Below are 144179 nucleotides of genomic sequence, written 5' to 3'. Positions count from 1 at the left end.
AATTGCAGCACGGCAGGCCTCCCTGTCCATCACCAACTCCCAGAGTTCACTCAGACTCACGTCCATTGAGTCAGTGATGCCATACAGTCATCTCATCCTCTGTCATCCCCTTCTCCTCCTGCCCCCAACCCCTCCCAACATCAGTCTTTTCCAATGGGTCAACTCTTCACATCAGGTTGCCAAAGTACTGGAGTTTCAGCTTTAGCATCATTCCTTCCAAAGAAATCCCAGGGCTGATCTTCAGAATGGACTGGTTGGATCTCCTTGCAGTCCAAGGGACTCTCAAGAGTCTTCTCCAACACCACAGTTCAAAAGCATCAATTCTTCAGTGCTCAGCCTTCTTCACAGTCCAACTCTCACATCCATACATGACCACTGGAAAAACCATAGCCTTGACTAGACGTTATTAGAGCAAGTAAAATAGAATTTTAAAATATATACTTGAAGACTCACACAAGAATATGGCAATCTTTTAAAAAATTACGTAGAGAGGACTTTTGATTCCAGATATAATGATTTACTTGGATTGATTAATACTAATCAATCCCTGTAACATGAATAATTGTAAAGCTGAACAAAATGTATGAAAACCCTATGTTTGGGCACTGGATGACTGGCAGAACATAAACCTTGAGGGAAGAGAAAGCCCATGAGATCAACCCCACAGTCACCCTAGTTCTCAACCTGGAGATAATTTCCTAACTTTACTGACTTTTCTCACATGTTTTCCATCGTGCCTGAGTTTGGCACAGTGGAAATTCACAGCTGTAATTCAGAGAGAATATGGAAGTCCTAATGAGCTGAGGACAATAAAGAAGGTTGAGCGTAGAAGAACTGATCCTCTCGAATTGTGGTGCTAGAGAAGACTGTTGAGAGTTCTGTGACTGCAAGATCAAATCAGCCAATCCTACAGGACATCAACCCTGAATATTCATTGGAAGGACCATTACTGAAGCAGAAACTCCAAAACTTTGGCCACATGATGTGAAGAGCCCACTCACTGGAAAAGACCCCCAATGCTGGGAAAGATTGAAGGCAAAAGGAGAAGGGAATGGTAGAGGATGAGATGATTAGATAGCATCACCAACTCAGTGAACATGAACTTGAGCAAACTCTGGGAAATAGTGGAGGACAGAGGAGACTGTCGTGCTACAGTCCATGGGGTTGCAAACAGTCAGACACAACTTGACCATTGAACAAAAACAATAAGAGCAATGGACTGAGGAAGTAGATGTCAGGGTTTAGGGTAGCTGGAGCAGCTGAAATCTGAGGGCATCAGACAGGAAGAAGCTGTGGAAGGGATAGATAGAAATTTATATGAGGGTTCAGGCAAGCCCTTCATTAAAGGCTGAGTTGCATATGTACAAGGTAAGCCTTCAGTAGACCTACCAGAAAACGGCTGGTATAGGGTTCAGAGCCAACATTAGGTATTGGACAGCAGTGGAAGTTTTGGTCTTGTCCAGATAGACAGTGTAGATCTATATATTTATAAAACACTAGGGGTATCCTGGGAATCCAGGTGAGACATCACAAGGTTTAGAACAGATTTCTCTAGATTTGCCCAATAAAATGAAAAACCAAATCCTAACAACAACAACAACAAAAACTCAAGTAAGATATAATTTGGAGGAATTTGAATCCTGGGAAGTTGCAGTATCTTGGGAAATACTTTATACTTTTGTCAGATATACATTAACCATATGAAAACCATGCTTATAAAAACTCAAGGTGTTTAATAATTATTAAATTTTTTACTAGAACAAAATTAAGACACTTAGAAGGATATGGCAGAATCCATATTCTCTACAATTTATTATTCCAAATGTAGTATGTAATAATAAATTATATGATATACAAAGAAATAGGAAAATGTGATCCATAGACACAAGAAAGCAATCAACAGAAACCAGCCCTGTGACAGGCTTATTGTTGACTTTAGCAAACAAAGCTGTTAAACAAACTATTGTGAATATATTCTAAGAACTCAAGAAAAATATAAACAAAAAATTAAAGGAAAATATAGTAATAAAAAGTAAACTGAAAGGAGTCCTTAGCAGGAAAAAATGAAAATTTAGAATAATAAAAGAACATTCTAGAGCTGCAAAAGTAATGAAATGAAAAAGAAAATCACTGCAAGTCACTGTTTATCAACAGAAGGGACAAGGACTCAGTAAATTTGATGATGGGTCAGTAGATATTACCCAATCTGAAGAATAGCAAGAAGAATAAAGAAAACTGAAGAGAGTAATAGTAACCTGCTGGAAGGCAGAAAGAATGGTCTAAACAGGTATGTAACCTGAGCCTTAGGAGCAGAAAAGATAGTAAATGTAACATAGTATTTGAGGCAATCAATTTTTCCTGGTTTTGATGCAAAACATTGATTTATGTATCCATAAACTCAATAAACACCAAATAGTATAAATGCAAAGAAAACAATATCATACTCAAATTACTAAAATATAACTATAAAGAGAAACTCTTGGAAAATAGAGAAAAGAGATTCATTACACACAAGAAGAAAACAATGAACTTATAGCTAACAATGATATAAATTATAATTGTTTTCTCATAAGAAATAATGTAAATCAGACAATAATGGAAGAAAAAATGTTAAGTGCTAAAAGAAAAAAAATGTTAACTCAGAATTCTGATCCAGTGAAACTATCCTTCAAAAATAAGAATTAATTATAAACATGTTGAAATATTAAATCTGATAGAATTCATTGCCCACAGAACTTCACAAAAGGTAAAAAAGGTGTTCTTCAAAATGAAGAAAAATAATGTAAGGTAGAAATCATGTCTATTGGAAGGTAGAAAGAATACTGGAAATGGTAGATAAAGAGGTAAAATAAATAACTACATTTTTATGGTCATAACTTTCTTAAAAGACATCTGACTCTAAGGCAAAATTAATAATGCTGTAAGGTGGTGTTTATAACATGTGTTGAAGAAAACAACATGAAAATAAGAGTACAAAAATGGATATGTGGGTAAATGAAATTAAATGTCATGTTTTTTACATTTATCAAGAAGGAAATGGAAGGTGGAGACTATCAGATATGAAATGAATAGTGGAAAGTAGAAATCCATGCAATATTAAATTTACATAGAATTTGATAAGTTAGGCTGCATGTTGTTAGGCTTAGAGTAAAAATAACAACAAAACAACTTAATTACAAATGAATAGAAATAGATAAAATACAATTTACTGCTAAAAGCATTGAATTAGTCTCAAAGAAGTAGGAAAGGAATATAGAGTAATAAAAAGACAAAAGAATAAATGGAGCAGAAATATCAAAGGGGAAAAGGCAACCTACTAAATGTGAAAATATATTTTATAAATCATATACCCGATAAGAGGCTAATATCCAAAATAGATAAAGAACACATATAACTCAAAAACAGCAACAAATTCAACTAGAACCAGAGATCAAATTGCCAACATTAATTGGATCATTGAAAAATCAAAAGAGTTCCAGAAAAACATCTACTTCTGCTTTATTGACTATGCCAAAGCCTTTGACAATGTGGATCACAACAAACTGGAAAATTCTGAAAGAGATGGGAATACCAGACCACCTGACCTGCCTCTTGAGAAATCTGTATGCAGGTCAGGAAGCAACAGTGAGAACTGGACATGAAACAACAGACTGGTTCCAAATAGGAAAAGGAATATATCAAGGCTGTATATTGTCACCTTGCTTATTGAACTTATATGCAGAGTACATCATGCGCAATGCTGGGCTGGATGAGGCACAAGCTCGAATCAAGATTGCCAGGAGAAATATCCATAACCTCAGATATGCAGATGACACCACCCTTAGGGCAGAAAGTGAAGAAGAACTAAAGAGCCTCTTGATGAAAGTGAAAGACGAGAGTGAAAAAGTTAGCTTAAAGCTCAACATTCAGAAAACTAAGACCATAGCATCTGGTCCCATCACTTCATGGCAAATAGATGGGGAAACAATGGAAACACTGACAGACTTCATTTGTTTGGGCTCAGAATCACTGCAGCTGGTGACTGCAGCCATGAAATTAAAAGATGCTTACTCCCAGGAAGGAAAGTTATGACCAACCTAGATAGCATATTCAAAAGCAGAGACATTACTTTGCCAACAAAGGTCCGTCTAGTCAAAGCTATGGTTTTTCCAGTAGTCATGTATGGATGTGAGTGTTGGACTATAAAGAAAGCTGAGCACCGAAGAATTGATGCTTTTGAACTGTGGTGTTGGAAAAGACTCTTGAGAGTCCCTTGGACTACAGGGAGATTCAACCAGTCCATCCTAAAAGAAATCAGTCCTTAATATTCATTGGAAGGCCTGATTTCTGAAGCTGAAACTCCAACAGTTTGGCCACCTGGTGCAAAGAACTGACTTATTTGAAAAGACCCTGATACTGGGAAAGATTGAAGGCAGGAGGAGTACGGTGTGACAGAGGATGAGATGGTTGGATGGCATCATTAGCTCAATGGACATGAGTCTGACTAAACTCCTGAAATTGGTGATGGACAGGGAGGCCTGGTGTGCTGCATTCCATGCTGTCACAAAGAGCTGGACATGAGTGAGTGACTGAACTGAACTGAGGACATGAAAAAAGAATTTTCCAATGAAGACACAGAGATAACCAACAGGTACATGAAGAGATGCTCAACATCACTAATAACCAGAGAAATGCAAATCAAAACAATAGTGAGATATTATCTTACACCACTTAGAATGACTATTCTCTAAAACTTAAGAAAGAACAAATGTTGGAGAAGATATGAGAAAAGGGAACACTCATACACTATTGGTGTTACTATAAATTGCTACTGCTACTGCTACTGCTAAGTCACTTCAGTCGTGTCCGACTCTGTGTGACCCCAGAGACAGCAGCCCACCAGGCTCCCCGTCCCTGGGATTCTCCAGGCAAGAACACTGGAGTGGGTTTCCATTTCCTTCTCTAATGCATGAAAGTGAAAAGTGAAAGTGAAGTCGCTCAGTCGTGTCCGACTCTTAGCGACCCCATGGACTGCAGCCCACCAGGCTCCTCCATCCATGGGATTTTCCAGGCAAGAGTACTGGAGTGGGGTGCCATTGCCTTCTCTGACAAATTGCTACAACCACTATAAAAAACAGTATGGAGATATCTCAAAAAATTAAGAATAAAACTATCATATGACCCAGCTATCCCACTTTTCAATATTTATCTGAAGCACACAAAAACACTAACTCAAAAATGTTGCATGTACTCCTATGTTCAATGCAGTGTTATTTACAATAGCCAAGATATGGAAACACATAAGTGTCCACTGATGGATGAATGGGGACAAATGGATAAAGAAGATGTGGTATATTATATGTATCCACACATACACATATATACATGTACATATTACATACACACACAATGGAATGCTACTTAGTTATATAAAAGAATGAAACCTTGCTATTTGCAACAACATGGATAGACCTACCTAAGGAGACAAAAGACCTGTATTCAAAAAAGTATAAGATACTGATGAAAAACATCAAAGACAACACAAACAAATAGAGAAATATACCATGTTCTTGGATTGGAAGAATCAATATTGTGAAAATGACCATACTACTAAAGCAATCTATAGATTCAATGTAATCACTATTAAATCACCAATGGCAATTTTCCACAGAATTAGAAGAAAATTTTAATTTGTATGGAAACACAAAAGACCCCATATTTCAAAGCAAACTGGAGAAACAAAAATGGGTCTAGGGAAATCAGGCTCTCTGACTTCAGACTATACTATAAAGTTATAGTCATCAAAACAGTATGGTACTGGCACAAAAACAGAAATGTAGATTAATGAAACAGGATAGAAAGTTCAGAGATAAACCCACACATAAATGCACATATGGTCACCTAATCTATGACAAAGAGGGCAAGAATATCTAAGGAGAAAGTCTCTTCAATAAGTGGTGCTGGGAAAACTTTACAGTTACATGTAAAAGAACAAAATTAGGACACTCCTTAAAGCCATACACAAAATTAAACTAAAATGGAGTGAGGACTTAAACCTGGACACTATAAAACTCTTACAGGAAAACATAGGCAGAACACTCTGACATAAATCGCAGCAAGATCTTTTTCAATCTACTTCCAAGAGTAATGAAAATAAAATTAAAAAATAGGACCTAATTAAGGGCTTCCCTGGTGGCCCAGTGGTAAAAAATCCACCTGCCAATGCAGGAGAGGTAGATTCAATCCCTGGTCGAGGATGAGCCTCTGGAGAAGGCAATGACAACCCATTCCAGTATTCTTGCCTGGAGAACTCCATGAAGCCTGGCATGCTACAGTTCATGGGGTTTCAAAGAGTCAGACACAGTAGCAACTGAACAACAGCAACCACATAATTAAACTTAAAAGCTTTTGCATAGCAAAGGAAACCATACACAAAATGAGAAGACAATCCTCAGAATGAGAAGTATTTGAAAATGAAGCAATGGAGAGGGGATTAAATCTCCAAAATATACAAATAGCTCACACAGCTCAATATCAAAAAAATAAGCAACCCAGTCAAAAAATGGATAAATAGATATTTCTTCATAGAAGGCATACAGATGACTAAAAAGCAAATGAAAAGAAGCTCAACATCACTAATTATTACAGAAATGCAAATACAAAACTACAATGAGGTACAGCCTCACACAAGTCAGAATGGCCATCATTAAAATGTCCACAAATAATGAACTCGGGAGAGGCTGTGGAGAAAAGGGAACCCCTCTACTCTGTAGGAATTAAATTTATGCAGCCACTATGGAGAACAGTATGGAGGTACTTAAAAAACTAAAATGAGAGCTACCATATGTCCCAGCAATCCCAATGCTGCGCATATATATGGAAAGAAAACCATAACTTGAAAAGATACATGCACTCCAATGTTAATTGCCAACACTATTTATAATAGCCAAGACATGGAAGCAACCTAAATGTCCATTAACAGGGGAACGGATAAAGAAGATGAGGTACATTATATATAATGGAATATTGTGTGCTGTGTTTAGTAGTTCAGTCATGTCCAACTGTTTGTGACCCCATGAACTGTAGCCCGCCATGGGATTCTACATGCAAGAATACTGGAGTGAGTTACCATGCCCTCCTCCAGAGGATCTTCCCAACCCAGGATCAAACCCAGGCTTTCTGATTGCAGGAGGATTCTTTACCATCTGAGCCGACAGTTTCCCAGGAGACACCAGAGACACAGGTTCAATTCCTGTATCAGGAAAATCCCCTGGAGAAGGGAATGGCAACCCAATCCAGTATTCTTGCCTGCAGAATTGCATCCATCGGGTCACAAAGATTTGGACACAACTGACTGGCTAACACTAATGGAATATTACTTGGCCATTACAAAAAGAGAAAAAGAATCCTATTTGAAGCAACATGGATTGATCTAGAGATTGTCATACTGTGTAAAGTCAGACAGAGAAAGACAAATACCATATGATATCACTTATATGTGGAATTTTTTTAAAGGTACAAATGAACTAATCTATAAAACAGAAAGCTACAGATGTAGAAAGCAAACTTATGGTTACCAGGGATTAAGGGGTGGGGGGAGGGATAAATTGGAAGATTTGAACTGACATATGCACACTACTTTGGAGAAGGCAATGGCACCCCATTCCAGTACTTCTGCCTGGAAAATCCCATGGATGGAGGAGCCTGGTAGGCTGCAGTCCATGGGGTCGCTCAGAGTCCGACAGAACCAAGCGACTTCACTTTCACTTTTCACTTTCATGCATTGGAGAAGGAAATGGCAACCCACTCCAGTGTTCTTGCCTGGAGAATCCCAGGGACGGCGGAGCCTGGTGGGTTGCCGTCTACGGGGTCGCACAGAGTCGGACACGACTGAAGCAACTTAGCAGGAACAGCAGCAGCATACACACTACTATATGAAAAATAGATAATAATGACCTACTGTATAGTATGGGGAAATTTACTCAATACTCTGTAAAGCATTATATGGGAAAATAATCTTAAAAAGAGTGGATATATGTATATGTATAACTGATTCATTTTACTGTATACCTGAAACTAACACAAACTGTAAATCACATAAATGGTAATAAAAAAATTTAAATATATATATATAAACAAAATTTTAAAAAGCATATTCTATACATCAGCAATTAACACCAGAATTTAAAATATGCAAAACAATATTGCCAAAATATTAAATATCGGTGGTCATTCATTTAATTGAGCTATAGATTCAACACAATTCCAAATATAATTCTAACAGGCTTTTTTTGTCAGACACTGACAAGTTTATTCTAAAATTTATATAGAACACAAAGTCTTAGAATAGAAAGAAACAATTTTGAAAAAGAACAAAAGTCGGATAGCTTATCAGACTTAGTTGCTAAAGCTACACTAATCAAGGGAGTGATATTAGCATAAAGGTAAGCATACAGATCAGTGGAAAAGAATAGTGTTCAACAGTAGACCTGTACATATAAATCAATCCATTTCAACAAAAGTGCCCACATAATTTAATAAAATCAAGCTTTATCAGGAAAAAAGATATTCATTATTTTCTAAGCACAGCAGCTGAAGATGGGAGGTAAAAGAATCCCTCCCACAGATTCAAAAATTCTGCCTTAAGGACTAATATAACTACCAAGAAGTCACAGATAATTGGGCAAAACAGAGATTAGTTCCACAATTGCCAGGCTTCCTGTATTTGATTCAAATCACTGAGTCACTCTTTCCCTGTATCTGATTTAAAGTAGCATATTAAAGGTTTTCCAATTGACTTGTAAATAATTAGCAGCCAAATTGCAGTTATATGTTTAAAAATACATATATGGGATGAGCAACATAAAAAGAGGAGGGGCTATTTTTTTTTAATCAAATGGATTTAGGTTTCACTAATCTACTTCCTTGTTTGATAATAGAACTTCCTGGCAGAAAAAAGAAATAATGTATTTGCATTCATTAGATCTAACCTGCCTCAGTCATGAGTGAAGGCCCTTTAACAGAAAATTGATTTTTATTTTCCATGATAAATAAGTGCATCTATATATAGAACATCAACTTTTGTCAAAAATATTATCTCTAAGTTATTTTTAATTGCATAGGCTCATTTTGGTAGAATCATTTCTTAATGAGATTTAGCTTGATTTGAGTAAGAAAAAAAAATAATTGTATAAATGCCTCATTTGTTCCTGCTCATTTGAAGAGCAGCCAAAGTAATACTGTCTCAAAGAGATGTTTTTTCCAAATGTGGTTTATGCAGTAATGTTATTCATGTTAACATTTCCAGTCATTATTACTACGGAGCTAAATATCACCAATATCCATTCATTTCTGTTCAACACAGAAGATGTGGGGCAAGTTTGAGAGGCCCTATATTGACCATATTCCATTTTCCCTTTATCTCCTCACAAAGTCCATGAAGTCTATTTCTTTGTTGTTGTTGCATCATATTTTGATAGTTGTCCATTTTTAAATGCCCTTCTTCCCAAATAACTGAAACACAAAAATAGTACAGGGAAGGAAAGTCATGTTAACACTGACCGCCCTTTAAATACAAAGGCTGTTACTGGTGGCAGATGGATTTTTGTCCTGAAGAGCTTCATCTTCTCTTTTTCTCCTGTCAAAACAAAATTAAGCTTTGGTAATTAAATATTTCAGTGAATTTGAATTGTGAAAAAAGCTAATTTGGACCTTAGACCATTTAGCATTTATTGCCTGTGAGAGAGAAAGGTGAATGCTTTAGCCTGAAGTATGTTAACTGTCTACAAAGTAATTTCAAGAGATAATTCTAAATCCTGCAATGTAATTTGAGTCCTCTGGATCAGGCAGGAATTCCCTGCTCTATTTATTTATACTATTTCACCAAATACATGTAAACAAAATCATGAACATATTCATTTTTATACTCCCCTTTAACCAATTTTACCAATTTTATAAGTATCTAACTGGATTTTGTATTCACTGTTCCCATTTTTTTTTTCTTTTAGAAACAGGCAGATTATCATGGAATATGGGGAAGAAGTACAATACATAGGAATACAGGGAGTCCATTGTATATACAATTTTTTGCATTGTCTCAATGTTGAAACTGAGACATTTACGAATTGTGTCTCCAGGCATACTCTGCCATTACCATCATCATGTAACGGAGATGAATCATCATTAATGTGACTAAGGGTGGCAGAAATAAGCTTCAGAGAAAAGGACACAACTGTTGGAGTCTTCAAATTCCAAGATTCAATTAATACAAAAATACACTGCCCGAGCAATGGATACATCCTGGATAGTGAAGTCAAGTGGGCCTTAGGAAGCAACAAAGCTAGTGGAGGTGATGGAATTCCAGTAGAGCTATTTCAAATCCTAAAAGGATGCTGTGAAAGTACTGCATTCAATATGTCAGCAAATTTGGAAAACTCAGCAGTGGCCATGGGACTGGAAAAGCTCAATTTTCATACCAATCCTTAAGAAAGGCAACACATGCCAAGAATGCTCAAACTATTGCACTCATCTCACACACTAGTAAAGTAATGCTCAAAATTCTCCAAATCAGGCTTCAAAAATACATGAATCGTGAACTTACAGATGTTCTTGCTGGATTTAGAAAAAGGCAAAGGAAACAGAGATCAAATTGCCAGCATCTGTTGGATCATTGAAAAAGCAAAAGATTTCCAGAAAAACATCTATTTCTGCTTTATTGACTATGTCAAAGCCTTCGATTGTGTGGATCACAAAAACTGCGGAAAATTCTGAAAGAGATGGGAATACCAGACCACCTGACCTGCCCCTTGAGAAATCTGTATGCAGGTCAGAAAGCAACAGTTAGAACTGGACATGGAACAACAGACTGGCTCAAAATTGGGAAAGGAGTATGTCAAGGCTGTATATTGCCATCCTGCTTAACTTATACGCAGAGTACATCATGTGAAATGCTGGGCTGGAGGAAGCACAAGCTGGAATCAAGATTGCCAGGAGAAACATCTATAACCTCAGATATGCAGATGACACCACCCTTATGGAAGAAAGTGAAGAAGAACTAAAGAACATCTTGATGAAAGTAAAAGATGAGAGTGAAAAAGTTGGCTTAAAGTTAAACAGTTAGAAAACTCAGATTATGGTATCCAGTTCCATTACTTCATGGCAAATAGATGGGGAAATAGTGGAAACAGTGACAGACATTTTTTGGATGGGAGCCTCCAAAATCACTGCAGATGGTGACTGCAGCCATGAAATTAAAAGACGCTTACTCCTTGGAAGGAAAGCTATAACCGACCTAGACAGCATATTAAATAGCAGAGACATTTCTTTGCCAACAAAGGTCCGTCTAGTCAAGGCTATGGTTTTTCCAGTAGTCATGTATGGATGTGAGAGTTGGACTATAAAGAAAGTTGAGCATCGAAGAATTGATGTTTTTGAACTGTGGTGTTTGAGAAGACTCTTGACTTCTTGGACTGCAAGTCCAAGTCCAAGTCCCTTGGACTGCAAGGAGATCCAACCAGTCCATCCTAAAGGAGATCAGTCCTGAGTGTTCATTGGAAAGACTGATGCTGAGGCTGAAACTCCAACAGTTTGGCCACCTGGTACGAAGAGCTGACTCATTTGAAAAGACCCTGATGCTGGGAAAGATTTAAGGTGGGAGGAAAAGGAGACGACAGAGGATGAGATGGTTGGATGACATCACCGATGCGATGGGTATTAGTTTGGGTAGATTCTGGGAGTTGGTGATGGACAGGGAGGCCTGGCTTGCTGCAGTCCATTGGGTCACAAAGAGTCAGACACAACTGAGCAACTGAACTGAACTGAGCTGAAGATGTTGTCTTAGAAGCCATTCAAATAAGCATTGCCCATAGCATTTTCTTATATGGCAACATGTTGCTCATAATGGCAATCTTGAAGAAAATACTTCTTCAGTATATGTCATACAACACCACAGACTGTCAGAGAAACAGATTAAGCAGAGTTTAAAGGCAGCATTTGGAAAACAAAGGGACAAAACATTAGGAATTATGCAATCATTTACACATGACTGTTGCAAAAGTCTTATGTTTATATCTTTACTGCAATTTTAGACTATGTTTACATTGTAAAGAGGACATAACTCCTCTGTGTTGGGTTTTATAGAGGGTTTTTTCAGACATTTACATTAGGAATTTAGTTTTGAAATAAGCATCATTCCCAAATTATGCCAATGTTGTATGTTAAAATGAAATTTGTCTCCAAACCCCGAAATGGCTCTGATGGTTATTAACCAAAATCAAGTACTTGAATACTGCAATTTTTAAAAACCAAGTTGACAGTTTTTGAAAGGAGACAGTCACTTACTGTAGATCAAATTTTAATGCATTTACTTAATCTGCCATCATTTCAAGAGCTTTGTCAAATGTTTCCTATTTTCCGATTAAAAAGAAAACAGTATCACATTAAAAGAAATCTCTGTAGAGTGATATTTGCAGAAATGTACTCAGTTGAGCTTATTTATGTTAACTCTTCACTTCCAAACACTTTTTGCATTTTATCAGTTGTTTAGTCAGTTTAGTCGCTCAGTTGTGTCCGACTCTTTGCAACCCCATGAATTGCAGCAGGCCAGGCCTCCCTGTCCATCACCAACTCCCGGAGTTCACTCAGACTCACGTCCATTGAGTCAGTGATGCCATCCAGCCAGCTCATCCTCTGGCGTCCCCTTCTCCTCCTGCCCCCAATCTCTCCCAGCATCAGAGTCTTTTCCAATGAATCAACTCTTCGGATGAGGTGGCCAAAGTACTGGGGTTTCAGCTTTAGCATCATTCCTTCCAAAGAAATCCCAGGGCTGATCTCCTTCAGAATGGACTGGTTGGATCTCCTTGCAGTCCAAGGGACTCTCAAGAGTCTTCTCCAACACCACAGTTCAAAAGCATCAATTCTTCAGTGCTCAGCCTTCTTCACAGTCCAACTCTTACATCCATACATGATCACAGGAAAAACCATAGCCTTGACTAGACGGACCTTTGTTGGCAAAGTAATGTCTCTGCTTTTCAATATGCTGTCTAGGTTGGTCATAACTTTCCTTCCAAGGAGTAAGTGTCTTTTAATTTCATGGCTGCAGTCACCATCCGCAGTGATATTGGAGCCCCAAAAAATAAAGTCTGACACTGTTTCTACTGTTTCCCCATCTATTTCCCATGAAGTGATAGAACCGGATGCCATGATCTTCATTTTCTGAATGTTGAACTTTAAGCCAACTTTTTCACTCTCCACTTTCACTTTCATCAAGAGGCTTTTTAGTTCCTCTTCACTCTCTGCCATAAGGGTGGTGTCATCTGCATATCTGAGGTTATTGATATTTCTCCCAGCAATCTTGATTCCAGCTTGTGCTTCTTCCAGTCCAGCGTTTCTCATGATGTACTCTGCATATAAGTTAAATAAGCAGGATGACAATATACAGCCATGACGTACTCCTTTTCCTATTTGGAACCAGTCTGTTGTTCCATGTCCAGTTATTTTAGTCATCACAGCATCTCCATAACATACTCCATGGTGTGTAGAAATTAGCATTTCCATTTTCCAGCTGAGTAATTGAGAAAAAAGGTAACTCTTTTCTGGGGTCACTCAGATGAGAACTAGCCTAAATACCTAAACAGAATTTATGGCCAAGACACTTAGAATTCCTAAAACACATTATGCTACTCCTTTGAGCTTTTCTTTCATGAATTGTGTGTGAACAAAATCCTACCATTATATAGCACTTAAAGTTTACAGAAATCTTTAGCATTCATCATTACACATAATCCTTACAACTGTGTAAAGATATACATTTTTATCCCATTTTGCTCATTAGAAAAAAAAAATGGAAGCTTGAAAGAGATAAATTGACTTTTCTAAGGTCACAGATATGATAATTGGCAGAGCTAGTCTAGAAGGCCAGGTGGATTTCAAAGCCAGCATTCTTTCCTATTCCCTATGATTATAGTTGCCTTGTTTTGAGTCCTTGCTGTCTCTGCCTGTAAAAGCATATTTTTTACTTCAAGATCTATCTCAATACCACCTACCACACAAAGCTCCTAATGCCTCAACGTTCCCACAAGCAATCGATATAAATGTCTTAAATAGAATAATAAGATGTGGCTTATCTCTTTTTCTAGAATAAAGCAGTAAAAGGAAAGAACTGGTGAGTCTTGCATACAGTACTTGTTCCAAAGACATATTATATTTAATATGAATTAATGGATAAATTAATGGAATTGTTGCTGCTGCTGCTAAGTCGCTTCAGTTGTGTCCGACTCTGTGCGACCCCTGAGACGGCAGCCCACCAGGCTCCCCCGTCCCTGGGATTCTCCAGGCAAGAACACTGGAGCAGGTTGCCATTTCCTTCTCCAATGTATGAAAGTGAAAAGTGAAAGTGAAGTCGCTCAGTTGTTTCCAACTCTGAGTGACCCCATAGACTGCAGCCTACCAGGCTCTTCCAACCATGGGATTTTCCAGGCAAGAGTACTGGAGTGGGCTGCCATTGCCTTCTCCAATGGAATTGTTAACTAAAGGAAATAATTGTTTTTTAATATTTACACATCAACACTCATAATAGTTGACAGGATGTTTCCTAGAGGCCTCCCCTCCAGGAAAAAAGAACATCTGGTTCTACTCTGGCCTTGGGATAAGAGAAGGCAGGGGTACATGTCTATGGTAAGGAGCAAGGTGGGAACTGAGTCCCAGTCCAGGTGAGGGTGGTGCAGGACACCTGGCAAGTTCTGAACATTCAAATCAGAGGGAGCAAGCAGGGATAAATCCCGGATGCTATAGAACTGTATATACTCCTGCCATAACAGAAGCTTACTTGGTAACCAAGTATTTTTACGAACCAAGAGATATTCCTCCTGTCTTAGCAACTTATCTACACAGGTCCCAAAGCATCTCATGTGTCTAAATCATCCTTAGTGTTTGTAGTCTCTGGTAGGCAGAAGTTAAGAGGAGAAGGGGATGACAGAGGATGAGATGGCTGGATGGCATCACTGACTCGATGGACGTGAGTTTGAGTGAACTCCAGGAGTTAGTGATGGACAGGAAGGCCTGGTGTGCTGCAATTCATGGGGTCGCAAAGAGTTGGACACGACTGAGACTGAACTGAAATGAACTGAACAGAAGACAGAAGAGGACTTGCACGCTTGTAATCTCACTTGACTCTAAGGTCATTGACAGCCAGGGCTGTGTCTTGGATCACCACTATGTTGCTGGTACAAAGTAAAGTGCCTGACACTTTAGGGATACTCAACACCTTTAAAAATAAATAAATAAGCAAAACCCCAGATTACCATAGAGGAGTAGGGGTTCTCTGTGGAAAACCAACTTGCCCTCCTCCCAAAATGCTTTGTGGGGTGAGATTAGCTTGATAATTTCCCCATGGCAGCCCCTGGCCCTTCATCTTGAAGACAGTGAAGCCTTGTCTGTTAGCACACATACAATAATCTGTCTCTCAGCTGCAGACTTGTATTAACTGAACTCACAAAACTGATTAAATAAAACCAGAGTGACAAGTGACTTATTTTAGTATAAAATCTACTTAATTCAGTTTCTCAATTCTAGCTGACACATTATTTCCCTAAAGACAAAATGTATGAGAAGTCCAAACATTTCCTTAATGAGAATACAATTGAAAACTTGGATATTCATATAAAGCCACCATCTCCTATAGGGACAGTCTTGACAAAAGAGCCAGGAATAGTCAAAATCATTAACCAAAGATCTTTTTCCACTAAACCAGACTGTGCCAACGTGGATCTAGTCCCCTTTTACCTTTCTCTTTTTCTTTGTCCTAGAGGCTGTTTTAACTGATATTAACATACTAAATTGAAAGTGAAGTGAAGTGAAGTTTCTCAGTCGTGTCCGACTCTTTGCGACCCCATGGACTGGACCTGCCAGGCTCCTCCATCCATGGGATTTTCCAGGCAAGATTACTGGAGTGGGTTGCCATTTCCTTCTCCAGGGGATCTTCCCAATCCAGGGATCGAACCCAGGTCTCCTGCATTGCAGGCAGACTCTTTACCATCTGAGCCACAAGAGAAGCATACTAAATTGAGTTACTATCAAATCTTACATACCTAGGAGAGTTAGTATCAAATCTTATAGACCTAAGAGCTAGTCTGTCTCTTTGGCAGTTCTGTGGATTTCTCAGCTCAACTGACATTAAATTTTACTCAGAGCAATTAGATTTTCCTTATTTCAAAGTTCCTAGGGAAAGGCCCACTGTATCATGATGTCATAACAATTAGATAAAAGAAAAACTAATAAGAGGAAAAAATGTTTCCCAGTAGGTAGAGAGTCAAATTTGTACAATCTTCAGAGGAGTCTAATTGCATCTGTGCCTTGCCTGAGTCTGTGGTGCCCTCCTGACATCACAGATAAAGCTAGTTAGTTCCCTAGTTAGTTCATTCAGCCCACCTAGGTCTGTGATCACAGCCAAAGGAGATCTAAGTTCCTGCCCCACAAGCTGGATTTTTGCATCACTTGGTGTTCGGTTTTCTCTTTCCCTACTAGAGTATGGCAAGTGGCATGTCACACTGCTAGTGACTGTGCTTCAGTAGCAGATGTTCTGTGAAATGAGGGACACAGGCAGCCTGACATGACCCGATAGAGAGGGACCTGGGGGAAAAAGTAATTTGATCTCACTTTTCTCCCTAACTCTAACTTCCCTCTAACACTCTTCTGTCTGTCTCTTAGGGTAAAGATCGAGGTAAAGATCCAAGGGAAAAAGATTCAAGATGCCTATCTGAAATGGTAGATAAAAATGCAAATAAGACATCAGTTTCCTTTCTTTCAGAATGAAAATAACAATATCTACAGAATTATTGTAATAAGTAAATGAGCTAGTTCATGGAATAATACTTCACAAAGCACCTGGTATATCAGATGAGATCAGATCAGATCAGTCTCTCAGTCGTGTCCGACTCTTTGCGACCCCATGAATTGCAGCACGCCAGGCCTCCCTGTCCATCACCAACTCCCGGAGTTCACTCAGACTCACGTCCATCGAGTCAGTGATGCCATCCAGCCATCTCATCCTCTGTCATCCCCTTCTCCTCCTGCCCCCAATCTCTCCCAGCATCAGAGTCTTTTCCAATGAGTCAACTCTTCGCGTGACGTGGCCAAAGTACTGGAGTTTCAGCTTTAGCATCATTCCTTCCAAAGAGCTTTAGCTATGACTGCTACCATTCTTGCCAGTGTTATTAACACAACCACTACCCCCAATCCACCTCTCTGCCCTTTTCACTTTGAATAATCTTGTCAGTTAAACTCCATCTTCCTGAGGTTGGATTCTTGTTCATAAACCCTGGTTTGTAAGTTTGCCTTCATACCTGGTGATCCAAATGATGGATGGTGGGTCCTTGCCTTCCAGATTCCCCATAGCTGGGTTCCGCTAACAATGATCACATCCTAACTTCACTGAAGAGAACAGCTTCACTGAATTACCCACTGATGAACTATGCTACACCTGCTGAATATTATAATTTTATACTATGAGTTTAGGTAGGAGGACTCAGTTTCAGACTTACCCCATGTCTTTGTCCTAATTGGCTACAGTTGATAATCATAGTCCAAGATATAAAAAGGACAAGAGTTTTGTTTTTAAATTCTTAGTGCTATTCAGAGCCATATGTACTACCTTAGCATTTAAGAGTGACATTTAGAGAATGAAAGGATGCACCATTAGGAAGTATGGGTCTGTATCCAAATGAATACAAATACAAACACAAAATGCCTTGGTTATTCCCTGTTTCCTTCCGAAGTCTATGGTTTATGGGTGAAAGCTTCATTGGCCACAGAAACCATTCTGGAAGGATCATTACCAACTGCATAAAGTTTGACAGTTAAAACATATTAGGTGATTGTTGGCCATAACTCACTGAAAATATGACCATAAGTGGAGCAAAGCTGAGACTTGAGGACTGTTCTGAGACTCTGAATACCAACAACATATTTGAATCCAGTAATTTACTGTTGCCAGCTTAGGATGGCTCTATGAAATGCTTTAAATTCAATTGCTGGCTGGAGTGGTCATTTGATGGGTGAGAGGTTTTTGTTTTATTTCCAACAGGTGTATTTGTATGTATTTGTTTTCTTTCCTTCATAATAAGATTCCACTATCGCTTTTCTACCCGCAAAGCCCTTCTCTCCTCTGTCCGGCTTGTAGTGTTAGTAAATGGTATGCAAAATGGTTTTATCTTTACTCTAGGAGTGTGCCCTCCAAATGAAGCTCAAAGGCTAGCTTTGTTTTCCCAAGAACTGTGAATCTAATAGGAATCTAACAGGCTGAGCTTCACAGGGATGAGAAAAGGGTGAACCTGAGAGAGGAAGACATCTATCACTTAACCTGGGCACTTGAAATTGCCTAAGTAGACATAATTTATACCCCAGGATTTCTCAGTTTGATTTAATTTCTTACACTTTAAAAGGCTGGCTTAATCTGATATATTTTCCATGGAAGGTAACATTACAAAATTGTAATTGGGAGTATATAAATAACAATGTCTATAATAAAGGGTAATCAGAATATGTGAAATCTTCCAGTGCTGCAAATTCCTGGCTTAAGGTCTTGCATGTACGTTTGCCAAGCTTCAATGTGGCCGTGAAATAAACCAAAAAGAAAGCATAATTATGAATTGTATTGATGCTGTGACTCACAGTATGATCGCATCCTTTGAAAAATGTAAAATGGCATTACAATTTAGTGTGTATAAACATGGAGGAATAAATGAATTTAAGTATTTTAATGTGGAGAAATATAGCTATTTCAGCCATTTGTCAATAACTCAAACGAATTCTGTGGCCTTTCTTTGATCTGTTGATTAAGGATTTTAAGTGGTGAAGAAATCACTCGAAACTAATAGGATTTCCCTGTCAGTATGCAGAAGCACTGCTCTCAGTGTTCTAGCTAAAACACAAAATCTAGAGGAAAAATGTTTTCTGCACCCATTTAACTAGTAATTCATAATGTAGCAGATAGACACTAATCAGCTGTGTGATCTCAGACCATTCACTTAGTCTATTCTTCAACTGCGAAATAAAAGCTTTGGGTAAGACCATCTATATCCCCTCATAACTATTAAGTTAAAAATTCTAGGGTACTTACACCTGACTTCCTATAGAGTGGCAGGACAGTTTCAATCTCTTGCAAACCAAGTTCAAATGAACAATTATATACTATATTTTTGGTGGATGATTTGGTCGACAATTTCATTACCTAAGTTTCTTCAAGGGCTAAAAAAGAGCTCAAGGGTCTTCTCCATAACCAAAGATATTCAGTTCCAATGCATATGTCAATATTCTTTGGAACATATCACCTCAACACTTTGTTATAGTTGAAGAACCCGTAAACCAAAGGCACTCAACCCTACAGTGACTTAGTCTGTGATGTGTGTCTTATAGTTAGACATCTACTTATTGTAGGTATTCCTTGCTGGACCATAATTATCTGCCCTGATTAGATCCCTTCTCCTGAGAAATTTGAATAAAAAATAAGAAACATAGAATGTATAGTAGCACAGATGGAAAGACACGTGGAAAGTCTGCAATGAACTGGAGCCATGAGACAGGAGGAACCATGTGTAAATGAAAGCAGAAGGTAGCCTGATCTCGATAGCAGTAACAGTAGAGAAAGAATTACAGAGAATGTGAAACTGACATGGAGATAATACATTACTAGAATTATTGTTGGACCACTGTGTTAGTCACTCAGTCATGTCCGACTCTTTGTGACCCCACGGACTGTAGCCCAACAGGCTCTTCTGTCCATGGTTATCTCCAGGCAAGAATATTGGAGTGGGTTGCCATTTTCTTCTCCAGTGTAGGACCACTAGAGCAGCTTTCATTCTTACCAACTTCCAGTTCTCCATGAGGCCTGATTATGTATCTACCTGATTATGTATCTGTTGAACAAAGTTCAACACATTGTTCAACACTTCCATGACTCCTCCATGTGAATCCAGACCAAAAACTCATATCATGAAAAGAAACTTTCATATCTTTCTATCCTTTGCAACCTGAAAGAGTACAACACAAGTAAGGTTCAAAAAGTGGAATAAGTCAGAGAAAGACAAATACTATATGATATCACGTATATGTGGAATCTAAAAAAATGCAACAAACTAGTGGAGAAGGAAATGGCAACCCACTCCAGTGTTCTTGCCTGGAGAATCCCAGGGATGGGGGAGCCTGGTGGGCTGCCGTCTATGGGGTCGCACAGAGTCAGACATGACTGAAGCAACTTAGCAGTAGCAGCAGCAGTGAATATAACAAAAAAGAAGCAGACTCACAGATATAGAGAACAATCTAGTGGTTACCAAGGGGAGAAGGAAGGGGGGAGGCAATTAAGAGGTACAAATTATTAGGTATAAAATAAGCTAAAAGCATATGCTGTACCACACAGGGGGTTTGGCCAATATTTTATAATAACTATAAATGGAATGAAAGTCGCCCAGTCTTGTCCGACTCTTTGTGACCCCATGGACTGTAGCCTGCCAGGCTCCTTTGTCCATGGGGATTCTCCAGGCCAGAATACTGAAATGGGCAGCCCTTCCCTTCTCTAGAAGATGTTCCCAAACCAGGGATCGAACCCAAGTCTCCCGCATTGCAGGGGGATTTACTACCATCTGAGCCTCCAGGGAAGCCTGCCTATAAACGGAGTATAACCTTTAAAAACTGTGACTCACTATATTGTGCACCTGTAACATATAATATTGTACATCAACTATACTTCAAATGTGTGTGCACTAAGTTGCCTCAGTTGTGTACAACTCTTTGCAACACTATAGATTGTAGCCTGCCAGGCTCCTCTGTCCCTGGGATTTTTAAGACAAGAATACTGGAGTACATTGCCATTTTCTCCTCCAGGGGATATTCCCAACCCAGGGATGGAACCCTCATCTCATGTGTCTCCTGCATTGGCAGGAAGGATCTTTATCACTAGCTCTACCTACATCAGCTATACTTCAAATATATACACATATATTTCAAAAACCCTGTATACGAGACAGCAAAAGAGACACTGATGTATAGAACAGTCTTTTGGACTCTGTAGGAGAGGGAGAGGGTGGGATGATTTGGGAGAATGACATCAAAACATGTATAATATCATATATGAAACAAGTTGCGAGTCCAGGTTCGATGCACGATATTGGATGCTTGGGGCTGGTGCACTGGGACGACTCAGAGGGATGGTATGGGGAGGGAGGAGGGAGGAGGGTTCAGGATGGGGAACACATGTATACCTGTGGTGGATTCATTTTTATACATGGCAAAACCAATACAATATTGTAAAGTTAAAAAATAAAAAAATTTAAAAAAACCTTTTAAAAAAATATATATATAATCCAAATAAATAACTACATAATAAAATCAATGGTTGTATCTGGTCCACTTCAATTCAGTTGCTCAGTGGTGTCCAACTCTTTCTGACCACATGGACTGCAGCACGCCAGGGCTCCCTGTCCATCACCAACTCCAGGAGTTTATTCAAACTCATGCCCATTGAGTCAGTGAGGCCATCCAACCATTTCATCCTCTGTCATCCCCTTCTCCTCCCGCCGTCAATCTTTCCCAATGTCTTTTCAAATGTGTCAGCTCTCCACATCAGGTGGCCAAAGTATCAGAGTTTCAGTTTCAGCATCAGTCCTTCCACTGAACACTCAGGACTGATCTCCTTTAGGATGGACTTGTTCGATCTCCTTGCAGTCCAAGAGACTCTCAAGAGTCTTCTCCAACACCGCAGTTCAAAAGCATCAATTCTTTGGCGCTCAGCTTTCTTTATAGTCCAACTCTCACATCCAAAGATGACTACTGAAAAACCATAGCTTTGACCAGACAGACCTGTGTTGGCAAAGTAATGTCTCTGCTTTTTAATATGCTGTCTAAGTTGGTCATAACTTCTCTTCCAAGGAGCAAGCATCTTTTAAATTCACGGCTGCAGTCACCATCTGCAGTGATTTTGGAGTCCAAAAAAATAAAGTCTGCCACTGTTGCCACTGTTTCTCCATCTATTTGACATAAAGTGATGGGACTGGATGCCATGATCTTCGTTTTCTGAATGTTGAGCTTTAAGTCAACATTTTCACTCTGGTCTTTCACTTTCATCAAGAGGCTCTTTAGTTCTTCTTCACTTTCTGCCATAAGGGTGGTGTCATCTGCATATCTGAGGTTATTGATATTTCTCCCACCAATCTTTATATCAGCTTATGCTTCATCCAGCCCAGAGTTTCTCATGATGTACTCTGCATATACGTTAAATAAACACAGTGACAATATACATACTTGATGTACTCCTTTCCCAATTTGGAACCAGTCTGTTGTTCCATGTCCAGTTCTAACTGTTGCTTCCTGACCTGCATACACATTTCTCAGGAGGCAGGTCAGATGGTCTGGTATTCCCATCTCTTTCAGAATTTTCCAGTTTGTTGTGATCCACAGAGTCAAAGGCTTTGACATAGTCAATAAAGCAGAAATAGATGTTTTCCTGGAACTCTCTTGCTTTTTCAATGATTCAGCAGATGTTGGCAATTTGATCTCTGGTTACTCTGCCTTTTCTAAATCCAGCTTGAACATCTGGAAGTTCACGATTCACATACTGTTAAAGCCTGGCTTGGAGAATTTTGAGCATTACTTTACTAGTGAGATGAGTGCAATTTTGTGGCAGTTTAAGCATTCTTTGGCATTGCCTTTCTTTGAGATTGGAATGAAAACTGAGCTTTTCCAGTCCTGTGGCCACTGCTGAGTTTTCCAAATTTGCTGCCATATTGAGTGCAGCACTTTCACAGCATCACCTTTTAGTATTTGAAATAGCTCAACTGGAATTTCATCACTTCCACTAGATTTGTTCACAGTGATGCTTCCTAAGGCCCACTTGACTTCATATTCCAGGATGTCTGGCTCTAGGTCAGCGATCACACCATCGTGATTATCTGGGTCATGAAGATCTTTTTTATACAGTTCTTCTGTGTATTCTTGCCACCTCTTCTTAATATCTTCCACTTCTGTTAGGTCCATACCATTTCTGTCCTTTATTGAGCCCATCTTTGCATGAAATGTTCCCTTGCTATCTCTGATTTTCTTGAAGAGATCTCTAGTCTTTCCCATTCTATTGCCTTCCTCTATTTCTTTGCACTGATCACTGAGGAAGGCTTTCTTATCTCTCCTTGCTATTCTTTGGAACTCTGCATTCAAATGAGCATATCTTTCCTTTTCTCCTTTGCTTTTCACTTCTCTTCACAGCTATTTGTAAGGCCTCCTCAGACAGCATTTTGTTTTTTTGCATTTCTTTTCTTGTGATGGTCTTGCTCCCTGTCTCCTGTACAATGTCATGAACCTCCATCCATAGTTCATCAGGCACTCTGTCTATCAGATCTAATTCCTTAAATCTATTTCTCACTTACACTGTATAATCATTGGGGATTTGATTTAGGTCATACCTGAATGGTCTAGTGGTTTTCCCTGGTTTCTTCAGTTTCAGTCTGAATTTGGCAACAAGGAGTTGATGATCTGAGCCACAGTAAGCTCCTGGTGTTGTTTTTGTTCACTGTATAGAGTTTCTCCATTTTTGGCTGCAAAGAATATAATCAATCTGATTTCAGTGTTGACCAACTGGTAATGTCCATGTGTAGAGTCTTCTATTGTGTTGTTGGAAGAGGGTGTTTGCTATGACCAGTGTGTTCTCTTGGCAAAACTCTCTCAGCCTTTGCCCTGCTTCATTCTGTATCCCAAAGCCAAATTTGCCTGTTACTCAAGGTGTTTCTTGACTTCCTACTTTTGCATTCCAGTCCTCTATAATGAAAAGGACATCATTTTTGGGTGTTAGTTCTAGAAGGTCTTGTATGTCTTCACAGAACCTTTCAACTTCAGCTTCTTCAGCATTACTGGTCGGGGCATAGACTTTGATTACCATGATAAAGGGGCTTTTTCCTATATATGCAAAATCCCAGTGTATCTCAACAAGAGTAGGCAAAAAGGACTGACTGTAAAACCCACATCAGTCTATATTTCAGGTTATAGTAAAGCATTTTAGGAAAGGGATAAAAAGCCAAGGAATCTAAAACTAAAAACTAAAAGTTATATGAGATGATTATCTATCAGTTGCATTTATTCAAGCTGTTCTCATTCAGCATTTGCAGGCATATTCATGACTGAGGTTTAATGCAATTATTTTGTAAATAGAGTTTGGCTAATGTTGTTATTGCTTTCATGAAAGCCTGATATCAGCAGTATGGTTTATCATTCCCTACCAGAGAATGTCAGAAGAATTATATAAATTAAACCACAGAATGCCAACTCTGTATACTAGTTGTTGAAGTATTTATCAGCATTCTAATTAGAGTCCTGTGTATGAGACCGAAAGAGCTCGAGGCCAATTTCTCACATAGCTCCTGTTGGTGGATATAGTTTCCAGAAAAGCTTGGTTACATCTGGTGTGTAACTTGTAGCGCAGCATTGATATTTTATTCATTTTATAGCTAGCAGCAGTTTTGCAGGCAATATCTTTCTGAAACAGTGGATTTGGTACAAATGGCAATGTATTCTGATATGGTTGTTCTGTTCCATCAAGTGGAAAACTTTAAAAAGAAAACCTGTGTGATTTGAATATCCCTGTAAACTGTGTTTAATGCACCTTTTAATGAAAGGAGAAGAGTTGGTCACAGAAACAAAAGCACTCAATACATCTCTTTTCCCAATCTGACACAAAGTAAAACTCATGTGATGTCGGGAGAATGAAAGCCATCACCCCAGGGCCATTTCAGGAACCAAGGAACCCAGAACAACATTTTAATGCATGTGGTGGGGGTGGGGAGGTAATGCTTTCTCCACTCTGTTCATTAATAGTTTGTCAGTCAGGCGACCTGCCAACAACAAACTTATTGTTTTAACCAGTATAATTGCTAATTTGAGGATGAATGTATTTTCTTTATCTTTCAGTCCATCTATTCTTTTATTTAAGTGGAATTTAAAACAGGAGGACTAAGATATTACATTTCTCACAATAAAGATGACTAGTCTTTATTGTCCATACGGTGAGATACAACTGTAGCTGATGACCAATTTCATTCATTTATTTAGAAAGATGAATGGCTCTCCCTAGATTTTAAAATTCTTTAAGGCACAATGCTTTTTATCCAGTTAATTACTCTATGAGAGGTACAACAAAAATTTATAACAGTATCTTACCCAGAGCTATCAATATTGTTGTGATTCCCAAGTGACCCTTCCCATTACATCTTCTGCAGAGTTCACAGTGATTTACATGAAGGATGAAAGAAGATTTGAGACGACTGAAGCAATCCTCTCAATGTTGCCTAATTGGTACTTGTGGTAAACACTGATAATCCTACACATTGGTGGTGTGGAAGGCCAATAAAGTATTTTCTAATTGAATCTTTCAATCTTCCACATCTCACACACACACACACAAAGCAATTTGGAGCTAAAGAGAAACCACAAAATACTGGGGTAGAGGTAGGAGCACAAAATGAGGACAATGGCCATTGAGAAAAGGCTGTGTTGTTCTGTGCATTTTCACCTTACTCTGAATACCAAATGACCCCATCAGGCTAATACCAGTCGTCATCAAATGGAAAAAAAAAAAAAAATAGAGTTATAGGTGTGTTTTCTGTTGTTGCTGTATGACAGTGCAGATGTGTCATACATCTCAGTAAGACACTTCATTACACAGATTCAGTCCACAGTGGAACTTTGGTTTGGGAAGAAACTTGTTCTCCCTCCATCTTTCATCTGTGGCCTTCACCTACCATTTTTATCCTGGCAAATTCTGGTTAAAACAAATATCAAAATAATGTACAGACTAAGAAGAGTACGTGGAAAAAGAGAAGGGAGCATCAGAGCCAATCTCTATGTCCTCTGGGGGGGATACTGGGGGATTTTTTTCTTCAGTTTGCCTGCTGCTGCATCTTTTGTCCCTCTATTCCTTTACTGCAGGTTACTATTAGCAAATACATCTATAGAGAAAAAGACAATGTCTTTTCTCCTAATTTAGCACCTTCCTTGTGAAAGATGTTACACAAGGCACTGTGGAGGGTGGAGGGAAAATAACAACCCAGCCTTCATCCTCCAGACTTCTCAGATTAAGTCATAAATGGCAAACTAAGAGGAAAGGGTGAATATAAATAGAGTCTAGAAAATGGAGAACAGGTAAAGAAGAGGTGGATTCCCACCTGAGAGACGCAAGAAAGTTAAATTTAAAAAAAATTAAGTAAAGCTTTGGAGGATAGGAATTTAAGTAGTCGGGAGAGTAATAGACCATTCAGTACAGAGAGAAAGCATACAAAATTTTTTTCAATAAATATTTGTCCAATTAAAGAATCAACTATGATGTATATAATGGAATGTAAATTGTTGCAGCCACTATGGAAAGTAGCAAGGAAGTTCCTTAAAAAATTTTAAATGTAATTATCATATGCTCTAGCTATTCCACTTCTGGGTCTTTATCAAAATGAAAACGAAAACACTAACTCAAAAAGATATACGTAGCTCCATGTTCACTGAAAAATTTACAATAGCCAGGATATGGAAATATCCTAAGTATTCATCAATGAATATAATGTTATATCTCAATTATACCTCAATAAATATAAATCTTTAAATATTAGAACTACTTAGTTAACCATTCATATAAGGCAATGTTAGAACAAATTCAGAGGAAGACATCTTTTGAAGTGATGAAGAGAAGACTGTTAGTGGTATTTAAGGGGAAATGTTGGAAGGCAAGGTTAAAAAGAGAGGCAATGACCCACTTTAGTAGATTGTTGTCCATCTCCCCTATCACACCTAGGGGAGATATAAAGTATTTGAGAAAAGTAGTGATCTAAAAAGAAATGCTTCAAAACATACCTATGGTAGCACTGCTAAGAATGGATTAGAATGTGAAGTGACTAGTGGCAGATATACCTGTTAATAAATTACCATAGTTCTGGGAAGTTGCAATAAAATATTAGAAATAACCAATAGTTCTTTAGTCTACTAGAATTTATAAAGTTCTCTTGCACACACTCTCATTTGAATACAGGCCGATACAGGGCAGAAAGCTAGGACTAAATATAAAGCATAGATATAAGATATTGTGAGCTTCCTCGGTGAATCAGTAGTAAACAATTCACCTGCCAATGCCGGAGATGCAGGAGATGTGGGTTTGATCCCTGGGTCGAGAAGATCTCCTGGAGGGGGAAATGGCAACCCACTCCAGTTTTCTTGCCTGGGTAATCCCATGAACAGAAGAGCCTAACAGCCTACAGTTCATGGGGTTACAAAAAATCAGACGACTGAACAACTTAGTGTGCACTCATGCACGCATGAGTTATTGTAGAGGCTGAATTAAAGGGTCTGACTACTGCTTGAATATGGACAAAGGGAAAACTATCAAAGAACTTCAGTTTGAGTTGAAAGCTATTCACCATCATCACCAGGAACAAAGGATTTAGGACACACTTAGGTCCTATGTTCAAAATTTGTATTAGACAAAGTTTGTCTTAGGTCCTATGTTCAAAATTTGTATTAGGCAATCTCATTTAATCCTCACAACCACATATGGTCACCTCATTTCACAGATGAGGAAACTGAGGTTTAGGGGATATTAAGAAGTTTGTGTAAGATCACATAGCTGGCAAGTGGCAGACCTAAGATTTGCCTGAATCCAAAGCTGTCAACCACTTTAGCTTGTAGTACCTTCACATAATACCAGTCAGTGACAGGCACAGAAGCAAACTCTTTGTTTATATATGAATTTCCTATGTAAGATATGCAGATCTTATAAAAAATTTAATTTGGCTTTTTTTAGGTTATTATTTGATTCAAGGATAAACAGTACATCCTTCTAAAAATGAGCCAGGAGCTTGTCGGAATTGATTATAATGGCAACAGATCCAGTTTAGAGAAACTGGCAATCTCTTGTCACACTAGATTTTGATTAAGGGTTTACAAATAATGGGACGCTTTTCTGCCAAGATGCTGGAGCATTATAATAGAGTCACCTTCACTTTTGGACACTGGTTACATCAAAAATCCTCAAGCATCAAGGAAAGAAAACCATTTTCCTTTAATCACCTATTCACATATAATAACATTCATATTCTCAAAGTTATTAGATGCAGTAACAAAATCATTTCCAGCATGCCTGACTTTTCGCACTCCTGTATAAACTATCATGGGCTTCTTCTGGAACCTAACAAATCTTTCCAGCCAGTGAGGCCACTTAGAAGGTTATTGCTTCAGTCAACTAAACGGTCCTTGATGGCATGAAACAGTTAATGACTTGCCCAGAAATGCCTGGTGATAGCATCAAGAAAAAGAATGAAACTTTCTATTGCTACATCTTTTACAGTATATTTTTATATAAGTGTACATGTATACATTTCAGATGGATTCTCTATGATTTAATTCAATGTTGTGTTTGAAACCAGAGGCCAGTAAGTGAAGGTTTCGTATTTAATTACATAATTATGTTCTCTAGAGTAAGGTTGTATTTGAAATGACCTAGGCAAAGGAGGGCTTAACAATGGAGAGTCATACTATTATGAACATTTACAGTTCCTAGTTAAAATGACAAACACGCTCAGTCACATATATTAAAGAAATTATGAATATCTTTTTTCACAAGGTAAATATTATCATGTTTCTCATCTTGTCTTTCCTTTGTATGGTGTGTTACTTATTTTATACATAAATTTGTCCTTGAGTAAGAGAGGAAATAAACAACAGGATGTGTTAAAACTCTTTGCAGAGAAAGAAATCACTAGCAGGGCAAAAAGCCTATTTAGAGTATTGTCTTTTTGGTAAAGTAGGAAATGAATCTGCTACAAAGGATTGGAAGCACTCTGATAGAATTGAAGGTAATTAAAAATCTAATGGCAGAATCTAACCATTTAAATTGCAATTTTAATTGGTCAAGTCAGATTGAAATCAGAATACCTGACAACCTTAAAATTGGACTATAAGAGATTTCAGTGTGTGCGTATGAAATATTTGCTAACTCTGGACTGAAATGAACAGCACATGGATGAAATGAAATAGTCTCCCAATATATATGACTTTTCATTCATATAGAAAGATAGTTTTGAGGATTTGCCTCTTACAATATATAATGACAACAACTGACATAAAATTAAAAGCTTTTAAGTACAAACAAAAAATGATTATATGTTTGCTGTTTATAAGATCTTATTATTCTAGCATGTATAGTTTATTATATAAAGTCTGAAGATGGGAGTTTTAAAATACCAAATTATATTTATTGCTGGCTTAGCCTAAATATTCATAGTTAGGCTTTTAGTTTTTTTTTCTTCATAATTAGGCTTAACAGTTACCCTCTCTCCAAGGACAGACAACTTAAGGTTGCAATGCATATGTTTCTACATGTAATTATACCACTTTTGTTAAAATGTTAATGTATTAAAGTAGTTTGACACATGAAGTAGAAGAAATGCTGATTGCATTTCCAACAGGAAATTAATAAAGCACAAAAATAAGGGATCGAATGGAATTTAGAGAAATTACGATTTGTCAAAGTGAATGTCAGTCTCTCAACTTCTTGTTCAGTATTCTTTCTGGTATATCACCAATTGTTACTGCTTTGTATGTTACCTAAGACCCTGGGTACAACTTACTTTGTTATCAACCTCCAGAAGTTCAGTGTTTTTGAGAATATTATGCACTGCAGCTGCATCTGTCAGATTCCATCTTGTTCCAGATGACCAGGGAGAGGGTTTTCAGCCTCACTGGCCAAATAAAATCTAGATCTCTGGACAAGACTGTGAGCTAAAATATACTGAGAGAAGAGCAGTTAAAGTGCCAACAATAAAAGACAGATATGGTTTAAATCAACTTTTATTTTCTATTTCAATAGCTTTTTTTTAAAATGAAATTGCTTTCTAATTAAGGATTCTTTTCTTGGTTGTAATACATTTATATATACAACAACCCCCCATACTTAGATGCATTGTTAAGAACGTTAGTTTCCTAAGAATTTAGTAACTCAGGAAATGAATGCTTCATTCACAGTAAAAGGTTCAACCACCACATGGCATGACCACATAACCTAAAAGGAAATCATTATCCCAAAAGGAAAAATAAAGAGGAAAAAAGTTCTAACAGAAAGAAGAAAACCTAGGTCTTTGTCCTTTAGGTTTATTGAAATTATAAACAAGCAAATGTTCATGAAAGACAGTGTATTTATGTATTTTCCCATAGAAACAATGTTGAAATTGGGAGCTATATTCTTGTCAAGAGACTGGCATAAAAGTAAGACTAGCTGAGGCCAATGATGCCATAAAAACAAGCATTAAATTCTTCCATATTTTTAATACTAAAATGATGTTCAGAGCCCAATAAAATGAGCATCCCTATATGCATGGAATACACAAGAGGGCACTCTACACTATAAAGGCTACATGCCACACATAAATAAAATTGTGCTATAAATTTAAACTACTTAAAATTAATATGCTAGCTATAATAAAGATTAAACATTTAATTAACAATATTTTTGCTTGCCTTCTTAGAAACTTTATGATTTGAATGGCTTGGGTCTCCTAAATTGCTGTTTAGGAAAGTTTGAAATGACCCTTTCTCCTCAATAGATTCCCTGCCTTGACCCACATGTTCCAGGCTGTAAGATTCTGAAACTGCTCAGCAGACTACAACATAAAAGAAATAAGCCAAAAATGTACACGGTTAAGAACCTACATGCAGTGACTCCCCTGAAGGCCAACCATCTAAAATTAAAAATCAAACCATGGTCAGAGTTAGACATAAGCTGGGCTGGTGTAAAATTCCATGGGGGAGAAGTGAAAGAAGAGTCCCCAGAGGGAAATCTTCTAATACGAGTGACACCTTTGGTCAGGAACAATGCAGCTCATGATTCTAGTTAACAGCAGGACAGGACCTGGCAGCAACTGATAGGAGTAGAGGCAGAGAAAAGTGCTATGCAGGCTGTCAGGAAAATGGAGAACAAGTCAGGAATTAGAATCCAGTCGTGGAATGTGACAAGTAACAGGAAAGCATGCGCCCTGATGAACACACAGATGTCCAGGGAGTTCCCAAAGATCCAGCAGCAATGAATCTGAAAAGCAGCAAGTCAAACTTAAGACCCTGTCATCACAGCCCTGAGGGAGAAAGGGCCCTCATCACTGCCATGTTTCTTGGCTCCGAAGTGGATCTGTAGTAACCTGTAGTTCAGCAGCCTGGAGCAGTCAAGGAGCCACACTTCCCCCAACACTCAGATGTCATTCAGGGTGCAAGAATCCAGTCCTCGTTTTCAGAGTGTTATCTTGGTGGTTGATAAACTTTCTTTCCAACAAATAACCTTGGTAATATGCAACATTACAGTAGTGTCTAGAGCTTTAAGTTTTTGAAAAAGAGGAAAATCTTGTGAATTTGGCCTGTCTACTTTATTTCACACTTGTTAAATAGTTTGTTCTCACTCATCTCATCCTACTAAGAGCACGAAGGTTGTTAAAGAAAATACAAGTAGGAAGCTGGGGGATGTGTTTGGAAAGGAGGAGCAGTAGTTGTATTCCTCTACCCTGACGCTATGCTATTTGTATATGATTTGATTATATATGTAAGGTCTTGAGGCTTCTCATTTCAGTTTTTGGAATCTCATTTACTATCTCATTTTATTTACAACACTCTAACATGGATACAGAAAGAATTATTGTTATCCATGTTTTACAGATTAGAAAACTAACCTGGAGACCTGGAGAAGAAGTAAGTGGTAAATTCAAATACGTCTTTAAAAACAGATTTTGAACAGACAGGTTGAGGCAGCCATCTATTCCTGCTGTAGTCCTTTCACACAGTTCAGTTCAGTCACATAGTAGATCTTCAAAAATAAGTGCTGAATGAATGAGTGAATAGATGATTTCTTTCCACTAAAGTACTATTTTCAGGGTACAAGCAGAATAATAAATAAAAGTGAAATCACAACAGGCTGAGGAATGAGGTTAAAAGTAATAGCTAACATTAATGGCATGCTTACTGTCTGTCAGTCATTTGAAAAGCACCTTATATTCATTTATTCCCTTCCCTTGTGAAGGTAAACAGTATTATTTTTCACACTGTACACACGAGGAAAACACAAATATGTGGGATTCAAACCCACAGCCCATGCTCTTAACTTCTCACCACCCTATTAGAAACAAAATTAAATCAGAAATCACAATAATAGCCAACAAAGATGCAAAAGGAAGGGGAAATCAAGTTGAGTGGAGGGTCTAATATCTTCCAAGTGGCAGGCCTTTCCCTGGTGGCTCAGATAATAAAGAGTCTACCTACAATGCAGGAGACCAGGGTTCAATCTCTGGGTGGGGAAGAGTCCCTTGGATAAGGAAATAGCAACCCACTCCAGTATTCTTGCCTGGAGAATTTCATGGAAGGAGAAGGCTGATGAGTTACAGACCATGGAGTCCCAGAGAGTTGAACATGACTGAGTGACTTTCATTTCAGATTATCTCTAGTCTTCAAATTAACCCCAAAAGTTGGTATAAGAATCTTCACTTTCCTAGATAAAGAATCTGAAGTTCAAAGAACCTAGATGACTTTCTCAAGGTCATACAGCTAACAAGTTACAACTGATTGAAATCAGGTCTGCCTATTTTCTTCTACTACAGAATATTTCTAGAGACCAAATCAACACAATCTAGACAATAAAAACTTTCCAAATTCTGGAGCACTCTCTGTCCTTAAAGAATATGGTACAGAGGAATTCAGGGGTGTGGACGTTTTTGACCAAAGAACCATCCTCCTCAATCTGGAATGTTCATCCCCTTTCACTAAGCATATAAAATACTAAGCATAGATAATAAGCAAGGAGAAATAAGGGAGAAGGTACACACCTGCCCAGCCAGTTCTGAATCAGCCCCGGTAATCATAAATGATGGATAATTGTAAACATTCGAGTCAAAATGCTATACATAATAGAGGACTTCTTAATCGAGGTGTTAAGAGCTCCACACACTAGGTAGTGGCTCCTTCTTTCTGTTTGGGGTTATACAGATGATGCCATATATCCACGGTCATCTCTTTTCAGCTTTCTGGAATTGCCTTCAAGCTTATTTCCAAGCAGTGGTTCTCAAACTTTAAAAAGCACCAAAATCAACTAGACAGCTTGCTAAATAGAAAATACGGGGTTCCACCTCTGGAGTTTCTGACTGAATAGATCTGAACTGAGTTCTGAGAAATTCCATTTCTGACAAGTGAGGGTCAGGGGATCATACATCCAGGACTAGCATTCTAGGGTTATTGTAAGTTTCCAATTTATTTCTCTTTATTCCAGACCAATGTTGGCCATGATGTGCTATCAGCTCTCAGGAATGAGCAACTTGTTTTACAAGCAAAGTGCTCAATCTCTTGACTTCAAGTAAGGCCCCCAGGAAGCTCTAAGCACTGATTTTCAGAGCTTCTGCATTTCATAGTCAATTCTACATTTTCCCTGAGAGTAGAAAGCACAGATAAAGATATCATCTAAGATAAAAGTTAAAAACAATAATGCCTGTGTCTTTGCAATTTATGCATAGGTCCTCAAAACTCAATTTTGTCCTACGTGGTTTAGATTCCTTGAGCTAGCCCTGCATAATCAATATAATCTAGAAAGCTTCACCTAATCAATATTGTAGAACTTGCTCATTTTTCTGCCAATATCAGATAGAAATAAGGTTTTGCTCATGTTTTGCAAATGAGTTTTTTAAAAAATTATTTTCATAGCTTCACTGTAAGCCTTAGACTCTTATGGTTGTCAGAGCTCAGCTAGGAAAAGCTATAACTGACTGTTTCATTTGACAGTTCCTTTGGAACAATTATTTAATGTGAGCATTATTTAAATGTGAGAGGGGAATGAATATATCTTGGTGTGGTTTTAAAATTTAGCCTCAACATCTTATCTTCCATCTACATTTAAAACAGCACATTATTCTTTGCTTCTCGCCTTGCATTTAGAGTTAGCCCAGAGTTCAGATATTGGGGCAAGTCATTTAAACTGAAGAGCAAAAGATATACATTTTCTTTCTTCTGATGGGATTAAGAGAATAATCTTTTTTTTTTTTAGACACCCAAATTTGTTTTATGCACACGGGGGTGGGGGGTGGGGGGCGCGGAACGTGGGTGTTGGTAGGTGGAAGGAGTGGTGAGGGAAGGGTCTCTCACTGCACAGCTTGTTTGCTCCTTGGCGCTGCTTCTTGAGTGATCACATCCGCAGCTCAGGTGAGCTGGAGAAGGGCTCCATGCACAGGGCCTCAAATGCTCCATCTGCCCCGAAGGCTAGTCCCACAGAGGCTGGCCTGAGAGCCACACTCACAGGCGTCCAGAAGCTGGCGCAGCTCGTCTGGCAGCGGCTTGACGGTGCCCTTCAAGATGCGCTGCGGCTTCTATATGACGTCTAACTCCTTGGCGTCTGTAAAGATGGCAGTCTTGTAATGCCATACGACAAACAACGTGTCCCTCAAGTCGGCTGCCTGGCCCTCTTGATACACAGAGCAGCTAAACCCTCTTCCCAGCAGCTCTCCTGAGCGGGCCCTAGCATGCCTGGTGCCCAGTGGCTTGGCCTCGCCCAACCCCGCGCCCCTGGGTCCCCAAAATTCTCTGAATCCCATTCCAAGAAAGAAAAACGATGATTTTTGGCTGAGGCAAGATGTGATCCCTTTGAACTCTGCAGTTACCAATGTAGAAAAAACCATGTAGTATTCAAGGCATTATTTCAAACCCTCTGGGTATATATGAAGATACTGTCACTGGTTGACATTTTAAGAAAAGATCTCTGCTTTAAAAAATTTAACTCAAAGATTTCTTGAGTTAATGCAGGGAAGCTGCTACAGCCTTTTGCCTGAAAGGTGCAGGGATTCAGACCTTACTGCTTTTTTTATAATGGAGTCCTGGCCACCCTATCCAAAGGATACTGAGTAGGGCATGGAGGGAATATAAACAAAGATGGGCAAAATATAGGACAGAAAGGGTAACTAGCAGAAAGACCTAACAGAAGGAGAACAGATTAAGAACAGGTGGCAAGAATACACAGAGCAACTATACAAAAAAGATCTTAATAACCTGGATAACCAGGATGGTGTAATCACTCCCCTAGAGCCAGACATCCTGTAGCATGAAGTCAAGTGAGCGGCTGGGAAGCATTACTAGGAACAAAACTACTAAAAGTGAAGAAATTCCAGCCAAGCTATTTCTAACCTAAAAGATGATGCTATTAAAGTGCTACATTCATTATGCCAGCAAATTTGAAAAATCAGCAGTGTCCACAGGTGGAAAATATCAGTTTTCATTCAAATCCCAAAGAAAGGCAACACCAAAGAATCTTCAAACTAATGTACAATTGCACTTCACATGCTAGCAAGGTAATACTCAAAATCCTTCAAGCTAGGCTGCAGCAGTCTGTGAACCAAGAAATTCCAGATGTGCAAGCTAGATATAGAAAAGGCAGAGGAACCAGAGATCAAATTGCCAACATCCCTTGGATCATACATAGAAAAGGCAAGGGAATTTAAAAAAAAAAAAAAGAAACTACTTCTACTTCATTGACTATGCTAAACCCTTTGACTGCATGGGTCAAAACAAAGTGGAAAATTCTTCAAGAGATGAGGATACCAGATCACCTTACCTGTGTCCTGAGAAATCTGTATGCAGGTCAAGAGGCAACACTTAGACTCGGACATGGAACAATGGATTGATTCAAAATTGGGAAAGGAGTACATCAAGGCTGTATATTATCACCCTGCTTATTTGTGCAGAGTACAACATGTTAAATGCTGGCTAGATGAAGCTCAAGCTGGAATCAAGAGTGCCAGGAGAAACACCTACAACTGCAGATATGCTGATGATACCACTCTCCTCTCAAAAAATGAAGAGGAACTAAAGGGTATCTTGATGAGGGTGTGAGAGGAGAGTGAAAAATCTGGCTAAAACTCAAGTTTCAAAAAACTAAGGTCATGGCATCCAGTCCCGTCATTTTATGTCAATAGATGGGGAAAAAGTGGAAACAGTGACAGATTTTATTTTATTGAGCTCCAAAATCACTGCAGATGCTGACTGCAGCCACAAAATTAAAAGATGCTTGCTCCTTGGAAGAAAAGCTATGACAAACCTAGACAGTGTATTAAAAAGCAGAGACGTTACTTTGCCAACAAGGGCCTGTGTAGTCAAAGTTCTGGTTTTTCCAGTAGTCATGTATGGATGTAGAGTTGGACCATAAATAAGGCTGAGCACCAAAGAATTGATGCTTTCGAACTGTTGTGCTGGGAAGACTCTTGAGAGTGCCTTGGACTGCAAGGAGATCAAACCAGTCAATCTTAAAGGAAATCAACCCTGAAGTTTCACTGGAAGGATTGATGCTGAAGCTGAAGTTCCAGTGCTTTGGCCCCTTGATGGGAAGAGCTGACTCACTGGAAAAGACTCTGATGCTGGGAAAGACTGAACTCAGAAAGAGAAGATAGCAACAGAGGATAAGATGGTTCGATAGTATCACTGACTCAATGGACATGAGTTTGAGCAAACTCTGAGAGATAGTGAAGGACACGGAAGCCTCGCATGCTGCAGTCCAGGAGGTCCCAAAGAGTGGCACACGACTTAGTGACTGAACAACAACAACAAAGCAATTTTCAGGGTGTGATGAGATGACAGGGTAAGGCAAAAATGCACAGAAAATGGTCATTTGTTCATTACAAAATATGAGTAGTGTTCAGCTAAAGGGGATAATGTTTCATAAGCCATTTCTCTCAAGAATTGACAGGCTGTGGCATTATACTTATTCTGGAAATTGCCTTTATGTACAAATAGCATTCATTACATGCAGTTTTTCTCAGTCTTAAAGGGCAAAGGGGAAACAGATTATTAGTAAAAATAATAATAATAATAATGTCAGTAGGTATATTTTTCCCCCAGAGTGAGAGGGAAAATGCCTGCATGTTGTTTTCAGACATTTCAGCCACCAGCTCCAGAGAACATGGACAAACGTAATTTTCATTGTTGACATAATGAAGATGGTGCTTTCCAGCATTTCCCAGAGCATAAACTCAGTTTCATTGTGAGCCTGGCTGTGTGACCATAATGAATACTAGTGATATGGGAGAAACAAATGCACAAATGAAAAACAAGTAAAACAGCTCATTTATTGTTGTCAGGAATCCTGAGTTCCCCAAATTTGCTTAGTGTCTTCCACTGTATAATCTTAAGTACTTTGCAGACCATTTTCATGTTGAGTAAAATGTTAGAATTGTTTTAGAATAAATAGAGTAGTTGCATTTCCATTGTCTCTCAGAAAGGTTTGGATTTTTGTTTTCTTCCTATATGTTCATTAGATTACATTCAAAGAATTTTTTTTTTCAGTAGATGAAATAAAGCCAAGAATTGATACAATTATCTATAGACAATTATAATATAGACAAAACACTTTCTTCAGCTTCCAAATTACCAGACCACTGAAACTACCTTCTGGTAGTTTAAATTATCTGGATACTTTCTCAAAAAAAGAAAAAAAAAAAAAAAAACAGAAAAAAAGAAACCATGTTAGAGAGTAGTAATATAGGAAGGCTAATCTCAAAACCAATTACTTTCCCAAACTGACCATAGTTAACCTTTCTATCAATTTCCTGCCTATCTTTTTTCTGTGTGAGCTCATATTATATATGTTGCTATTATTCAGTCACTAAGTTGTGTCCCCATGACTACAGCACATAAGGCTTCCCTGTCTTTCACTATCTCCCAGAGTTTGCTCAGATTCATGTCCATTGAGTTGGAAATGTCTTCTTACCATCTCATCCTCTGCTGCCCTCTTCTCCTCCTGCCTTCAATCTTTCCCAGCATCAGAGTCTTTTCCAATGAGTCAGCTTTTTGCATCAGGTGGCCGAAGTATTGGAGCTCCAGCTTCAGCATCAGTCCTTCCAGTGAATATTCAGGGTTGATTTCCTTTAAGATTGACTGGTTTGATCTCCTTGCTGTCCATGGGACTCTCAAGAGCCTTCTCCAGCACCACAATTTGAAAGCGTCAATTCTTTGGTGCTCAGCCTTCTTTGTGGTCCAACTCTCACATCTATACATCACTACCATAAAGACTAGAACTTTGACTATACAGGCCTTTTTGGCAAAGTAATGTCTCTGCTTTTTAACACACTGTCTAGATTTGTCATAGCTTTCCTTCCAAGGAGCAAGCATCTCTTAATTTCATGGCTGCAGTCACCATCAGTGGTGATTTTGGAGCCCAAGAAAATAAAGTCTGTCACTTCTTCCACTTCTTCCCCTTCTATTCTATTCTGCTACTTTTCACGTTCTGTCATATATGCATTTTCTATTTGGGTAGATTTTTTCCTGGAAAAGGAAATGGCAACCCACTCCAGTATTTTTCCCTGGAAAATCCCATGGACAGAGGAGCCTGGTGGGCTGCACAGTCCATGGGATCACAAAAAGTCAGACACAACTGAGTGACTGAGCACACAAAGGATTTTTATAACTGATTTTAGTGCTTACATATCATTAAATCACAGCAAAGTACCATAATACATCTAAGAATTCTGTATTTAGAAATGTTTGTGGCATCTAATATTTTTATTAAAAATAATGGTGATAAAAGTCTTTGTACATACATCAATATATTTAATGTTTTAAAGCTGTGAGTAAATAATGACACTATTTTGGTAACATAGGTTTAAGTGAGATCCTCTGTTGACAGCTGGGCACATGAACACCCACAGTACATTTCCGGGACACCCGTGTTGGTAGTGTGACCATGTGACTAAGTTCCAACCAGTGAAATAATGAAATTGTCCTGGAGAAGGCAATGGCACCCCACTCCAGTACTCTTGCCTGGAAAATCCCATGGATTGAGGAGCCTGGTAGGCTGCAGTCCATGGGGTCGCTAAGAGCCGGACACGACTGAGCAACTTCACTTTCACTTTTCACTTTCATGCACTGGAGAAGGAAATGGCAACCCACTCCAGTATTCTTGCCTGGAGAATCCCAGGGGTGGGGGAGCCTGGTGGGCTGCGGTCTATGAGGTGGCACAGACATGACTGAAGTGACTTAGCAGCAGCAGCAGCAGCTTTCATGAAATTTCCTTAAAGTATTTATGGTGTGTGTATGGCTTTTATCTCTATTTTTGGACCTTTTTTCCATTTTGGACCATAGGACAAGGGCTGCAGACCAGGGATTATGGAGTGTGAAATAAGAGAAATTCTCATTATGGATCTGTTGACAAACTGGAAAGAAGGCAGTATCAAAACTAAAATATTGAAAAATCTTTTAATGAGAGATAGTGAATAACCTTTGTTCCATATTGAGTTTTGAGAGTGAGTGTTATGCAAAAACAAATTGTGACTTACCTTTAGAGAATTTGAGATAAAATTTGTTCAGTTCTCTCTCAGTGGGCACTCTGCCTTATTCTCTGCCATCTCGGTTTATGAACAACAAAATATATATTAGCAAATCAATAGCTTTTAAAATAAAATCAGTTCCAATCCCCAAGTGGTAAATAATTTCTAAAGTTAGAAAACTAAGTACTAAGGGAAAAATAGCTTCAGGACCTTTATAAGAGTTGCATGAAATTGTCAAACCCAAACTCTCCCAGCATCTTCCAGTGTTAATTGATTAGCCAAACCAGCAGGATTATTTAGTAATGGATTCCACTTTGGGCATTGCTAAAAAAGTTATCAGTTCAGTCACTCAGTTGTGTCTGACTCTTTGTGACCCCATGGACTGTAGCCTGCCAAGCTCCTCTGTCCATGGAATTCTCCAGGCAAGAATACTGGAATGGGTAGCCATTCTTTTCTCCAGGGGATCTTCCCAACCCAGGGATCAAAGCTGGGTCTCTTGCATTGCAGGTGGATTCTTTACCATCTGAGCCATCAGGGAAGCCCTAAACAGCTAAGCTCCTGATGAAAACTAATGTCAACATCTGGGCCAAGTTGCCTTTGACTAAACTTCCTTATAGTGATGTCACTTCTCTTTTCAACATGGAAAATGGAAGAGAAAATTGAGGTGATTATGTTGGCAATTTAAGTAAAACAAAAAATAGCCAGATCCTCAGGTCAAAAAGGAACTGGAGGTTTGAACTGTGCAGAAAATCTGAGTTCTCAATTTCACTTTGCCAAGAATACAAAGCACTTTTTAAGTGAAGTTTATTGAACAGAGATTTCCAAATACTATGTCTAGAACCCAAAACGAATTCTCTCTTTTCTATCTAAGCAAAAAGTAGTATTAATCAAGGCTATCTTAGTTCTCCTGTGTCATTCAAATTTGTAGAGACTAGTGCTTTTTATAAGCTATCAGGCAAGGTATTCTCAGAAACATGAAAGTATAATTTATATTTATCAAGTTTTCACTTCCTTTGAGCGTCTGGAGGAGACAAGTCACTGTCATGAGGAATATGGGTAACAATTCCAGGAGATTTGTTTTTTGTCATCTACCAGTGAATTCATGGGCTTCCCTAGTGGCTCAGATGGTAAAGAATCTGCCTGCAATTCAGGAGATCCAGGTTCAACCCCTGGGTCAGGAAGATCCCCTGGAGAAAGGAATGGCTACTTACTCCAGTATTCTTGCCTGGAGAATTCCATGGACAGAAGAGCCTGGTGGGCTACAGTTTATGGGTCCCCAAAAGTGGGACACGACTGAGCAACTAACATTTTCACTTTTAGTGAACTCATACCCTCTGAGAAGCTGCCTCTCTTCCCAGATTTCAGCAATTGCCTTGTTGCATTTGCTCCTATTATTCTGCTTTGCTGTTTTATGTTGCTTAGTGCTTCTGGCCTGTTGTCACAGCTGATGATTTCCCTCAATCCAATCCTTGGCTCCCAGCACCCTCAATGCCAAGCCTGCAGGATGTAGATCCAATCAGTACTTTGATGCCAGGTCTTCTTCTGCTCTGTTTCTCCTGATAAGAGGAGGGAGATAATTCACTGTAATTTTCAAGCACATTGCTGCCCACCAACTCATGGCCCTGTTTTTTCTCTATTTGATCTGTATTTTTAGCTAAGGTAAAAGAGGACCCCCTGCTTACAAGCCCCTACCTCAAGACATTAAATATTTCAAAATAATTTCAAGTGGAGATTATCAAATTGTGTGCTATTTGTATTTATTCATTTCCTTAGTTCCCCCTAAAAAGAGAACATTAGGACGTGTTCTCTTTTAGTAGTGTGACACATATTGATGGTATGTTTGCAACCTTACCAGCTGTGATGGTTCATTTTGTGTCAATTTGACTGGGTCACAGCTTGCCCAGACATTTGGTCAAACATTACCCTGGGTGTGTCTGTAGAATGTTTCTGGGTGAGACCTAATATTTGAATACACAAGTAAAGCAGACTGCCCTCCCTAATGTGAGTTGGACCCCATTTATTCAGTTGAAAGTCAGTATAGAACAAAAGTCTATCTCTCCCATGACTAGGAGAAATTCCTCCCTGAAAGGCCCAGGAAGGCCTGATTGCCTTTCTAACTGGGACACTGGTTTAGTCCTTCCTTTAGAACTGAAACAAGGGCTCTTCTGGGGGCTTGAGCCTGCTGCCTTTCAGACTGGAAACACATCATCAGCTCGCCTGGGTCTCCATCTTGCCCTTTGTAACCTTGGGACTTGTCAGCCTCCATAATAAAGAAAGCCAATTCCTTAAATACATACATCCTATTTGTTCTTTTCCTCTGGAGAACCCTAAAACACCAGCTAATCCTGGTATTTGTTTTGTTTACTACCCAAGTATATATATTTTTTAAATTACAGATTTGGATTGGTTTGTATTAAATGTCTCCCCACTCATAAATAATTGAGGAACTTAATTTTTGAAAGCAATTGATCTATGGTCAGCTTGCTATTTCCCTTATAAATATAAAATGAAAGCAAATGTGTGCTAGCCTAATAGCCCCCACTGCCTTGACAGAAGGCTCTCCATCCTGTTACAGCTCTCTCCTGCCAAGTGCTCTGAGAATCCTTCAGACTATGCCTCATGTGTGTTTGCAAACAAATGTCTCCCATATACTTCTCTGCTGCTGTTTTCTAACTTCTAGAAATTCTCTGCCTTACATTCTCCAGAGGGAATAATGCTCCTTCATGGACCATGATGTCTGTGCTGCTCCCAAAACTAATTGCCAATAGTTGAGGACCCAGAGAAGTACTCACTTCTGTAAGATTGGATTCTCCCTAAGTGAGGAAAAGGATTTCTCCTCAGCTCTATGTCATATTCCAAAACAAGGAATGACAGCCAGACCCTGACAGAACTGTCATGAGAGACTATGCAACTTTGGGCTGAAGCTGAGTTCCTGTCTTTCCAGTTTTTACTTTCCCCTCAGAATTTCAAAAAACAAAAACAAAAAAAACCGTAGGCTCAGTTTTAATCAGAGCCCAAACTCAAGGTAAAGTATTTCTTTACCCTCGGCTGATCTCATGAATATGCTCCCATCACAGGGCTGCTGAAGCTCAGGGTGGAGAGGGCAGGCTTCATCTCGCCCAGAGCTACTGCCCTTCCCTGTTGCATTAGGCAGCTTATTTCAAGTTTAATCTTTCTTAAAGTTGGTAAAAGTAGGAATAAAATGTTGAGAGTAGGACACAATATATTTCCATTATGACTTAAAAACAACACAAGAAATATATCTTAAAAAAATAAAAAACACCCAACAGAAAAGTCACTTTTTAAAAGATATTCATTTACGATTATTTTATTAAACAATCATCTTTTACATGTCATCACACCTTACCCCTGAAGTGCAAAAAACAGTTTGAGGTATTAAAACTGAAGGAATATTTGCACATATTTTGTAAGGTTTTCACACTATAATAACTGGAATATTCAGTATAACTAAATGCTACATATAACTGCACATATATAAGAATAAAGTTATTTAAAGCAAACTGGTTTGTCTCATTATAGTTTTGGACCTCACCTTTGTGACATTAAAGGTGGCAAAAATAATATGTAATTTAAATTGCTTGCAAATTGATATGCCCATTATTCTGTTTTAGAGAACAGTGTCTAGAATTTGAAAGGTTAACAACTGAAATGGTAGTTATCCCCAAAGCACAAAAACCAAACTGACAAACCAGTTTCAATGATATAATGTCCTATTCACGGGATTTAATACTTAGATCAATGTCAAGTCATTTACAGTATCTGAAACAGATTTACCAGAATATTCCAATGCTATCCATGTATATGGAGGGTCATATAAATAGCACGGTTCATGCTTTTTCTGTAAGATTTTTCCCTTTATATTAGTAAATAAATTGCTAATACAGACAAAGTTCAGAATGGTTACTTCAATCATTTTGAAGTTAGTTTGAAGTAACATGAGGAAGAGGAGATTGGCTTTTTAAGTCTTAGACTTTGTTATATTGAAGAAATTATCCAGAGACTTTATAGACCCCACTTTCCTCTGATTGTGTCTTTTCCTTGAAAGAGAAAGTTGAGGCAGTTATTACTCTATAGCTAATTAGTGTAATACAAATACTTTTTTCTGAACTGTTCAGGAAAATTGGAAAAAAGGTGTTTTTTGATTTGATAACTGATTTAATTATTAACTTTAGCGCATAGGCACTTCATTTAAAACAAATCTAAACTTGCATAGTGCTTTGCATCACAAACTTGTTTGGTAAAATTGAGTCCTGAATAATGGGTCACAAATATTAAATAGTAACTAGTCTGTACAGCAGTTTTTACAGTTAAAACAGCACTTTGAGTAGCTGCATGTGCTAGGTTTTGGTGTTTATCACTGAGTTGTTTTATTTGCTCCACTGCATGAATAAATTAGACAAAGGAAAGGTTGATTTTTTTCTGTAAGAATATAGGTTTAAAAGTTGGCTTTTTAAAACTTTTTCCAAAACTGATAAAAAATAAAATGCTTCTTGTAGGTTACTATTAGAGGAAAATACTATTTCTGAAAAAGTAGGCCTCCTCCAGACTATATGTTTTCTCTACATGAAAAATTTGTAAGAAAAGAAACTTTTTTTCCCCCATGCAGACCCCAACAAAGTTCTGCAAAACATATTTAACCTGTTTCCTCTTTGTTCTAGGGAAAGAAAGGAACCTAGGTTGTTAAAAACCCGCATAGGAACACTATGCTTGTGTGTGGGGACAATGTCCTCTCCCACAATTACTATTTGTTTTCCCACATGATGGTTCCTGAATTAAGAATAATCTGCAGTTGTTGCACAGCTGCAGAAGCAGCTGAGGGGTTTACCTGGGAGCAGAGTGAACACGTGCTGATGTTCTTGCTTGAACCAGGAGAAAACTGATCACAGCTTCTTCTACCAGATGAATAATGATCAAGTGTCACTTAGTATCCTTTAGAGGCTTACAACTACTTTTACTGTTTGCTGCAAAAATGGATGCTCCCTCCAGGTTAGGATACATTACCCGAGTTTTTATTTTTGTTTTTTTTAATATATGTTTTCAGACATGGAAATCACCCAAAAATGTAGGAGGTCATAGAATGAGAAATTAAATCTCAGGTGTCCAAATTGGCTAATCCAATTAAAACCTATCCCCAAGCTGCAGTTATCTGAATAAAACAAAAAACAACTTTCATTTCAGGACTATATATGCAAATCTAAGTGCCATCACAATAATTTTTAATACTTAGGGGATAAAATGCAACAATTTTTTTTCCTATGGCCACCTTTTCTCTCCAAAACCAATAATCAAAAGAAAATTGAAATGAAATGAAATAATGACAGATCTTGTAAGATCTAAATCCTGAATGTTGTTTGCTTATTGTCAGTATACCCAGAGGTGCCATACAAATAGGGTTGACCACAAACATACGTGACAAAAGTAATATTATCAAAATTCTCTCACTATTGTTATGCTAACAAGCTACACTCTATCCAGCCTGCAAATATCAAATGCTGGCTGGCATTCAACTGCAGTCACACACTGTAGAGTCAGTGAAGCCCTTTCTCGAGAGCTGGGGCCTGTGACAGTCAGTCAAAGACTGGGTTGCGTATGCCATTCAACACCAAACTGGTGGGTGCCTTCCTATGTAACAGGGCCAGTGAGCACAGAAGAAGGGAAAAGCTTATGACTCCCAGAATGACCATTCCTGATATCAGGGCACTGGTGACAGCGTTCAGCTGAAAAGGAGGTTCATTCGGAGAACCTGCAAGTAATAAACACACTCAATAGAAAGGTTCAACATCAGATTTATCTTAACTTATCCCAATTTATGCCTGCAAAGCCTCTGTCAGCAGTATCTTGTAGAATAATAGCATCAGACTATGCTACAATAGTAGCATCAGATTATGCTACAATTTATTTGACTTCAATTCACTACCCAAAAGTGTTAGTCACTCAGTCATGTCCAGATCTTTGTGACTCCATGGCCTGTAGGCCTGCCAGGCTCCTCTGTCCATGGAATTCTCCAGGTAAGAATAATGGATTGGGTAGCCATTCCCTTCTCCAGGGAATTTTCCTGACCTAGGGATTGAACCTGGTCTCCTGCATCGCAGGCAGATTCTTTACAATCTGAGCTACCAGGGAAGCCCAAAGGACTGTACAATTTAGAGGCCTGGTATCCCCTGAGTAGCCAAAAATTTTACTTATAATATGTTAAAAAATTGACCAACAGATTGCATATGAGTTCAGAAATTCTCAGTGAACTGTTATTTAAAATGCAGTAAACTTGTAAAACCAGAGCTCATTATATTTAGTTGATGACAGTTTTGCAACTAATTACCAAAAAATACTTAACATTTTTAAAAATTATACTTTCACTCTCAATATATGTTAATTATCTTACCAAGCTGTGAATTGTTAGTCGGTGTCTCATCTGAGGGGAAGAAGAGAGAAATGAAAGTAATATTGTGTCTCCAAATATTTACCAATGTCTAATTCTGTAATTGCTTTTCACCTATATGTCCCCTCACCTTCATCCACAAGCTCCTTGCGAAAGGCAATAATGAAAGTCTCCTAGACTCTCTGCTTTCTCATTTCCTGTTCCACATGTCCAAGATTTCTTCATCTATCCATTCCTCCATATCTATACTCTGACACTACTCTGAGTGTACAAATAAAATCGTACAACATACTATGCTAAATTCTTTCCTGCTGACTTCACTTTATTATTATATCTCTAGTCAGGTTAGTGGGGGAAGTAATTGTTAACATCTTACTATTAATACATTTTTTAGAGCAGTATAACGTGCTATTTAATTCTTTTATAGAGAAATAGTCATTATTTAGTGCCACTCTATTTTAAGTAATGCTGATTTTTCCATCATATTCTGCAGAAAACATCAAGTTCCCAGAAGATAAATTCATACTTAATAACTAAATGAAAGGAAAACATGACTCTTGAGCTTGAGTTGTAATTATTTGCATTTGTTAAGTAAGAGACTGAAGCTGTTGGTTCTTCACTTTTCCCTGACAAACACAGCAGATGCAGTGACCACTCTCACTTGGTTTCCCAGTTTTTGTTACCCATTTTTTAATCATATAGCAATTAACCCTTGAACTTATACAACCAGTGGATTTTATATTTGTGTTTAAACATGTGGGTGTATATGTGTGCCTGTATTATTTGAATCACAAAGTGTGTGCAGTTGGCTAGTGCTTCTGGAATATAAATATTATTATAATTAATATGTGTGTAATGCCACACAGTATACAAAGTGCTATCTCATATGTTATCACATTTATTTTCATAATTGCCATATGGTTTAGATATTATTGCTACTCCCATTTTACAGATGAAGAAACTTCCGTCACAGCCTTTATAATAAAGTAAACATACACTTAAATAAAAGCTTAGTTTCAGAATCCTTTTCCTAAAATAATATAAACTAGCAAGTGTGAAAAATGTTTTTAGTAAAAAGATAAATATCTCAAGTGACAAAACTCTAGGATTAATATTTGAAACAATTGATGGGAGAAGCTTGTGAGATGTTTATAAAACAGCTGATGGCATTTCTTTTCAAACATATGAGTGTTGGCAGAAATGATGGTTCTGCTGTTTGGTCCTGAAGTACAATGTCCAAAATAAATAGAGCACTCATTCATAGTATTCTTTAAATGGTGTAGTGCATTGTTATAGGACAAATAGAAAAAAATATCGGTTTTCATTATAAGACATGTTCAGGAAAATCCTTACCTCCAACTAACACTATCCTACAAGGACAACTGCTTCTCATGGAAACAGATAGGATTTGCACACTGTGATTAATTGATCCAAAAGATCCATGTTCCCAAAATGAGATGCCTCACTAGGATATGGAAGAGGATATCTAATGCTGTAAAATTCCTTTCTAAAAGTTATTCTTTGTTTAGGAATTACATTTATTTGTTATTTTAAAAAAGGTTTCTCTTAAAGAATGAAAAGCTTCCTGGTATATATCTCAAATTAAGCAAAAGTTCCATGACTGTAATGACCTATTTTTTGCACTTTCAGATTCACAGAAGAAATCAGAATATCCCCTCGTCTTTTACGTTACTACCAGCACTTTTGTAAGAACAACATCCCAGTTGTCACCCACGAGGACTTGGATGTGGACAAAATCTCCATGTGGAGACAGAAGTGCCGAAGGAGCTACATGCGCTGCAGGTTCCAGGACTCTGAAAAACGGAAAGCATCCTACCTTTGGCAGATGGCTGAAATCAGAATGTGTAACACTTGAATATTGTTTGCAAGTGTACTTGATACTAAATAAGGTCAGAGAGAATAAGGTTATCCGTTATCTGCTGTTTCCTGGCATCCTGCAATGTTAGGATCATTGCAATTAAAAGGAAAATCAAAGCTCTGTCTAGAAAGAGGTGGTAGTGATTTTCCAGGAACTTTCTATCACCACACACTTCAGTTTTTTTCTCACACCAACTTGGTCTTACACACTTCTACACTAAAAGTCATCTTATGGAATTTGACCAGATTGGAAATCTAAACCTGGGGAGATCTTCAAAAAAACACATAGCTAGCTGAGGACTCATAGCAGGAAAGTGATGGCAGCAATACCACAGCTGTTTAAAAGCCAGAAGTGGCAGATAAATTGTCATTCTCTGCTTTTCTCTCAGATAAGTAGCTGAAATAGATGGAAAACGTAAACATCTGTACAAAGATATATACAGAATGAATATTCTCCTTTCTTAGCACAAGCAAACTTTTTTTTTTTTTTTAAGTCTTCAATTACCTATGTGGTAAAAGGAACCACATATTTCAAGTTGAGAACCTTGGAAGTTTTTACTCTCCACTGTGTCATGGAGTAGCCATTTCATCTCTACCTTTGAATTCTAAGATCCCCGAGGGCAAAGACTGTGGCCTCTTCTCTGCTTTATTTCCAGTTCCTAGAAGAGTTGCTGTCCGTGGAGGGACTAAATAAATAGGCTAGAGTGAATTATTCCCTATCCATGAAACTCAATGACCCTAGTTTAACAAGTGTTTGGCTTGGACTTCTCCACAGGAATTTATATTTTAAAAAATTAGGTACTATTGTTTTTCAGTGATTGTACCTTTAAATTTCCAGAATTGTACCCCATGATAAGCATTTCCCTACCAAATAATTATAGCCTTTTAGAGCCTAAAATAAGAACACTTCATGAACTTTGAGGATTTTGAATTCTGAGGATGTATATAATTTTCTAAATCAGCTAACAAAAGATAAACAATATTGGGTAAAAAATAACCAGAATGGATTTGATTTCATTAAAATAAAAACAAGACGGAAGTTCTGAGGTTTAACAACTTTTTGAACTTGATCCAAGACAGATGTCTATGGGAAGGAGTGGTTCAATGAGTAAACAGAGCAAAAATTCCAAGTATCAGAGAACTCTAAAGAGAGGAAATCATGCCTGAAATTAGACTTGCTTTTGAAAGTCACAGGATCTGCAGAGAGAAATTCTAGCTGAACTAAGGTAAAAATAAAGTGAAACTCAGGGAATAAGGTATCCCTGATCATTAAGCTGGACATATAATTTATATAGAATTTGCCCGTGGATGGATACGGCTTGATTTTTGAGTTGCATTGGTTGCTTAGTTGCTAAGTCATGTCTGACTCTTTTGCGACCCCATGTGCTGTAGCCTACCAGGCTCCTCTAGCCATAGGATTTCTCAGGCAGGAATACTAGAGTAGGTTGCCATTTCCTTCTCCAGAGTCGTGTTTACATGGAATTAAAGTTTTTTAATTGTAAGGATATTATAGTATTATAGCAAAAACATTATTATACATGGTCCTCTAGGTAGTGAGGTCACCATGATATCCAAATAAAGACCATCCTACTGTTATTTATCAAAATCATGATAAATAAATCCACAGAGAGTGAGAGAGAAATGAACTTTAAACATGACCCTGTGGAGCTGTACCAGTAGAGAGACCAAGGTGACTAAGAGACAATCTTAGTGCTTTGGGAAATAAATGTCATCTCTGAGGTGGAAATAAGTCTCAGTTGGAAAGGAAGAAATTCAGGCATGACATCAGATGTACTGTTATCAAAAGCATTAGTTCTCTGAGGTTTTAACATAGATATTTTGGATGACTAGACATGATATGGGTGAAACTTATAAACCTGGATAGCTGGTTAGCTACAGTAGGAATAGAAACTGCTACTGGGATTTGGATATCTTAATAATTTTGATCTGTTTTTAAAATTATATTATACTGAAAGTGAAAGTGTTAGTCACTCAGTCATGTCCAACTCTTTGGGACCCTATGGACTCTACCAGGCTTCTCTATCCATGGGATTCTCCAGGCAAGAATACTGAAATGGGTTGCCATTTCCTCCTCCAGGGAATCTTTCCAACCCAGGGATTGAAACTGGGTCTCCTGCATTGCAGGAGGATTTTTTACCACTGAGCCAGCAGAGAAGCCCTATATTATAATTGCAAATTATTTAAAATTTGTTATCATTAGTTTGATTTGATCCATGTAAGAAAGAAGCAAGGAGGTTAATAAGGAAGAAAGTAATCCACTTTCCTACATCTCAACATCCGCAGAGAGATGTGATTTTCAAGGTTCTTTTCTTACAACAAACTGAAATGCTCCATAGAAATAAGAATATTTTTCTTTGTGCCTACTCAAAAGCATTCATAATTATTGGCAATAAGAACTGAGTTTCCATGCAGCATAACTCTATGAGCTATTTCTGACAGCTAGAGATAAGAATTGGGCCTCTGACAAACCACAAACCAGTCATTTTCAAACCATTCAAAATATTCCAAATTATCAAGGAGGATGAACTAAGTTTGAAATTTTATATTTAATAAATTCATGAATTTTTTTAATGGCCTATTAGTTTGTTTGCTTTTTTTAATTACTAATATGTCTACACAAACACAAAGAAGTAAATAATTAAAGCAATTATCTGGATTTTTCAGAACCAAGTGACTTTTTTCCTAATTATCTCTTTCAGATGAAACTTTCTTTTCACTTTGGGATAGGAGGTATGGGAGAAAAGGTAAAGATAATCTAATTGAAACATAATAATAACCTATGCCTAATATAAAATGGAGAAAAATGATTACCATATAATCCAAATCAGAACTCCACTTTTCTTTTTAGACAAATTTAGAACAATAGAGTTAGATAGAATCTGAAAGTCCACTTTTTCAAACCTTTTATTTTAAAAATAAAGAAATAAAGAAACATTTTCCCAGGGAAGTGAAGTAATATCCCAAGTCCTACATCTTATTAGGACATAAGCTGAACTAGAACCAATTTTTCAAACTTCAGTGTGTGTTATTTATAATGCATGTCTGTTTCATCCAACTCAGCAGTCCCCAAACTTTTGGCACCAGGGACCAGTTTCATTGAAGACAATTTTTCCATGGACCATGGTTGGAATAGGAGCATGGTTTCTGGATGAGTCAAGAGAAATACATTTATTGTGTACTTTATTTTTATTATTATTATATCAGCTTTACCTCAGATCTACTTCAGGCATTAGATCCCAGAGGCTGGGGAATCCTGATCCAAGTAATTCTGGATGTCTCTGGGTTCACATTCATAAAAGCAGTATCCCTTTGGAGAGTGTTTGTAAGTGTATGTGTATGGACGCACATGCACAGATAATTGTATATATGAGAATGTATTATATAAACAACTGTGGCCATTAGATTCAAGAGCACAAATGTGTGTACTGGTAGGGGTATTTACATACTATTGCTATTCAGGATCCTGAAAGGAAGCAATTGGTATTCAAACTGGTAATTTAAGGAGATTTAATAAGACAGTCCTTCTAGTCAAGGCTCTGGTTTTTCCAGTGGTCATGTATGGATGTGAAAGTTGGACTGTGAAGAAAGCTGAGCGCCGAAGAATTGGTGCTATTGAACTGTGGTGTTGGAGAAGACTCTTGAGAGTCCCTTAGACTGCAAGGAGATCCAACCAGTCCATTCTAAAGATCAGCCCTGGGTGTTCTTTGAAAGGAATGATGCTAAAGCTGAAACTCCAGTACTTTGGCCACCTCATGTGAAGAATTGACTCATTGGAAAAGACCCTGATGTTGGGAGGGATTGGGGGCAGGAGGAGAAGGGGACGACAGAGGATGAGATGGCTGGATGGCATCACCGACTCGATGGACATGAGTTTGGGTGAACTCCGGGAGTTGGTGATGGACAGGGAGGCCTGGCGTGCTGCAATTCATGGGGTCACAAAGAGTCGGACACGACTGAGCGACTGAACTGAACCGACTAGGACAATTTATAAAAATGGGGGCTTCCCTGATAGCTCAGTTGGCAAAGAATTGCCTGCAATGTGGGAGACCCTGATTTGATTCCTGGGTTGGGAAAATCCCCTGGAGAAGGGATAGGCTACCTACTCCAGTGTTCTTGGGCTTAACGTGTGGCTCAGCTGGTAAAACATCTGCCTGCAATGTGGGAGACCTGGGTTCAATCCCTAGGTTGGGAAGATCCCCTGGAGAAGGGAAAGGCTACTCACTCCAGTATTCTGGCATGGAAAATTCCATGAACAATCCATGGGGTCGCAAAGAGTAGGACAGGACTGAGAGATTTTCACTTCACTCACTTTATAAAGATGGAGGGAATTCACAAGAGAAAGTCAAGTTACTAGGACTATGGGTTAAAGGGAGAGATTCCAGAACTCTGAGAGAGTAGTTGAATGGAGACTGTTGTCTGGTGGGAGCCATGTGAACCTCACACCCATCCTCTGACAGCGCCACCTATGGGTCTAGTCCAACCAGAAACTATACTTGGCAAGGCATCCATCCAGCGGATGCAGTTCACAGAGATAAGTGTTTTAGGTCAGAGAGGGGCTGGGAAGGGCAGAGTAGATCTGGATGGGCAAATGAAACATGTCCAGAAGCGTACTGTGTGTGTGTGTTTGTGTATGTGTGTGTGTATGTGTGAAGGGAAATGTGGTAAAGACAATATTGCCCTTTGTGAGTCAGTTGAATAAAGAGGAAACTACCATGAAATTAAAGTTGTCTAGCAATTTATCTTGTCTCACAGTTAATTAATGCTATTTAGGAACTATTTTGAGTTATGCCTATAAGCCAAAGAACAAGCTGTTTTGGAACCATCTATTACTACACACAAAAGGAGGCGCACTCTTACCACTCCGAGTAATGATGGGACCCGCAGAGAGTACGGCGTTTCCAGAAATACTCTGGGGATTCAAAGTGGTCCTCCTCCCCACATCTCGCCTTTCTCTGTGGCCACAAACCTAAGGAGTTAATGAAAAGAAGTGAAATTCCACACCAGCACTAAATTGGTTCTTTATGGCCATTTGGAAAGCAGATTCTTTTAGAAGAGATACCACATGTTTAATTTTATTCAGTTACTTCTGTGCATTTAATTACTTTGCATATAACTGCTACAGTGTTTCTTATCCTGGCTTGGGCCACATTTCTTATTTCCTTCTGATGTAATTGTGCATCGCCTCATTAATTTACATAGCTCAACAGCTCTCCTGAAAAAGAGATGTGTTTATCAAACTTTTCTACTTTTATTTCTCTCAAGCCTTTAGTAAATTTTTCCCTGAAAAATTGGTCAGCATAGAGCCAAGGAAATGCAGACTCATCATTTAACCCCACCTGATACAGAATGAATATAATCAATGATTGTAAAGAAATACATGAATTTGAGCACACATATAAACACATTAAAGCTTGTTGTTGTTCAGCTGCTCAGTCATGCCTAACTCTTTGTGACCCCATGGACTGCAGCACCCAAGGCTTCCCTTGTCCTTCACCATCTCCCAGAGCTTGCTCAAACTCATGTCCATTGAGTTAGTGATGCCATCCAAACATCTCGTCCTCTGTTGTCCCCTTCTCCTGCCTTCAATCTTTCCCAGCATCAGAGTCTTTTCCAATGAGTCAGCTCTTTGGATCAGGTGGCCAAAGTATTGGAGCTTCAGCCTCAGCATCAATCCTTCCAATGAATAGCCAGGATTGATTTCCTTTAGGATTAACTGGTTGGATCTCCTTGCAGTCCAAGGGACTCTCAAGAGTCTTCTCCAACACCACAGTTCAAAAGCATCAACTCTTCAGCACTCAGCTCTCACATTCATATATGACTACTGAAAAAAACATAGCGTTGACTATACAGACATTAAAGCTATTTTAAATCAAAAAAAAGGCTGCATTTTTCTCAGGTTAATATTGAGTTTGTGTGTGTATCCTCAGTCATTTAGTCATGTCCAACTCTCCAATCCTATGGACTGTAGCCCACCAAGCTCCTCTGCCCAGGGAATTTTCCAGGCAAGAATACCAGATTGGCTTGCCATTATTTAATCCATGTTAATATTGGTATGATCCTAGAGGGCCTATCAGAAATAGAATTTTATTTCTTCACTAGTAAATGGGTGTATATTTTAGTGGCAGCTATATGAGCTTCCCTGGTGGCTCAGATAGTAAAGAATCTGCCTGCAATGCTGGAGACCCAGGTTTCAATCCCTGGATAGGCAAGACCCCCTGAAAAAGGAAATGGCTACTCATTCCAGTAATTTTGCATGGAGAACTCTATGGACAGAGGAGTTTACTGGGCTACAGCCCATGGGATTGCAGAGTCGAACATGACTGAGTGACTAACAGATATGTAGTACAGATCCACATCTTTTATAGTTTTTATCTTTTAATACCAGGGATTCCCTGGCCATCTGGTCAATCAACCTTTCTAGTGTCAGTGCTGCCCCCACCACAGGCTTGCCCATCATCCTCTGATCTGCTCCGTAGCCCTACTGAGACTGGAAGTTCGCAGGTTACTCTGTTTCTTGTGTCTGTGCTTTGACCATCCTTTGGTGTAGAATGTCTCTGTCTTCAAAATCACATCTCTTCAATCAAGTCTCTCATCTTCTTCTGTTTCACCTCTCTCACAATGATGAATAGTGCCTTTTGCTACAATGCATATATATGTTTGCCTTTGCATCATAACATTTTGTCATATTTTATTCCTTGACTATCTCATGCTTATAACAATTAAGCTAATTAAATTCAGAATTCATGCACGCATCTCTGTATTCCCAGTATAATGCTTGGCACAAAGTAGGTATTCAAGACATCTTTACTGGATGAATGAAAAAATTGTACTTCAAACTATCTGACCTGATGCATATTCACTTTCTATGTAGAAATAAGTTCCTAACACTTGATAACCTTCAGCTTAGTTTAATACAACAGTTCAGAATAAAGTTATCAAAAACCTACTGGCATGAGGAAGGGGCAGTCATCAGCTCTGCAGAGCTTGGTAACGCAGTGCAGGAAGACAGTAGACATTTTCTGATTCTTGTGTTTCACAAATCGGAACACTTCAAAAGAAAAGCGGCCCCGCTGGCTTCTGCCGTTTTCAATGACGGTAGTTTGAGGATCTTTGTCACAGCTGCATGTTAGAGAAAGTGACAACAATTAATACTGGAAAGTACGAACCCACCATGACTTGTACATTAATTTCTGCAATATTAAGAGGGTTTCCCCAGCGCCCATTACATTAAGAGCTAACAAAATTATGCCGTGTTACAGATTTGTAATAGGAAAACAAGCTAACTCAACAGAGGTAGGAGTGACATAGTTCATAAAATTTAAACAAATCAGTTTATGATTACAATATTTCTGCCAAATTTTAGAGGAATCATACCCTTATATGTTGAAAAATCCAAACAGCATAAAATATACAAAGTAAAACATCTGTCTTTGCCCTTGGCCATGCCCTTGCACGCCCACACACAAACCTGCCTGAGGTGATCTCACATGTTACTGCAGCCTCACAGGACATATGCAAGTAGAAACAGAAGCCATATTCTCAATGTTCCCCTCTTCTTAAACAAATCATAGCAAACTCTCTATATTGTTTTGTATCTTGCCTTTTTAAAGTTTAACAATGTAACTTAGAGATCTCTCTGTATCAATAGAGACCCTCCTTCATCTTTTCTCACAGTTGTATACTATTTCATCATGCACATGTGCTGGAGTTGACAAAACCTGTGTCCCATGTATATTTCCTTGCTTTGTTTTGAATCTTTTGAATTTTACAAATAATAATGAACAGCATTACAATGCATCATTTGGAAAATGTGCAGGGTTATCTTATCTTATATATATATATCTTACATATATCCTTATATGTCTGTAAGGATCATTCAACAGACTTTGCCATATTGCCCTAAGTATTGCCACATTTTGCACTGTCCCAGTAATGTATAAAAAATACTTAATTTCCCTCAGAGCTATATCAACAAAGTATATGCATAAAATTCTGGATTATTCCCTATTTGACAGGGACAATAAACCATCATCATGTAATATTATTTCAGCTTTTTGTTAGTGTGAATGGATATGTGCATTTATCATATATATTAGAGCCATTCGTATTTCTTTATCTGAAATTTGTTTATGTTTTTTGCCCAAATTTTAATTGTATTATTGGCCTTTCCTTTCTGATTCCTTTAAATCCTTGGTTTTTAAGAAATGTGGTTCCTTGTTTGTTATATAAATTGTGAATTGTTTTACTTTGTTGCTTGGCTTTGGCCAGTCCTCACTGTGTGTGTGTGTCTGTGTGTGCATGTGCCTATGTACATATGTTTGAGAAATTTTATTTTTATATAATTTAACTTTAAATGTTTTATTTTATGGCTTCTAGTATGTGGGCTAAAGATGATTTTCCATACTCCAAAGTTCTAATGATATTTTGCATTTTCTCTCCCATCACTTTTAAATCTGTAGTTTTTACATTTAAATTAATAATCCATTTAAAGTTTATCATGGTATAATGAGCAAAGTACAGATACTTTATTTTTCTTATGATTATCTACTGCCCTGCACTGTTTTTAAAACTCTCTGTCAATCCCACTGATTTGCATATTATCGCACTCTATTGGGATTTCTTTGGAAGGAATGATGCTAAAGCTGAAACTCCAGTACTTTGGCCACTTCATGCGAAGAGTTGACTCATTGGAAAAGACTCTGATGCTGGGAGGGATTGGGGGCAGGAGGAGAAGGGGAAGACAGAGGATGAGATGGCTGGATGGCATCACTGACTCGATGGACGTGAGTCTGAGTGAACTCCGGGAGTTGGTGATGGACAGGGAGGCCTGGCGTGCTGTGATTCATGGGGTCGCAAAGAGTTGGACACGACTGAGCGACTGAACTGAACTGACTGATCACCTAATAAATGACCATGCTTTGGATCTATTTTCAACTGAGTATTGTAAATTTTTATCTACATGTCTAGCCTCACATAATATCATACTTCTTAATAACTTTAGAGTGTCTATTAACTGCAACCTCTGGTAGTATCATATCCTTCTCATTTCCTTGTAGATTTCCCCCTTTCTTTTGTATTTTATAAATTTTTTGTTCATCTGTTTTTTCTCGATTCAGTTAGCTTATGAGTCTCTGTCCTTGTAGGTGTGCATTTCTCCAGGCTGTTTCTAGGTTCTACGGCACTGGCACCCTCAGCATTCACTTTTCTTCCCCACTTCTCCTGCCACCTCTTCCCACACCACTTCCTCCCAGCCTTTTCCTATACTGTATGTTTTGGTCTTATTAACTAATTTTATCAACACTAACAAATATTTTGTAATTTCTAGGTTTTCTTTTCGTCCTAATCTCACTGAAAATGTCATTTGGGGAACGATTTTGGTCTCTATAGTTTCCAAGAAGAAAACTGAAAGAACTAAGCTGAAACCATAGTCATACTAGAAGTCTAACGATCATATTCCAGATTATAATATGCAATGATTATAGAAATTGTGAAATTTCTATAGATTATAGAAAAACAAAAATGTCAAAGCAAAATGATCCACAATCTCATTGTGCATACATAACCATGGTGAATCTTTTGATGTATTAATATTTCCTTACACTCTTTTCTATAATATATAAATGAGGTCAATTGTACAATTGTATATGCTAATTCTTTCATTTCATATTTTAATACATTTAAATTGTAAACAACCACATATTTATAAAGATAGGACTATCGAGAAGACAGAAGGGAAAGAAATAAAATAGAACAAATCTTTTTTTCTATTTTATAAATAACTTTGTGTGATTATAATGCCTACGTGAGCTTTCAACTTGCTGCTTCTCCATAATTCGCCTACCCCTTTCCTTGCTGCTGAACATGCAGTTGGTTCCTATTTTTACTATTCTAAATAGCACTGATAGACAAGAAGATGATAAATACTTTTAGAATATGCTTCCTAACTCACAAATGTAGAATCAAAAGATATGAAATCTTTTAAGAATTTTTTTTAAGGATATTGTTTCCCAAAAATGTTAACCAAATGAACACTTCCAGCAATAGGATGAGTGTCAGTTTGATCATACACTCTGAGTAGCACCTTAACCTTGATTAACCAATAAAATTTATTCTTTTGATTTCCCATCATATTATTCCCATCATGTGTCAATAAGCAGCAGTGATCAGAGCCAACTGTATTTTATAAGCATGATTAGAAGCCATTGCTTGACTCTCAAGTCTGTTCTCCTGTCAGATAAAAAAGCTGAAAAGGAACTAGGATGATTGAATGTTTTTATGATCCATGTCCCTTTTTCCCAAATGTAGATTACGTTCACTCTATCACTGTCTATTGGGGAATGAAGTCAAAGTTATTGCATCTGATTTAAAAAAAAAAAGTGGTAGGCTTTCATTTTAAATGCTGATAAATGAAGAAAAGCATTATGGGGTCTAAATTATCTAGACCATTACTTTAATTTTACTCTCCTTTTGACATACCATGAGACAGTCTAGTTTCATAAAAATAGTCACTGCCTTTCTCTTATTGCCAATAATCTCTTAACCATGCTTTTCCTAAGACAATGAAATATTCCCGTATGACCTAAACATGAATAAAACATCTTTGATGTGCCAAACTTACTTGTAACTTTCATCCAACAATAGCCCTTTCAGCATTTCATGTTGAAAACTGTTCTCCACTTTTACACTTCCAACTATATTTTAATTTTTGTTCAGAATGTTCAGAACTTTAAATTTAAAAGCTATAAAAGTACCCTGTAATTCATCTGTCTTCAATTTTCTATTGGAATTATCTACAATTGAATTATTGCTATCAATACAAGACTTAGACACCTACCTAAGGAAGAGATCATATCGAGTATCATCATTTGGGTTCCCTGATGGGGTCGTGTAGCAATAATCCATTAAGACATTCCATCTGCAAGGAAAAGGAAGAATAATCTAGAGTCAGAGTCTCCTTTGGATATTAGTTATTAACCCAAAGGAAGTAGATATTCACAAACATTTACTCCAGGGAATATAGTTGTTTAACTAATTATTTCCTGAGACTTCTAGTTTAATAAAATGTTCTCCTAAACTCAGAATGTTTAAAAGTCTGCAACAGATTGCCATTGCACATCAACTATCACATAAAACCAAGAACAGAAATGCCAAGAAGACAAAAAGGGAGAAGGCAAAGTAGAACCAAATTTCTCAAGACCACCAATCTCTTCAGGATGCAAAGTTTAAATAATAATATACGAGAAACCCAAAATAAATCATATGCATGTTACAATTTTTTATTAAGGTAGAACTGGATCTTTACTTTTGAATTTCCTTTCAATTTTGATCATCCTGGATTTTCTAAGAATCAGACGAAATGACTTATTTGGTTATTTTGAAGAGATGTTTCTGGGGATTGTTAAATATATTTGTGGGCCAGAGTTCTTTTGTTGTTTTAAATAAACATTTATTGAATATTAGCACAAACATAGGATGGCTTCCCCTGTGGCTCAGCAATTAAGAATCCACCTGTAAAGCAGAAAATGCAGGAGATGCAGGTGCAATTCCTGGGTCAGGAAGATCCCTTGGATGAGGGCATGGCAATCCATTCCAGTATTCTTTCCTGGAGAATCCCATGAACAGAGGAGCTTGGTGGGCTATAGTCCACAGGGTCACAAAGAGTCGGACATGACTAGAGCAATTGAGCACGTGGACACACACACATAGAAAATGTGTACATAGAAAATGTACAGACCACGTGTTCACAAAATTACTGTATCTGACTAATCACCTTTCAATGAAAAAGCAGAATATTCTGGTATCCCAGAGCTCTCCCCATGCCCTCTTCCCATCACTATCTCTCCTTCTTTAAGGGAAAAAATGTTATTTTCCAATTAATGACTTAAAGTATCACCCTTTAATCCTATAATTTATTTCTATTTATTAGGCATTCCTAAATGATGCGGCAATGACAATATTTTTTTTGTGAATAAGCTAACTTTATGATTCATCAGGCTTTGCTGCTGCTAAGTTGCTTCAGTCGTGTCCGACTCTGTGCGACCCCATAGACGGCAGCCCACCAGGCTCCCCTGTCCCTGGGATTCTCCAGGCAAGAACACTGGAGTGGGTTGCCATTTCCTTCTCCAATGCATGAAAATGAAAAGTGAAAGTGAAGTCGCTCAGTCATGTCCGACTCTTCGCGATCCCATGGACTGCAGCCTACCAGGATCCTCCTTCCATGGGATTTTCCAGGCAAGAGTATTGGAGTGGAGTGCCATTGCCTTCTCCAACATCAGGCTTTAGGCAGCCAAAATGTATTAACCAACAAAAGATGGGAGCTTGAAATTACCTGCCATCCAGATTAGTGGCTTGTACAGCTGCAAATACTTTGGTTTTCAAAGGTAGTCCTATACTTGGGATAATTAACTGCTGATTGTAGGTCGAATCCTAATAATAAAAAATAAATAAGCAATTAACCCGTCATTGCCTTCCCAACAACAGCACGTTTACTTAAGACAATAATGGCCTATTAAAAAAAAGAGAGAGCAAATCAACATAAATTTACTGAACCATCTCCTAAAAGGACCTAGTTAATCCTCTAGTTTTTGGCAGAACTGTTCTTAAATCATATCCAAGTAACAAACTCACTTCCATGCATAAATCTTTTCATGTCCATAGTTTATCATTTATGATGATTTATGTTCAATGTATTTAAATTACATGCAATGGTTACTAGTAAGAGGTTAGTATTTAGTTTGGCTAATATTCAACTATCACTATTCAGTTTATTTAAATTCATATTTCATTTATTTAAATTATATTAGTAGCTAATATTCAGTTTATTTAAATTATATCTGCTTCAGTTTAAGCCCTTTGCCACTGGAGTTGTAAATCTTTATACTCTTAATAATCTCTCATTAACCCAAAGTCACTTATCTCGCAATTTTAAATTACAATAATTTAACTGAAAACAAAAACAAAAAAGGGACCAGTGTGTTCTCCAAGTTGCCAAAAATGCATGCCATGGAATTCCTGTACTAGATAACATGGTGAGGACTTACAGAAGGGTGTCTTAGGGCTTAATTTTTACCTTTTACTGTTAGTTTAGATCAATTCTGCAGAGCTTATTTATATAATTCCCCAATTTACAGTAGATTAAGGCAGTAAATTAGAAATTGATAGTAAAGAAAAGCAGAAAAAAAAATGAAGAATAAAGAAGAAACTCAAAATCTAAGTTGTCAAATCATTTATCATGGAGGCAAATTGTTTCCCCCAAATTTAGTAACTCTGAAGATAAAGCTATTTTGCAGCAAAGGGAAATATTTAATGAAATCTCAGTATCATCAAGCAAAGGCGGAATACAGAGCTCACTCTGTTTCAGAAGGCTGGGAAGAAACAACAGATACCGAATTTTGAAACTTAACTCAGTAGTAACTTGGATGCTTCACTTTTGAAAGGGTTGTATTCATGTGGAGCATTTCATTCCCAAATTAAGCCTGATAAGTGAGGGATTATTTGCTGTACTTATTTTCTAGATTTCTGTGATAAATGATAACAGCTCCTCTAACCATTTCTCATAGGTAGTATTTTTAATTAATTCTCTTCCTGGCTCCCTTTTCCAACTTCTTCAAGTTATACACACTTCATCGACTATTATGGCTCATTCATCTTGTACTTGCATCAGTATTGTCCCAAAGGATATTACTTCATTTTTTTTTACAAATATTATACTACAAAGTCATTTGCAAATGATATGACTCAGCTATGGTTTAATCTTAATTATCACCTTTTTCTTCTAAAATTCTTCTAAACAGTAATGTTTAGATTTTATTTTGTATAGTTGCCTTACTCCTGTTAGTAAATATTGTCCCTAAAATCAATGATATTTACTTTAGATTTTTTCTTCAACTTTAAAAATAATTCATAATTACCATAGCACAGTTTTAGATTTACTCTGTTTCTTTATCTGCTCAGAAGACACTATTACTTAGGTGCAATTCAAATTCAAAATCATCCTCACTTAATTTCCACAGAGAAGAAAACTAATATATTTATACTATGTAAGAATAAGGGCCAAGATCAACTCGAAGTAAACTGCACATATTGAAATCACAAAATCAATAAATGTCATTTTTTTACAGGTAAAATTTTCATAAGTACATTCAATGAATCCCATAACACACAGAAATAATTGTACTGAATCCATATTCAGTACAACTTTTCCTTTTCAAATAGCTAACCACAGAATAAGAGTAGTAGGTGAATAATATAACTTTTCGTAATTCCCAAGGGTTAGAAATCAAAACCTTTGCATGTAAAATAGGAAAATATGGCCCCAAATGGTTGTAACATAATACTTAGTTTGAAATCCTGCAATAAAATCACATTTGGGTAGCTAAGTGTTAGAGTTCCAAACAAATAATAAATATGGTTTTGGATAATTTCATTAAAGTATACCAAAGGTCTGTTTAGTTAAAACTATAGTTTTTTTTCAGTAGTCATGTACAGATGTAAAAGTTGGACCAGAAAGAAGGCTGAGCACTAAAGAATTGATGGTTTCAAATGGTGGTGCTGCAGAAGACTCTTGAGAATCCCTGGGAAAGCAAAAAGATCAAACCAGTCAATCCTAAAGGAAATCAACTCAAAATATTCATTGGAAGGACTGCTGCTGAAGTTGAAGCTCCAATACCTTGGCCACCTGATTTGAAGAACCAAGTCATTGAAAAAGACCCTGATGCTGGGAAAGACTGAGGGCAGGAAGATAAGGGGGCGACAGAGGATGATGATTGGATGGCATCACTGAATCAATGGACATGAATTTGAGCAAACTCCGGGAGATAGTAAAGGAAAGGGAACCCTGGCATGCTGCTGTCCATGGGGTTGCAAAGAGTCAGACGTGACTTAGTGACTGAACAATAACAAAAATTCTTTTCCAGTATAAATTGCTAGTGTTTTTTAATGTCCTGAAAGATGGCAAAATACTACAATGGTGCCAAGTTAAAAAACTAGTTTGAGGCAGTGAAACTCTTCTGTATGATGCAACAATAATGGACACATGCCATTCACAGTTTTCAAAACCCATAGGATATATAACATGAAGCATTAACCTAAATGTAAATTATGAAAATTACTTAATATATCAATATTGGCTCATAAGTTATAAGAAATATGCTACATGCCCCATAATGCAAGGTGTAAGTAATAAAGAAAATTGTATGTAGCCCCTGGAGGTCTATAGGAATTCTCTGTACTTTTAGATCAATTTTTCTATAAACCTAAAACTGCTCTTAAAAAATAGTCTGCTGATTAAAAAAAAAAAAACTGGTTTGTAGGGAAGTGGTTGAATTTTATTAAATAACTGTTTAGTAAACAAATTTTAAATTTCAATGTGTTAATTCAACCATTAGTAATATCATTGCAAATTGGTTAAAAATGAGAATGATTTTGATACTATGTATTTTGTTTATAGTCATATCAAATAATTACCTTTTAACCATCAAATTAAAATCTTAGGTTATCATCAGATTATAGGCTTTCATTTGGCACTAAGATTCTAGGAACTCTTTGAAGGATTAGGTGTAGTTTAACAATAGGACTACTATACTATTTCTAATGATAAAGGAAAGAGCTTAATAGCAAAGCTCTCCTCAAGTCCACACTTCTAATTTTTATTAAGAGAATAGCTTAATTTCACAGAAAATAGTGGTATCCTTAAATGTCATGTGAGTATATTTTTCACTCTTTTGATCAGGAATTCTCATCTTTGTTTCAGTCAATTGGAACAAATAATATTGAATCCAAGGCAGTCATCACAGTGCTATCTCAGGAAGATTACACATATAAATTAACAGATAGAAACTTTCCAATTTAAAAATATTGCTTACAACAATAATAAATATCTGGTCATACTGGGAATTAATATTGGCACATATTTGCTGAGTATTGTAAAACCAAGTATCTTGGCCGCTTCTCCTTGCAGAAGAAAGTTTAGAAATGACAGAAAGGCAATCTTCATTCCAACACATTTTAATTTGTTGTTTAGAACTCTGTGGTGTCAGACTACAAACTTATAAACATGATTTTTTAAATGCCTTTGGAAAGTGTCCTACTACAATATTTATAGCTCATTATATGCAAAGTATAAAGCACTGACTTTTAAATCAGTTGCATGAATTATAACTCAGTGCCATGATGACATGAATAATAATGTAAAAATCAGATTCATAATTTACAAAAATGTTGGTTGATATATTGAAAAATTGATATTTAAATCAGGCATTTAAAATGTATGAATAAAATTTTTAATCAACATGAAAATATCATTTGGGGGATTAACGTTAGAGTTATAAATAGAAATTCATATATTTTTCACATTTTGCTGCCACTGTCAATATTTATATGACAAAAGTTTAGACAATACTATGTAGTCAAACCCAAACTATTTCAGATATGACAGAATTGACAACAGTCAAAACCCACACTGGGAATGGTAACACACTGAACACCAAGTATCTTGCCTTCAAATGAAGTATCGTCTGGACTTTTCCTACCTTTTTATCACATATATATTATTTCCAAAATCTTGACCCTGAATATGTTTACACACACACACACACAAATAAATATATACATATAAATGTAGATAGACACTTGGAGTAACTATGCAGAATCACATATATGAAGTAAAATTTAAATCATTTATCAACTTCTGGAAAATAATGGAATCGTTAGCATACCTTTATCACTAAGATATTTGGAAATGGTGGTGAAGATGAATAAATGTTACCAAAGTATAACAGGGTTAATGTAACTTTTGGTGGATCTTTATAGGAAAGCCATTCACATAAATGGCTCCTCAGAACAGTGAGAGAAAAAAAAATAGCATCCTTCAACGATCAACTTACATTATAAAGGAGCAGGTTCAAAGTGCTGACAAACGTACCATTGTTCTCCCTCACAGAAATAGCAGCTGAGGACCTAAAACAGATTGAGGAAAAGAGAGGCACTGATGAGATTTTTAAATTAACAGCTTCAATCACACCTTAATGTTAGATTCAAGGCACCAAAATTCTTGAGCAATCCTGACATAACTAGGTCTGGAAAGAGCATATTGTTTAAAACACTGAACAGATAAGTAATCAGAAAGCAAGAGGGACTAAATAAAGGCAAACTGCTCTTTCTGATCTTTTTATTTATAAAGGAAACTTTTTTTTTACATTTTTATTACCTATATGAGACTTGCAGAAAAAAAAAGTCATTCCAATAAAGTCTGAATCTAATGTGAATACATTTTCATCAATTCCATTTCTATACAAGCTTCATGAGACCAGGAATTTTGTTTTACTTTTTTCACTGTTAGAACTTTGCATGGTACATATTAGGTGTATAATAAATATTTGTTGAATAAAGAAACAGTGAAAGCAAAGTCGCTCAGTCCTGTCCGACTCTTTGCAACCCCATGGACTATAGCCCACCAGGCTCCTCCATCCATGGGATTTTCCAGGCAAGAATACTGGAGTGAGTTGCTATTTCCTTCTCCAAAAGAGAAAGTTGCTCAGTCCTGTCCGACTCTTTACGACCCCATGGACTAGTTCTCCAGGCCAGAATAATGGAGTGGGTAGCTTTTTAGCTTCTCCAGCAGATCTTCCATCTGAGGAATTGAGGGTCTCCGGCATTGCAGGCAGATTCTTTACCAACTGAGCTATCAGGGAAGTCCCATTTAAATGAATGCATATCCATGTGCACTGAAGTTCAGGAATGAATTTAGTGAGGAAGTTGAGGGGAGCAGAGTGAAAGACTATGACCCATTTCTCTTGCACCTGCTTCTTTTTGACTCAATGTCTTTCTTTTCTTGTTTTCTACATCAAAATCTTGCTTTTGACCAAGCCATTTATCATAACTGTACCATTAAATTATCTATGAATATTTTTTAAACTGAAGCAAAATGTGTCCTCCATGTTCCCTTACGACTGAGATTAAACAATAACTTCACTTTTGTGAAAGAAAACCCTACAGCTGAAGAGGGAAAGTTTTTATTTAATCACCTCATTTTGTCAAAAATATTTCACAAATCCATATGATTATATTGCAATATGGATGTAAACACGTCTTGGAGTGTGTGCTTTGGGAGTAATGAATAAATGTGGTAGTGGTTTAGTCGCTAAGTCTGATATGACTCTCTGAGATCCCATGGACTATAGCCTGCCGAGTTCTTCTGTCCATGGGATTTCCTATGGCAACTGGAGAGGATGCCATTTCCTCCTCCAGAGATCTTCCTGACCCAGGGATTTTAAGCCTGCATCTCCTGCTTGGCAGGTGCATTCTTTACCACTGAGCCACCTGGGCAATGAATCCATGTCTGAAGCTCTTTGGCTATGAGTGATACCACCTTTGCTGGGAATCATCAGCATCTGTGCAGGGGACACCTTAGCAGGAGGCATGGAGACCTCAGATTCTGAGGCAGCAGTCCAACAGTGAGCACAGACGGCAGAGACTGAACCCAAGCAGGACCCAACACTACAGTGACCAAATGATCTACGCACTGGAAACATGACAGATCCTCTGGACTGCATAAGCCCCCAGGATTCTTGGGTTCTTGGGCAGTTCTAAAGGGAGCCAGGAGAACCAAAGGCAAATATTTGACTAACATGAGCTGGTATTAATTTAGGGAACAGATTAAAACTGAACTGTTGATGTTCTTCAAAACAATAATCGTTATAGATGGATAAGTTCAGTTCAGTTCTGTAGCTCAGTCATGTCTGACTCTTTGTGACCCCATGAACTACAGCACACCAGGCCTCCCTGTCCATCACCAACTCCCAGAGTCCACCCAAACCCATGCCCATTGTGTCGGTGATGCTATCCAACCATCTCATCCTCTGTCATCCCCTTCTCCTCCTGCCCTCAATCTTTCCTAGCATCAGGGTCTTTTCCAATGAGTCAGCTCTCTGCATCAGGTGGCCAAAGTATTGGAGTTTCAGCTTCAGCATCAGTCCTTCCAATGAACACCCAAAACTGATCTCCTTTAGGATGGACTGGTTGGATCTCCTTGCAGTCCAAGGGACTCTCAAGAATCTTCTCCAACACCACAGTTCAAAAGCATCAATTCTTCAGTGGTCAGCTTTCTTTACAGTCCAACTCTCACATCCATACATGACCACTGGAAAAACCATAGCCTTAAGTAGATAGATACATAAGACCATATACAGTTTCCATTAGATTCAGTTTAACTTTCTCAACAAATCCTGCTATTAATATCTTTGTAAGTTCCTCAAGGATAAAAATGACCCAAATAAAAAGACAACATGAGAAAGTAAGAATAAAATGCGACTTACGAAGCAAGTTGGGTATTATTAACCAGGTATTCCAATGGATAACTACAGCTAAATTTGTAAAGAAGCCCAGGTAGATAGCTGATGATTGTTGGTGGGTCTGGAGTATCAATATATCCTGAAATATTTCCTATTTGTACTGAAGTTGCATTTCCGTAAGCACTGACTCCAGGAACTGTGGATACCTGTTAGAATTGTAGGTCAAGCTCAGTGATTAAATAGTTAATAAATCTAGGCATTTCATATGCAAAATAAAACATTAGATCAGATCATTTCCAGGGGCTGTTGCAACTATAACATGACATAATTTTGAAATTATACACACATAATTCTAAGTGATCATATGTCTTTTTTTCTCTCAATAAGAGGGTGATTTAATTTTTTAATCAATTTTTATTGAAGTATAGTTGATTTACAATGTTAGTTTACAATGTGTTAGTTTCTGTGATACAGCAACGTGAATCGATTATACATATATTTACTCTTTTTTAAATGTTATTCCCATGTAGATCATTACAGAGTATTGAGTAGAGTTCCCTGTGCTATACAGTAGATTCTTATTAGTTATCTATCTCATATATAGTAGTATGCATATGTCAATCCCAGTCTCCCAATTTTTCCCTCGCCTGCCACTTTCCCCCTTGGTACCTGTAACTTTATTGTCTATATCTGTAGCTCTATTTCTGTTTTGTACATAAGTTGATTTGTAACATTTTTTTAGATTCAACATATAAGCAGTATCATATTTGTCTTTCTCTATCTGACTCATCTATTTCTTTTAAATAAATAAAGCTTCATATTACCAGAGATGGTTTACTCATATTTCATAAATAAGAAAGGAGAGAAACTATATGTTACTTGTTGTGCAAGAGCAAGTAATTTGAAAATACTCATGGGTAAAGCCAAATTTCATGGCCTGGACTAAAAGAGCCCTGTTAACATGATCTTGTTTTCAGTGTTAGCTTCATATCTCCAGGCTACCATTCTTGGTTAGTAATGCCCCAGCATCAAGGCCCTTGTTGCTCTAGCATTTGTGCATACTACTGCCTCCTCTCTGGCCCTCTTCACCACAACATATCCTACTTCCCTGGATCTCATCTTCCTTGGGAACTTCTCCCGACCCCGCATACTTTCTGTCTCACAGAAGCAGTCATAGCGCATGAGTGGTCTGACTCAGCACACCTCCATCCATAATCAGAGAGCTCTTTGCAGGCAGGGACCCTCTAGGTCTTATTTGCCTTTGTCCCTTCAGTGACAACAGCATCCTGGGACCCCTGAGATAAATTTTAAACAAATGAATGAAGGTCACAAATTTTCTGATGATCGATCTCCCTAGGGTCTTCCTCTGGTACATGGAGATTCTCATCTCCTTTCAGGGCAATAGTTCACAGGGATGATGCAGAGGGATCATGAACTTCTAGAATTTATATAAAAATATTGTCCATGTGTGTATTCTCTTGGGACTGAACAGTTTTCACTGGATTCTCTAATTCCACTAAAATTTAATAAACATCATTTAAGGAATTGTTAATATTTTTTGTTACACTTAACACAAATGATTTTATTCTTGTTGTTCAGTTGCTAAATCATGTCCAACTCTTTGCTACCCCATAGCTGCAACACACCAGGTTTCCCTGTCCTTCATTGTCTCCCGGAGTTTGCTCAAATTCATGTCCATTGAGTTGTTAATGCTATCTAAGCATCTCATCCTCTGCCACTTATTTTATTACATATTAATATCTTAATTAAAAAGTTAATAGAAAATTCAAACATTTAAATTGCAATTCCGAGTCTGAAATATCTAGAATAAGTCAAAGAAGGAAGACTTTCAAAAACTGAGGCCTTAAATTATGTTACCATAGTTATAGATGTTTTTCAAGTCTATAACTAGATGAAGGTTTTTCTGATGAAATATTGTTTGGGTGAAGTTGACATCATACATTTTATTGGGAAGCACTAGGCTCACAGTTGGGCTTCCTTGTAGCTCAGATGGTAAAGAATCCACCTGCAATGCAAGAGACCCTGGTTCGATTCCTGAGTAAGGAAGATCCCCTGGAGAAGGGACAGACTACCTACTCCAGTATTCTTAGGCTTCCCTGGTGGCTCAGCTGGTAAAGAATCTAACTGCAATGTGAGAGACCTGGGTTGAGAAGATCCTCTGAAAGACAGCATGGCAACTCATTCCAGTATTCTTGCCTGGAGAATCACCATGGACAGAGGAGCCTGGCAAGCTACAGTCCTTGGGGTTGCAAAGAGTCAGACATGACTGAGAGACTAAGCATAGCACAGCACAGGCTCACGGTCACATATTTTAACCTGGAGGTCAAGGATTTTGGATGAATTCTGTCTCTGATGATAGTATCAATATCTTAAAACACTCAGATGGTAATGACATACAGGAATGATTGCCTATTAGACTTCTTAGATGGCACTGATAGTAAAGAATCTACCTGCCAATGCAGGGACATAAAAGACATGGGTTTGATCCCTGGGTTCAGCAGATCCCTGGAGAAGGAAATGACAATTCACTCTGGTATTCTTGCCTGGAAAATTCCATGGGCACAGGAGCCTGGCAGCCTACAGTCCAAGGGGCTGCAAAGAGTCAGACATGACTAAGTGACTCAGCTCTAAGGTTATTATTGCCCAGGCTCTCTGTTCTCATGTGTGAATTACCAAGTAGAGGGTCTCCTGAATACTTCTTTTATCAACAGTGACTACTAGCAGTATGTTTGTCAAAATTCAGGCTCTCCAGTGAAACAAACTTTATATGGGCCTATGATCATTAAACTCTGAGGATTTTTAAACCATGGTAACATATTATTTGAGTCAGCACAGGCTATGTAATATGGGAGTAACAATTCAACCCCTATATCTCAGTATATTAACACAACAAAAGTTCACCTTTTGTTTATGCTACATGTCCAATATAGTTTGGTAAAGGGGGTTCCATTCCAAGTGTTTACACAGTGTTTTTGCCTCAGACTGGGTCTATTTCCCTGTAGCACTGCCATCTCAGCATGTGGCTTCTAGTACTGCTAAGACAGAAAATGCCGGAGCTAGTAGGTCATGTAGAGGCTTTTTGCTGTGTACATGTCAAGTCCAATAAGAGTCTACAGGACTGAACCAGTTACAAAGCCCTCACTAACTGCAAAGGGGCTGGGAAGGGTAGCCTCCCCTGTGCTCATGGAGAACTAACAATTCTGACATCAATAATGTTCTTGGTTGTCATAATACCGTTGAACTTCTCCCCCCATGTCAAATACAATATGATGATCAATTAATATTCTAGCAGCTATTATGGAGACCTATAACATTTAATTTTCAACAAGAGAATACACTTTATACATGGACCTAAGAGCACATGGGCAAAGCTGAAGCAATTATCTAACTGATTCATGAAGAGAACCAGAACCCTTATGAAAAAACATTTTGATTCTAATCCATATGATTTAGTAGTCTACTTAATTTTTCCCATATAGAACTGTCCTTGGAGCAGATACCAAAGCTGGTGATATCTAAGACAAAAATATAAACTAAGTAAATCTTCCTCTCTACACATTGCCTGCCTGACTGGCTAGCTAAACATGCAAATTCTATCTATGAAAAAAAAGTATGTGTGTACAAACATACATGTACATTACATACCAGGCTCATTCAGTTTAAAAAAAAAAAAAAACACACAAAGAAATGATACATACACACACACACACATGCACACACACACGTGGGTGCTTTGCCTGGCATTTCTCTGGAATTGTTTTCTTTTTTTGGCAACAGGGAGCAAGATAAGACTGAAATGGAGAATAGGAAGCTCCCTGAAGCAAAGTCCTTGAGGGGAGAGGCTGCGCTGCTTCTCTCCACTTGAGCTCCCTCCCTTCTTCCCTACTTCCCTCTGTCCCTTCCTTTCCCCCTCCCTCCCTCCCTCCACAAGGAAACTTGGATGTATAATAATCAACCTGCCTCACTTCCCCTCACTGTCCCTTAGGCCCACTTCATAACCTCTCCGCACACAACCGCGAGAGATGAATAAACGTTTTTAATAAAAAGAGTCAACAATACTCAAGCTGTATATTTGGAAACTGTCATGGGCACAATATTCTAACTGCCCTCTGAGAAAAGATAAAGGAGATTCAAAGAAATCCCTTTTTCCTGTCTCCTATCTCCCATCAGGTCTTAAAAGCTCTGTCCTTAGAATAATCAAGCTTTCCCCCTTAGTCCCAAACAATAACTTATCAAGAGGAAAAGCCAATCTCTCCTTCTTTACTGGCCTAAGTGGACATGTTCAATGAATCTTCTTTTTGTCTTTGCTAGGATTAACCAATAAAACTATATTTAAACAAGCAAAAGGAAAAACTGTTTTAAATAAATTTTAGCCTAACACCCCCACCAAATCACAATTATCTTTTACTTCAATTAACTTTTAAGTCCCAGGAGAGTGAATGCCTGTTATAATTCTATTTTTTGTATTCAATACATGAATAAGTAAATGAATAGTGTAGATAAGTGGCTCTCATTCAAGGTAGAAATATCTGAAGTGGTGCTTTAATTTTCACAATGACTGGATGGAGCATGTTGCAGGGATTTCATGGGTAAGATTTCATATGATAAGCATTTTTTAATTCAAAGGATAGATCCACAGTATGAAGAAACTCATGCTGGAAATGCTAACAGCCCTCTTTTACAAAACAGTGTTGTGGCTTATTCAATGGTAAACACGATACCTAGATGATTCTCTCATTCGGTATTCCATCTTTCTTCCTGAACGAGGTCACTAAGAAATAATAGGCCAAGTGATTCAGTGCCAAACTCACTGGAATATAAAAGATACTTCCATAAAAAGCATGAGGAACACAGCTAATGAAAAACTGTAGAGAAATACTCCTCAGTGTCTCTCATACAAAATAATGCTGGTTAGAGTAGCACAGTTAATCTCAGGCCCCTCAACCACCAGCTACAATAAACAGAACCACTACTGGAAAATGAAATCATACGTTTGGGATCAGAAGCCTCAAACAGGCAAAGGAAAGTGGTTTGTTCAGTTTTATTGGGGTTTTGTTCTTAAAAGATAGATTGGGTTTTTGAGTATTTCATGATATGGGGAGTTTTGTTTTGGTTTTTTTAGTTATGATCGCCAAACCTAGCACATAGTTTCACTCTAATCTTACCACTAAACTGTTTCCACAGCCCTCCAAGGTGCTGAGATTGATGATGAAAATGACCACAGCAGGAAAGGTGTTGTTATTGATGAACCCCCTGCAGTGGGAATCCCCATGCCTTCCGTTCAGTGCCAGGTCTGCTTCAGAATAACCAGAGAAAAGAACTGTGCAAAAATTAATCTTCATTGTAATGGCCTGGACCCCACAGTAGACATTGATATCTCTCTCAGCTGAAATAAAAAATATAAAAAACAAACAAGTCACAAAAGCATAGCACAGGGTCCAAGAATAACTTTAACATCCTCTGAGTTATTTTCATCCCCTCTGTCTGTTTAACTGGCTTGTATACTTGAACACACCATAATCCACTGTGAAAGTATTAAGATAAATACCCAGTAAAAGCAGTCATTGACTTTGTTATTTCCGGAGAGATCTTTGAGTGTAGATATTATATTTCATCTCTGTTTCCTAGTGCTTGGTATACAGTGGATGTGCATTAAATGTTGGTCAAGTGGTGTAAAATGATTGTTGGAGAATTGAGTGGAAAAAATTAGGTCTCGAGGAAATTCAGAAGAAAGTAACTGAATTATTTAGAACACATGTCTAGAGTAGAGAGACTCACTACAAACGATGCATTTTCCCAAGTGTAAGGAAGAAATCTCCTAAGCCAAAGTTTTGAGCACCTTGGTGTTCTGTAACCCATCTTATCCAGGATATAGAAACAGAAGCCATCCATCCAGATTGTTTTATTTTACTAAGCTATGCTAGAGAGGAAGAAAATGAAAACTAACCTGTTGATATTTCATTCAGAAATGCATAGTCAATCCTAAAAAAATTTTCCAGTGACTATGACTGAATAAAAGCAATGAGCTCAGCATTAAAACGTAAGACAAATTTGCACTTTTCCATGATTCCATGAGTTATCAGTGATGGGATCCATTCCAGGTCTATAGAGGTGAGCAGGCATGCCTACACACACACACACACACACACACATACATGCACAACATTTTCATATATCTATTTAGTTATTTTTCTACATGTAATGAAGACAATATATGTAAAAAATGGCCAATTCAATTGCTGCTAGGTAATTTCGCAGTGGCAGAAGCTGTTATTTTTTTGGATTTGGTAACAGTTACAGGTTGAATTACTTCCCTCCCTTCAGGAAAAAAAAAGAAAAAGACACATTGAATCTTAACCCCCAGTACCTCAAAATGTGACCTTATGTGGAAATAGGGTTATTGAAGTTGTAATTAGTTCAGATGAGTTCATACTGGATAGGATGGGTTTCTAATTCAATATGATTGGTGTTATCATTTGAAGAGACAGAGGCACAGGAAAAATGCCATGTGAAGACAAAGAATTACAGTGATGCACCTGAAAGCCCAAGGAACAGCAAAGACCACCAGCAAACCACCAGGAAGATGCCAGGAAGAATTCTGTTCAGCCTCTGAGGAAGCTTAGCCCTACTAACACCTTGATTTTGGACTTTTGGCCTCTGGAATTGGAAAATGATAAATTTCTGTTGTTTCAAGTCACTCTCTTGTGGCACTTTGTTACAGCAGACTTAGGAAATTAATACAGTAACCTTATTACTCTTTATCACTCTTGCTATTACCACTGGGATAAAGAATCTGAAACATACAATTGGTTTTCAAAATGTGAAAAAAAAACCAAAATTGGATTAGGTTATTTGGAGAAATCACCCTAATTGTTCCAAAAAGGTAAAACAAGCAAAATAAAATATTTTTGGCTAATGATCTAAGTAATATGTAAATCTCACTCATGATTTTTTAGCATAAAGTAAATTTTCTTAAATATATCAGTTCTAACCTCAGGGTAAAAATGTTCAATGGCATGTTTCTTTGGAGTGTTTATTCTCCATACTGGTTTTTGTTAGTAAAATGAGTCATATTTTGAGGACATGAATAAATCAAAATGGAAATTTCTATGTTTGATTATGATTTTAAACTCAATACAAAAAATTTTAAATTTTCTCATAGTGAAAGAAAGATGGAAAATCTTGTTTATGGCCAAAAGGAAAATATTAGACTAGTTCTTATGGTAAACTCCAAACAACATTCCCTTTGTAGGTGGAAAATAAAATGAATTCATTGTGAAGTTATACTGTGCCAAGATAGAATATAATAAATACCATTTTAAATTTGAGAATATATCTATTAGCTTTCAATGACAGTAGCTGTTCAAACGCAACTATAATTTTTAAATGGTGCTCTTATTAAAATAATGAGTTCTTTTTAACAAATGTTTAAGTGTTTCAAACATTTAAACTTCAAATTAGCTCTTAAATCTGTTGATTTTTCTCCATCTTCATGCTGTTCCTTTGCACATGTAAACCATTATCTTTTCTCTTAGAATATTACATTAACTTCCTAACTGGTTCCTTTAATTCTGCTCTTAATGCCCTCTGTTTAGTACAACTGCTAAAAGTGAATCTAATCATTTTATTTCTTTGTGCAGATTTTCAACAGCTATTCATTTCATTCCAGCCAAAAGTTCAAATCTTGAACCAGTTCCTCAAGATTCTCTGTGGCCCGCCACCTACCTACCACTGCATTCTCATCTCCTCTCTACTATCCCCCTCGGTCTCTACAACCATTTCATTGAACTTTTTTCAGTTCTTTAAATGTATCTAAGTGACAGAAGCCAGAATAGTGGTTACCTCCGGAGGGAAACTGTTTAGAATAGGGGAAATAAAGAAAATTTGGAGGGTGACAAAGTTGTTCTCTGTCTTAATCTGAGTGTTGATAATGAGTGTAAACCTATGGTGAAATTTTTAAGCCATGCGCTTAAAGTTGGTATATGTTATTTTATATGTTCTTCCTCAATAAAATACCGTGAGCACTTTAAAAAGCCTAATAAAGCTTACATAAGACCTTTAAATGGTCTTCTTCACCTCCATAGATGCTTCTCTTATTCCCAGTCCTTGTCTGAGAAACTCCTACTCACCCCTCAGGTTTCAAGTTTCATTGTCTCTTTCCCAAACACATTCATGATCCCAAACCTAAAGTATGCTACTCTGTTCCTATACTATCATATTAACTTTGAATCACATACACATTTGCATAATTGTTTTCTCAATAAATTGAAAGTCCCAGAGAGCAGGAAACTAAGATATTCAATGATGCACTCCAGTGAGTAAATTGCCAATATCTGTTGGATCATCAAAAAAGCCAGAGAGTTCCAGAAAAGCATTTACTTCTACTTTATTGACTATGCCAAAGCCTTTGACTGTGTGGATCACAATAACTGTGGAAAATTCTGAAAGAGATGGGAATACCAGACCACCTGACTTGCCTCTTGAGAAACCTATATGCAGGTCAGGAAGCAATAATTAGAACTGGACATGAAACAACAGACTGGTTCCAAATAGGAAAAGGAATACGTCAAGGCTGTATATTGTTACCCTGCTTATTTAACTTATATGCAGAGTACATCATGAGAAACGCTGGACTGGAAGAAGCACAAGCTGGAAGAAATCCCACAAGATTGCTGGGAGAAATATCGACAACCTCAGATATGCAGATGACACCATCCTTATGGCAGAAAGTGAAGAGGAACTAAAAAGCCTCTTGATGAAAGTGAAACAGGAGAGTGAAAATGTTGGCTTAAAGCTCAACATTCAGAAAATGAAGATCATGGCATCTGGTCCCATCACTTCATGGGAAATAGATGGGGAAACAGTGACAGACTTTATTTTGGGGGGCCCAAAATCACTGCAGATGGTGACTGCAGCCATGAAATTAAAAGACACTTACTCTTTGCAAGGAAAATTATGACCAACCTAGATAGCATATTAAAAGGCAGAGACTTTGCCAACACAGGTCCGTCTAGTCAAGGCTATGGTTTTTCCAGTGGTCATGTATGGATGTAAGAGTTGGACTGTGAAGAAAGCTGAGTGCCAAAGAACTGATGTTTTGAACTGTGGTGTTGGAGAAGATTCTTGAGAGTCCCTTGGACTGCAAGGAGATCCATCCAGTCCATCCTAAAGGAAATCAGTCCTGAATATTCATTGGAAGGACTGATGTTGAAGCTGAAACTCCAATACTTTGGCCACCTGATATGAAGAGCTGACTCATTTGAAAAGACCCTGATGGTGGGAAAGATTGAAGGCAGGAGGAGAAGGGGACGACAGAGGATGAGATGGCTGGATGGCATCACTGACTCAATGGACATGAGTTTTGAATAAACTTTGGTAGTTAATGACGGACAGGGAAGCCTGGCATGCTGCAGTCCATGCAGTTGCAAAGAGTCAGACATGACTGAGCGACTGAAGTGAACTGAATTGAACTGATTGTTCAAAGGATTGTTGCAATTCTGGCCAGAGATTGGACAATAAAAAGGCTAAAAAAAATTTGTTGTTGAGAGCAACTGTTAACAACTTAAAAAAATGTCTCTACTCAAAGAAGTGCCCTTTGGCAACATGAAGTAGTATTTTTTTCTTCCCTCAAAGCCTCACAAATGGAAAAGGTGTGCTGAATAGATGTCTTTACTATATACAACCAGGGAAGAATGTGTTTCTCTGGAGAGTGACAAGTCTTTAGAAAGCTAGATTAGGATGGATTTGAACAGGTCCCTTTCTTAAAATGTAAAGTCTTTAGTTTGTTATCATTTCTCCAAGTGGGATCAGTTTGTAGCAAATTCAGTTCCATTCCTCGGGTTAGTCTCCAGTTATAAAACAGAAAAGAAAAGAGAGCACAAAGTCTGGACAAAGCAATCATTGCCCTTGTTAAGCTAGCACAGGCATCAATTAATTCCTCTCGAACAAAGGTGAAGAAGATCAAATCTTCAATTGGTTTAAATTAAGGGAATGATATCTCTCTTGTGACATATTTAATGCTATCTATTCACTTCCATACATTTATGGTATGCCAAATAAGGCAGTGATACTCACTCTCTATTTCCCTAGGCATAAATAGAGTTCTCAGTGCATGCTCTAGTAGTTGACAATTTGATTTCATATTTAAGTAGATATTTTGCTACCTTACAGAGATTATTTTGCATGGGAAGGTTTCCTGTGGTCTTGCCTGTGTGATTGCTACTTGATCTCATTCCCCACCATTTACTTCTTTGCTTTTTAAAGTCAAAGGAAAATGGAATCATCCAGCTCCCAACCAGCCTGAGCATGTTTACTTCACATTTGTGTCCTGATTCACGCTGTCCCCTTTGTGCTATGTTTTCCACTCCTTTATGTTGTTACCTCCTACTGATACTTCAAAATTCAGCTCAGTGCCATCTTCTCCAGGAAACTGTTCCTTATCAGCTAGTATGGCGAGGCTCTCTTTCTATCCCACTCCACTATCTGCCCAATCATTCTGTAAATGTGCACCATACTTATCTCCCATTATGGACTGTGATCTCTTTGAGAAAAAGGACCACTACTTTGTAATCCTTAGACCAGTCTATTGCTTCATAATTTATAAGTTCAGTTCAATCACTCAGCTGTGTCCAAGTATTGCAACCCCATGGACTGCAGCACACCAGGCCTCCCTCTAATATTTAGAGGATAGTAAAGAGTAAGAATTATAAACTTGATAATCATCAATACTCAGTATATCAATTAATAATAGATGAAATATTCATTGATAGCAGTCAGGTAATAGACGTGGGCTGAGAACAGAAAAGTAATTTCTACGGTGTCCTTTTATAAGACTTCATCTTTCCAATGATATATAATCATTCTCTTCTGCCCTATTCCACATTACCCCATGGGTCTACAAAGTTGCATACATTATTCCTGAGAGTGGATATTTGTTTCTCCACTAGATTATGAAATCATTAAATGCTGTGGGTTTTGTCAGCTGCTAAGCTGCTAAATCGCTTCAGTCGTGTCCGACTCTGTGCGACCCCATAGACGGCAGCCCACCAGGCTCCCCCATCCCTGGGATTCTCCAGGCAAGAACACTGGAGTGGGTTGCCATTTCCTTCTCCATTGCATGAAGGTGAAAAGTAAAAGTGAAGTCGCTCAATCACGTCCGACTCTTCGCAACCCCATAGTCTGCAGCCTACCAGGCTCCTCCGTCCATGGGATTTTCCAGGCAAGAGTACTGGAGTGGGGTGCCATTGCCTTCTCCGGAGTGTTGTCAGAGTGCCCAACAAATACTCAGGAAGTGTCTATTAAAATATGTTTAATTAAACTCTTTGACAAACTGCATTCACAGTGTCTAACTCTTTAATATCAACTTTCAAGATTCACAAAGAAAATATGTACACAATGATATGGGCTCATCTTCACTGTTCATCCAGAACTCATATATCCTATCCTTTCTCTGCCAATTGCCTGAGATTCAGAATTTTAAATGAACATCAAAATTCTCTACATCATATATTTTCTAATTCAATATGGTAAATAATATGAAATTAATGAATTCTTACTATTTGTTTAGGTATTTAGCCTTTTTAAGTGTATTAGTCTAGCAATTAATTATCTTGCTTTATTATTAATAATTCATCTTACAAATCACTTCCCCTTAATAGCAATAGATTTGCTAATCCCTCTTGTCATTAACAGTGAGCAAGTATGTGGCACCCAGTTGAGGTTAGCATAAATACTGTGGTTATGTAACAACACAAATCTGGCAAGACATCATGAGTACCATGCTCCAATTAGCACTTCTTATGAATATGCATTACAGAGAATCTTAATAAAATGAAGATTCTGATTCAGTAGATCTGGGATGAGACCTCATTTTTGCATTTCTCACAAGTTCCCATGTGATGCCAGTGTTGTAAGTGAAAGGGAGAAGAATTTGCTACCTCAAAATATGCCTCCTGGGCAGAAGGACTATCTTAAGTTGATTAGTTTTAAGAAACAGCATACATAAGAGAATCCCTGAAAACAAGTGGAAGTTACTCTTCTCAAAGAGACATTTACATTTATAAGGGAACTCTCCATTTGTGTGTCTCCCTCTTCCTACCAGGAAGGAAGAGTAGAACAACTAGATCTTCAGAAACTCTTAAAAATGGAGGCTACTGACCTAAATCTGCATAACAACAATACTCTTGTTTGCTATGCTTTGCTTGATAATGTCCCATAGCCAGCTTCCCCTACATCTCTTTTATCTTTAACTGGAGATAGTATTTAAAGAGGTGACTTGGGCCATTTCAGGGAGTTACTCAGTTTTTCTAAGTATCACCCATGAATATAGGAGGTTTTGTTGTTCAGTTGCCCAGTCGTATCCAACTCTTTGAGACCTCATGGACTGTAGCACACCAGGCCTCCCTGACCCTCACCATCTCCTGGAGTTTGCCCCAAATTCATGTTCGTTGCATCAGTGATGCCATCCAGCCATCTTGTTCTCTGATGCCCTCTTCTCCCGCCCTCAATCTTTCTCAGCATCAGGGACTTTTCCAATGAGTTGGCTGTTTACATCAGATGAACAAAATACTGGAGCTTCAGCATCAGTCCTTCCAGGGAATATTCAGGGTTCATTTCCCTTAAGATTGACTGGTTTGATCTCCTTGCTGTTCAAGGGACTTTGAGGAGTCTTCTCCAGCACCACAGTTCAGAGGAATCAATTCTTTGGCGTTCTGCCTTCTTTATGGTCCAACTCTCCCAACCATATGTGACTGGGAAGACCACAGCCTTGTCTATACAGACCTTTGTCAGCAGAGTAATGTCTCTGCTTTTCAACACAGTGCCTAGGTTTGTCATCCCTTTCCTGACAAAAAGCAATCATTTTCTGATTTCATGGATGCAGTCACCATCCACAGTGATTTTAGAGCCCAAAAAGATTAACATGTTACGAAACTTTTGTTTGTTTTTCTTCTGTTAATCTCTCTTTTATTATAGGGGCCCTCACCTAAGGACTTAGAAGGGTAAAGGGAAAATTATTTTTTCTCCCCTACACAATACATTTTGATTACGCAGAAGCAAATCCTTAGATGGGTTCCATCTGGTGGGATTAAGCACTCCCACCAAATTGTAAGATTTATATGCTTATAAGTGGGAGAGATTTAAATGGAAAAGGAACAGGAAAGAGAGAGACCCGAATAATGAAGGGGATGGGTGTGTGTCTCATTCACTTTCTTTCTGAGGAACTAACTAGTTTGAATTGCAATGAAAGAGCACTTGTGAAAGGCTTTGTGAGATTGAGCCCAGATAGGTCTACTTTAGTGCTCAGGTGGCCATGTGTGAAATAGAATTAGAAATAGAACCTTTTTCTCCTACATTACTCTACCCCATTCCACAATCCATAGCAGTTTAGTATCCAGAAGAGCAGGAACTTCACTTCAAATGGCAACTATTCCCTGAACACTGTTTGAAACAATTAAAGCAGACACTGGTGAGCTGGGTGAATCTATTGTGAGCAGACAAGGGCTCTGTGCAGTTGTGATGCAGGTATTCCTGTGAATATGATTGTCCCTGTATCAGTGGGTTTTAAGGTAGCATTAGTTTAAAACTGATCATAGAAACCAAAACCTATTCAATACAATCAGATCAGATCAGTCACTCAGTCGTGTCCGACTCTTTGCAACCCCATGAATCGCAGCATGCCAGGCCTCCCTGTCCATCACCAACTCCTGGAGTTCACTCAGACTCACGTCCATCGAGTCAGTGATGCCATCCAGCCATCTCATCCTCTGTCGTCCCCTTCTCCTCCTGCCCCCAATCCCTCCCAGCATCAGAGTCTTTTCCAATGACTCAACTCTTCGTATGAGGTAGCCAAAGTACTGGAGTTTCAGCTTTAGCATCATTCCTTCCAAAGAAATCCCAGGGCTGATCTCCTTCAGAATGGACTGGTTGGATCTCCTTGCAGTCCAAGGGACTCTCAAGAGTCTTCTCCAACACCACAGTTCAAAAGCATCAATTCTTCGGTGCTCAGCCTTCTTCGCAGTCCAACTCTCACATGCATACATGACCACAGGAAAAACCATAGCCTTGACTAGACGGACCTTTGTTGGCAAAGTAACGTCTCTGCTTTTGAATATGCTATCTAGGTTGGTCATAACTTTCCTTCCAAGGAGTAAGCATCTTTTAATTTCATGGCTGCAGTCACCATCTGTAGTGATTTTGGAGCCCAGAAAAATAAAGTCTGACACTGTTTCCACTATTTCCCCATCTATTTCCCATGAAGTGGTGGGACCAGATGCCATGATCTTCGTTTTCTGAATGTTGAGCTTTTTTTTTCAATTTTTTTTAATTTATTTTTTTAAATTTTATTTTATTTTTAAACTTTACAATATTGTGTTAGTTTTGCCAAATATCAAAATGAATCCGCCACAGGTATACATGTTCCCCATCCTGAACCCTCCTCCCTCCTCCCTCCCCATACCATCTCTCTGGGTCGTCCCAGTGCACCAGCCCCGAGCATCCAGTATCGTGCATCGAACCTGGACTGGCAACTCGTTTCATACATGATATGAATGTTGAGCTTTAAGCCAACTTTTTCACTCTCCTCTTTCACTTTCATCAAGAGGCTTTTTAGCTCCTCTTCACTTTCTGCCATAAGGGTGGTGTCATCTACATATCTGAGGTTATTGATATTTCTCCCAGCAATCTTGATTCCAGTTTGTGTTTCTTCCAGTCCAGTGTTTCTCATGATGTACTCTGCATATAAGTTAAATAAGCAGGGTGACAATATACAGCCTTGATGAACTCCTTTTCCTATTTGGAACCAGTCTGTTGTTCCATGTCCAGTTCTAACTGTTGCTTCCTGATCTGCATACAAATTTCTCAAGAGGCAGGTCAGGTGGTCTGGTATTCCCATCTCTTTCAGAATTTTCCACAGTTTCTTGTGATCCACACAGTCAAAGGCTTTGGCATAGTCAATAAAGCAGAAATAGATGTTTTTCTGGAACTTTCTTGCTTTTTCCATGATCCAGCGGATGTTGGATATTCAATACAATAGGAAGAGCCTTTTCTGTAAGCTGAAGAGTGCACTTTGTGAGTTCATGCCCAGTCACTAACTCCTGTCTGACTCTGTGCAATCCCATGGACTATACCCAGCCAGGCTCCTCTGTCCATGGGATTTCCTAGGCAAGAAGACTGGAATGGGTTGCTGTTTGCTCCAGGCAATCTTCCCAACCCAGGGATCGAATTCAGGTCTCCTGCATTGGCAGGCAGATTCATTACCATTCGTTACCACCTGGAAGCCCCATGCTGCCTTATAGTGCCATAGAAATCTCACCTGGAAATACAGGACAGTCATCCCTCAATACCCATGTGGGGTTGACTTTAGAACCATCCTTGGATACCAAAATTAAATAAAAATCCACAAATGCTCAAATCCCTTAATTAAAATAGTGTGCATAGTATTTGCATATAGCCTACATGCACATCCTCCTGTATACTTTAAATCATTTTTAGATTACTTATGCTATGCTATGCTAAGTCACTTCAGTCGTGTCCGACTCTGTGCGACCCCATAGATGGCAGCCCACCAGGCTCCCCCGTCCCTAGGATTCTCCAGGCAAGAACACTGGAGTGGGTTGCCATTTCCTTCTCTAATGCATGAAAGTGAAAAGTGAAAGTGAAGTCGCTCAGTTCTGTCTGACTCTTAGCGACCCAATGGATTGCAGCCTACCAGGCTCCTCAGTCCATGGGATTTTCCAGGCAAGAGTACTGGAGTAGGGTGCCAAATGTAAATTTTATGTAAGTAATTGTAAATGCTATGTAAATTATTTGTAAATATTTATTGGCATGCAGCAAATTCAAGTTTTACTTTTGGAACTTCATGGAATTTTTATTTTTTTTCCTCAATGTTTTCAACCCAAGTTTGGTTGAATCCACAGATGTGGACCTGTGGATACAGAGGGTCAACTCTATTTATTTCTTGTACTCCAATAGATGTTCCAAAACTATATAATCTTAGCAGATTATAAAAGTAATTTATATATTATTTCCATTTCTATCTCTATAAAATTAGAGTAGTGATATTTGACACCACATAAACTTTTTAAAAATTGCTTAGAAAACAGATGTTATTTGCGTGGTTTTAACTCATTTTTGAAAACTACTTCTCCTCCTGAGTTTTTATACAATATTAAGGTTTTGGTGCTAAAAAGGCAAGAAGTTTAAAGGGGTACTGATATTTTATCTACCCCAAATATCAGCAGTTGATGAAGATTTTAAAGTGGATTAGGAATTCAGGTTTCCTCTCTGTATTGAACAGGTACCTAGCCACCTCAATTTTCCACATCTGTTTTTCATTAGTGAGTGAAAGCTGTGGTTTACAGGGTTGTAAGAAATGAATATACAGTCTCAGACTAACTGCAGACTTCTATTTGAACTTGCTGCTGCACATTCTTTGGAATTAGAAGAGTTCAGACTTTTTCAAGCAGAAGAAGGAATATAGGTTTTATTTACACAAGTAGAAGAAATAAAAAATTTCATGCAGTAAAGAACTTCATTATTAAAATAAAGAAAGGGAGGGACTCTGAATCGTTCAGTCATTGCACTTGCTGACGAATTCCTCTTCTCAACAGTGCACTTTATCACTGAAGATTAATCAGGATGTGATCAGCAATCGCTGTCTGGATCAGTTCTTCTGCAAAGTGAAAGCAGGCATCCTCTTCACAGCTTGGGGCCAAAACACTACTGCTGTGTAGGAAAGAAGGAGTGCTGGCCTTTCTGATCTGCACAGAGGGCCAGAGCATATTCCCTGGAATAATTATCCCATTTTCCACCCTGGCTTTGGGCACAGAACAGTGCAATGGGCAAGCAAAGTCTAACACAAAATAGGACAGCTCATTTTGATTGACTCACCCAAGAAGTCTATCAATGAAATAAGCTGATTAACTATTGTATTTCCTGTGAAATACTGGTACTCATTCAAATAACAGGAATCCCTCAGAAGAAATGGAGTAGCCATCATGGTCAACAAAACAGTTCGAAATGCAGTACTTGGATGCAATCTCAAAAATGACAGAATGATCTCTGTTTCCAAGGCAAACTATTCAATATCACAGTAATCCAAGTCGACGCCTCAACCAGTAACGCTGAAAAAGCTGAAGTTGAATGGTTCTATGAAGACCTACAAGATCTTATAGAATTAACACCCAAAAAAGATGTCCTTTTCATTATAGGGGAATGGAATGCAAAAGTAGGAAGTCAAGAAACACCTGGAGTAAACAGGCAACTTTGGCCTTGGAATACAGAATGAAGCAGGGCAAAGACTAATAGAGTTTTGCCAAGAAAATGCACTAGTCATAACAAACACCCTCTTCCAACAACACAAGAGAAGACTCTACATATGCACATCGCCAGGTGGTCAACACCAAAATCAGATAGATTATATTCTTTGCAGCCAAAGATGGAGAAGCTCTATACAGTCAACAAAAACAAGATGAGGAGCTGACTGTGGCTCAGATCGTGAACTCCTTATTGCCAAATTCAGACTAAAATTTAAGAAAGTAGGGAAAACCAGTAGACCATTCAGGTATGAACTAAATCAAATCCCTTATGATTATACAGTGGAAGTGAGAAATAGATTTAAGGGACTAGATCTGATAGATAGAGTGCCTGATGAACTATGGATGGAGGTTCATGACATTGTACAGGAGACAGGGATCAAGACCATCCCCATGGAAAAGAAATGCAAAAAGGCAAAATGGCTGTCTGGGGAGGCCTTACAAATAGCTGTGAAAAGAAGAGAAGTGAAAAGCAAAGGAAAAAAGGAAAGATATAAGCATCTGAATGCAGAGTTCCAAAGAATAGCAAGAAGAGATAAGAAAGCCTTCCTCAGCGATCAATGCAAAGAAATAGAGGAAAACAACAGAATGGGAAAGACTAGAGATCTCTTCAAGAAAATTAGAGATACCAAGGGAATATTTCATGCAAAGATGGACTCGATAAAGGACAGAAATGGACCTAACAGAAGCAGAAGATATTAAGAAGAGATGGCAAGAATACACAGAAGAACTGTACAAAAAAGATCTTCACGACCCAGATAATCACGATGGTGTGATCACTCACCTAGAGCCAGATATCCTGGAATGTGAAGTCAAGTGGGCCTTAGAAAGCATAACTACGAACAAAGCTAGTGGAAGTGATGGAATTCCAGTAGAGCTATTTCAAATCCTGAAAGATGATGCTATGAAAGTGCTGCACTCAATATGCCAGCAAATTTGGAAAACTCAGCAGTGTCCACAGGACTGGAAAAGGTCAGTTTTCATTCCAGTCCCAAAGAAAGGCAGTGCCAAAGAATGCTCAAACTACCACACAATTGCACTCATCTCACACACCAGTAAAGAAATGCTCAAAATTCTCCAAGCCAGGCTTCAGCAATATGTGAACTGTGAACTTCCAGATGTTCAAGCTGGTTTTAGAAAAGGCAGAGGAACCAGAGACCAAATTGCCAACGTCTGCTTGATCATGGAAAAAGCAAGAGAGTTCCAGAAAAAGATCTATTTCTGCTTTATTGACTATGTCAAAGCCTGTGACTCTGTGGATCACAATAAACTGTGGGAAATTCTGAAAGAGATGGGAATACCAGACCACCTGACCTGCCTCTTGAGAAACCTGTATGCAGGTCAGGAAGCAACAGTTAGAACTGGACATGGAACAACAGACTGGTTCCAAATAGGAAAAGGAGTACGTCAAGGCTGTATATTGTCACCCTGCTTATTTAACTTATATTCAGAGTACATTATAAGAAATGCTGGGCTGGAGGAAGCACAAGCTGGAATCAAGATTGCTGGGAGAAATATCAATAACCTCAGATATGCAGATGACACCACCCTTATGGCAGAAAGTGAAGAGGAACTAAAAAGCCTCTTGATGAAGGTGAAAGAGGAGAGTGAAAATGTTGGCTTAAAGCTCAACATTCAGAAAATGAAGATCATGGCGTCCAGTCCCATCACTTCACGGGAAATAGATGAAGAAACAGTAGAAACAGTGTCAGACTTTATTTTTGGGGGGCTCCAAAATCACTGCAGATGGTGACTGCAGCCATGAAATTAAAAGACGCTTACTCCTTGGAAGGAAAGTTATGACCAACCTAGATAGCATATTCAAAAGCAAAGACATTACTTTGCCAACAAAGGTCCATCTAGTCAAGGCTATGGTTTTTCCTGTGGTCATGTATGGATGTGAGAGTTGGACTGTGAAGAAAGCTGAGTGCCGAATAACTGATGCTTTTGAACTGTGGTGTTGGAGAAGACTCTTGAGAGTCCCTTGGACTGCAAGGAGATCCAACCAGTCCATTCTGAAGGAGATCAGCCCTGGGATTTCTTTGGAAGGAATGATGCTAAAGCTGAAACTCCAGTATTTTGGCCACCTCATGCGAAGAGTTGATTCATTGGAAAAGACTCTGATGCTGGGAGGGATTGTGGGCAGGAGGAGAAGGGGACAACAGAGGATGAGGTGGCTGGATGACATCACTGACTCGATAGACGTGAGTCTGAGTAAACTCTGGGAGTTGGTGATGGACAGGAAGGCCTCTGCTATTCATGGGGTCGCAAAGAGTCAGATACAACTGAGCAACTGAACTAAACTGAATTAGGAAAAAAAGATTTCCTTAGTAAAGATGCTCCTGGATAAAAGCTAAATAAATTTTTCTACCACAGCATTTTTCAAATTCTTTAATATGGAAATTTCTATTGTGATTCTCCATTTACATGCTGTTTTTACCTTTCAGTTCAGTTCAGTTCAGTCACTCAGTCATGTCTGACTCTTTGCGAGTCCATGGATTGCAGCACACCAGGCCTCCCTGTTATTCACCAACTCCCATAGTTTACTCAAACTCATGTCCATTGAGCCAGTGATGCCATCCAACCATCTTATCCTCTATCTTCCCCTTCTCTTCCTGCCTTCAATCTTTCCCACCATCAGGGTCTTTTCAAATGAGTCAGCTCTTTGTATCAGGTGGCCAAAGTATTGGAGTTTCAGCTTCAGCCTCAGGCCTTCCAATGAATATTCAGGGTTGATTTCCTTTAGGATGGACTGGTTAGATCTCCTTGCAGTCCAAGGGACTCTCAAGAGTCTTCTCCAACACCACAGTTAGAAAGCATCAATTCTTCAGTGCTCAGCTTTCCTTGTAGTCCAACTCTCACATCCATACATGACTACAGGAAAAACCATAGCTTTGACTAGATGGACCTTTGTTGACAAAGTAATGTCTCTGATTTTTAATATCCTGTCTAGGTTGATCATAACTTTTGTTCCAAGGAGCAAGTGTCTTTGAATTTCATGGCTGCAGTCACCATCTGCAGTGATTTTGGAGCCTCTAGAAATAAAGGCTGTCACTGTTTCCATTGTTTCCCCAACTATTTTCCATGAAGTAATGGGACCATATGCCATGATCTTAGTTTTCTGAATGGTGAGTTAAACAAACTTTTTCACTCTCCTCTTCACGTTCATCAAGAGGCTCTTCAGTTCTTCTTTGCTTCCTGTCAGAACAGTGGTGTCATCTGCATATCTGAGGTTATTAGCAAATTTCACTTTTATTGGGATACAATTAATTGATTCAATTCCTAGGCAGGTTGATAAGAAGTCCGGAGTCCTAGAGGAAGAGAGAGGGATCTGGAATTCTCAAGGAGGAGAAAAGGACAAACATTTATTTTCTCTACATTCCTTAGTCTTAGTCACATAAAATGTTTTTTGTTTAAGCCCAGAGCAGATGATTACACAACAAAGCAACTCAGCTTAAACTCTGTACTAAGGATCATATAACAACAATGTAGCCTTCTTGAGGAGAGTTTCTCCTTCTTGAAAACCTTCTGACTAATCCTGTTATCCTAAACTGTATTTTATGAGAGTTGGTCTGGTAAAATCTTTCTACTGTTAGTTCTAAACCTGTCATCTTAAAATGTAAATGGTGAGAGTGGGTCTAGTAAGATCTATACAGCCTTGAGACATTCTTTTGATTTACTGTAATAACCAATTAACCCTGCTTATTTAATTTATATGAAGAGTATATCATGAGAAACACTGGGCTGGAGGAAGCACAAGCTGGAATCAAGATGACTGGGAGAAATATCAATAACCTCAGATATGCAGATGACACCACCCTTAGGGCAGAAAGTGAAGAAGAACTAAAGAGCCTCTTGATGAAAGTGAAAGAGGAGAGTGAAAAAATTGGCTTCAGAAAAACTAAGAAAATTCAGAAAAATTTCAGAAAACTAAGATCATGGCATCCAGTCTGATCACTTAATAGCAAATAGATGGGGAAACAGTGGAAACAGTGTCAGATTTTATTTTTGAGGGGCTCCAAAATCACTGCAGATGGTGATTGCAGCCATGATATTAAAAGACACTTACTCCTTGGGAGAAAAGTTATGACCAACCTAAATAGCATATTAAAAAGCAGAGACATTATTTTGTCAACAAAGGTACATCCAGTCAAGGCTATGGTTTTTCCAGTAGTTGTGTATGGATGTGAGAGTTGGACTATAAAGAAAGCTGAGAGCAGAAGAATTGATGCTTTTGACCTGTGGTGTTGGAGAAGACTCTTGAGAGTCCCTTGTACTGCAAGGAGATCCAACTGTCCATCCTAAAGGAGAACAGTCCTGGGTGTTCATTGGAAGGACTGATGTTGAGGCTGAAACTCCAATCCTTTGGCCACCTGATGTGAAGATCTGACTCATTTGAAAAGACCCTAATGCCGGGAAAGATTGAGGGCAGGAGGAGAAGGGGACGACAGAGGATGAGATGGCTGGATGTCATCACTGACTCAATGGACATGAGTTTGTGTGAACTCCGCGAGTTGGTGATGGACAGGGAGGCCTGGTGTGCTGTGGTCCTTGGGGTCAAAAAGAGTCAGAAACGGTTGGGTGACTGAACTGAACTGAACTGAATAACCAACTAAAAAAGTATATAGCTCCCTTGCTAAGACTGGTGAGTGGGGGACACTCTCTGTCCCCCTTTTGAAGTCTGTATCAGAAGCTTTCTCTGTCCCTCTTCATACTTAAATAAAACCATGCTACACAAAAGCTCTTGAGTGATCAAGCCTGGTCTCTGGTCCCAAAGCTAAATCTTCTTTGGAAATCAAGAATCCAGCACCATTCACTGTAAGCTTTCTTTCCTAACTGACATACAACACCATATAAGTTTAAGGTTTACAGCATAATGAATTGACTTATATTAATTGTGAAATGATTATAAAAATAAATTTAAGTAATAAATTTAATATAAATACGACTGAGCAACTGATCTGATCTGATCTGATCTGAATATTGAGCCATCATTCATATAAATACCAAAAAAAAAAAAAAACAAGGAAAAAGTGCTTTTTTCCCCTTGTAATGAGAAATTTTAGGATTTACTCTCTTAGCAATTTTTAATATATTTTAAATACACAACAGTGTAAACTATAATATCATGTTTAACATTCAGTTCAGTTCAGTCATTCAGTCATGTCTGACTCTTTGCCACCCCATGAATCACAGCACTCCAGGCCTCCCTGTTCATCACCAACTCCTGGAGTTCACCCAAACTCATGTGCATCGAGTCAGTGATGCCATCCAGCCATCTCATCCTCGGTTGTCCCCTTTTCCTCCTGCACCCAATCCCTCCCTGCATGAGTCTTTTCCAATGAGTCAACTCTTCACATGAGGTGGCCAAAGTATTGGAGCTTCAGCCTCAGCCTCAGTCCTTCCAATGAACATTACACCCCTAGTATCTACTTATCTTATAATGGGAAGTCTGTACCTTTTCACCACTCTGTTTCATTTTCCTATGTCCCCACCGCTGAGTCTGGTAACAAAAAATCTATTCTCATTTTCTATGAGCTTTGGTTTTGCCTTTTGGATTCTACCTATGAATGAGATCATGTAGATTTGTATTTCTCTGTATTGCATTTTGCTTAATATAATAACCTTTACAGCCCATCCATGTTATCACAAATGGCAGAATTTCCCTCCTTTTTATAGTTGAATTGTGCACATATGTGTGTGTGTGTATCTCACATCTTCTTCATCAATTCATCTATTGATAACCATTTCAATTGTTTCCATGTCTTGGCTATTTCTAAATAGTGCTACAGTGAATATACAGGTACAGATGTCTCTTTGTCACAAAGATTTTATTTCCTTCACATAATATGCACAGAAATGGAATTGCTGGATTGTAAGGTAGTACTGTTTTTACTTTCTTGAGGAATCTTTATAAAACTGTTTTCCGTAGAGGCTACACCAATTTACATTTCCATCAGTAGTGCCCAAGTGTTCTTGTTTTTCCTACACTCTCACCAGCATTTGTTATCTATTGTCTCTTTCATAATACCAATTATGAAAAATGTAAGATAATATCTCATTGTGGTTTTGACTTGCATTTCCTTGAGGATTAGTGATATTGAGTATCTTTTCATGTGCTTCTTGGCCATCTATACAGCTTTTCTGAAAAAAATGTCCATTCATTTGTTTGCCCACTTATAATTGGATTGTTTGGTTTTCTATAGATAACATTTTTTAAACTTAGTGTTCAAAATTACTTTAAGCATCATGATTTGATGAAAAGAGTTCTAGTTTTATATCTCTGACAATTGCTAGCTTCCCAATACTAGACAAATTCTAATTCTCAATCTTTGTATTGTAAAATGAAAATTAAAAACAGTTTTGTGGGTTTGTTTTAAGAAATAAAAGAGAAAATTATATAATGTATTGTATTTACTCCTTCTTGGTGCTATTTCAAATAGAAGACAAAATGACAAGTTATATAACACTAACATTCAGTTTCCTGTGACTCATTAGTTCATCATAAAACAATGTTAGGTCACAAAGTTTCTGGTGTCATAAACCTAATCTTTTCCTTGATTGTGCCTTTATCATTACAGATTTCTTTAGGGACTTAGAAGCTCTAGAAGACTCTTATATACACCGTCTTCTAAAAAAGAGACTAGTGTACATTATTGCAGGAGCCAAAAAGACTTACCTGTATATTTCACTTTGGCAGCCAAATAATTCCTTGGTATTCGAAAAGTCAACTATGGTTTGAGTTTTATTCTTGGAAGAGCATAATTATAATGTCAGTGGGGCAAGAGTCTATTCCCTACTATTAGTTTGGATAGCCAAGAGTTAACTACCTTTAAAATTAAATGGTGTCCCTTTAAATTTAAAATAAATTAAACCATGATAGTTCCCTTGACTCAAGGATAAATGCCATGGAAATTAAAGAAAATAGTTCTAATATCATGAAACAGCAAAGGTCAGATAGGGTGAGATGATTACTCTCATCATTATTAACATTACTTTGCATTTAGATAGCTCCTTCCTTTGCCAGACTCATTCTCATTCTAGGCCTTTGCTTAGTATCTGAGCAGCTTGTGGAACTCTTGATGACATCAAGGGTGATCTTGATGTGGAAGAGAAGCCACAAGTCAAGAGGGAAGTGAGCAATTAACCTTCAGGCTTTATTTATTCACTCTGATCTTCTTTTGCAAGCAATCTGCAAAAATGGGTTTAAAAACTGGGCTGCAAAAATTCTTGAAAAGAATATCCATATAACTAAAGCCTCTCTTGGGCTTTCTAATTTATCTGAATTTTAGATACTTTTTAATATAAATTTTAAATTGCAACAATATGTGTTTGTATATGCACAGGTTTGGGAAGTTTGGATACTTGTCTAAGCCCAACAGAAATAAAAATGCAAAAATGTGTAAGAACAAATACAAATTTTAATTTTCCCTGTTGAAAATAAAGAGATCATTTTAAATCAGAAAACACATAAGTACTTTCTCATCTTCGTGAAGTGTATATAAATTCTTTTGAAAATTAGCTTTATGACTGAGGGACTTCTTTCTCAAGGACTTGGGAACTATCTCTTAGAAATATAAACATCAAGGAAAGTAGTACCCTTATATCACAGTTTGGGAAGGCTGGGAGCCTAACTTCAGTTGGAACCTTGCTTCAAATTGCAAAAGTACCTCCTTTCATAAAGATGTGAGAATTTTATTTTTTCTCTGGATAAAGCTAATACACTAGCATGAATGGTCACTCCAATAACCAGGTAAATTTAGGATGAACTATACATGACAAATGGTTCTGCCAAGCCCTCTTACTTTAGGACAGTTATTACTTATTTTGAAAATATGCATATAATTTGTTGTCTCTGCTTGACTATGTAAAAGAGTGAGACTCCTTTCTGCCTTTGCAAACTTTCAGTGAATTGCCTGTATTGAATATCCTATTCTGGTTTAATGCTAATTCAATGAGTGTTTTCATATCTTCCATGTTAGTGAAAAGGATTTCTGGGTTGGGAGAAGATTTTGTTTTTAGTTATATTTCCTTAATACATGATTATGCTTTTGACTGGAATAATGGACTCAATAATCTAACACATTATTGTCAATTGTTCTCAATCAAAATGCATATGAGACTCACCTGCAGGATTTTTTAAAAATGCCCAGTACCACGTTCAGAGATTCTGACACTACATATCGGGGGTAAGGGCTTCCCTGGTTGCTCAGTCAGTAAAGAATCTGCCCGCAATGCAGGAGAGCTGGGTTCAATCCCTGGGTTGGGAAGATCCCCTGGAGAAGGCATGGCAAGCCACTCCAGTATTCTTGCTTGGAGAATCCCCATGGACAGAGGAGCCTGATGGGCTGCAGTCCATGGAGTCGCAAACAGTCAGACATGACTGAGCAACTAAGCACAGCACAGCACATCTGGGGTGAAGTGATGAAGTCCAAACATAACAACTATCTCAGCTGATTTTGATGCTGGTGATCTGCAAGTACTACTGTAGAGGGAAGCTTCCACATCATTTTTAAAATTTACCACATTAAAAAAAAAAATGGTGACTTCCCTGGTGGCTCAGATAGTAAAACATCTGCCTACAATGTGTGAGACCCGGGTTTGATCCCTGGGTTGGGAAGATCTCCTGCAGAAGAAAATAGCAACGCACTCCAGTATCCTTGCCTGGAAAATCCCATGGACAGAGAAACCTGGTAGGCTATAGACCATAGGGTTGCAAAGAGTCGGACACAACTGAGCGACTTCACTTTCACTTTCACATGAAAAATACTTCCTTTTGCTGTCCTAGTCACTCCTTGGCTCATTTACATGTTCAATTTACCTTTACAAGTATAATAACTACAACATCAGCTATATTCTCTCTACTGAGCAATCTTCCTACATTTTGGCTTTCTTTTCCATCCATAATAGATTAAGACTTGACTACCCTTCCCAGGCCTCGGCCAGGCCTATGGCCCCTCCCTCTCTGAGGGCTTAAGCCTCCGACTTCACTGAGGAGATGAACACAATTAAAACCTCTCAACTTCTCAGCCTGTATCTTTTATCTCTCTTCTTTCCTAAATCAAGTAAATAGCTACCACTTTTCCAAAGTGAACTCCTACCCACCTGTACCTTTGATCTCTTCCATATTTACTTTCCTCATTACATGAAGTATTTCTTTGTTAGTATTCCAATCTCTGAATACTTTCCCTTTGCTCATGTATATACTTTGTTAGTATTTTTTTTGTTAGTATCCCCAGTCTCTGAATATTTCCCCTTTGCTGATTCATATTCTTATGTAATAGATTAGGTGTCTCTAGTGCTCTAATCCCCAAATCCTTTTTTTTTCACTTAATTGCTGGCTCAGCTTATTCCCCCTCTTTTCTTTACCACCAAAGTTATTTAAAGAGTAATGTATTTCCACACCTTTCCTTCTGCCTTCTCCTGTCTCTCATTCATTGCTCACTCGCTGCACGGGGATTCAACTCTCACACAGCTTTTTTCCGTTTTCAGCCTCTCTCCTCAAACCAGGTCTGTATTTCCTATTTCTGGATAGAGGCTGCCTCTCTACATTCTAAAAGTACTTCAAAGTCATTCTTTTCAAATCCAAACTTCCTTTCTAAAACATGTAAATGCCCTATGCTTTCAGTGTTAGTTAACAGTATCAACATTCAATTATTCAATTTCAAAATACCCTCTGGTCTTCTCCTTGGCTCACCTCCCAAATCAAATCAGTTCTCAAGTTCTGATGTATCCACCACAAAATACTTATCTCTGAATAGCTGCCTCCTTATACTGCTTCCCTTGCCATAGCTTCGTGACATTTCTCTCTGCCTCTGCTGCTGCTGCTGTTGCTGCTAAGTCGCTTCAGTCGTGTCCAACTCTGTGTGATCCCATAGACGGCAGCCCACCAGGCTCTGCCATCCCTGGGATTCTCCAGGCAAGAACACTGGAGTGGGTTGCCATTTCCTTCTCCAATGCATGAAAGTGAAAAGTGAAAGTGAAGTCGCTCAGTCGTGTCCAACTCTTAGCGACGCTATGGACTGCAGTCCACCAGGCTCCTCCATCCATGGGATTTTCCAGGCAAGAGTACTGGAGTGGGGTACCATTGCCTTCTCTGCTCTCTGCCTCTAGTCTCTTCTAACTTGATTCTGTCTTTCACATTTTTCCCCAATGTCTACTTTCTCAAATAAAATGTGACCATATAAAATCCTTAAAAAGGTGTGTTTAAAAAGATGCAATGGCTCTTCACTGCCTACAAAATAAAGTTGAAACACTTTCATTACACAAATTACTTTTGCCCAAACAACTGAACCTGCATTTATTTATTCAAACCTCTAGCTCTAATAAGTTAACAGGTTATATAGGGAAAGAGGAGTATGTTAAATGACACAAAGGAGTTACACTCAACCAGATCCAAAGTGTTGGAATTCTAAGAAACAAATGACCAAGTTACTTACAGAGATAAATGGCATTTTAGGAAAGCTAAGGCATGCTATATATTAAAACAGACTCAAGAAATACATCAACAAATGTACCGTATTGATTTAGAGGCAACTTGACTGAATATTGAGTGATATTAAGGAATTATTATTAAGTTTGTTAAACAAATAAGTGTAATGATTTTAAAGTTCTTGTCACTTATATATAATGAAACATGAATAATTAATTTATTTTAAATATTTTAGGGATGGGAGTAGTAGGAAAGACATATGAAACAAAATTTATAAATGCTGACAACTGATGAAGCTGGATGATTACTATGGGTGTGTGTTTTTGTTTTTGTTTTTTTACTAATCTCTACTTTTGAATATGTTTTAAATTTTCCATAGTAAAACAGTTAAAAAAAAATCCTATCATTTGTGTACTCAAAATTATTAAGAACCCTGCCTGAACTTACCTTTGTATACTTGCTTTTAGACATTCCCCATCCTGAACTCCTTATTTTACTTAACCTACCAAATAGTCTCCTACTAGATCTGGGCTTATGAAGATATTTCTACATATTCTTTCTTTATTCTGGAGCAAGCCAGATTACCTGTGTTCAATACTTCACATCAACTAAATAACTACCTACTGATTGCTCTGTGTAGATGTGCTGTTGCTCTGCTGTGCTCCAAACATAGGAGCATGTAAAACATGACAGAATGTATCTCAGTTTGCAATACATATGTAGAAAAATAGTTTCAGATTACCTAATCCTTTTTTTGTAAATATTGAACTATGGCTCTATAACTTCAGCTGATATAAAAAGATGAATACTTAAGTGAAACCTTAAATTACCTCTAAAAAAATGCAGATTTTAACAACCTGTGGGACACATCCATCAAGATGGTCAAAGTCTCATGTCTGTCAAAATATTAATGGATTGCTTGAAATGCATTCTGAAGCTGGCCTGTGTATTTTGGTGACCAACATTTCATTGGAAGAGTATTTTGTTTGAGTACTATATAATATTTCACAATCATTTTCTAAGTATTCTTCCTAAATAAATCTATTAGAATATAATGGAAATTTTTAAAGTCTGAATTAATTTATGTGAAAAAATCCATCAAGTAGACAAACTTTGAATGACATTAGCCTCTCCCAATTTTATGAATCATTAGCTAATATTTTTCACATCTGTGAGCAGCCATTATAATAATATAAACTAATACAATGAACATTTTATATGTCAATATGGTTATAAATTACAACTTCAGAAAAATGTCTTTTGTCATTTTCCATTTGTTAATATCCACTTAATAAAGACAGATATCCCCCTCATTTTACATATGCATTTAAATGATTTTCTATTTAAACATAATCACTCTCTACAGATACAATTAGAGAAAAGTTGGTTTCAGACTTACCAGGAAATCTACTGTGGAGATTGGCATCACAATTGTAGCCATTGAACTGAGCAGACCCTGGAAGCACTCTAGTTGTTAGTAGCAACAGCAACCATATCTGTTCCATTGCAAAACCTAGAAAAGAGTTATTTTTCATGTGGACATCACCAGCCTTCACTCTTACTTGCTGGGAAGACTGAAGCTGATCTCAACTCATTCTTTGACTCCAGTTTGCCAAGTATAACAAAGCTATACTTTTGTAGTAGAAGAGCTAAGATATAAATCAAAACATTTGTAAATGAAAGATTTTTATTATAAATAGGAAGAACTCAAACCAAGTATTTGGTAGAGTAGAACAGCATAGCAAAGGAGACTGATGATGTGGAGGCAACGATACCATTTAAAGTAGAATATCCATAGTCTGAGGGATTTAACCCCCAAGAGTCGATTTTCAGAGAATCCTCAATGCTATTAATGAACAAATAATGTCAAGAAATCTTTCTTCTCAGCAAAGGAATCCCAGGATATTGATATTTCTCAAAATCGATGGTTTATATATCATTTTCTCAGGAAACAAAGGAATAAAGCAAAGGGAGAACAGAAAAATACTGTGTGTGGAATAATATTATGGTTCCTCCAGTGACTGCTCATTAGTGGATGATATCTGATATAGAATTATGAAAACCTTGAATTCTTAGAAGAGTATAATAGAAATTGTCTATGTGTTGAACAAATAAATATAAATTGACTTTAATACTTAAATACCAGTCAGCCTGATGTTTAAATTTTTTTTCCTAAGTCTTTTACTGGCCTTATAGAATTAAAATATCTTCTAGAAATGCCAGCTTGTTATCAGAGCACAGTCTGTGCATTGGGAAAATAATTCTTTTGGGTTGGTGGTTTTGATCTGTGAATAAAAAACAAAAATAAAATAAAATTGTAAATAGCTTACTCAAATAATTTATTGCATGTTTAAAGCTTTTGGGTTTGGGGGAATAATAACGTCTAAGCTGTTCTTAATGATCTGCCCTTAGATGACCAAGCATAGCCTTTAGCAAAAGGAAGGAAATACATCTTGCTTTTGAATCATGTTTTTAGTATAACATGTTTATTATTAACAAAGTCACATTGGTGAGGATGTGGGAAAGGAAAGCACAAGTTTCTTCCCAAAAATAAACAGAAAAAAATATTAATTCAACAGGAGCTTCCTTCTTTGTCACTGTCACTTACCACTCAGACACAAACCTAATGACTTTTGGAAGAACAACCATATACCTGATCTGGTAGGACACTCTATAACAAAAGGCTCACACAAATGGCTGACCTAGACCCTGGGGTCTCTTGACCACACCTATGCCTTCAATGTCTAGCTCCTCGGGACATTTCAGATAGACTACAACAGCCTTGTTCTTTTGGAGTCTACAGAAGATTGTTAGGAAAGACAGCAGCTTATGCCTGAAAGGTACATCCCACCACACACACAGTGAAGTCTCCACAACTTCCTGCTCATGATAAATTCCATTAATTGCTAGAAGGCACTGGAGACACACACTGTTATCTCTCTATCTAGAGAGGTCTCCCAGCCTGAGGGACTCAGGAATTTTCATTGGCAAGTCATTTTTATTATTCAGAAATGCTTTCTAGCTTTTATATTCTCCCACAGGAGAAAAATAATATTTATTGAGTGGATGCTGTATACAAAGAAAGCAGTGTATTGCCAGATAATTTTCCTATAGTCCCTCATTCATATATAAACATCAGGTGTTTATAACCTGATGATATTGAATTTACTACTCTGTGTACTGAAAAAGAAAAATAAGTCTCAGGATACTAAAGTGACATGGAAAACAAGTGGAGGGACTAGAATTCAACTCCAGATCTTTCTGATGAGAGTTTGCTGCATAAGCTACCTAAACATCATCTGTTATTAAATATATTTAGTGTTATTTTGGTTGCCATTTATCATCATTTGTTTTTGTTGTTTTTTTTTTTAGCTTTTAAAATTGTGTACCCTTTAATAAATCTTTTTATATAAAAACAAATTCTTATGTAGTGAATGCAATTTGTTTAATAGATGTATTTTATAATATGGGCATTGTGAGGAAGAAAATTATTTTTTAAAATCAGAGAGGAGGGCCTCATTGTGGAAGAATTGAGAATTATTATTACAGGCTAAACTGGACACATATATGTTTACCAAAAATGGTTAAGAAACACATGTTACTTGAAACAGGCCACTAACAGCAGCTTAGTAAAGCCTTTGCTTTACAACTTTAGATCAGATCTGAGGTTGTCTAAAAGATGTAGCCCTACTCTTTGAACAAGACTTACAGCCTGTCATAGATATTAAAATTCTTAATAAGTATTTTTTTGAAGAGTAGAAGGTAGAGGTAGAAGGCAGCTTGCTTTAACAGAAAACCCACTGATTTTTATTTTAGCAGATACAGATTCAAGTCCTCCCTCAGGCATCTTCTATATGTAACATTTGAAAATCAAGATGATGATCATAAGACTTTATAAACTACAAACACAAAAGGGACATAGTGAGAGAGTTAATTCTTAAGTAGGTTAATAAGGAGTCCGGGGCCCTCAAGAAGGAAAGGGCCAGGGCTCTGGAGCAGGAAAAAAGGACAAACGTTTTTTTCTACATTGTTTTGTCTTAGTCACATAAGACATAAGTTATTTTCTTTAATTATTTATTTTCTTTAATCCCAGAGATAATGATTACACAACAAAACAACTCATATTTCTCAAGGGTATGTTTTCTCTTAAGCTCTGTACTAATTATATAACAACAATGTATCTTGCTTAAGGACATCTCCTTAACAGGAACCTTCTGACTAATTCTGTTATTTTATGTGGGAGTGGGTCTGGTAAGACCTTTCTATTGTTAGTTCTAATCTTGTTAATTTGAAATGTATGTTGTGGGAGTGAGTCTGGTAAAAGTATGTAAGGCCTTGACAAGACTAGCAAGTGGGGAATTCTCCATTGCTCTTCTGATGTCTGTGTCAGAAGCGTTCTCTGTCCTTATTCACTGTAATAAAACTTCGGCCACACAAAAGCTCTGAGTATTCAAGCCTGGCCCCTGGTCCCAAAGCTAAATCTTTCTTGGAGACCACAAATCTGACATCGTTCACCATAAGCTATCAATAGCATGGTCTGAACATATGGAAGATTTTCTCAATCCAATAGAGAGGGGTAGCGACAGGGCCTGTGTTCCTTGGGCTAAGCCATCTTTTTCTGTGCTAGACTGCATGACATGAAGGTGGCCCCGGCCTAGGAATGGCCCTGATTAGTTGAATCACATTATTATATGAAAACATTATTTGTACTGGTCTGTGTTTTAATATTAAGGTACATTAAGCAGGGGAATTTTGAAGGACACACACATCTCTCATGTAGGCAATATCCACATTCTGATCCTTGTAACATTAGCAGCACGCATGGCATTTTCAAGACTTTGAGAGGCTCTTTATATTCCATCCACAAGTTAAAAACAAGATGGACTATTTTCTTGTACATTCCCCATCCTCAACCCTATCGCCATCATTTCCTTTGTACATAGGAAACGAGTATCAGCTCACAGTAGTAGCAAGCTTGGAGATGTTATTTGTCACAGTTTCTAAAGTTCTTTTCTGAAATGGGGTTGCTTGGGATTTGGAGACAATGCTGAGACTCTTTACACTCATTAGAGCACAATGTCCTGTTTGCTCAGGCTTCCCAGATCCTGGACAATTATAGACATGTGTATTCCAGTCTTGATCTGGCTCGAGAAACTTCGTTGAGCTTTATATCACAAGGTAGAACCCAGTGTCTGTGGTCTACCTTGGGATGACCTGAAAGGCTTGTTTTCCCACTGCGGCTCCAGCAATCTGTGTAGAGAACCTGAGCAGAAACATTTCCCATCTTCTCCACCATAACTAAGTGTGGCATCCAATGCCCCTACTTTGGTGCTAAAAATGTTGTACAAGACTGCCTAAATGGCCCATATAATAAAACATTAATAACACATTCTTAGATAACAATGACCTTGAAGACATGTATCATAAGGTTTTTGAACATCTTTCTAACTCAGTACCTCCATAAGTTTAAATTTGATTGGGATAGGGAAGCAGAGGATTGTATATATAATGTTGGCTTTTCAGGAATTTAGAAGTGTTGATTTTAAAAGGACACCTGCATCCTTAAACTGGTACTAAGAGGCTCTGTGTTTTATACTTAGCAATACAAAAGAAGTCATATGCTAAGTGATTTGCATCAAATGTCAGTATTTCTTGTATTAAGTTCTCTTTTGAAAATGATAATTTCTTCCAAAATGTGAATTTCAAATTTATTTGCTTAAACTTGGGGTCAGAAAAAAATAATTTCACTTTTAATCCTCACTCAATTTTATGTAAATTGAGATAGCTTTGTCACAAACATTTTTCACTAGATTTTATACATTTAATAATATTTTTTGATCTTCCTTTTATCAAGAATCATTATATGTCAGGTACTGTGCTATGTTTAATATTAAACTACTGACATAGACTTAATTTTCACCCATGTTACACATGTGAAAACTGAAGCCTAAGGTTTTTAATTGACTTGCCCAGGGTCACAGACCTAGTAAATGGCAGAGCACAATTCAAAACCAAGCTTAATCTTTGGAATTATTCTAATACTCTGTTTGATTTAATTGGAGTTTGTCAAATAAATTTAATTGTCTTGTTACTTTTCAAAAAGTAAATTATATTAATAATGTATTCTTAAAATATGCTTTGAACTAAAGGATTCAGACGATTGAGGCAAAATATGTTTAATATCTACTTAATTGTCATGACTCTATTTCACTTAAGCAATGAGTCATTAAAAAAAAGTATTCTTTTCACAAATTGATTTAATGATAGTACCAGTGAGTGTTCAGGGCTGACTATGTATCAGAATGTTTTTTAAAGCACTTTTCTAACCATGTTTTCTTACTATATTTTCTAATCATGAGACAGGTAAATTATGCTCTCAATGGTACATCAAATGGAAATCTGGTAATTACTTGATAAATTTGATCAATATTGATTTATCCCTACATTCATTTATTGAATGTTTACATGTGCCTAGTACTGTCCAGGGAAACTGAGGTAATGCAATCAGAAAAAAAGTTATTTGCATGGAACTTACATTCTAGTGAAGGAAGTCAGAAGAAAACAAAATCTATATGTGAAACACAGTATATTTATAATAAGTACTATGGAAAAAAATTAAGTAAAAGGAAAGATAGGAAATCCTGGGGTGAAAGACAGGGAATTCTAAAATTATACATGGTCAGGGATATAAATCAGTCCATATAAATGGAGCTCAGGGGGAAAAAAAACAACTTCAGTTATGAACTACTATAACTACTTGTGTTTAATTTGTACTGCACATTTTCTTTTCTTGTTAGGAATTTCCTAAATAAAACAGAGTTTCAGTGTATAAATTATTCTCTGAGAACAACTTGGACACTTTTAACAGCTGCATTAACCTTTTCAGATGAATAAAGGTGGCTCTTAGCACCCAAGAAGAGTAATTTATTAAATAGCACTCCTGTGACCTGAGAAAAAGTGAATCTGTTCAAAAGCACTTTGTCTACTCTTGAGAAATAACTTTTGCAGAAACAATTCATCAAAGTTTCATACGTGTTTAATTTTATTGCCTTTATATGTGCCACTCTATATAATACATTTCTAGTTGGGAAAAAATAGAAAATTTAAACCAAAAATCATTTCTTCAAATATTTAATCATCAATCTAAGATGTGAATTTTTTAGTAAACCAAAGCATACTGTTTAATCATACAGATTCACAAAAATAGGAAATTGGCTCTTAGACATCGGAGATCACCCTAATCCTCTCATTCTGAGCCCTCCTCTGCACTTACTGACCTGTACGGACTTGCTGTCCCCTACAGGGAGCTTAACCTCTTTTCTGGTGCTTCTATGGTACGCACTCAAGTCTGTTCCTCAGAAAAAGTTGATTAAGCTTTAATTGACTACAAATAGATGGAAGAGTTTGCAGAGAAAAGGAGAAGGAATGTGTTATTTTAAAAGAGATCAAAGTTTAAATCAAAAGAATAAAGTCCTATGTTAGCCTTCAAAGGAGCCAGTGGGACCCAGGTAAGATCTGAGGCAAAGTGCACTGTAGTTGTACAGGTAGGCAGCTATCTTTCTCAGTCAAGTTTTACAGTGTTACATGGTCTTGCCTCTAGAAGAAAGACATATTAGCTCACCCTCCAAAATCACCAGTTTTACCATGCTAGAGACAATACTATTTGAAGAATACTCTAATACAGTAATCTGTTTTCTGATCAGGTGTCTAGACTGAAGCTCTATGTTCTTTATTTCTGTGTTGCACTGAGACATTAGAGGCAACATATATAATAAAAGGGAAATGAAAATATAAAACTTTCATCAGAAATATATTTCAACAAATATATTATTTTGTATATACATTCCTTAACATAGAACATTCTTGTCTTGCTCAGCAAGGAATAAAATACACTGTGTGCTTCCTGAATAATGCCTCAAACAAAGAAGGAAACCGGTTTAGTCATCAAGAAGACATCTAGAAATTTTATGACTCTGAAGATCCTAATGTATACCATGAGGAAATATGAATTCTGAAGGCTGTTCCTTAGAGTAAAACCTACTCCAATTTTCTCTGACACAAAGTGAGTGTTCATTTATTTCCCTTTGCTTGCGTTTCTCATTTGTCTTTTTGTTGAGGGTTTTCTCAAGCAGTCTATAGCATTTAAATGATCTACAGTGTTTAGTTTAGAACATTTATTCTGTACCTTAGTTCTGGGGCTACTGACAGATTGAACTAAGTCACTCTAAAAACTCCTTTTTAAATAATTTACTACATTCATTTTTAAGATATGTGTACATTTTATTATTCTGAAGCAGCTTTGAAGATACATATTAGTATATTGACTTTCTTTATCCTTTCATGAAATATCATAACAAATTAATAATAAAGTGATAATTTAGCTATTTATCTTAAATGCTCATTTCCTTCAATTAATTAAACCATTGACTATTAGTGTGATCATTTTGGAATGATAATATTTCTCAATAGAGGTGATACACAAAATACATATGAGCAAGCATAGCACAGTAATCAGCCAAAGAGAAGGGACACTGTGCTGATATTTTCTGGCTGAATATCAACCCACCTCCAAAAAAATCAATGGTATTTGTATGAGTACCAATAACAATAAAGATTACTTCATACTTTGGTACACTTTTGCATAAGAATAGAAGAGCCCTCTTCTATCTGTACTCCACTATTTGGTATTCCTTGGTTAATTATTTCATTTATTTATTCATTCCAAAAATTTTTATAAGCAGTTTCTATGTTAGACTCAAGGTACTTGGAATTAATCCAGTAGTGAACAAAACAAACATGGTCTTTACCCTCACAGAGTTTAACAACTAGAGAGGGGAAAGTCAATAATGGCATACATTAAAATATATTTGGTAAGTGCTATGGAAAGAAGTCAAGGAGTGACTAAAGAAAGTATATAGTATGTATTTACAGGAGAATATTTCTTACACATTCAGAGGGATAGCACTCTATTGATTAGTTAGGATCTTCAGCTCATATATTCATATATGAGTCGTACCTCATATAGTCAAAATTACTCTTGAAATTCCTCAAGTTCCCCATCTTCGTGCAGAATTCCTGAGTAATATGACAATATTTTGAATGGGTTTCCTGCCAATCATCTCTGTTGCCCCTCAGTTCTTGATCCTTTTAGGAAGATGAGAATAGAACCTATATTAAAAGAAAAACATTGCCTAACTCTGACTTCCAAAGAGTCTTATTTTAACTCAAGGTGAAGAAAACTGCATAGTTTCTGACTGCCAGAGACAAAGAAGATTTTGGTTCTCAACATCTTGGCTTTAAGAGCCAGAGTTGGAAGACTGAAGAGGTTGGAAGCCTAGAGTTAGTGTTAAAGTCCACAGAGAAGATGTGAGATATGCCAGCCATGGTGGATACTGCAAGGGCAATGATGCTACCTAAAGACCAAACAGATGAGCATCACATGCTAAGGCCCATAGGACCACATGATGATACATAGGACTAAATGCCCTTACCAATGCCAGAACAATAAATATTTTTAAAGTAACTAATGTATAGAATAATTTACTACTTTTAATTTATTTTTTTATTTTAATTTTTTCCTTTTTAAAATTTTTATTTAGTTACTCCAACACATTAACAGACTGACTGACACATTTGGCCTATGCTGCTACTGCTAAGTCACTTCAGTCGTGTCCGACTCTTAGCAACCCCGTGGACTGCAGCCCACCAGGCTCCTCTGTCCATGGGATTTTCCAGGCAAGAGTACTGGAGTGGGTTGCCATTGCCTTCTCCATTTGGCCTATGGGTATGTGGAAAAACTGCAATGTGTCCCTTTCCTTAGGCCTGGGCGGAGGATACAACATCACATCAAGGGAACAGTGTTCAAGGATCCTAGTAGTTATAACAGTTAAAAGGGGTAATTGAAGAAATGGAAGCCAAGGTCATAATCTAGAATATTTGAGACACTTCCTCTTTCAAAATTTCTGCAAAGAGATAATCAAAGGTTTGTTGGTTAGAACTGACACCTGTCGCACACTTCATGTTCTCCTTTCACCGGGCTGTTTCCTCTCCCCTATAACCTCCTTCTCAAAAGACAAAGGTACTGTCCTACTGCTCGTCTCTTTACTTGGAAACTTGCTTCAAAAATTAGTACATTCTAAATCTCTAGTTCACTAACTTTTGTCCGCTCTCCCCTGGGAGTTTCCTTGTTCCTTTATTTCTGCTAAAATTACTCTTCTATTTGTTCTAGGAACCCTCTCATGACCAAGTCCAGCAACCTCTTTCTCACGCAACTTTGTGATTCTTTGTGACATTTGCAGTGTTGTTTACATACCCTGAGAAATGCTTTCCTGCCCCCCTGTTCATGCCCTCTATACTCCTGTTTCTCCTTCATTTATGATTTCTCAATTACTACCATATAAATCACACTCCTAATCTGTCTATGCTTGAAAATTCCCAATTTTGTAGAAATTTAAAGTTCCAGTCCCTATACTTCTCTTGTCATCAAATTCTCAGCCCCTCTCTCTCTCCTAACATTCAGACTTGTATTTCCAGTCTAAGCATTCTGTATCCAAGTTCTATGTGTATATCTGATGCAATACACACAAACCTTAACTTTTCACCCAATCACATTTTTCTCCTGTATTTTTAGCCCTATATTTCACTCAGTAACTCCAACTACAGTTTTTACAGTTATTTGTAACTTTATTGATCCTCCTTCTCACATAGATGCCAAAGGCTTCACTCCTGTCATCTGCAACCTTGAAAGTGTAAACGTGTTAGTCACTCTGTCGTGTCTGACTCTTTGCAATCCCGTGGACTGTAGCCTGCCAGACTCCTCTGTCCATAGAATTCTCCAAGCAAGAATACTGGAGGGGGTTGCTATTTACTTCTCCAAGGGATCTTCCCAACCCAGGGATCAAACCTGGGTCTCCTTCGTTGCAGACAGATTCTTTACCATCTGAACCACCAGGGAAGCCCATCTGCAACCTTACTGGCATCTTTGTTTAAGTTTCTCATCATTTCTCTATCAGACTACAATGTTACCTATTAGTTTATTTTACCTCTTCCTTATTCACCCCAACTTCACACAATACATGGTCCAGCATTTGCTCTTGTCACAAATTCCAGAACATGTCACATTTGTGTTTGCTTTCTTGTTCTCATATGCATTCTCCTCTGCTCAAATGCTCTTTTTCTCTAGGTCAGATGCCTCCTTTGTGGAGACTTTTCTGATTCTGCTTCCCTCCTGAGTTATTCTCACTTCTAATTTGCTTTGAACATATTTGGCAACCTGCTAAGTATTTACAGTTTGTTGCTATCTGTATTTTAACACTGGATCAGGTTCAAACTAAAGTCAAGTACATCTTTTGCTCCAGAGCTGCTAATAATCCATGACATAGACTGTTCTCTTTGATTTTTCCTATGAAAGAAACTGATTTTCCTTACCTTTTCCCCCCAACTCTCACATTGACCCTTTATCATCCTGGTAGAAAAGTATTTTTTGTTTGTTTAAAGTTTGTGGTTGGAACTCAGGCCTACTTGAAATATGATAATTGTGCCCACTAAGATCAGGAGAATGACCAACCTAGATGACCCAATGGAGTCGTATGAGGCTCCTGGGGTAGAATGGAGCCACTGGATTTATTTTTACCCATTCAAACATCTGCTTGTATTACGATAGCTGTTTTTTGAGGGATCAAAAGAGCTGGTGTGGAAATGTTGTTTTCCTGACTGTGCAACACACAAAAATCATTTAAATGTTCCCTCACCATGCACATAACCATCCAAAACCCATTAGGAGTCAGACAGCAATAGGAACTGGTACCATGCCCACATTGTTAGCCTTGCTGCATTATGATGGAAATAACTAACAAAACAGAGACAGATAGCAAGGAAAGACGTGGGGTATATAGTGACACGGAGACACAGTGTCTATAACATAATATTTGAATTTCCAATTTTGTCTTGAGAAAACAAATCAATCTGAGGACAGCTCTACAATCTCCATGGCTGCAGGTGATTTGTCAAAAAGCTTCTCTTCTATCTCTATGGAGATAGAGCTTGATGGCCACATGAGACCTTAGCATTGAGATTAATTCTCATTTGGAAGGCAGATGTGGGCAAAATAAGCAGTGTGTATGACTGAGCAGGCTGAATGCCAGAGGCCAATAGCAAAAGATGTCAGCAAGCAGCAATGTTTCTGGCCATTCTCCTCCCAGGATTCTGTTCCTTTCAGCACACTGTGAGTGTACTTCACAGGATGATTTTTGTAACATTCATTTATCAAATATATTATGCTGTTCAACTGACTTTGATATTTATCCATTTATTGGGAACTTACATCTCTCCTGTAACACCATAAAGCCTTAGAGCTGGAAAATTCCTTGGAAATCATTTTTCTGACACCTGCATTTACTAAAACCCAAAGAGATCATGTATGGATGCGAGATTAGCACTGTGAAGAAAGCTGAGTGCCGAAGAATTGATGTTTTTGAGCTGTGGTGTTGGAGAAAACTCTTGAGAGTCCCTTGGACTGCAAGGAGATCCAACTAGTCCATTCTAAAGATCAGCCCTGGGTGTTCTTTGGAAGGAATGATGCTAAAGCTGAAACTCCAGTACTTTGGCCACCTCATGCAGAGTTGACTCATTGGAAAAGACTCTGATGCTGGGAGGGACTGGGGGCAGGAGGAGAAGGGGACCACAGAGGATGAGATAGCTGGAAGGCATTACCGACTCGGACGTGAGTTTGAGTGAACTCCAGGAGTTGGTGATGGACAGGGATGCCTGGCGTGCTGCAATTCATGGGGTCACAAAGAGTCAGACACGACTGAGCGACTGAATTGAACTGAACTGAACTGAACTGAAAGAGGTCTTGCTATGTTGCCACATGAGTGCATGCTCAGTCATATCTGACCCTGTGTGACCCCATGGACTGTAGCCCACCAGGTTCCTCTGTCCATGGAATTTGCCAGGCAAGAATACTGGAGTAGGTTGCCATTCCCTTCTCCAGGAGATCTTCCCAACCCAGGTATTGAACCTGGGTTCCCTGCATTGCAAGCAGATTCTTTACTGTTTGAGCCACCAAGGAAGATCTTAGTTTGCCTAAAATCCTACCAGTCGTTAGTAATACTGAATGCTGATCTGACTTTGACAAATCTCACTCTGATAGCTTTCCCCCAAAAGCTCTAATAAGCCACTTAGGCAAGAAATTGTTCATCATATTCTTTATCAATTCTTGTAATTTATCTGTTTACATAATTACTATTGACAACAATTCAGTTCAGTTCAGTTCAGTAGCTCAGTTGTGTCTGACTCTTTGCAACACCATGAACTGCAGCATGCCAGGCCTCCCTGTCCATCACCAACTCCCGGAGTTCACCCAAACTCATGATAACCATTATTTAATAATTATTAAATACTATTTAAATTCTCACTGAAAACTTATGAAACAAGTACTATAATTGCCCCCATTTTAAAGGTGAGGAAATTGAAATACAGTACGGTTAAATAACTGACTTTAGGTCCTAAATATACTTTTTATATTTCCCTTATCCAAGATTCAAAAAAAGAGATTAAAGAGGTAATATAACTAAATGCAAAAGTTTATGCTTTGCATTTAGTTTATGATAGCCCTTTAGTCTCTTGTAATATAGAAAATCTGACTGTTTTGCAGCACTTTACATTGGTAAGAATCCTATGTTCCTACCATTTCAAACAATGTGAGAAAATGCAAGATTGTGTCCAAGTCAGAAATGCAATAGATGAAATTCATTCAAATAGCTTGAGTCCATAAGTATAAAAGTTAATCAAATATATACAATATTGATACTGTGTATAAAATAGAGAACATACTGTATATCACAGGGAACTCTACTTAGTGCACTGTGGAGACTGTCCCTTGAATGGGAAGGGAGTCCAAAAGGGAGGGGAGATACGTATATGTATGGCTGATTCATTCTGCTATGAGTAGAAACTCACGCACATTGTAAAACAATGCTTCAATAAAGATTAATTTTTAAAAAATTATTTTTCAGTGGGGCCTTGCAGAAAAAAAAAAAAAAAAAAAAGAGCTGCATGACTGAGACTGTAGAGAGAAAATCTGAGTAATAGGTAACATGATTCCAAAGCACATTAGAAATGTGGATTATATGGGATGGATGAGTCATGTGGAGTACAACAATTCTTCCCTAATTTATCAAGTCCTTGTAAAGACTGTAAATAAGGTTATGCTGTATGGTGATTTGTCCCATTCAAAGCCTCTGGCTATTAAGCAATTTCAGTTAGAAGATAATTGCTTTCCAAGTGTGTTAGAATCTATTAATCCTAGGATTACATAGGCATAGAAATGTTAAAAATGATAATAGAGAATCATTTTTTTCATGCTATAGAATCTATACATGTTGGTATTCTTAATAATGCAAATGTGTTAGAGAATTTGCTCTATGTAACTAATAAGTTGGTCTTTTTTTTTTTTTTTTTTTGAGATGTGTAACTGAGGAAACAATTTAGACTTTTAATGTAAAATTGACATGCTACCAAGATCATATATATTTATTGAGATATTTAAGAAAATGTAAGATTGAATAAGTTTTAAAATCTATTATAAACACTAAATATAGATGGATTATTATGGAAGATAATTAAACTCTTTCAAACATATTTACTTGAATTTTATAAAAAAAATAGTGTATTCAACCTCTTATTTGTACACCAATTAACTACTTGCATATGAAATCAAATATTACTCAAAGTCCCATTAAAAATGACTATTAAAGTCTGCTTATACTTACAGATAAATAGTCAGAATTTGAGCTTGAAATCTTCAAGAATAGCTAAGTTTGGTCATTTATAGTTTTAATTACTTATTAATCCTTAAAAATTTCAGAATATAATTTTCAATTACTCATAGGACATCAAGAAAATTTCACACTAAACACTAAGCAAATGGTTGCTTTGCTTCTGAAGCCATGATAAAAGCCAAAATAGAATCATATCTTTACAACGCTAAAATCATATACCAGACCTTGAGATGTTTACACTCAGTTACAGGGGAACTAAGATCAAGTGAGGGATATCAGTTTGATGTTGTCTCTCTCACACTTACATAAAATCATAAATAAATATGTTGACTGGAATAACAGGGAGACTGCACATGCTTTCTAAATTAATTCTGCTTTCTTTTTTCTCCAAGATTATATAGTTGAATTTGTTGATGATAAATGCCAGTTTGATGCAACTTCACTGAACACACAGAATATGCATTCTGAATATGTGTTTCTCTCCTCTGAAAGTTTCTAATAAAAAGGGAGACATTTCAGCTTCATAAATTACATTATCAGCATTAGGACTTCTGGAGGCTAATTTATGTAGAACATCCTTACGACCTTGGGATAATGAAAGATTTCTTCATGACCTGGGACAATATCTTTTTGATCTTGGGGCAATGAAAGCTTTCTTAGGAAAAAACATTGTTGTATCATCATAAATTATAGGCTGGGCCCCCCAACAACTTCCTTCTAGAGGCTTACTGAGATATTTTTGTTTTCACGTTACCCATTAATTCATATAATGTGACATTTATGCTACACTAATATACCTTCGAATAAATATAACCATAGGCTTGGGCTCCAGTTCCCGTTTCATCACTAATTGTGGTCTCAGGGAAGTCACTTAATGTGCCTTACCCTCAGTTACTTCATGTGTGAAATGAAGTGTTTGGGTAGAAATGAGTGAGATGACTTCCAGTTATAAAGAGCCAATGAATGTATGACGTTTTAACAACTGTAGGAGAATATAATGACAAATTCCCTGGAGCCTTCTTTTTAAAATCACTTCCCTTATCAGAATTTAGGCTTTACCATTTCGGGAGGATTTAGAGATACTCTACTGCCTTTTTCACTCTGTCTACAGCCATCAATGAGGTGGCAAATATTGCATCTATAACACCCTCATGTCTATCTCTTGTCATTTTATAAGAAATAAAACCATAAGAGGTCTCTCAGCCTAATCTCAATAATGTTTCCAAAAGGCAATAGCCTTTTGAACAGCACTGTCCTTCCACAGACAAAAGTGGTAAAATTAAAACTACATGAAAATAAGTTGCTATTGGTTTTACACTTTTATTTCTCCTTGCATCTACATCTTTGTTTGTTTCTCAAAGGTCTCAAAAGCTTTTAAGAAGCAATAATCACAAAATAAAATAGGTTGCTGGTAATTTATAATAGTGCTTTATTCTGCCTCAAATGCATTTTCAACCCTGGTTCTCATTAACATTCATAATTTTTTTGTCATGTTGAACTATTTGGGGGGGATTGTAATATTAACTTTCATGACATCACTCTGAGGAATACATTGAGGTGAACAGAGCTGCTTTTGAGTTTTAGACGTGGGAATTGATGCCAAACGGCTAAATTTTTTGCTAGGCAGTGCATGCTTGTAATAGGTAATATAAAAGGAGGTAACTAAAAGCAGCTTTCATAGTAATAACTTCTAATATCTCTAACTCAGTTATCTGCTAACAAAATTGCATCCACAAAGTACAACACTTGGGACATAATGAAATGAGATCCAGCAAAGGTTTAGTAGTTGGATCTAGTAGCATATAGGCACAAAAGCATTACTCAAGAATCGATGTTAAAGCCAAGAAAACCTAAAATGTAAATCTTTCTATTTAAACATTTCAATAAGCACCACATTGTTTCTGTTTTATGAATGTAAAAGGTTAGTCATCAATCACTGGAAGTGATTATTATATCAAATTCTTACTCCGAAAATCATAATTAAGGGAAAAGATTAAGCATTAATCTTGACTTTCAAGGAAAGGCAGTATTTCTGTTTTAAAATGACTCATCAAAAAAAAGTTTGTATGTGTAGGAAATACAGTAAAAATATTAAAGATTATCCTGTTATTTCAATATCTTTTTTTATATTTTTTATTATTTTTTTTTTACTTTACAATTTTGTATTGGTTTTGCCTTTTTTATTTGCAATTTATCTTAATAAAAACTCAAATTAAGGAAACTATTGGTTGCTTATTCTCTGTGATAAGGAGGCACTCACTTTGCTTCTCTTGGTCTTTCTTGTTATCTGTAAAATAAGGGCCTACATGATCTAAGTGATGGCCTAAAGCTGGGTTATAGAACCTTTGAAAAAGGACATTTCATCTTTTATTAAGCAAAGTTAGTGGGGGAAAAGGCAGAAGTCAACCTTACATTTACAGGATGAGTCAATGATGTCAAGATATTAGAGAATGAGAGTTTGAAGGGGAGGAAAATTATCATTTCTTAAGAAGATAGCTTATGAGCTTTTTGTATTCCAGATGAGACGAACACAATTCCAATAAAATTATATCCCTACAATATCCAGAATTAGGAACAAAGACATAATTTTAAATACAATTTTCAGCTCTCTCTCACAAACCAAAATGGATTCTGGGATCTGAAGCACCAAGCAAGCTCTAAAGATAGCTGTGGGTCACAAGAGACAAGGTGAACTGCCCTTATGGTCACTCTCCAAGCAAAGGTAAGTGAGGGGAAGGAGGTGAGCAAAGGTAAAAGGTGAGCAAAAGGATGTATTATTTAAGTGGATGAATTCCAGACAGTGTTTCATTGCAGCTAGTACCTTTGGCAAATTTAAACATAAATCCTCAGAGGTGAGGAGACCACACCTCTTAAGATCACTTTGGTTAACAGTCTATCAGGAGCAGCATGAAAACCAAGGCTTATCATGACAAATGTCTCTGACCCAAAGAATTACACAAAAAGTGTCATCCAGCAATACATACTTAAATGCTAAGTAAATTTCAGTGGGTGTTTAGTGTGGTCCATTCATTAAAGGACTCCATGAAAAAGATAAAATATAAATGGGATTTAAAGAAAAGGAGGAATTAGATCTTTCAAAAACATTAAAATAATCTCATTTTCTCCTTCTTGTGATATTTGAAAATCTAAATAAATAAACTCCCTTCACAAACAGAAATCAAAACAATGAAACAAAGAACAGCTTTGTTTTCAATCTATCTGAATATCCCTTGAGTTTATCTGACCCATTTAGAAGAATGCTATAACCCAAAGGCTGTGCTGAAAATGGTGGGTTTAGATTAGAAAAACCTTTTGAAATAATTACTGTGCTAGTATATTAGTGGGTCAGGAACAACAACAATGTTGCTGTATATATCCCATACTATATACAAGATAGTGTATATCCCATACTATATATGGGATAGTATAGGATGGAGTGGATAGACTATTTTTGTAAAATGTGTATGTGCTGTACATGTATAGATGGATGTGTGTTTACTAGTCCACAATGCAAAATATCTTACTGTGAGTTATAGTCAGAGGTTTGAAACTCAGGAGTTTAGAACGTAAGAGTCTAAAGGTACTCAAATTGGAAACATAAGAGACTACAGACTAAATGTAGAAACATGGTACCCATGGGTTACATGGTCCCTACCCACAAACATGTTGCCACACAAAAGAAGCAAGCAAAAGGAAGACAGCATTCCCAGCCTTAACTGTTCACAAGAACAATGATGAAAGAAAACATATTCCATGTTCTGAGTAAGGACTCAAAGCTGGATTATAGAGTCATTATTTATGTCTTAGAGGATTAATGTTATAAATATATATTAAGGAAGTAGAGGTGATAAATACTTATATAAGGAATCTTCTGAATTTAAGGAGAAAATGAGGAAGATAGCTAAAGGGCAGTTAGTATCTAGAGGAAATTTTTCACAAAGGGATCACTGATACTAGAAAAGAGAAATACAGTTGAAAAACCCCTTGAGGGCTGGAGAGAAGACAATTTGTAATGATAAATTCCTCTTTTGCTCACTGGTACAATGTTGTAAATCCATAAAGAATGAAGACTGAACCCTCTTTGCCTAGATTCTGTTTCTTGATAGAGGGAGAAAAAAAAAGGCAGCCTCTTGCACAGAATTAGATAATTAATATCTATCTGATGAGTAAACAAAAAATTGTTGTTGCTAAGTCGTGTCTAACTTCCTGAACCCATTGACTGTAGCCCACCAGGCTCATCTGTCCATGGAATTTCCCAGGCAAGAATACTAGAATTTCCTTCTCCCAGGGATCTTCCTGACCCAGGAATCAAACTCACATCTCTTATGTTTCCTGCACTGGCAGGCGGATTCTTTACCACTGAGCCACCTGGGAAGCCCAAACAAAAGACTGGGGCTGGTATTTTTAGTTACTCTTTACAGGAATGAATTCATGTCAATACAACCACAGTAGCACTGTACAATTTTCTCCAGCATTTTACCAAGAAAACTCAACAATTTCAAAAGTGCTGTCTAGACCAGAGAATATAATCTATGGCTAAAGAAGATGGAATGAGCCATAGGAAGATCAAACTCAGCCCTGCTTCATTGCACCACACTCACTAGCCATGTGAACCATATGATCACAGAAACGGGCACACAATAAGACTTTTTGAAAATGTAAATATCATTGTTCAAAGCTTCATGTTCAAATCTCTAGTTATTGCTCTGTGACATACATGAGACTCATTCAACTTGTGAATCATGTAAGAAATTACAGACTAGTTCCCTCTTGTTATGTTACACTTGTAACCAGAAAGCTACTCTTTGAAAGTTGGCGTATGCAAAAAAAAAAAAAAAAAGAAAAAAGAGTCATTTTAACTTTTAATGAAAATAAGATGTGTTTACAATGAAAAAAATCTAAAAAGAAATCATTGCAAAGCCAAAGTATGAGGTTAATTTTCTGTATCCATAGCAGAGCTGTCTGCATTAACCTCGGGAGTTTTAAGAAATACTGAAACCTAAATCTCTCCCTCCAGTGATTCTAATGAGTACGTATCCCTCCCAGATGGTGCTAGTGGTAAAGAACCAGCCAATGCAGGAGATGTAAGAGACTCAGGTTCAATACCTGGGTTGGGAAGATCCCCTGGAGAAGGGCGTGGCAATCCACTCCAGTATTCTTGCCTGGAGAATCCCATGGACAGAGGAGCCTGGCGGGCTATTGTCCATGGGTTGCAAAGAGTCAGACACGAATGAAGTGACTTAGCATGCATGCAGCATCCAAAATTGAGAACCACTGAGACAGAAGAATAAGGTTTTGATACAATTAAGATTTCATTTATAGTTGTCTATTTTTTATTGGTAAGCAGATTATTTTTTTTCTTCACCATGGCTTTGCAACAGGAGTCTGAAAATAGAACCTCCAAAGAAGGGCAGTGCCACCTGATGTTACAACATGCAGCTTTTGTCCACAAGAGTCAGCCAGTCAGCAACATAACATATTTATGAAACTACAGAAAATGAGTTAAGGTTCAACTATGGTTGCTTTGATATAGTTCTGACAAATAAAGTGAAAGATATTGAATCAGAAGCAAAACATTTATAGGAAAAGAAGTAGGGAATCTTCTTTCCCACTGGGAGACTTATCCTCTTGTGGTTCTTCTCTAGTCAAGTGAAGTAGGATTTTATTGTTTCCTCAAATAATCATGACACTTCATACCATGGCTGATGAATCCTACAAATGGACTGCTTTGATCATATGCACCTGCTCAAATTGCTTCATCATTTCTAATACCTTTTCCTACTCACCTGCCCAACTTCAGGTCTTTAAACTCCAACATCCAACCAACCAACCCACTCTAGACTTTGCATAGTTCCCAAAAATTAGAGGTTATTTTACACATCTATAGCTTTGCTCACTTGGCTGACTTTGTTTGGAAAACTCTTCTTTCCAATTCCATTCAGCCTTTCAAGAATCAGCTCAAACACAGGTCTTTTTTCAATATATTCCTCTATCATGACAACTGTTCTTGTTTATTGAGTTGTCAAATTGACCATCAGAGTCTTTACAGCATTCTATAATAGTTTTAAAAATGTGTTACACTTAGAACAAGGTTTATCAAAGCCAGCACTATTGACATTTTAGACTGGATAAATTCTTTGTTGTAGGATGTTTTAATAGAATTGTAGGATGTTTAAAGGCATCCCTGGCTTCTACCAACTGTCTACTGGAACTCCCCCTCAAGTAATGAGCACTTCATATCCCAGACACTGCCAAATGCCTCCTGCTGTCAAAATCATCCCAGATTTTGGCATCTTTGATATCCCTTGCTGCTGCTGCTGCTGCTAAGTCACTTCAGTCATGTCCAACTCTGTGCGACCCCATAGACGGCAGCCCACCAGGCTCCCCCGTCCCTGGGATTCTCCAGGCAAGAACACTGGAGTGGGTTGCCATTTCCTTCTCCAATGCATGAAAGTGAAAAGTGAAAGTGAAGTCGCTCAGTCGTGCCCGACTCTTAGCGACCCCATGGACTGCAGCCTACCAGGCTCCTCCATCCATGGGATTTTCCAGGCAAGAGTACTGGAGTGGGGTGCCATTGCCTTCTCCATTGATATCCCTTAATAAACCTGTAAATTTCATGAAGGCAAGAACATTATATTCATCTTTGTATTTAGAATTTAGCATAATGCGAGGTCCACTGTAGATTCTCAAGATATGTTTGTTAAATGAATGATTACTGCTGCTGCTGCTAAGTCACTTCAGTCATGTCCGACTCTGTGCGACCCCATGGACTGGAGCCTACCAGGCTTCTCCATCCATGGGATTCTCCAGGCAAGAACACTGGAGTGGGTTGCCATTTCCTTCTCCAATGCGTGAAAGTGAAGTCGCACAGTCGTGTTTGACTCTTAGCAACCCCATGGATTGCAGCCTACCAGGCTCCTCCATCCATGGGATTTTCCGGGCAACAATACTGGAGTGGGGTGCCATTGCCTTTTCCCAATGAATGATTATCTTGTTACAAAAGTGCTACTGATAGTAAAACACTGTAAAAATGTAGAACCATGATAATACTTAATTTAAGAATCACATCACTAATGAAGTTAAAATTTTTAATTTCAGCAAAATGTCACTTAAATTAAAATCCTCAAATTCACACACTCATCACTAGAAATTATTTGTATTGATTTTTATGTGGCTTTAATTTTTAAATTAAATTAGTGGAGGTGATGGAATTCCACCTGAAGTATTTCAAACCCTAAAAGACAATGCTGTGAAAGTGCTGCACTCAATATGCCAGCAAAATTGGAAAAATCAGCAATGGCCACAGGACTGGAAAAGGTCAGTTTTCATTCCAATATCAAAGAAAGGCACTGCAAAGGACGTTCAAACTACCACACAGTTGCACTTATCTCACACGCTAGTAAAGTAATTCTCAAAATTCTCCAAGCCGGGCTTCAACAGTACGTGAACTGTGGACTTCCAGATGTTCAAGCTGCATTTAGAAAAGGCAGGGGAATCAGAGATCAAGTAGCCAACATGTGTTGGATCATAGAAAAAGCCAGAGAGTTCCAGAAAAACATCTATTTCTGCTTTATTGATAACACTAAAGCCCTTGACTGTGTGGATCAAAACAAACTGGAAAATTCTGAAAGAGATGGGAATACCAGACCACCTGACCTGCTTCCTGAGAAATCTGTATGCAGGTCAGGAAGCAACAGTTAGAACTGGACATTAAACTAGGAAAAGGAGTACGTCAAGGCTGTATATTGTCACCATGCTTATTTAACTTATATGCAGAGTACATCATGAGGAGTGCTGGGATGGATGAAGCACAAACTGGAATCAAGATTGCTCAGAGAAATATCAATAATCTCAGATATGCAGATGACACCACCCTTAGGGCAGAAAGTGAAGAAGAACTACAGAGTCTCTTGATGAAAGTGAAAGAGGAGAGTGAAAAAGTTGGCTTAAAACTCAACATTCAGAAAACTAAGATCATGGCATCCAGTCCCATTACTTCATGGCAAATAGATGGGAAAGCAATAGAAACAGTGACAGATTTTATTTGGGGGGCTCCAAAATCACTGCAGATGGTGACTGCAGCCATGAAATTAAAAGATGCTTACTCCTTGGAAGCAAAGTTATGACCAACTTAGACAGCATATTAAAAAGCAGAGACATTACTTTGCAACAAAGGTCTGTCTAGTCAAAGCTATGGTTTTTCCAGTGGTCATGTATGGATGTGAGAGTTGGACTCTAAAGAAAGCTGAGCACCGAAGAATTGATTCTTTTGAACTGTGGTGTTGGAGAAGACTCTTGAGAGTCCCTTGGACTGCAAGGAGACCCAACCAGTCCATTCTAAAGGAAATCAGTCTTGAATATTCATTGGAAGGACTGATGTCGAAGCTGAAACTCCAATAATTTGTCCACCTGATGTGAAGAACTGACTCTGTAGAAAAGACCCTGATGCTGGGAAAGATTGAAGGCAAGAGGAGAAGGGAACGACAGAGGATGAGATGGTTGTATGGCATCATCAACTCAATAGACATGAGTTTGAGTAGGCTCTGGGAGTTGGTAATGGACAAGGAAGTCTGGAATGCTGAAGTCCAAAGAGTTGAACACGACTCAGCAACTGAACTGAATTTTTTTAAAATGAGATTTTAGGTCTAGAACTCTGATTTGAAATTACACCTATAAAACTTAGAGTAAAAATTGATTGAGTTTAGTTACCTGATTCCAAGTTTTTTTAAACATTCAGCTAGCATTTTTATGTTCTTTGAATAGCTTTAATTACTTCACTTTAAAAAAAAAAGTTCATCTAATACCTTTATGTCCTGTAAATAACATTTCTAAGCTCTTAAATTTTTTACAAACTAAAACCCACAAAAGTTAATTAATTATAGTCCCTTCCTAAGTCTCCTTTCACTCCGCTATCATTGATGGAACACATTCTATGATAGAATTGATAAAGTAAGGAATTTTAAAATGCAGATATATATACTTTAATTTTAAATACTTATTCAAAATAAGTTCTTAAATAGAGTTGCTGTGCCAGAATTCAACCATATGAATACAAATATACATAGTACACTAATAAAGGTAAGTTTTTAAAATGTATTCTATGATAATGACTTAAAATTTCTAGAAGATTAGTATTTTAAAAACTATCAAATATATTAATTTCTTATATCCAAAGTATTATTAATTACATTTGAAACAAAAAGAAAAGTTAGCCATGAGTTTTTTTCTTTCCAATTCCATAGTGTATCTTACCTACAAGAAAATGGCTTAATTTGAAAGTATAATTCATGTAATGTACAAAAAATTTTCATTCAGTGGTTTAATGATGGTATGTTCCAATAAGAGTGCAGTTATATGAACACTGGCTATTTATTAGATAAGCATATTTAAACAAATATCATATTTTAAATTCTACATTTTGACAATAAATGGTCTTCCTTCTTATACTAATGATTTGATTTCATATTAAATGACTATAATATTATTGAAAGTTTAAAGTTAACCTCATTTTAAAGAAAATCTTAACATAACAAATAAAGCCAGTGACATTTTCATTTGGTCTCAGTTACCTTTTAAACAAGCAAAACTTTTTGTGTATCCAGTATCTGAATTTTTCACATACACAGCAATAAAAATAACAAAATGTCATATTAATCTAAATTTAACTTTGCTGAGTTGGTTCTCTATATGACTTTGTTACTTTAAAAAAGCCCATAGAACAGTCTTTTGGACTCTGTGGGAGAGGGAGAGGTTGGGATGATTAGGGAGAACGGCATTAAAACATGTATATTATATGTGAAACGAATCGCCAGTCCAGGTTTGATGCATGATACAGGGTGCTCGGGGCTGGTGCACTGGGATGACCCAGAGGGATGAGATGGGGAGGGATGTGGGAGGGGGGTTCAGGATGGGGAACACATGTACATCCGTGGCAGATTCATGTCAATGTATGGCAAAACCAATACAACATTGTAAAGTAATTAGCCTCCAATTAAAATAAATAAATTTATATTAAAAATAAAAAGTATTTACTTATAAATATAAATAAATAAATAAATTATTGGCTGCATTGAGTCTTAAAAAAATAAAAATAAAAAAGCCCATAAATAAACATGTATCTAATTTTGGTTTTCATATTCCTTACATATAGCCTACTGTGAATTCTAGAAAATTAATGCTTTAAACCAGGGCTCAGTAAACAGTAGGCTGAATTCTACCCATCCTCTATTTTTGTATGTATCATGAACAAAAGCAGTTTTCACATTTTTAAATGATTGAAAAAATCTTTCATTTCTTTCATTTCATGAAAAGCCAAAATTATATGAAATTTTAAAATTCTAGACTTTTTGGAATTCCCTGGTTGCCCAGTAGTTACGATTGTGCTTCCACTGCAAGAGGCAAGGGTTTAATCCCTGATCAAGGAACTAAGATCCAAGCAAAGGTGGAGTTTGGCCAAAAAACTTTTTTATTTTTTTTATTTTTATTTATTTATTTTTTTTGGTGGCTATTTATAACTCCATTTATTCCTCTTCTACTCAGAAAAGCATATTAGAATACAAGTCACATGAATTTATAGAGATAATCCAGAGTATGAATTAATTTATTTACAAAGTAAATAAATTTTACTCTGCTAACCTAAATATTTATTTTATTTTATTTTTTTTTATTTAATTAGTATACATGTGTTCCCCATCCTGAATCCTCCTCCCTCCTCCCTCCCCACACCATCCCTCTGGGTCGTCCCAGTGCACCAGCCCCAAGCATCCAGCATCGTGCACTAAACCCTGACTGGCATCTCGTTTCATACATGACGTTTCACATGTTTCAATGCCACTTTTTTAAAATTCCATTATCTGCAAATGAAATATTATTGAAATATCACTACACTCACTTGTGTATGTATTTTTCTAAGGCTACCATATCAAATTTGAGTAGTCATGACTGAGACCAAAAAGACTAAAATTGTCACTGTCTACCCTTTACAGAGTTTAGAGATCCTGCTTTAAACAATTAGTATACGGATATCATACATACAACATGTAAATCTATGAAATAGGACACAGTACATTTCTAAGGGGATTTCTTTCAGTCAATATTGTTTTCGCAGTAACATATTTTTTCTGTAAACCTTGGTTAAAGGCCATTGTGTGCTAAGTGGCTTCAGTCTTGTAGGACTCTTTGTGACCCCATGGACTATAGCCAACCAGGCAACTCTGTCGATGGGATTCTCCGGGCAAAATCCTGGAGTGGATTGCCATTTCTTCCTCCAGAGGATCTTCCTGACCCAGAAATTGAACCTGAGTCTCTTATATCTCCTGAATTTGCAAATGGGTTCTTTACCACCAAATACTTACTACAATGTTCTTAAAATATTTGGAAAACTACTACTGAACTAGGGAATTGACCATTTACTTTTTTGAGGCATACTTTTTTTTTTTCTTTTCCCTCATCACTGAAGTCTTTAGAGTTTGAAATTCCTATATTTCCTCACTTGAAGTCAAATAACAAGATATCTAATAACAATCATCAATGACTCTGAATCTGTAAACTCAGGCTAATATTAACTTTATCATATTTTAGTGAAGCTGTTCGGAGAAGGCGATGGCACCCCACTCCAGTACTCTTGCCTGGAAAATCCCATGGACAGAGGAGCCTGGTGGGCTGCAGTCCATGAGGTCGTGAAGAGTCGGACACGACTGAGCAACTTCCCTTTCACTTTTCACTTTCATGCATTGGAGAGGAAATGGCAACCCACTCCAGTGTTCTTGCCTGGAGAATCCCAGGGACAAGGGAGCCTGGTGGGTTGCCTTCTATGGGGTCATACAGAGTCAGACACGACTGAACTGACTTAGGAGCAGCAGCAGCAGTGAAGCTGTTACGCCTGGTTTCCAGGTATATCATTTTGTAATGAAGACAAAACATAACAATCCAGATCAAGTTTAATTTTTATTCTTGACTCAGTTTACATTCCAGTTTAAATACAGGAAAAGAAAAAGCACATGAATTTGGTAAATTAAACAAAAAGTTGAATTCATTGAAGCAATACTGCTAATAGGTGTTTAAATGATGCAGAAGATTTATCATTCTCTCCTAATGAACTTAACACTATTCAAGCTTTTGAAAAAGCTACAGAAGCATAAATTGCCAGTAATTCTCTTTGATACCTTAACTAAATAGATAATAGTCTGAGCATCTGCTCATAGTTCAAAAGTTACCTTTAAAACAAGATTTCCTTGCAGAAAAATTCAATTTTTATTATCTTCTCATATTATTATAGGCCTTCTTTAAAGAGGGGGCAAAAGTTTTAAATGTCTTACAAGGAATGTAGAATTTGTTTTAATATTTTACATGATCTTGCTACTACATTATATGACTATTAACTGAAGCCTGGTGTTCTGCAGTCCATGGAGTCACAAAGAGTCAGACACAACTGAGCGACTGAACTGAACTGAACCGAATGATGACTATATTTGATTTTCAGGACATTTCTGAAAATCTCTAAAGAAAATGGACATAGAGACATATATTCTTCTAACCATTATAACTATCAGTGAAGAAAAATCAAAATTCATTTAGGGACATTAAAAAATGTATAACTAGGAGCAATGGTTCAAATAATAGTTCTAATACGTGCCTCATAAGAAAGCATAATAAAGAAGTATTTTCTACTGTGTATTAAAAGAAATATTAAGGTTTTAACTAAAATCAACTCCTTTGTTTTGCTACCAAGTTTATTTAAACAAACAGTTTAGAATTGTTTTTGTTTGGCCCTTAAAATGAATTATGAGAAACCAATTTACAGTAGCAAAACAAATAATGTCACACTCCTAAAAACCAAAAAGATTATTATCTCCAACACTGGAATCTAAGAAGTGAGGTATCTTTCTTAACACCCCAAACAACCGGTTTTACCAAAGGCAATCTTGGAAAGAAGGAGCCTTAGAGATCACCCAAGAAATGGAAATCACAACATTCCCTCTAAGTCACGGATGACTTTTCCCAGGTTATGTGAGATTCCATGTCAATTCTAACAATACTAGGTTCATCTTTAAAATAATTTTCATTAAAAAAATATATTATAATTATTTTTAACTATCATATCATTTTTGCAGTGAGCGATGATGCCATATTCAGCCAACATTTTATGGTATGATAGAACTCAGATAAGAAATCTCAAATGTAAATTGCCTGCTTGTTTCTATTAATGGAACATCTGTGGGCCGAAGCCAATTGTTGGTGGACCATGTATAGGACTCAAGCCTGGAATACAATGGTGTGGAAAAACCTGTCCAACATTTGACCTGAAGCTCTAACATTAGAATTGAAGAAGTTTCCTAAAAGGTCAGTTCTTTCTACAAATTTAATCAAAATATTTTGGATGCATGGGAATACAGTTCACAAAGTAAAGTTTTGTTTCTATCTTTCTGCTCCCAAATATGGGAAGATGTTTTTCCTTTTGGTATATTTAATTCCCAGTCTAGCTTCTACACGTCCCTGGAATCACACTATCAGAAGAGTTTTACTAGAGGCTTCCTTGCATCATAAAACACTATTAAATTAATATGAATTTCCATGCTTACTGAAAGGGGAACATTTGCAGTCACATTAGGTGGCTTAAGTGCTGGGCACTTACCCAAGTCCTCAGATCGGTGGAATCAGCTGTCTTCCATGTGCCTGGCTCTGTGGCGTGTGGCTGAGTGCTCAAATCCCTGGCCCTACCACACTTATTCAGAAAAGTCTGTATCCTTCAAATGGGAGAAGAGCTGCTCATTATGAGAAGTCTAAAAAAAAAAAAAAAAAAAAACTGGATTTTAGACAAGCAGATGTTTCCACAGGCCCCAGAAGGTTTTACAAGACTAATCATCACCAACATGAAACTTGAGCTCATCTTTTATAAACTTTTGTTTCCTTCCAACTATATCTCTTTCAATTTTCATTTCATTCCCTCTTTTTTCCTACCTGCTTTTGATCTTCTATTTTATACTATAGAGAAGTCTCGAGTGGTATGCATGAAGTGAGCCATCATCAGCCTGATGAGGGAAAGTCTGCTGGTGTAGAAAAAAAAAATCATAAAGTAAGAAACAAGACCTGAGACTGGATTGGGAGTTAATCTGCATGGTTATCAATGTCCTGTTGTGCTTCGTGAAAGATGCCTGGTCCTTTCAATACTATACTTCATGCAGCGATGAAAATGGGATATGGAATATCATAGTGAAAGCTGGTTTGATTGGGATAATAATGACTAAGAAGCCATCAATGCAAAAAACCCAATAGGAACCAATTATGAATAAAGAACCAGACACTGAACCTGCTTCATATTCTCTGCTTTTGATTAGAGGCCTCCACCAGGCTTTGGAGCCTTGGGATAGGTTTGGACTTCATTTATTTCACCCCAATAGCTATTATATTTCTCCTTGAGTAAAAAGTGGGAACCTGAGTCTTGGATGCCACGGGGAAAGTTTTTTGAAATATTCTGATCAGAGTAAAGCTTTTCTTCATGTACTACTGTGCTTAGGAATGACTGTGAGCTAGATTGAAGCCCATTGTATAGATTTATATTATTCCATAGGCTATTAAATAATAATGGCTATCCTGAAAAATCACATTATCTTATCAGTAATATCACTAGCTCATACCTTTATAAAATTTTACTTTATTCAATTGGCTCAGGGTACTTTAACATTTACATTCTCAGTTGCCTCTGTGATAGAGGCAAGTTGCCTATAGCTTCTGTGAACTGAGATTAAAATCCAAGAGTTCAGCCTTTTAAGATGTCTAGTAAATCCCCTGAACCAACCTCTTTCCCTAAATGGTGAATGAATTTAAAGCTAATATAACTACTAAAAAAAAAAAAAAAAATAGCCAGGGCTTTTCACATTGCCTTCTATATCCTATTTAGTATTGAAAAAGAGTTTGGTGCTTTCTATACCTAACAAATTCAGGTTCATGTTTTTCAGGGAGGTGTCAGCTGCATAAACAAGCATAGTTATAATACTATTCTACTCATGAGCAAATATGAGGTACATGAATCTACCAATTTTTTGAATCCCATCAATATAAAATTCCTTGTATTTTTTTGGTTAAAAACATAAAAATGATCCTAAGAAACCTCTTTTTAGGCCTTCCTAATTATGTTGAACTGTGGTGTTGGAGAAGACTCTTGAGAGTCTCTTGGACTGCAAGGAGATCCAACCAGTCCATTCTGAAGGAGATCAGCGCTGGGATTTCTTTGGAAGGAATGATGCTAAAGCTGAAACTCCAGTACTTTGGCCACCTCGTGTGAAGAGTTGACTCATTGGAAAAGATCCTGATGCTGGGAGGGATTGGGGGCAGGAGGAGAAGGGGATGACAGAGGATGAGATGGCTGGATGGCATCACCGACTCGATGGATGTGAGTTTGAGTGAACTCCGGGAGTTGGTGATGGACAGGGAGGCCTGGCGTGCTGCGATTCGTGGGGTTGCAAAGAGTCGGACATGACTGAGCAATTGAATTGAACTGAACTGAACTGAATTATGTTGACAGAACTGCAGCTTTATTCTCCAGAGGCTATTTTACTTTATAATGAAACTTTTCAGTTAGATGTTTTCAAGTAACGTTTCAGGTTTTACCTTGAATGCCATGGTTTCTGCCATGGTTTCTACTATTTTAAAAGTTAAATAGAAATGCAACATCAAGTAGCAATTAATAAATTCTGTCATTTATAGCAAAAAAAAAAAAAAACCCAGTAGCTTCTATCCTATTTGAAAATAAGCATTTCATAAATATTGAATACCATTACCATTAGTTGGTTAGCTAAAAAGATAGTAATTCCATTAGAGGCTTTCAGCAAGGAAGATATAAAATAGTTAAGATGAAGTGGTTGACATTATTTGTTACTACTTTGCTTTAAAAACGCAGTGAGCAGCAATGTTGTATGTTCTACAGACTTCCAAGGGGAAATTTTTACCAGTTGTTTGAAAACTCTGAGCCTTTTATTAACAGGATTTCCTGTCTTACAGTCTGTGAGACTTGGTTGAAAATATACTTAGTTGTCCATGTAGTATATGCTTGTATCAAAGAATAATTTTAGCCTTATAAAATATTCATCAGTATCTGATAGCACCAGAAGTGGAAATCTGACTGTCATCCTGTCCAGAAAAGGACTTACTTAATGTTTCATAATCAGAGGACATGACCAATACCCTTTAGTTCCTAAAAAGGCTGAATTTAGGTTATGGAGGCACCCTGATTCGTAACTGTTTCCTTAAATTAGATGGCTCCTTCCCAACTTCCTTTAAAGATTATGTAACTAAAATCCCAATGACTGAATTCCTCCAGCTGAAAAATGAAAGTAAAATGACTCCCTTGTCACATGGAGCAATAACAGAGCCCAGTTCGTAAGTCGATGCTCTAGGACCTTGCTTTCAGGAGAGCTGCATTCTTCCTGTTATTTAATAAAAGCATCTTTCCAATATGTGGCATGAAGGTGAGATTTTTGTCTTCCTAGGTTTGTCTAGAGTCAAACCTAGAATGATGACGTTCACCAGCACTTTGTGTATTGAGGAAAGGACAAAGGTTGATTTCTGCTGTAGTCTCACAGAGTTCTCTCTCAGCAATGGAGCTGCCTCCAGGGCTCATTGTGTGCCCTCTGTGCTTCGCTATGTATTATACAATTGCTTCCTGGATGATTTCATCCAGTTTTATAGCACTTATTTTCTAAAATAACTTCATAACAATTCATTGATAAGTCTTCTCCCTCCAGACACATACCTGAATGCAATCCCTGCTGTGGATTCTTCTTGTTCCCCAATGCTTCTCTAAGTACTCAGAAGAAAGCCTGGCCTACATGAGGCACTCAATAATATATTTTGAATAAACAAATGAATGAAGAAAGACAGTGATGAATTACAGAAAATGTATTTGAAAGTAGGAAAAATATGTTTTTCTCAAAGTTAAAGGAAAAGATAAGAAAGACTAGTTTTAGCATAATTTTCTATTAAAGTTCTAGCTTCCCACTATAGCACTGTATTATAAAGTAAGAATTTTGTTGTGATAACCTCTGTGCTTGATAAAGTTTGATGTTTAGTCTCATTTTCAGAGTTATTTTTTGTTTTAAGATGGACTTGATCTCATATAAATGACCCCTCATAAAAATATGTGTATACACACACTGACTGCTTATTTTTTGGCTGCATGGCAGAGCATGCGGAATCTCAGTTACCCATCCAGGGATGGAACCTGGGCTCCCTGCAGTGGAAGTGCAGAGCTTAACCGCTGGACCACCAGAAAGCCCCAAATTAATTTTTAAACTTTTCTTGATATACAATCAATTAAACCAGCAGCCAGAAAATAGTTTTTGACATCAGAGAGTGTCCTGCACAAATTTCCTTTACTATTCATTTTCATTTGGCATGTAGGCATCTCAGAGATGCACCCTGGCAGTTTTCTTACTATCGAGCTGGACTGTGGGAGTTGTAACAGGCTTCTCAGGTACTAACAGAAGCCGCTGTAGCTCTATGTCCTAATGGGATTTCAGGCCATGCAACACTATAGACAAATTATAAATACAGATTCAGTCACACTTGAAAGAGGACCCAAACAAGCTTTACCCATAAGTGCAATCGATTTCCCAATTCAACAAGTAATTTAACCAAATATTTCTAATCTCAAAAGTCTAAAAGCCAAATAAATTAGCCTTACTTCTTGATCAACATAAATTTCTGGTTGGTAAGTTAGCAAGCAGCTACAAGGCTACACTAAAGTTTTATTGTGTTGTACCACAAAAAGGGAAAATGTCATTAAAGGAATGTTGAAGTGGTTATTTTAAGATCATCAGTGGAAATACTACTACATTCTTGGTCATATATCACATGATATTTAAATCTCTGTTTTTTCAGGTATTTTTAGAGATTCCCCTTACATACAAGATTTACTGATATATTCTAGACACTTTCAATTAAGAGTTCATAATTACTACAATATTTATAGTACTACAATTTCTTGGGTTGTTTATTTACAAATGATCAAATCCAGAAACAGCTTTACTTGGTGTCTGATTAACTTTAGGAAAGCTTTTAAATTATTCTTAGATTTATAAGGCATTTCCTTGATTCTTAGATTACTTAGGCACACTCATTTCTGGAAATGCCTAATCAAAAGCATTAAATTTAAAATAATTGTAAATTGCAGTGCTGATGGCTATAAAAGTACAATTACTGTATCAGTTCACCAATATTGCCCTATTTGCCAATAAAAGCACTGAAACTGTGGTTTGTATTTCCAGCAAATCTATATTGAAAGCCACATAATGGTAGGAAAAATCGTTCTAATCATATCACTATTGTCACAAGATGGGCCTATTACTTTTAAAACCAAGGATTCTAAGAAATGTCTAAGCTAGGCACATACTGCAATTGTTCAATACACATTCGAGGATGGTGGGAATCTCTTTTTAACTCTTTAGTTAAACTGTGAGCATCACCGCTTTCCTAAGACAGGAAACAAACTGCAAAGACTACCTGCGTGAGCCACTTGGTGAATGGGCACATGGGCACATTGAGCGGGAAACTGGAACTTTGTCGAATGAAAGGGCCCAAAGCTCTCCTCAAGGCAGCAATGGTTACACTCTTTCAGGAAACTTGCCATACAGGAATACATTACTCAACTTTGCCAGACATCCCAGTGTTTTCAAGAAAAGAGTAGATCAATATTTTTGTTTGTTGAATACCATTACATATCTGGAAAGGAGTAATATCTAAATTTTATGTGCTTTCTCATGCTGTTAAATCATTTGCAAATATTGGTACTGAATATTTCCTTATTTAAATCTTTGAGCTACTAGTTTGCCACCTTGTCTAGAAGTCAGAAGAGTCAACTTTCTTACTATAAAAATATGAGACACTCTCCTGTTAAAATCTTGTTCTTTTTAGACAGTAGTGCCCAATTAGCAGTAGTGGAATTTTCCCATGTCATAGAGTGAATTTCCTATACCCATTTATGCATTCATAATACTGAATGTCCTTGAAGTCCAAAATCACAGTTTCATGTACATATTTTTATCATATAAAACACACTATCATGAAGAGGAAAAATGATACACCCCAGGCACTATCTTGATGTTAGTTTTATGATAATCATTTCAAAACAGATTGGTCATAACATATTTTTTTGTCACATTCAGGAAGGTATTTTGTAACACTATCCTTAGAACAGAGGCTGAGAAAGAGAGCAAAAATAGCATTTTCTACTTTTTTTTAAACCTATGTATGGTTTTGACCTTCAGAAACATGTCAATTACGGATGAAAAACAGTGTATATGGAAAAGTCTTCACTCCATGAACTTCATAAATGGAAAAATAATCAATTTTTCTTCAGCATTTTTAAAAAAAGCTTTTAAATGTTCTACCTTCTAACCTCTCTCCATACAGCAAACATTATGTTTGCTGGGCACATATATTTAGGGAGAGAGAGCTGAGGAAAAGAAAAAGTATATACTTTACTTTTGGTTCTGCTTCTTTAGAGAATCCTGACTTACACAGCAATTAATTTTATACATATTGCTGCTAAATTGTATCTCCCTTATCTCATAACTTTATAGATGTTTTTTCTCAAGTTTTTATTTGCCTGCACTCAAAATAAAGGAACTTATATTTATTCATAATTAAATTTATCTTACTACGGTCAACTTATTATTCTTGGCTGAATGATTCTTTTGGAGGCTTAACTCTGTGCGTAACACTCTCTGTCCAGATTTACCTCATATACAGAGGATACAATCATGCTTGCTTCATCAAGGCTAGTTTTTGAAGTCAGATTAATGTAAGAATTATTCGGCTTTCTATGGAAATGGTCTACATCAGCTGCTGTGATGTTGCACACCATGTTACTATTGTTTTTCCCAAAGATAAAAAGCTACCTTAATAACTCTTTTGAATCACACTAGACAAATTATTATGCTCAAGTTGAATGACACAGATTATTCTTACCTAGCTTATTAAATTCTCAGGAGAGACTATACTCTTTGAATGAATAATCTCAAACCAGTATTGAATTGAGCCCACATACCCAAAGGAGATTTAGATCATCTGCTAATTCTTCTGGGCAAAGACTTTCTTTCTATTCTCTGAGCTTTGGATAAGTCTAATCAAATGTGCTTCCAGCTCCCATCTTTGTATCCCATCGTTAAATGTGTAGTCTATGTAAAACTAGACTTGTGTTATTTGAACCCAACGTACAATGTCTTCCTTTCCCACAAAGAACATAGATGGATGTATTAAGGACACTGAAAGAGTATTTTGCAAACGAACACAATTCTTCCTTAGGATCTGATGTCTTTTAAAAACTATTTCCTAAAACATATGTTAACCTCTATTTAAAAAAATGATTAGTTCAAATAATTCTTTCCCTTTTGCCCAACAAATATTTTGGAAGGTGAAAGTTCTTACATTTTGAAATATCACAGAAATCTATTCATATTCTTATCTGACCCCTCTTCCCACCACCCATCACCACCCTCTTTCTGAAACAAGTATGTGCAGCAAGACTTTCAAAACAAGGAATCCATTCAGGACTCAGAAACCTGGGCCAATTTCCACTCAACAGCTTTCCTATGCACTTGTAGATGCCAAACAGCAACTCTTGTTGCTCCAAAAGAATTCTTAACAGAGAGGGGATTACACTCTAAGTGGCTTCCTGCTTTCACCATTTCTGAAGCTCAGTGTTAGATTGCTGAAAGCTCACTTCATTTTTACCATCAGGAGCCTAATAAGCTTTAGAAGCTGACTGAGTGATATAATATTTTGTGTGTGTACAGATGAAACATTGTAGTACCTAGCAATCTGTTACATTAAAGGCACATATACATTTTTGAGTATCTCTCTAATTTATGAAGATAGTTCCATCACATTCTGAATTTCAGCTTTAAATGAAGAATGTGAGATGAAAATTATTACAACTGTAATAATGATCTGTATGGTAACATAAAGACAAAAGTAAAGAAATGCATGTATTTAAATACTGATTCTCAACAACTCTGTAAGCAAATATCTACTCATTATCTGAACATAAAAATTAAAATTCTTCACAGTGGTAATGCAGTGGTAAATGTCTGGCCTATAGATGCCAAAAGTCAGACTGTGTTAATGGTCCCACCTACTAATGTTCAATAAAGTCAGTGTACAATCAAGTTGAAAAAGGAAACACTGAATGAGGAACTCTACAAATTATCAAACATGAAATTAACACTAAAACTATTGCCTTTAAGAATTTAATCAGTAATCTGGAAAATTAGTTTCATACAGATGTAATGAGTTCCCAAGAATAATTTGTGCAATGTCCAATTCATGGTGTTAGGCTTGTATAAACCTTGCCTCGTGCCATCTTGGTAGTGATTTTTTCATCACAGGCATTACCCAACATCTCCTGTATTCTCTGAAGCATGAGACTGCCAAATATCCACATTTGAATCACATGATCATGCTAGGTTATTTGTGAAGATTAATTTTATTTCTTTATCTATCTGGACCCACAGTTGAGCTCTCATCTTGAAATCAAAAAGCAGCACTGCTGGAATAAACAACTTTGCTAGAGTCACTTTATAATCACTGCTTTGGCAACACAAGGAAATTCCATAGACAAGGGTTATTTACTGATATTCATTCTAAGTAATTTTCGTGTTTGTCAAGGAGGTATGCCTTTCTCCATTTTTAAGAAATGAAAGCTACAAAGTCTGAGAAGGATCAGGAAACAAATACTCCATATAATCTGAAATTAAGGGATCACAATGAGAAGGCTGCACATTGCAACAAAGAGTAGCCCCCGCTCACCGCACTGCAGCTAGAGAAACTCAAGCTCAGCAAGGAAGACCCACTGCAGTCAAAAATATTATAAAGAAACAAATTTTAAAAATGTAGAAGGGATCAAATTAATACTTTTGATAATTTATACTGTTTTAAAATTAATTTTATTTTGTATAATTTCTATATTCAGTTCAGTTCAGTCACTCAGTTGTGTCTGACTCTTTGCAACCCCATGAACCGCAGCACCCCAGGCCTCCCTGTCCATCACCAACTCCTGGAGTCCACTCAAACCCATGTCCACTGAGTCAGTGATGCCATCCAACCATCTCATCCTGTGTCGTCCCCTTCTCCTCCTGCCCTCAATCTTTCCCAGCATCAGGGTATTTTCAAATGAGTCAGTTTTTCGCATCAGGTGGGCCAAAGGATTGGAGTTTCAGCTTCAGCATCAGTCCTTCCAGTGAACACCCAGGACAGATCTCCTTTAGGATGGACTGATTGGATCTCCTTGAAGTCCAAGGGACTCTCAAGAGTCTTCTCCAACACTACAGTTCAAAATAATCAATTTTTCAGCACTCAGCTTTCTTTATAGTCCAACTCTCACATCCATACATGACTATTGGAAAAACCATAGCCTTGACTAGACAGATCTTTGTTGACAAAGTGATGTCTCTGCTTTTTAATATGCTGTCTAGGTTGGTCATAACTTTCCTTCCAAGGAGTAAGCGTCTTTTAATTTCATGGCTGCAATCACCATCTGCAGTGATTTTGGAGCCCCCAAAAATAAAGTCAGCCACTGTTTCCACTGCTTCCCCATTTATTTGCCATGAAGTGATGGGACCGGATGCCATCTTAGTTTTCTGAATGTTGAGCTTTAAGCCAACTTTTTCACCCTCCTCTTTCACTTTCATCAGGAGGCCCTTTAGTTCTTCTTCACTTTCTGCCATAAGGGTGGTGTCATCTGCATATCTGAGGTTATTGATATTTCTCCCAGGAATCTTGATTCCAGCTTGTGCTTCTTCCAGCCCAGCATTTCTCATGATGTACTCTGCATATAAGTTAAATAAGTAGGGTGACAATATACAGCCTTGATGAACTCCTTTTCCTATTTGGAACCAGTCTGTTGTTCCATGTCCGGTTCTAACTGTTGCTTCCTGATCTGAGGTTTCTCAACAGGTAAGTCAGGTGGTCTGGTATTCCCATCTCTTTCAGAATTTTCCACAGTTTACTGTGATCCACACAGTCAAAGGCTTTGGCATAGTCAATAAAGCGGAAGTAGATGTTTTTCTGGAACTCTCTTGCTTTTTCAATGATCCAGCAGATGTTGGCAATTTGATCTCTGGTTCCTCTGCCTTTTCAAAATCCAGCTTGAACATCTGGAAGTTCACGGTTTACGTATTGCTGAAGCCTGACTTGGAGAATTTTGAGTATTACTTTACTAGAGTGTGAGATGAGTGCAATTATGCGGTAGTTTGAGCATTCTTTAGTATTGTCTTTCTTTGGGTTTGGAGTGAAAACTGACCTTTTCCAGTCCTGTGGAATATTCTGACCAGTGATATATGTAGGGCTGTTCTTGTCAAAAGCCATGTACTCTGTTCACTGCGAATTGACCCCAAGGTCTATTGTAATAGATATTCAGTTAATAAAATCTCTTAAAGATCAAATGCATTATCCCAAGCTCACTATATTATTACATTTGGTTTTCTTTTCAGTCATAGCTGAAGTAAGTGGTTTCTACCTACTTTTAAACTGATTTAAGAGATAAGTAAGAGAAACAGATACAAATATTGATGATATCTGTTTTATAATCACATTATTCTAAAAAACATAAAGGACAAGAGTCAAACAATGAAAGAGGGATTTAGTTTAAGAGTCTTAAAGGAACATTCACACTGTCTTCAATATGAACTGTCTTTAACAGGAACTTCACCGAATAATGAAGAACACAGAGATTCTTTTTTCTACTGTTTCTTATCACTGCTCTTAAAAATAAAAATTAGAGTTGAAAAGAAAAGATTAAGTGATAGGAGTTTTTTTCTTTCCTGTAAGTATCTCAATGGTCTTCTAAGAATTTTTCTTTCAAGTCTCAGTTCTTGCTTTCTATAGAAATCATCCCTGTGCCTGACATTTTTAATCATCCTCAAATATCTATTCACTTTCTTTCTAAATGAATACACATTAATTAAATGAGCAATGTTTCTGTTTAAAAATACTTAGCTTTCCACACTCCCATAAATCTGAAGATGAGTGTGTGACCACCCCTGGATGAAGAGGTGTACATAACAGTTAAGGGTTGGGCTTTTCAGAGCCTTGTCTTCCTAACAGAGCAAACAAGATAGTCCATGTATCTTGTGCCTTTTGTCTTTTCTCTTTCTTCCTTCCTAGAATTTAAAAGTGATATCTAGAAGGGCAATAACTTTTTGTAAATATGAGAATGGCCTTGCACTAAGGATGACAACGCTGAAAGCTTTGCAGAGGCTGAGATCCTGATGCTGTCATGTCACCATAACAATAACCCTGGATTACTGTCTGCCTCCAGACTCAGTGTTACATGAAAAATAAAATAAATACAGCAAAATAAAATAAGCACATCAACTGAGTTTTTGTGACCCAGCTGAATACAACCTTAACTCTCAGACTTGCTTTATGTGTCTCTGCACCCCTCTGGCTTAGGTGTTCCTCCTTATTTCCATGGTATTGCCTATAATCCCAAACACAATACTTCCTGCCCCTCACTGCATCATAGATTTCAGGAAGACAGAAATCATGTTTATCTTTTAATTGGTGATGTCCTTTGAACTTTGCACATATCTTCATAGCACATAGTAGGCATCCAATACATTTGATAGATGGGGAAATGATAAAGAAATGACTAAGTACAATTCCAGTTTTTCTATATCTACTACTAACAAATAATCCAAAACTCTTCGTTTTACTTAGACTATTAGGAGGCAGTACCTTCCTCATGGTTCTCCCAGCATCCCATTGCTTAAAAATCCTCCCAGAGTTTCCCTATTACGTTTATAATTAAATCCTAATCTTTTACACATTCTTTGAAGCTTAGTATGATCTGGCTTCCCTCTGCAGCTCTGGATATGCATGCTAAGGTGCTTCAGTCATGTCCTACTCTTTGCGACCCTATGGACGTTAGACCACCAGGCTCCTCTGTCCACGGGATTCTCCAGGCAAGAATACTGGAGTGGATTGCCATGCCCTCCTCCAGGGGATCTTCCCAACCCAGGGATCGAACTCATGTCTCTTACGTCTCCTGCACTGGCAGGCAGGTTCTTTACCACTAGCACCACCTGGGAAACTCTGGATATAACCGCATTCAATTTTCTTCACTATATGCTAATTGAAGGCAGGAGGCGAAGGGGAGACAGAAGATGAGATGGTTGGATGGCATCACCAACTCGATGGACATGAGTTTGAGCAAGATCTGGGAGTTGGTGATGGACAGGGCGGCCTGACGTGCTGCAGTCCATGGGGTCGCAAAGAGCCACGACTGAGCCACTGAACTGATATGCTAACTATGCTGGTTTTCTTTCAGTTATTGAAAGCTTCTAAGCTCATTCTCACCTAAGATCTCTATGCCAGATGTTTCATTTCCATAGATATCCACACAGCTGACTTCTGGTCTTCCAGATCTCGTTTCAGATCAGTTCCTCAGAGAAGTCACCGCTGAAGAACTCTATCTAAAGGAATTCATCAAGCTCTCTATTCCATAACCCTCTTGTACAGTGGTTGAGAAAATACTTTTATTTATGCACAGCTAGGGATTTCTGAGACAACTTTTTTGAAACTTGGATCCTGGGCTGCAATGCAACCCTTAGAAGGTAATTTATGATTAAATAAATAATAAGAACTCCAGAGAGATTTACTTTCCAGAGGAACACGTTTACATTTCAAGGGGAGTTGAGACTCAGGACTATAGAGACATTTCAAAAAGTGAGGGCCTAGGATTCTCCCCATTACTTTTTCAAGGAAACTCTCTCAAAAGAGGAAGGAAGACAGGTGCCCCTCTCTCCTATATAAAAGCCAGATTCATTTTTATTTTTGGTGGGGAATGGAGGGCTTACTCACCTACAGTTCAGAACCGGTGTGTGTGTGGAGTAGCATCTGGCTCTTACAGCATTGCCTTGGAGGGAGGGCCACATAATATAAGGGAAACAACACATTATTAATTGCTTTAAATAGGTAGTGATAAATCTCTGCTCCAGAAACCTTATGCTGGCTTTCAGGGTAATATTAATAAATATAGTATAAAAAACCCTAATATTGCCTTTATTCTTTTACAGTTCTCATCATTTGATATTGGGTATTCACATTACTCAGAGTGGTCCATGAGTTCAGAATCTTTGTTAGGTTTATAACTCATGCCTGAAAGAGCTCTTAATAGGACATGGATAAGTACTAGAGGAATGAATAAATGAATCAATCACTGAAACAACAACTTTTGGAGAACAAGATTGAGTAGCTTTCAACTGATTTGGCTTAAAGTGAAGGGGAGATTAAAAACCTTGAAAAATAATTGTTTTTTACAGATGACCTGCTAAAGTATAGTATATGTAACATATCTTTGAAAATTGAGATTTTTCATAAATATCTGAAATGAAGACTTTTTGGATTTTCTTAACAAACTGATTTCCTTATGACTTAGCTACTGGCTGTGTACTTAATGAGATTTATATTTTATATAAAGATTGAATAATTTATATTTTATATAAATATTGAATAATTTATCTGTATTCCTGCCCAGCTTCACAGCAGTTCAGATGAAAAGGACTGAACTAAAGCAACTTTAGTTCTTGCAGAGCTCTGAACAAAAACACAATTAGTTCTCAGAGGTATGTATCATAAGTTAAGTGGAAAATTTTAAAAGAGTATACTTTAATAATTCCCAATCTCTATCATGACTGCTGACAACAATTTAAATTTGAGGAAGACTACACCTTAATGGCATTGCAAGATGAGTTACTCCCAAAATACACTAAGCAGAATCTGAAGAGTAGACTTAGTAAGCATCATACACTTGAATATTGAAAGAGATCTTCAGAAAACAATTGTTTTTATTTTGGGGGAGTTGATACTGAGCCCTTATTTCTGACAATACTTGCACTATTTGTTCAAGGTCATCATATCATTGTAGAAACAAAACAAAGATATTGATGGCATAAATATTTGACAAATGTAATTCTTGAAGCTTTTGTTCAAAGAGAAAAATGAGTTCTGAATTATTGTGGTGGATTCAAGTATGGCTAGAATTAATTAGGCATTCTCTTTAAACTTTAAATAATTTAAACCATAGGTTAGAGTTAAAATTGCTTCTTCTTTAAGCACTTCTGAATGTAATAAGTATTTTAAAATTGTTATCAAAGTACATCAGCTAAAATTACCCAGAATTTGAGGAGAAGATAAATGTCCATCGTGGATGGATAAAAATACGATATATATACAATGGAATATAATTCAGCTATAAAAATAATGAAATAATGCCATTTGCAGCAACATGGATGGAACTAGAGATTATCATACTAAGTGAAGTAAATCAGACAGAGAAAGACAAATATTATACTATATCCCTTATATATGGAATCTAAAAAATAAATGAATTTATTGACAAAAAAGAAATAGACACAGACATGGAAAATAAACTTTAGGTTACCAAAGGGTTAAGGTGGGAGGGGAAGAGGGATAAATTAAGAGTGTGGGATTAACAAATACATACTCCTAAACATTGGGTTTGCCCAAAAGTTTCTTCAGGTTTTTCTGTAAGATACTACAGAAAAAGCTCAAACAAACTTTTTGGCCAACCCAATATATAATATATAAATGACAAGGACCAACTGTATAGCACAGGGAACTACATTGAGTGTCTTACAATAACTTAAAATGGAAAAGAATCTGATACATATATATATATATATAAATATGTGTGTGTGTATATGACACATATATATATATGTCACTTTGCTGTACACTTGAAACTAACACAATATTTTAAACCAACTATACTTCAATAAAAAATAAGCAAAACCAAAAAGGCCCTTCTCAAGTAAACCTGAAAATATATCTCTTGGTATATATGTTATTACTTCTAAGGCAGCATGGGTTTCCTGATGTGTCAGTTCAGGTTCTCTGGAGGAGATGCTGAGGTGAAGTGAGGAGAGCAAGGGGTCCACTGAGGTTGAGGGTTAGGGTGGGCATTGCCTGTGAAAGACAAGAGGAAGAAGCAGAAGAGAGCAGGAAAAGCTTTCAGGCACAACACAAGTCCAACACTAAGGAAAAGGAAGTAGAGAGAGAGAAGAAATAGGCAAAGAAAGCCTCAGAGTGTGATGGGGAGGTCCAGAGCAAAGACGGCGGTTTGGAGAGCTTTCTTTGGTGGGGTACAGAGGATCATCAGGAAAGAAGTGCCTCAGATCAAACTCGGAAAGGTTTCCTGAGGTCCTGCTGCTAGAGGTGCTCATCTAACTGAAAATACTTTCTTGAGGAGAGATCCACAGAGTACAACTCCATGACTACTGCCTCTGATTACATTAATTATAAAAGCAACCCATGGATGTTAGAAAGCTAGGTGTTTTTGTCAGATCCCATTATAGACTTAGGTTTCTAGGCCCCAGTTCTAGTATTTTTAAAGTGAGGGGACAGTTGATCATCATTAATGAGTATTTTATAATTATATAGGATTAAAATATTTTTAAAAAACTGTGTGGAGTAGAGAAATTTAGAGTTAGAAGAAATCATAAAAATTATTAGCCTAACCCTTTAATTTGACAAAGAGAAAACTGAGGCCCACAGGGAATAACTACCCAACATGACCATTGGACTAGTTACACCAGGGTAAAAATGGAGTCCATACCTTCTCATCGCCAACCCAGAGCTCTTTTTTTTTTTTTTTTTAACATTTCAATTTATTTATTTTTAATTGAAGGATAATTGCTTTACAATATTGTATTAGTTTCTGCCATACATCAACATGAGTCAGTTATAAGTATACATATGCCCCCTCCCTCTTTTTCCTTCCTCCCACCCAATCCCACCTGTCTGCTGCTGCTGCTGCTGCTGCTAAGTCCCTTCAGTTGTGTCTGACTCTGTGTGACCCCATAGACAGCAGCCCACTAGGCTCCTCCATCCACAGGATTTTCAAGGCAAGAGTACTGGAGTGGAGTGCCATTGCCTTCTCTGATCCCACCTCTCTGGGTTGTCACAAAGCCCCAGTTTGAGCTCCATGAGTCATACAGCAAATTCCTACTGCCTAATCTATTTTATATATGGTAGTGTATATGTTTCCAAGCTACTCTACCTATTCATCCCACCCTCTCCTTCACCTCAGCCTGCTGTGTCCACAAGTCTCTTCTCTATGTCTGCATCTCCATTACTGCCCTGAAAATAGGTTCATGAGTACCATCTTTCTAGATTCCATATATATGCATTGCTGCTGCTGCTAAGTCGCTTCAGTCGTGTCCAACTCTGTGCAACCCCATAGACAGCAGCCTACCAGGCTCCACTATCCCTGGGATTCTCCAGGAAAGAATACTGGAGTGGGTTGCCATTTCCTTCTCCAATGCATGAAAGTGAAAAGTGAAAGTGAAGTCGCTCAGTCATGTCCGACTCTTAACAACCTCATGAACTGCAGCCTACCAAGTTCCCCCATCCATGGGGTTTTCCAGGCAAGAGCACTGGAGTGGGTTGCCATTGCCTTCTCCATATATATGCATTAGTATACAATATTTATTATTCTTTTCCTGGCTTCACTCTATATAATAGGCTCTAAGTTCATCCACCTCATTAGAACTGACTCAAATGTGTTACTTTTATGGCTGAGTAATATTCCATTGTATATACATAGCACAGCTTCTCTATCCATTCATCTGTGAATGCACATGTAGTTTGCTTCCATGTCCTAGCTATTGCAAATTGTGCTGTAGTGAACACTGTGGTATTTGTGTCTTTTTCACTTATAGTTTTCTCAGGGTATATGCCCAGTAGTGGGGTTGTTGCCAACCCAGTCCTCTTTTAAAGAAGCTGAACAAGACACAAAGAGAGAGAAACTTTATTTTACCAATGGTTCAGACTTCAAAAAAAATATTCAGAATTGGGAACATCTATTCTTTCACACTGATGGGGCAGTCTAGTAAAAGTTTAGAAAAGAAATCAGAACCACAAAAGCCATATGAAGTGAATCATATTACAGCTGACCCTTGAACAACATGGGTTTGAACAGCTTAGATCCACTTACACATAGATTCTTTTCCAGTAGTAAATACTGCTTGATGGATCTGCAGTTGGTTGAATCTGTGGATTCAGAATCTGGATACAGGGAACCAAACCATGTATAAGAAGGAGTAGATTTTCAACTGAGCAGAGGGCTGGTATCCCTAGACCCTGCATTGTTCAAAGGTCAACTGTCTTTGGTTTCCAGTGAATAAGGAGGTGACACATTGATAAAAACTGCTTTAGATTTTATTTAACATATTTTAGCTTTTAGTCCACAGATCCCTAGAAGATGTGTCCATAGTTCTAAAACTGTAAATTCCTGTTCCTTTCACCAAAATTTCTGTCACCTAGACAACCCCAAATATTCTGTTATTTTTCTTTGCTTCCTGCTATTGATAGTCAACATGGCTAACTGATTTAACTTAAACATTTAAGTAAACATTCTGCTTCCACAAGGCAGAGGTTTGTAATAATGAAAACTGAGGAATCATCTTGATCTTTGGACAAATGTGAATAGGATCAGGTAAGCCAAAAACCTTGAAGAGCTGGGTAAAAGAGAGATGTACTCTATCCTTACTCTGCAAACCAGAAAGTAAGACAAATGAGTTCATCTTAACAAGTTATTTATTTAACAAATGTGTTTTTTGGCTAAATAAATTTTATTTATTATAGGATAAATAAGTATGACAGATTATAAGATAAATAAGTATGACACCTATTTGGGGATCACCATAATACTAAATGAAGTAAGTGAACTTCCTGATGTTCAAGATGGCTTTAGAAAAGGCGGAGGAACCAGAGATCAAATTGCCAACATCTGCTGGATCATCAAAAAAGCAAGAGAGTTCCAGAAAAACATCTATTTCTGCTTTGTTGACTATGCCAAAGCCTTTGACTGTGTGGATCACAATAAACTGTGGAAAATCCTGAAAGAGATGGGAATACCAGACCACCTGATCTGCCTCTTGAGAAATTTGTATGCAGGTCAGGAAGCAACAGTTAGCACTGGACATGGAACAACAGACTGGTTCCAAATAGGAAAAGGAGTACATCAAGGCTGTATATTGTCACCCTGTTTATTTAACTTATATACAGAGTACATCATGAAAAACGCTGGACTGGAAGAAACACAAGCTGGAATAAAGATTGCCAGGAGAAATATCAATAACCTCAGATATGGAGATGACACCACCCTTATGGCAGAAAGTGAAGAGGAACTAAAAAGCCTCTTGATGAAAGTGAAAGTGGAGAGTGAAAAGGTTGGCTTGAGGCTTAACATTCAGAAAATGAAGATCATGGCATCGGGTCCCATCACTTCATGGGAAATAGATGGGGAAACAGTGGAAACAGTGTCAGACTTTATTTTGGGGGGCTACAAAATCACTGCAGCTGGTGACTGCAGCCATGAAATTAAAAGACGCTTACTCCTTGGAAGGAAAGTTATGACCAACCTAGATAGCATATTCAAAAGCAGAGACATTACTTTGCCAACAAAGGTTCGTCTAGTCAAGGCTATGGTTTTTCTGTGGTCATGTATGGATGTGAGAGTTGGACTGTGAAGAAGGCTGAGCACCGAAGAATTGATGCTTTTGAACTGTGGTGTTGGAGAAGACTCTTGAGAGTCCCTTGGACTGTAAGGAGATCCAACCAGTCCATTCTGAAGGAGATCAGCCCTGGGATTTCTTTGGAAGGAATGATGCTAAAGCTGAAACTCCAGTACTTTGGCCACCTGATGGGAAGAGTTGACTCATTGGAAAAGACTCTGATGCTGGGAGGGGTTGGGGGCAGGAGGAGAAGGGGATGACAGAGGATGAGATGGCTGGATGGCATCACCGACTCGATGGACATGAGTCTGAGTGAACTCCAGGAGTTGGCGATGTACAGGGAGGCCTGGTGTGCTTCGATTCATGGGGTCACAAAGAGTCAGACATGACTGAGTGACTGATCTGATCTGATCTGATAATACTAAATGGGATTCCCTAGTGATTCAGATGATAAAGAATTTGCCTGCAATGCAGGAGACCCAGGTTCAATCCCTGGGTCAAAAAGATCCATGGAGAAGGGAATGGCAACCCACCCCAGTATTCTTGCCTGGAGAATCCCATGGAGAAAGCCACCTGGCGGGCCACAGACCATGGGGTCGCAGAGTCAGACACAACTGATTGACTGAGCATGCGTGCATATTACTAAATGCTTTTCTTATGAGTCTACTCCAGTTACAACATTCATAATGCAGAAAATAGTAATCAACAGCCATTATCATTTTCAGGTAAATAAATATTATAGCAGGGTGTTACAAGCTTGAAAGACACTGATGCCTCCTAAAAATACCAAAAAAATATTTTGTTGATTCAAGGACAAAAAGAAGTATATACTACTAAAGCTAAGTGGCCCTTGAGGGAAGGACTCTGAGACTACAGCTCTGATTTGGCACCTTCTGTTACATAAAATGTGACCTCATGTCTCAGAAGACCGCTTGCTGAAAGAGTTCTGCCTACTGGCAACTACTACACTGGGTGCTATCTCTAGGCAGAAAAGTAAAGAGAAACTTGTTTTAATCAAGGCATTTGTGGTTGAAATGGAATATGGATCACATATAAGAGATACTGAAGAGTTAGTGTGTCATGCTCTGTCTTGGGTCTGGTCTCTACTTGGAGCTGTGTCACTGCTTCGATCTAGATCAGTTGAGTTTTGTTGACAGAGGCAAGGAGAAATTCTCTGTCATGTGATAAGGAATCCTAACAAAAACTCCTGGAGCACAAAAGCAGAAGCACAAACCTGGACAGTGTATTAAAAAAAGAGAGAGACATTACTTTGCCAACAAAGGTCTGTCTAGTCAAAGCTATGGTTTTTCCAGTAGTCACATATGGATATGAGAGTTGGACCATAAAGAAGGCTGAGCACTGAAGAATTGGTGCTTTTGAACTGTGATGACGAAGAAGACTCTTTAGAGTCACTTGGACTGCAAGGAGATCAAACCAGTCAATCATAAAGGAAATCAATCCTGAATACTCATTGGAAGGACCAATGCTGAACTGAGGCTCCAATACTTTGACTCTACGCATCTAATGCATAGAGCTGATTCATTAGAAAAGACCCTGATTCTGGGAAAGATTAAAGGCACGAGGAGAAGGGGATGACAGAGGACAAGATGGTTGGATGGCATCACCAACTCAATGAACATAAGTTTGAAACTCCTGGAGATGGTGAAGGACAGGGATGCCTGGCATGCTACAGTCCATGGGGTCGAAAAGAGTCAGACACGGCTGAGCGACTGTCCAACAACAATAATTTACTATCAACTCACCCTTACCTAAAACATTATCTCAATCCTAGTTTTGGTTAACACAAAGTCTCTGGCTTTGTTCTCTGGGACAGTTTCTACACCCTCTAGAATTTCTAACTGAATGCTTATATGAAGGCAGAGTACTCAAGCAATCTGTGCTTCAAAAGGTTCAAAATGAAAAAGGCAGAGTAAAATAAATCAGTTTGGCTACTTAGTGGTAAATGCCTCATTTTCTTGCTGTGTTTACCCTTCTGACCCAAAGGAATATAATGTATATCCTCTCACTGCATTCTTAATAACGTTATTTACACAGCATATCCAATGAGTTTGTGCCCTATGCAATAAATTCTCAGCTCTGAAATGTGTGTGAGAATGTAGACATCATTTTTGGAGGAATTAACCTTGTAAATGAGGAGCACCCTTATTGAAACTCTGGATTTTGTTTATTGAAGAATGGCACAGAATACAGACAGTTTTGTGTAGATTTATAATAATCAGCCTTGCAAATAGCCACTGACTATGAATAAGTAATGATATTTTGGCAACAAGTGAAGAATTCTGACCTCATTTCTAAAATACTTCTGTGTTGCTTTGTAATTTCCAGTGCCAGCAGAAGAAAAAAATTACTGGTGTATCTCAATGTATAGAATTAAGGGCTTCATCATCAGTAGTGATTGTGTTTTGAGTTGGCTGAGCTGAACAAATCAGAAAGAAGAAACACAGAGTAGAATTTTTTCAACACTACTTATTGTCTCTGCTGCTGCTGCTGCTGCTGCTGCTGCTGCTGCTGCTGCGTCACTTCAGTCGTGTCCAACTCTGTGCGACCCCATAGACGGCAGCCCACCAGGCTCCCCGATCCCTGGGATTCTCCAGGCAAGAACACTGGAGTGGGTTGCCATTTCCTTCTCCAATGCATGAAAGTGAGAAGTGAAAGTGAAGACACTCAGTCCTTTCCGACCCTTAGCGACCCCATGGACTTCAGCCTACCAGGCTCCTCCGTCCATGGGATTTTCCAGGCAAGAGTACCGGAGTCGGGTGCCATTGCCTTCTCCAATGCATGAAAGTGAAAAGTGAAAGTGAAGTCGCTCAGTCGTGTCCGACCCTCAGCGACCCCATGGACTAGCAGCCTAGCAGGCTCCTCTGTCCATGGGATTTTCCAGGCAAGAGTACTGGAGTGGGGTGCCATTGCCTTCTCTGTATTGTCTCTAGCGTATTCTAATATTTTCCGCAGATATTCACCTAAGTCTCAACCTCCACTCAACAACACTTATGTCCCTTCAATGACCATAGCTAAGATATACAGGATAAATTATAATTTTATTAATTTCCTGATTCATTAAGAAGCTACAGAAATCTAAGGGAAGGATGAAGCTACCACGTTATAATCCTAAAGCAAAGGATCAAATAAAAAACAAGTGTTTTCTGACTTAGGTAAAAGTCTGAGATACATCACCT

At 37.6% G+C, this 144179-nt stretch overlaps 1 protein-coding gene across 3 annotated transcripts; it reads right to left on the bottom strand.

The window, feature by feature from the left end:
• Positions 1-42660: 42660 nt before the first annotated feature.
• Positions 42661-123622, bottom strand: ZPLD1 (zona pellucida like domain containing 1). 3 transcript variants are annotated; one of them, XM_019967549.2, is made up of 10 exons: positions 96067-96175; positions 72089-72309; positions 66927-67108; positions 64497-64569; positions 59942-60039; positions 58448-58528; positions 54561-54732; positions 52471-52579; positions 45718-45747; positions 42661-45078 (listed from the first exon to the last, which is right to left on the bottom strand). In XM_019967549.2, the coding sequence occupies exons 1-10, from the start codon at positions 96170-96172 to the stop codon at positions 44903-44905; spliced, it is 1248 nt and encodes a 415-aa protein (XP_019823108.2). In that variant the 5' UTR covers positions 96173-96175; the 3' UTR covers positions 42661-44902. The 3 variants fall into 3 exon arrangements, with proteins under 3 accessions (XP_019823108.2, XP_070643260.1, XP_070643264.1); XM_070787159.1 differs by lacking the exons at positions 42661-45078; positions 45718-45747 and adding exons at positions 123081-123228; positions 123407-123622 and having other exon boundaries at positions 52336-52579; positions 96067-96180; XM_070787163.1 differs by lacking the exons at positions 42661-45078; positions 45718-45747 and adding an exon at positions 123081-123387 and having other exon boundaries at positions 52336-52579; positions 96067-96180.
• Positions 123623-144179: the final 20557 nt, after the last annotated feature.

Source organism: Bos indicus, chromosome 1 (assembly GCF_029378745.1).
Source record: "Bos indicus isolate NIAB-ARS_2022 breed Sahiwal x Tharparkar chromosome 1, NIAB-ARS_B.indTharparkar_mat_pri_1.0, whole genome shotgun sequence".
NCBI classification, from domain to species: domain Eukaryota; kingdom Metazoa; phylum Chordata; class Mammalia; order Artiodactyla; family Bovidae; genus Bos; species Bos indicus.
The sequence above is the reverse complement of the archived record's forward strand: the minus strand, read 5'-3'. Positions and strand labels throughout refer to the sequence as shown.

Bases quoted from the DNA above. Each gene is read 5' to 3' on its own strand.
- ZPLD1 (XM_019967549.2), bottom strand. From the start codon at position 96,172: ATGGAACAGATATGGTTGCTGTTGCTACTAACAACTAGAGTGCTTCCA. The intron at 72,310-96,066 runs GTAAGTCTGAAA...TTTTTATTTCAG, and splicing joins TCTCCACAGTAGATTTCCTG to CTGAGAGAGATATCAATGTC. The intron at 67,109-72,088 runs GTAAGATTAGAG...CAATTCTAACAG, and splicing joins GCTGTGGAAACAGTTTAGTG to GTATCCACAGTTCCTGGAGT.